Raw genomic sequence first — 144,179 nt, 5'->3', positions numbered from 1 at the left:
CAATTATTATTTTACTAATCATCCTATCTTGATTAATAAAAAAAATATTAAAATTAAATTTAGGCCATAAACTGAATCAATAAATCAATACTTTTTATATAAATGAAAATCCTTTAATCTGACGTGGTAACACCACATCTTCATTCGGCTTTTCTTCTAAAGAATTTAAAGTATCATGTGGCAAAAGAATGAGTTTACACTATAACAAAATGTGCTTTAGATCACATATTATAGATCACACTTTATGATAACCTATTATCTTTTTGTAGCTAAAACTTAAAAATCACTGATTTTATGATGTATTTAATCAAATAGCAAAGCTCCTTCCTATAAATCTCATGCTTTGTAGAAAATGTGATCTTAATATTGACCATTTGACAACTTACTAGGCTACTGAGTGATCTAAAACTAGTCTTCTCGAACCTTACTTAAAACTGGCCCGAGTGAGTTTTGAACGATGAGACAGGTGGTGATTTTGACCTGGGACTGATCGTGGCAGTCGGATTGGATGACTGAAGAAACTGGGCCATCGGGTCATTAAGCAAGTGGTAATTTTGATGTGGGGCTAATCAGATCGTCAAATTGGATGGTCGAAGAAATTGGGTCATCGGATCATTAAGCATGTGGTGAATTTTGACCAGGAGAAATATCTGTCGTCGGATGAGATTACCGGCGACAGAAATATCAGTTACATTAGACAATTAAACTTCAGGAACACTTGCAGATCTATACACAACAAGGAAATCACTGAGTTAGCCAATTTAGGAATCAACCTTTCTCTTCTACCTTCAAAACTGAATAATCGATATGCTATGGAATGAATATGGATATTTTTACTCTAAGAAGCATTATGAGTATACAACTGTTACAAGTAGAGATTTCCATTAGACAAAAAATTTAAGGAACACTTGCAGAGCTGTAGTAAACAATGGAAATGAAGAGCAGGGGGAAAGATAATTAGAAAATGAGAGTGATTAAAGTCTTCTTATCAAATGGCACTAGGTATTTAGCAAGCTGATGAGCAAGCTGAGTCTCTGAGGAACGGATACTGGCAGCTAGTAGGAGATGGAGAAGCTCCATTCTGGGAGGGACCTGAAGATAAAACACCAATTGGTGTGGGTACTAGGTATTTAGCAATGGCCATCGTGAACAAAAATCAACGGAATCCAGTTCCATTTCATCAAAGGTCGTCGCTGGAAGTACGTCTTAGTAAATTAAGGACCGGAGGAAGTTCTGCGTATATAGAGTATTTTGTTTTTGTTTTAAACACTAACCCCCCTGGTTTCAGTAGATCTCTTTTCTTTTCTTATCTGTGTCTTCAGTACAATCGGAGCAATATTGATTTAAGAGAACAGAACTACCATGTATATGATTTTAGGGGTTCCAATAAAAGAAAAATCAATTAGCACTAGTCTTCTTATATTTTAATTAAATAAAAGGACAAGTGATTCGTCTTCACGTTTATTTTTCCAAATTATAGACATGTCTTACAAGAATCAATAATATTATTCAAAAAATGGGTTTAAAATTAAAGGACACAACTACGGTGTTCTTAAATTGGCTAAGTTAGTTTAACATATAAGACACATTTTATAATTAAGTTAGTATTATTGCGTATAGTAGATACATTATGGTAATATAAATTGATCAAAATATGTGTGTTATTGTTTCATATATTTTTTGAGTTCACCTTTTTTGTTCTATTACTTTTTTTAACAAAATCTATGAAATAAATATCTGCTTAATGGTGTTAAGAAGATGTCCTAAAAATAAATTCTAATTTTTGCTCTTCATTTGTATAAGCCTTATATAGAGGCAATATATGGGTGATTCACTTCGGGGAACCAATTTCTCAGGACCGACCTTGATTGTGAGCGACACCAGAATAGTTGAAACTTGGGATCTGAAACTGATAGGCCTATTCCTATGAGTATGAACCATGTTAAAAAAAATTATTTGACATACCATGTGATATGGAAAACCAGTTGCGCTATTATGGGAAAACAAACGAGTCGATAATATTTCTATCGATATATATATTGAATGTAGCGTTGGCGATATTATGAATATCGTTGGCGTTGTAATTACCATCGCTCGATGGACATTATATCGTTCAACATCCTATTTTGTAACAACTACTTCTACATATGATTTACCTATTTCTTATCTGTATTCTCAATTTTAAATTTCATAATCATCAATGGCAAGATCCAATGAAAAGAGGAATATTCATATAAATCGGTTTAAATTACAGCAATAAACGCATCAAGGGAGGTTGCAACAACTTGATGATGAGGAAGCTGAATATAAAGAAATAATCAACACTCCGATGCTCGTACATTCGGGGAAAATACCTAGAGTTCCAGAGCCAAAAGAAATATTATGAAGAAGATATATGTATCGAGGGAGGGAATGGTTCCACCAAAAGCTGATGCACAATTATTTTCTTCCCAATTGTGTGTACTCTGATCAAAATTCCAAGGTCTATTCTGCATACCTCGACACCTGGTTTTAAAGATTATTGAAGAGCTTTGTCGAGTAGAGCCTCAATTTTTTTTATCAGTTTGATGCACTAAATATCAGAGGTCATAGTCATGCACAAAAAGTTAATTCAGCTCCAAGGATTCTAGGTTATGACAAACTAGCGGATGTGAATAATGAGTACCTTCGTATGGTCAAAACAACATTTCAAATTAAAATTAAAATTTAGTACATCAATTATCTAAAGGTACCACTACCTCGAACTCATCATCCTCATCATCATCGCCAGCTGGGTTGCTATTAAATCTAACTTGTTGTTCAATTTGTGCTTGGAGATTGTCAAATTCGAGTTGCCCCACATGTTTTTATTAGGCATTCAGAATTGAAGTGCCCGCTTGAAGAATGTTATGCCTGTCATAGTTAAATTTTTCTTGAGAAAGCCGACTTTTTTTCGTTTCCCAGTTTTGAGATTTCCTGTCAACCGCTCTTTGCTTCTCGATGATCTTCTGATGTTCCGTAAACTCCTTCATGTTAAAACCAACAGATCTCCCCCGTTCTTGAGCTAATTTTCTAAACAGTCTTGCTCTGTTTCTTCCTAGAAGTTTTTTATATTGAGAACTAAGTTGACATTTGGGTTTCTTGGGGTATCTAGTGAAAAATTTGATGGACCTGGTGAAAATTGTGAAAAATTAAGTGTTGAGGGAGAAGAATTGTATAGTGACCTTTCGATTAGCTGCTCACAGGTCTGGATTATATTTTTTCAGCACCTTCAAAATATGATAACAACTTTCGAATTGATAATTTTTCCATGCTTGTGTTTCCAATTTGTACGACACTGTCTTTCCACATCAACATCCACAAGACCACTATCACGGCCTCTCTTGGCTTGCATTATGACAACAACATAGGAGGCGACTTCCTTATTGATTGTAATGAAGCGTTGCGACAACCCACTGGAATCACGATCGTTAATGTTCATGGTTTTTTCTTGATATTTCATAAATATGTTATCCAACATGGTGTTACCATGTTGTTGTGCACCATCGATACAATCTTGGGTAAAAAAATATAATTACGACAAATACACTCATCTTCAGAGACACCGAAATTTAGACCCCGAACTTTGTTACTTTTTTTTACCTTTACCTTTTCCTTGAAATTGAGAATTCATATTACAACAAATTAAGAAGTGTGGAGAAGGTGTGATTAGTTATCTTGTTTCAGATTAGAAGAATATTGAGAGATTGAGAAATTCTAAAGAGATTTAAAACTTCTGGTGTGAGTTGAAATGGTTTTGAAGTTGGGTATTTATAGAGGATGAATTCTGGTCGTTGGATGAGGAACTGATGAGCGATGATCAAATCGACGACCGATATTAACACTAGTGATAGAATTTTGGGAATACCTATATGAATAATAATCGCAATCGCACGGTGTCTAACTAGTAGACAGAGAAAAGTACGGGTCGAACCCACAAGGAACGGTGGAAATACCAATAATCGATATTCTCGATCAACTAACCAAGAACAATATTTCTTTTAGAGTATTTAGAATAATAATGAGAAAAAGAAACTAAAATGATTAAATACAATAATAAGAGAGACGGTAACCAGGGTTTATAATATCCACCAATGTTTCTATTCAATCAATTAAATGAAACATAATTCATGAATTATTTATTTTATGTTCACCTATTATATGTATTAGAGTCGCAAATATCAATAGAACACCGTAACAAATTGCATTAGTGAGAAAATTATAAGAAACTAAATATAGGTTTATAAATAATACCTGGCTATTCTAAGAATACCCCATCAAAGGATTTAACCCAAGCATGGAATATCAAATAAGTAGAAAAATATATTTGGAATCCTATAAATTAAGGACATAGGTTTTTATTAAAACCTGTGAAGAAACAACTCATACTTCGATTAATCAATAAAAAATATCAAGAGTTAATCAATTTAAATCATAATAGTATTTTGCTCAATGAATCAATTCATAACAGCCTCATACTCAAAGTGGTTTAAACATAAAACTCTAGTTAAAATAATCTAACAACACATGACTATGGGTTTTAAGAAACCCATAGAAATAATAATCAAGAGAGAAAAGATTCGCTAGCTAATCCAAAACGGAATCGAAAAAGGGAACTTCAAACCCATGTTTTATGTTTTGAGTCTGTAGCGGCCGCATCTCTTTTCTGGTGTTGGCAGTGTAGCCGCAACATCTGTCGTCTCCGCTCTCGACTTCCAAGCCGAACTTCGGTTGTCTCCCAACTCCGGACAGAACCTCCAGACCAGAACTCGAAACGACCTCTTTTTAGGGTTCTATTTATTTTTTATAATTTTTAGAAAACTGTATTATGGTTTATTAATTTTTTTAATTTTTAATTTTTCTTTTCTTTTTGGACATTTTGGGACTCTGGACTTTATTTTTAAACCTTATAGAAGGGTATTATTGAATATTAATCGTTTGCAGAGAATGACGAGAATTACGATATTGTATCTGCACCTTGGGTTCGTACACTGACATAGGAGTTGGTGGCCGGAGTCGACTAAAACTGGTTCATCCCCCGTATGTAACGGGAGGTAAGATTCTAAACACCCGCGAATTGCCTATCAGCGGGTTTACTATATTCCTTCGTATGCATATATGTTAAGGATATAAATACGAACTTTAATTTCCTAGTAAATGGAAAGGCCATACCATGAAAGATAAGAATTCGGATTTCATCATTGTTCTCTTCTTGGCCGCCTTAGGAAAATGATACCAAAGGGGGACCTAATCTTAAATTTTTTGATTAGAACGAGACTGATAAAGCAACGAGCTTATAGGAAAGTCGTTCAAAAGGACTATATTGGGTATCTTGTTAGCTTAACTCGAAGTTCAGGATGATTACTGTAAGTTGATTGCACCACCTTGTAAACCAGGGAAACGTTTTTTCCAAAGAGGTGGGGGTATCAAAGCTCCTCAGAGCTTCCCTTGTTTCTAATTGACTTGCTTTAATTCATAACGTTTTAGAGAGGTTTGCTAAAATAATACCTAGTTGCCTTTTGGGAGATTAGAAGCTGGTCTAGAAACAATCTAAGTGGAGCCATCATGCTTTTGTTTGATAGAAATCAGTAGGTTTCATTTGGTTGAGCCAGCCTTGTTTTATGATTGCTTAAAATTTTGTATATCAGAACGTAAAAGAGACGCTCTAGGTCGTTTTATTAGTACGAAACCTGAAGTTCTATTTTAGGAAACAAGGACCTCGAATACCTTAATCTAGAGAGTCATGTTTTTAAAAATCCTATTGTATGATCGTGCGTCTGGCCAGTGCGTAAACTATGCAAAGAGCAAGTTTTATTTTGGAGGTGATAGAATTTCTCGTGTTATTGCTATTTCTAAATATTTGGGTATGGAGAGAGCTATGTTTCCGGATAAATACTTAGGTATCCAATTGAAGCCTGGTATTGTTCGGCATATTCATGTTTGCCAAGTTGTTGAGAAGATTATGGACAAGCTGGCTGGCTGGAAAGGTAAACTTTTATCATTTCAGGCGAGGCTTGTGCTAATTAAGTCGGTGATTTCTAGTTATGTTATTCATTCTATGGCTGTTTATAAATGGCCACGCACGGTTATTAAGCAAGTTGAGAGGGCCATTAGAAATTTTCTTCGGTCCAGTGATGCTGAGAAACGTAAATATTTTACGGTTCTATATGATGATCTATGTCTTTCAAAGCGTGAAAGTGGTCTTGGCATTAAGAAGTTAAATGATGTTAATATGCTATGCTAATGAAGCTTTGGATTTCTATTCGGGATTCAAACAAGATTTGGGCTAAATTTTTGAAGGCCAAATACTTTAAGATCAATGGCAATCTGATAAATTATAAGTTGGGTTCTTCGGTTTTTCCTGGAATTCGTTTGGTTTACAATTTCATGCAGAAGCATACACACTCAATTATAGGTAATGATGCTAATACTTTCCTATTTTTTGATAATTGGTGTGGTGATTTTTCTATTGCGCAAAGACTTGGCATCACTTCCAAAGGCCCTAATGATTTTAAGGCTAAAGTAAGTGATATAATTTTTGATGGAGTTTGGGTTATTCCTGATAAAACAAGAGATTTGATGATTCGTTGTATGTTGATGTGGAAAATTTGCCTGTTATTGCTGGTGGTGAGGATTATAAAATTTGGGATTTAGATAGCAAAGGCGTTTTTTCAGTTAAGTCGGCTAAGGCCGCTCTTAAGTCGCATGCGGAAGCTGTGCCTTGTGCAAATATTTTTACTAGACAGGTTGTGCACCCTACCTTGAGTGTGCAATACTGGAAGATTTGGGCCAAGAAATGTTGTGCTAGTGAAGACAATATTATTAAGAAGACAGGTAAGATCATGCTTACTATGTGCCGCTTATGCAGAAAAAGTTGCGAAACTCTTAGCCACATCACTTGGCATTGCAGAGTTGCTAGAAGGATTTGGGCTTGGGTGGCTGAAATTTTCAAGCTGGATCCAAGTGAAGACCTGGTGGACTCGTATAAGGCTGCTAAGGGTCGAAGCAGAATGATAAAGGACCTGTGGTTAGTTGCAAATCTTGCAATTGTCAAAGAGTTATGGAAGTTACGTAATAAGTCTTATTTTGATAATATGGCAGTTAAATGGCTGGGCTTTAAAGGGAGAGTTTATCAAGTAATTCGTGATAATTCAATTAGAACGAAAGGACACATGCATAATACTTTAGAGGAGTTACACATTCTGAATTATTTCAAGGTGCAGCATAGATCATGCAAAACGTCTACCCCAATTGAGATTAGTTGGACTCCTCCTAATCAAGATGAAATCATGATCTGTTGTGATGGTGCATCTTTCGGAAACCCAGGCCAAGCTGGTTCAGGTGTTTTTTTTCCGTGATGCAAGTTCGGAGGTGCTTGGTGTTCTTTGTGTTGGACTTGGTTGGTAAACCAATTTCTATGCGGAAGTTTGTGCGATTATTTTTGGTGCAATTATGGCTAAGAGATGGAATATGCGGAGTATTTGCATTCGTTTGGATTCGAAGAGTTGCATTCAAGCTTTTCAAAAGGGTGAGATGCCTTAGCAACTGGTGCAGAAGTGGAAAAATGCGAAGTCTTACTACATCAACGTTCGTTATATTCATAGTTATAGGAAGGTTAATTTCTCAGCTGATGCCTCGGCCAAGCAAGCATGTTTGCTGGCTGAGGATATTTTTGAGTTTTTTGAGGGTAGGCTAGGTTTTATTCCATCTGTGGAATGGCCCGGAAGGGTTTATTATCGTTTCAAATAGGTTTTCCAGTAAGTGGCCTCACGGCTAATCATTAGGAAGACCTAGTCCCTGTACAATTTTTCGCTTTTTTAATTTTGTTTGACCGAGAAAAAAAAAGATGTTTTTAAAAAATCCAGTTTTGAACGCCTGTCTTTAGGAGATAAGAGTATCCCTAGTACCTTGATAGCTCTAGAATTGGCAACTTTAAGAACTTTGTTGAATCCTACTAGGACTAGTCGTCCATCAGATATCAGATTAGCAAACACTAAAGAAAACTATGAACTGAAACCTTGGACCATATAGATGCTCCCAGTATTTTACGGGAAGGAAAATGAAAACCCCTGTTTTCATATTAGGGACTTTGAGGAAATCTGTAGTACTCTAAGAATTAAAGACCTAGATTACGAAGCATTGAAACTTACCAAATCTTGGCTATATATAAATAAGTTTTTCCCTAGGCATAAAATATCATCTATTAGGCAGTGATTTGTCCAACTGGAAAAAGAATCTGTGTATAGGTATTTGGAAAGGTTCAATGATTTACTGTCACAATGTCCTCGTCACGGATGATTTCCTCTTAGAGTACTACAGATTTCCTCAAAGTCCCTATATGAAAATAGGGGTTTTCGTTTTCCTTCCCGTAAAATATTTGGAACATCAGTATGGTCCCAGGTTACAGTTCATAGTTTGCTTCAGTGTCAGCTAATCTAATAGCTGAAGGACGACTAGTCCTGGTAGGATTTAACAAAGTTCTTAAAGTTGTCATTTCTGGCGCTATCAAGGCACTAGGGATACTCTTATCTCCTAGAGACAGACGTTCAAAAATGGATTTTTTTAAAAACAGGACTCTCTAGATTAAGGTATTCGAGGTTCTTGTTTCCTAAAATATAACTACTAGGTTTCGTACTAATAAAACGACCTAGAGCGTCTCTTTTACGTTCTGGCATACAAAATTCTAAGCAATTACAAAACAACGATGACTCAATCAAATCAAACCTATTGATTTCTAGCAAACAAAGATCATAATGTCTCCACTTACATTTTTTCTAGACCAGCTTTTATCTCTCGATAGGAAACTAGGTATAATTTTAGCAAACCTCTGTAGAACGTTCTGAATTAAAGTAAGTCAATTAGAAACAAGGGAAGCTCGGAGGAGCTTTGATACCCCTACCTATTTGGCAAAAAAAATTTACATGGGTTACAAGGCGACGCGATCAACTTACAGTAATCACCCTGAACTTCGAGTTAAGCTAACAAGATACCGAATGCAGTCCTTTTGAACGAATTTCCTATAAGCTCGTTACCTTATCGGTCTCGTTCTAATCAAAATTTTAAGCTTGGGTTTTGGTATCGTTTTCCTAAGGCGGGCAAGAAGACACTACACCAAATTCAGGGGTTAGCAACAGTAGGTGGCAGTTGCAAAGTGGGGTCGCAATAGTTCCACTCTGTTGCGATAATCGATGTTGCAATATTTCGCAACGGCTACATTGTCGTTGCAAATTTTCGGTCGCAACTGTTTCAAACTGTTGCAACGTTAAAAGGTTGCAACTGTTTGAAACTGTTGCGAAATTTTATGGTCGCAACTGTTTTTCACAGTTACGAATATTTTTGCAACAACAAAAAAAATAGTGGTTTTGACCCTAGTCAAAACCAGGAAATCAAGTCAAAATCAGGTTTTGACCAGGTCAACAATTCCCCTGTAACAAGAAATTCAGTCGAAGTCCACTGAAATTTTCCAGTTCTTCTTAGGCAAAACAATCGAAACATATAGCCATAATAAGATTCTAAAAGACATAAATGTATATTGAACAAAGAAATCTTTCAATCAAAAGAAACAAAGAAGAACTTGGGCAATACATTAAATTCTAAAAACTATAATTGAACTTCGGAAATTCATGAAATCTTACAGTAAAGAGTTATTCAGTATACCTCTGAAAAAGAATGACAAGTAACAACAAAAAAAAAAAAAATAGATGACATACACAAGTGAACATTAAGTACTTCCTCGTTCAGTCTTGGACCTTGGTCACTGTTTTAACATCAAAAAGAAAGACATGAAGTTCTTCAGTAGAGATATCTAGTTCTGGTTTTGGATGAGAGCAAACATGGATTTACTCTTCCGTTTTTAAGGAATGAGAAAGATATTAAGAATATCAGGTTTGTCACCAGTCCAGCTTAAGTGTAATATTTTTCTGTATTTCTTTCCCTTTCTCATATGGTATTGTGTACGGACAAAATATATTACTTGAACCGATAACAAACCCATTTTCCAGGACTGACAAACAATTAAAAAAATTAACGCTTGAAAAGAGGTAAATACAAAAGATGACTACCTTCATAAGCAGCAAGCGTAAGGCTTATCAATTAACTATTAGTTTATAACAGTAACATCTGATGCGCCTCAACTCATCCCTATCACCCCAAGCAACAGTAATCTCTTCTCTAATGTGTCTCAGCTCATCCTATCTGTAAAAGATGTTGTTATTTGACTTTTGGTGTTTCTGAATCCTGTAAATATATCATCTAAACATTAGATCTACCCAGACAAATCTCATACCGTGCAATGAAGTTGAAAACTACATGAGTACTCAATGATTATAATATGACTACAATGGACAAATAAAAATAAAACTTCTCCTCTAAAATGTTTTTTATGCTACTTTAAGTTGATTTAGAGACTAATAAAACAAGACTTTACACTCTATTCTCATTACCTAGTATCATTAGTTTTACCTCATCAGGAATCTCAACAAGTTAGGTCAGAAACTAGAAATAACAAACTGCAAACTAGGATAATTCATATCTCACTGGAAAAGTATGATGAAACATAACTTACGTCAGAAAGAAACATGATACGAACTCGAAGGAGAATAATTTCAAGGCGTTTAAGCTATATGATGCTTCCAATTTGTCAAAAAAAATTCCTCAAAGCCTGCGCAACAGTCATTCTTTTCCTCTGGTCCTTGTTCAAAAGCCTCTTGACAAAATCCAGCGCCATCCACACCACGAAGGACCTGCCACAAGCACCAAATCAAAACGAAACTTTTTAAGCAATAATAAAGTTGTAATGTATGAAAATATGGTATCTCAAGATGGCAAATATCAAAATCAAATGAGACAATCCAAATATATTAACTGCATTAGTACTGTCCATTAGTTTCTATTGAGAATACGTTGGTACTGGCTATTAGTTTCAATTGAGAATACTAAAATAACCAAATAAGTATTCATATTGTTAGATACGTACAATGATTACCATGACTTTAGGAAGAAGGTTAGATTCAAACTGAGGTCTAACTACACCACTGCTCTTAGTAGGACTTCCTTGCTGTAAGAATTTCTATACCAGCCATCAACATCTTCCAACTTCATGTAGTCCATGAATCAAATAAAACCCATGTCTGCAATCTGAAAAATAAACAATAAGCATAATTTCCAAATAATCTCATAAATCCAAAAAAACCTAAATAATCTATCAAGTAAATATGATTAAAGAGAAAGAAAACGTACTACAAACAAGTCCCCAAAAAGACTTTGTTAGAAACATCATTACTTCAGAAGAATTCTAATCAAAATTGTTAAAATTTAGAAAAGTAAATCTTCAAATACTTATCAGACTAAGACTGAAAAAATACCTATAAACTAAATCAATGCTAACAAGAACCAACTCTCACCATCTCTTCATCTTCAAAACATTACCTTCCAAACCCAATATCCCATTATTATTGTGTATATATCCTTGAGCTGCAATCAACAAGCAATATTAAACCAGCTAACAAATTCCAAATTTAAGAAAATAAATCACGAATCTAGCAGAACCCCCAAAACACGACATCAGATTAGAAATAATACAAATTAAAAGGTTAAAATTCAAGAATGAATCTTCAAAACCCTAACTCATGAATAAAAAAAGGATTTTACACATACACGGTTAAGATATGCAAGATTTCACAGCGAATCCAAAAACTTCAGCAATTGATTCAAAATCAAGCTTCAACAATTGATTCGAACTCCAAGGAATGAAAATTTTTGAGATTTGAGATTAGGGCTTGATTTGGGATTTGAGATCTCTGAAATCAGCAAATCGTTCGACCTTAATCTCGGAGATATTATTGATTTGAGACTTCATACGTTATTAGAAACTAGAGTGGTTGAACCCTAATCATCAGAGAAGAGAACGAAATTTCTTTTCTTTTTTTAATCATGCTGAAAGTAAACGGCTGATAGAGAAGAGGGGAGGGAAGAGAACGAGAGATAGAGAAAAGGATAAGTGAGACTTCTTTCGATAATATTAGTAAGCCGAATCAGTTTTGATCTGAATAGGCTAAAACCAAATCATCTAAAATGTGTGGGCAGCCACACTCACGATTCGGACGCGTACAACTCCAATCTGTTGTGAATCGTAACAGAAAATGACAGTTGCAAGTTTCGTAACTGTTTCAAACTGTTGTGAATTTTTTGCAACTAAAATTAGCAACTAAAAATTCGCAACAGCTCATAAGTTGTTGCTAATCTGAGTTGCTAAATCCTGAATTTGGTGTAGTGAGAGAAGGGTGATGAAATCCGAACCCTTATTTTGCATGGTCTGTCTTTGCCCTTTACTAGGAAATTAAAGTCTGTATTCAGTTCCTCAACATATATGCATATGAAGGAATACAGTAAACCCGCTGGCAGGGGATTCACGGGTGTTTAGAATCTTACCTCCCGTTCCAGACGATGGATGAACCAGGTGTAGTCGACTCGGGCCACCAACTCCTATGTCAGTGTACGAACCCAAGGTGTCGAGACAATATCGTAATTTTCGTCCTTTTCTGCAAACAATTTATATTTAGTAATACCCTTCTGTAGGGTTTAAAAATAAAGTCCAAAGTCCCAAAATGTCCAAAAACAAACAAAAAATAATAATAAACCCTAATACAGTTTTCTAACAATTAGAAAAAATAATTAGAACCCTAAAAAATAAAAATAAATAAAAATAAAATTATCTTCTTTTCCGTTCTTTTTCGCTTTAGTCTTTAACTCCAAGTCTTTACGAGATTACCAAACTCCTTGGCTCAATTGTCTTTTCGATCCAATATTCAAAACCTGTAACCAAAACACAAATGACCAAGAACGTAAAATAGAACAAAAAGAAATAAAACCTAAAAAATAAAATGAAAAATAAAATGAAACAAATCTAAAAACAAGTCTGCGTCGGTGGCGCCAAAAATTAATGTGATGTAGATAATGGTAAAAATAAGTTTGATTCTCAGACTTGTTGTGATTGGTTTTACAACTTAGCGATAAAAAAAATATATAAAAATGGGGATATATATACAAAAAATTGTCACAATATCGAGAGGTACTGAGACTCATGATTTCACCGATTTTCGTATTCACGTGGTGCAACTAATAATTCTAGACATTTATAGTTCAAATAATAACAACTTATTGACTCTAATTCATTGCCGAAGGTAGATTTTGAAAGTAATGACTGTAAATCTAAAGCATGACCCATCATTGAAATCACATTTACTCAATAAAAATTATAAATCTATTAAAAATCAATGCAAGTCATATAAGAATTAATAGAATTACCACGGTGACGAAAAAAAAGGCTTCTTCCGTTGTCCCAATGTTGGTCATCATGCTCAAAACACTCTCAAAAGATAGAAACATGGCTCAAAATGTGTTTTCATTGAAGAAATATCAGAAAAACATTGATTGTTACAAGAAACAGTGGCAGAAGCCTTTTTCAGAGAGTCAGGCTTAGTCACTAAAGGCCTTTTGCAATTACAGATGAACAACGGTACTTATTTTATGCGGTTGAATAAATGAATCACTGTTCTTGCTTACGACAATTCTGTTTTATCATCTGCAACTTATTCTTCTCCTTCTTCATGTTGCTGCTACTTTTCTCCTCTGTGGCCTTTCTTTCACAACAACATACCCAAACTCTCGATAACCCTCTCTGAGACTCCCAGTAGTGTATATATACAGCACGGCACCAAGCAAACCCGATCAAATCCGAGAATATCTCGGTTTTTCTTTTAACAAAAGTTTCGGCTTTTCCTCTTATTTCTTCTCCTCTACGCGGCTAATCTAGCTGTTGAAAGTCTTCTAAAGATGGAATGGAATCTAACCGAGGAAATACTTCCCCCAATCCCCCCGTAACTTCCTTGTTTATCTCATAACCAAATACGTAACTTAATTTATCTTCCTTTTTTATCGAAACAAGAGATGGAAATAGGTGACTTAACCCAAAACTCTTACCAACCCTGTCTGGTTATAACAAGTTGTAATAGAATATACAGAGAAGATCTTCTTTCCATTCCTCCATGTAATTTCCTTACTAAATTTTTCCGAGAATTTTGGTTTCCCTGTGTTACCGAGATATGCATGAAAACCTCTTTATTTCTGAGCTTAATATTATTAGCTAACCTATTTTATGCTAAGAGCATCTCCAATAAAAGGTGAACTATTTATTTTTTAATGACACGTAGGATTTTAAACCTTTATTTAAAACAAATCCATCTCCAACAGTAGGTCCTACAAAACATGAAGGATGAAATATTAATTTTGAAGGTTTTAAAGAAACTCTTATTTAGACCTTCACAATGATGTCCATGTCATATTTGTAAGTTTTAATAATTAATTAAAATACAATTAAACGGTTAAGATTTCATCACACGAGATTTTTTAAGGGTTAAACCTCTATACTATTGGAGATACTTTATTAGTTACGGGGTCCTATATTTTCTCTATGTGCAAATCCTCCTAAATAAAGGTGCTAATAAAAATTCCACGTAGGATTTTTAACACCCATTGTTGGAGATGCTCTAACAGGCCGAAACAAAACCAATTCCATGAGAATCTCTACAAAAAATTGTCCTAGATTATCTCCAGAAGTGCCGAAACAAAACCAATTCCATGAGAATCTCTACGGAAAACTGTCCTAGATTATCTCCAGAAGTTAACGCAGGGAGAAAATAAATCTCCCCTGTTTTCTCGAAACCTGGTGAATGGTGATCCAGTCAATGTTATTCGGATCCAACACATATACATCCCTGTTTGGTCCATTCAAGTCCATCCAAATCGAGTTTGTCAATTGAATCTCCATAAAATTCGTCTAACTTTGACCCTGAAATTTACGAAGATGAAAGCTTTTTTTCCCGCCAATTTCAATTTTTCAAAAGATACGGGATGAGCGCCCCTTATCCGGATTAGGGGTGCAAACAGTAGGTGGTTACCCCTTATCAACTAGGTGCCCCTTATCCATATGAGGGTTGTAATTAACCAAACTTGGGTTCCTTTTATAACTTTCTATGGTTGTCATTAACACTTTACTGGTGTGCCTTTAGTAGTTTTCTCTGGGGGTCCAAATACCACTTTTCAAGCCAATTTTGCCGCGAAAGTTCATTTCTCCAAAAACACCTACAAAAACATAAAATAATCAAATAAATACAAAAATGGGTACTAACAATATAGAAAATCGAGATCAAAATAGACATATAAATGCGTCTATCAACTAGCGCTGACGCTATTATGACCATCGAGCACTGTTGAGACCATCGAAAGATGGGGTCCCTATCGCTCGGTAGAAATTCTGTCGCATATGCCTTAATGACATATTTGACACTTTTGCATATACACCTGCCACTTTTTCATACCCAAAGTGGGTGGAAAAGTGGCAAACTATGGTGTTTGACATGTGCATATGAATATTCCTTAATGGTTAAGTATCAAATATAAAATTAGAAAGTGTGTTAAAATAAAAGGATGCTCATGGTTTCAGGTACCAATGCAGAGACCGCCTGGTTAGCCCCTTTACCATACAATAATTAGAAAGGTGTTTTTGCTGGCTCGTTGCAGAACGTTAATGCCTTCCGTAATTATCTTTTATCCTAGATAAATTTTAACAGTCTATATGAATATGCTCTCCCCTTATGGTCTTGAGAAGTCTGCTGCAAGTTTCTTCAATCTGTGCGTTGTTGTGGCTAAGCAAGTTGGTCTATCTAAATAGTTCTATAGTAGCTAGATCTTAATTTCATCCAGATTTTGAGCCTTACACATCAGCGTTCTTACTTCCCTGCACCAACCAATTGTGCTTGTGGGAATTAATTAGATTTATTGTCAAAAATTGTTACGATATTAGTCTTCATCATTCCAACTGGTAAGGCAAGCCAAGTCTGAATAAGAGCATGGTTAATTTGAATAGTCTTAGTTGAAGTATGTTTCTGAGTTTTGTGCAGTTTATGTTCTTTTTCATACAGTTGCATAAATGCTTTTAGGGTTTGGGTTTGTATCTCTGAATAATTATCACATTTGGCTTTCCAGATATGTTACATTGTTGTTGCACAAATTGCGTTCCATTTGCCTTCATCTTCATTCCAACCTACAGGAGTCTTATGCCAATCTAGCATTTATTGTTTTAGTAAAGAAGGGTAAATGCTATGAGAGAAGAGATTATAGTTTGAGATAAATCAAACATTTCCATCTAGAGAATTTAATATATATATATATATATTAAAAAGATTCATTTTGGTGAGAACATAAAGGATATATGTTTTGCAAGTTAGTGAACTAAAAGAATTTTCACATGTGGGGGCCATATCTTGGATTCACTTATAGACAAATAATAATATCCTAGGAACAGTTTGGATGTCCCATACCACGTCCCTATGGGAGTATACACCCTGGTTATAATTGTGTATGGAGTTGTACAAAGTCTTGGTAGTGAACATGACATTTGCAAAAAAAATCATTTAGGCTAAGTCCTATGGTCTTCTAATTTAGCAGTTAGAGTTGCAATCCACGTGAGCTAGGGTAATCTCCTAAGTCATATGATATGGATAATCTAGCAGATAGTCGCTGAATAAAACAACGTTGGGCGCTTAATAGTTCAACGCCAACACATTTCCTCCTTTCCCGGCATGAAAAAGCATGAGAGAGTTTAAATAAAAATTGTTTCTATTCCTCTCTATCCCATACGGGACCACCGGACCATGTCAAACCAATTTATGGATTATGCTCATCAAAAGCAATATACGTCAGTAGTTTATTACTTTATGGGACCACAGTCCAGGGGTCCTATTTTTAACCATCCATTTTATCTTACTGTTCCAACTACTGCATGTGATGAATTTAATTTTACTCATCAATCGTACAACATTCCATTGACCGCTAAATGGAACAACGTTAATATCATTTTTTCAGCGCTGAATGATTCAACGTTTCAATCTCGCTGCTAGTTGAACTGCGAGCAAATGCTAGGAGAGAGAACTAGCAAGCATTAGTGTTAACTTTTAGACCACTTTTTTTTTTGAATTGCAATAATTTTTGGCCAATCTAGCAGCTCAATCTATCCTATAGGACTTAGCTTTAGAAGTATCAACGTCAACCCTATTCCTTCGTAGTATAATTACCAAAGAAAGAGGGGAATGGAAGATTCCATGCACCTTGTGATATCAAGTCTTTAAAGGGCCTCCTAAACCCGTTAGTAGTAGAAGTAAGTGAACCTCCTATGGAAGTGGGGCTATTAGAAATGATCTTAGACCCTGGAGTTCCCATAAAGGAATTGAGAGAGTTGGTATTTGAATATTTTATACGCCGTCCGTTTCAAAAAGACAGTCCGGTTTGACTTTGTCAAGATAATAAGGAGACCATAATAGTTTACATTCCTACCCTTAATTACTTGCCTAATTTATTTCAATAAAAATGTTAGTAATAAAAACTACCAAAAATTGTTATGGGATTGTAAATAGGAAATAAAATAAAAAAATTAAAACATATCGATTTATGGAAACAGTATCAATAAAATAAGAGAAAAAATATTTTAAATATATGAGTATCACCTTTATAAGGAAATTTAATTTGGAACCATGTATATTTCCTTCGAAAAGGAATGAAGGATATATATTTGTTTCCTTAATTATACATATTTTATTAATATTTTATATTGGGTCACATTAAAAAAGAATTTATCAATATAGAAAACTTAAGGGTATGTTAGAGAGTTCATTGGAAAAATATGACTATAAACAGAAGCTGGACACATTTTTGAAACACACCAAAATGGAATAGAGGACGATCTTTTTGAAATAGAGGGAGTAATATCCAGTCAAATTTAAGGTGTAGAAAGTGTTAAAGTATTGCTCGGTTGAACTCACCAAGCGTTGTTGTGTCAAATTTGGTTATCAAGTTACTTTCAAAACCCGGAAACACTTGATTTGATTATTAAAGTCAACTTTGTTGGGTTAGACTAGGAACATATAAATGTTGAGACTTGCTTGTCACTCACGAAGAACCTGAAAACGTATCGCGCAATAATAAAGACATCATTATTCAGTTCGAAGTTAGTAATTTCAGACTTGACTTGTTCCATTTCCATCATTTCTTCTTTCAAGTAAGTATTTATTGAAAACATAACATATGACGTAAAGTTTGTTTACAATGACTTTAGTATTGGTGACTTGGTCATTATACTATGATCAAAATATCAAGGAATGGTACACTAGTTTTTTCTACAACTTGAAAATATAGAATTACGTAGTATATTTGATCTATGGACTTTGTATTGTCGGTATTGCACTAATCGATAATTCGTTATTATTTAGCGTGTTGAACTTCCAGAATTATGTTCAATTACACAGTTTTCATAAGTATACTTGTGAAACCTGTTTCGTGGTTAAAAAGGTGATTCAAGCATCTACTTTAAGGACCGGTCCCTAATTTATTCTAAGAACTGATCCCATGTAAGGATCTCAACTACTAACGATCCCTAATAGGGATCTAAACTAGAAGTGAATCTAACGATCTAAGTCTAGACCGATCTTTAGGGAGGATTTAAGTCAGGCTCGGTCCTATATGTCTGGCCGATATTTACACTTTTGATATGTCTGTTATCTTCGGCTTTCTGCAGACATCGATGTATACATGGGTTAGATTGGGAATTTTCATAATATATACACATTGATTTGAACATGTTTTAAACTCAAATATCTAAATGTTTGAATACTTTCCTTTCATATTAAAGGCATGATCCTGAAACCAAAATTTTCAATATCTTTTTGGTTACCAAAATTATATGCTTGTCATATCCCAGAGGTTTGCATATCTCTTGTTACTATATTGGTATAGTACATAGATGTGTGATAGCTAATATTAATTGTCAACTATGAGTGATATCGGTTTAATAGTTGGAATACATTTGGCATTTGTCAACTTCGGGGATAAACATTCATTGCATATCTTAAGAAGTTTCAGAATTGGTAATACCTTGTCTTCCAATCAAGCCTTCGCTATAACAATATAAATAGTGGAGCTTGTATTATTATAAATATATCCCTTGACACACATCTTGATTAATCGTGTATGAAGCAAACTTTTTTTTGATCAGAATGGGAAGCAAACTTGCTTGTTAAGAGATAGGTGTGATCTAATTATGTGAAACATCTTGCTTTGCTTTCGTTTAAAGGATTATATGGGATCAAGAATTTTTAGCAGTACTGCTGGTGGAAAACTAAATCGTACTGTTATTTTAGATTTTCGATTAATTGATTTAATTAAGAACTAACAGTATATTTGTCCTTGATAGATCAAACTTGTTCGTCATATGGTCCTTTACTTATGATATAAGACCACTCAAGCTGAGGATTTGACTATTATAAATCTCGTGATGTAAGATTTTTAGATAGAACTATTGATCGATCAATGTTAACATGCTTCTTTCTGTGTGTATTCAATTTGTTTGCAACGGTTACTTTGAAGATTGAAGACATGCAAACTTTTATTTTTGGTTTTTGATCTTTGTGATTCTTCATGCATTATTGACTCTCTGCGAACTATACAAGCAATTTATCTTGATATGCATAAGGTTCGAGTAAATACCGAATAAACTGTCTACTTATTTCTTATTGTTAAGTTGTTTGGATAAAGCTTGTTCACTGAGATGATTATTTCGATAATTTTTTTCTTGGTTTGATCTTTGACCAAAAGGAGTTTATATAATTAAATGGAAGATCCTTTACTCTAATTTATCTTTGATCTAAAGATTGATTTGGGATATCGATAAGAAAATTGGTTACTAAAACAGATTTAGTCATTTGTTCTTTCAGGTTACGATTCAAAGGAGTTGAGAGCAGTTGACTCTGTATTCGGGTTGACGTGTGTAGACCAAATTAGTTGTAGGCGTAGGGATACTGAAAGAACTGATGAATAATGAATGTGTATTTACTTAGTTTCAACTATACAAAGTTGTAGGCGTAGAGTATTTAAAACTGGACTAGGTCCCAGGGTTTTTATGCCGGGAAGTTATCCTCATTTAAAAATTCTTGTGTGCTTGCCATTACTTTACTTTTCGTATTATAATTGTTGTTGTAGTTATAATTAAGTAATTGAACTTGTACGTTAATCCACTTTGTAACTATCGTATAGTAAGTTTGATCACTTTCAAACTCTGACTATTTACCAAGTTACACCTTGTTGAAATAATCTTTTGCGGCAGTTATTGTCTCTATAAGATTATACAAGGTGTGTCTATATAGGTTGATATTGAAAAGATTGTGGTGTATTCGGTCCCCCCTTATTTCAGAGAGTTTTTTTTCCTCAAAAATACAATCAAACATGAGGTTTGTATAGTTTTTGTTTTATGGCGAGTCGAACATGATGTTTTGATAGTTGTCAATGTTTTCTTTAAAAGTTATGGTACATCTTTGTTTCCAGATATATACCAGCATTTTGTTGCTGCCACAACCAATATAGAGCCTTGTTTATCCATATTACACCAAATATTGTAATAATCTAAAAAAGAATTATAGTTCACAAAATTGGGTTTGATGGTAGGAGCCAAATGGTTTTAACATATAATGCCATTCCAAGAAAAGATATGAGACTGTTTCACTTGGAGAAGAGCGAAAAATGCAGGTGTCCTCTAAAACATCATATAATATAGCTACAACGTTCCTAGTTGATAAAGCAATATTACTTAGACATTTCTAAATGAAAAGTGCAACTATTTGTGACATGTCTAAGTTTCACAATCTTTTCCAAAAAGAAGCTTAACTAGCCTTTCCTTGCTTTTGTGGCTAGTATCAGAATTAGAATCACTAATTTTTATGTATAAGGATTTGAGCGGGAATTCATCACTTGCGGTCAAATTATCATATTAATGTATCCTTGAGTCAAAACCCTCTAATAACTTAAATTTCTGATACTTAAGACATATCTAGCAATAAAAAAAGAAAAAAATAACAAAATTGATTTGTTAGTCCCACTTATGCATAGTTATGTATAGCTGAGTCAACCAGTCCAGCCACAATTGTTATATTTTTTGGTTCCTTTTGAAACCCATGTCTAAAAGACTAAGAATTATGAAAGGGCATGAAGCTAGAGGTTTAAGATGCGGCGTTTAAAAACATTAACAACCATATATCAGAATTATAATTTCAAAAGAGATCTACTACTAATAAGTAGACTACTTTTTTTTTTTCTGAAGATTGGGCTGATCAAGATGAATAAGAAGTATAAGATGTGATCTTTCTTTCTCACCTTGTTATGGAGATGGAAAGAGAAGACTCTGGAAATAGAAAACAAAAAATACGGGAGTAAAACTGTTGTTAGTTCACCACCACCACCACCCTATTTACATCTTTTAATTATTTTCTGATTTAATTGGTTCCTATAGAAACCCATACCTAAAAGAGGTTCAAAAATTCCTGGTACCCATTTTTCATCCCAAATGTCAACTGTGTCTTCGTCTCCAACTTCTCATACACTATATTTAAAAATACGAGAAAGACCAGAAGAATGCATTTCCAATTCCAAGATGCAGAATGTATTATTTTAGCATGTAAAGCAGAACAAGATTTAAGATATTTAAATTCAAAAGGTTGGGCCCATAAAGCATCGGGATTTACTAATAATATCCAAGCAATTTTGGAGATTATTGTTTAATTATTAATGGTAGATTCCCTAAACTTGAGACTCCGTGGCTAGTTGATCGTCAGAATGCCGAGATGATTTTTGACATAAAATATTTTGGAAATTGAATATTTTCCCTACCAGAATTCCCTTTGGATAGAATAAATTCTATGGGTAGGCAGGAAGACTGGAAAGAATAAACTTATTTAACACCATTTTACTTGCCTAAGCTAGTTTCCAACTCTATTCTTTATAGCTATTTTCCAATTTTTGAACAATATTTCCAAAAGGTTTTAATTTAGATGTATCTACAAAACAGATTGGCCTTTGAGTATCTGCCTTGTGAATTGATTTTTATTCTTTTTAGCAACTTGGTCATCATTCTCTAGTTGCTAGGATGCAGTTTCAAACAAAAAAAATATCATGGTTTTGAAAAAATTATTAACTACCCAGAAACTAGACTAAATACTTCTGTAATGTTTAACATATTTTTACACGAAAGGAAATCAAATTTTATAAATAATAGACAATCGTCTACAAAGAAAATTAAGATGTGAGACAAATACTATTTCTACTAAATTTAACACCATGAACCTTCTTTCTTTTCGGAAAAATTTCCATGTACACTACGAAAATATTTCAATAAACTTTTTTTTCTTTTACCCCCTTTATAGCTACAAAAATTTAAGTGGGAGTGTTATAAATACCCTCCATTTTTGTTGAACTTGCACAAATACCCCCGAGGGGTAAAAAATAATTTTTTTGAAGTCAACTTAAGAAAGTTGCTTCCAATTTCTGGAAGCAACTTGTGCTAGTTGCATCCACTTCTGAATGTAACTTGTGCCAGTTGTTTCCACTTTTCAGAAGATAGGGGTATTTTCAAAAATCGAATAAGGGTATATTTTAAGGAGCGGATTTTGAGGGGTTTTTAAATAATGTTCCAAAGTTTAAAACTTACGTGCTTAATCATGAAGGGGATTTAGCAAAACTAAGATTAGGTGGCTTTTTAATTCTGAGTGGCGTTTTTTGCTATCAAAAGTATGTACTAATAATGATGCAACTTTTACTATAGGCATTAGGGAAAACTTTTGAAAACCTTTACGGAACTTAATATTTCATAAAGGATTAAGTTTTTTACTTGAAAATGTTTGAATAATACTTTGTCTGTTAATATAAATAAGGAAATTCACTGGTTTCTAATTTTGTGTTCAGCTGAAACAATCAATCCTTTAGGCTTCCTCCTCTAGCTGGTTTGAATCTTCTTGAATTCTGACCCATGCCTTTTAGATTATTTTAAAATTCATACAAATGGTAATGGAACCTTAAAAAATGACGAAATAACATCACAAATCTTATACTGTGTACAGACATCTTTATTCAAAGACACTTGGAGCTCATGAATTCTTTTATCAACGAAGACGATTCTTTTCTAGAACATAATATTAATATTACTTTGAAACCTGACCTTGGATTTCCTTCTTTCAGCGTGAAACTAAGTTAAACAATAATTCCTTTTTAGGATCTGAAATAACCAATATGCATGATATTGTCTAATATCGAGAGATATTGTTCAAAAGGGGATAAAAGCTTGTACGGGGGAGCTCAAAGTACCCAGTCCTGAATAAGCAGAATCTCTAGCTTTGCTACGGGCATCAGTTTAGGCAGATGAGATAAGAATCCACTCCTTTTGGTTAGAAGGGAATTGTGAGAGAAAAACATACTACACTAGTGGTAAACGAAGCTCAATCATGTGGTAATATTAGTCAATAATTAAATAATATATGATGGTGTTGAGAAGATGCAACAGCTTTTTGGGTGTTACTTTCATCAATAGGCCAGGCTATAAAGTTGCCGATTTTTTCGGCAGAGGGAGCAAAAAAGAACTTAGATCGAATGTGGATTAGTGATATAGCCCAGTTACATTTTGTGAGACAAATACTTTGTTGGATGCTTCTTTTATATTGACTGTCAAGTCAATATAAAGGCATTCAACACAGAAGGTCTTTTTACAAATTTGGCTTATCTTTGGTATAATACGAATTAACAAAGCTCGATCATCGTACTAAGATGAAACCATTAACCATGAAAAAAAAACACACGGTGGTATCAAGTTTTTAACGATTGATAATAGATTCAATCATTAACCATGCAAGAGAAAAGGCATTCAGTCACCATATAAAGCTGAAACCAAATGCTTGTAGTTTGTATTGTTATCTGTTTTCTTCGTCAAGTTTTTACCGCTATGGATTTTTCCTGGTAGGTGCATATTAAAAACATATTCATGTCTGGAATCACTGTAGTTAATCTCGGACGAGATGGCGAAATACCGTCGACAATATCGGTTTCGGTGTTTCACCGAGATGCCGATATCGGCCGATATTTCGCTGATATTGACCGATATTTCGCCGAAATATCGTGTCTCGATACTCGATCGATATTCACCGAAATCCGATATTGACTACATTGTCTGGAACAACTTTTACTGAGAGCTAGCTCGAGTTTAACTTTTTTTCGTGCATCCGACGTGTCAAGAACTAGTTCAATTTTATTTATTTATTCGTAAAAGAGACATCACCATTCCACAAGTTCTTCCCTCTCCAATAAAATACTCCTCTCTATCTCTCTTCCTTGTCAAAGATCATCAAAAACCCTCTCTATCTCTCTTCCTTTCGAGTGCAACTATGGGGAGCGAAAGTGAACCAGCAAAACTTCTACTACCTTACCTTCAAAGAGCTGACGAATTGCAGAAACATGAGCCTTTAGTTGCTTATTATTGTAAGCCCTAACCAAATCAATGGAAACCATAACCCTAGTTTTCATATTTCAGTTTTGTTCGTCCCTGATTTCATTGCTTACGATTTGTATTTTACTTCTATGACTAATTTTGTTTGTGGTTTGTTTTTAGGTCGACTATATGCGATGGAACGAGGACTCAAAATTCCGTCGAATCAACGGACCAAAACTACAAATTCCCTCCTCATCTCGCTCATGAATCAGCTTGAAAAGGTCTGATTTGTTTTTCTGTTGAGATTCATTGATATAAGGAGACTTTTCTTCGGGATAATTTTTAGTAGATTATATTCAACACCGAAAATGGGAATATGTTGGTTTATTTTTGAATTACAACTATGCAAGTGCACTAATCCGTTTATCAATCAGATTCTCCATGATCTTTAACATAACATACACATACTATTTGAGGAACATTTCAGTCATAGGCGTTATTAGTTTGAAGGCTTGTGATTCTGCAGTGTGTTTGTGCATATCTGATTTGTAATTTTTAATGGATTGTGTTGATGTTCGTCACTTCAATTGTATAATTTCGGCATTTTCGTTATCCGTCCTCCAAATTTAGTTCATCTAGATATGCTGTAAGACATCTGGTCTCAGTTTTTTCTTATTTCTTGTGACAGGACAAGAAGTCTATACAATTGGGACCTGACGACAGCATGTATGTGGAGGGATTTGCCTCCAACGTTTTCGGGAAAGCTGATAAGATAGATAGGGCTGGACGTGCAGATCTGTATGTCGAATTTTACTCTTTTATTTGGTTAATTGGTAATGTTAAATCTAAGTTCCACATAACAGTTAGATCCGTGTCTTCTTTATTAGAATGACTGTATAGCAGAGATAACTTCTTATGACAGTTTGTGGTTATCTGATCTATTCATACTGTATGGGAACGTCTAAGGTGGGATTCATTAGATCCTAGGTTTCTCCTTCATGCATGCATGGACATTACATAGCACACTACTTAGTTGTTTATGTGATCTCCTGTGTTGTGGAAACTGTCCGTCTTTTCATATGTAAGTGATTCAGTATGTTTGAATTTGGCACAGGAATACTGCAAAAACCTTTTACGCAGCAAGTATCTTCTTTGAGATTCTAAACCAGTTTGGGGAAATCCAGCCTGAAGTGAGTTCCTAATCATGATATCTGTTTTTACTTCATGCTTCTTATTTTTTTGACAAATTGTTAGTGATCTAGCTGTCTGTTAGCAAATTAGTTTGCATTTGGAAACTCCACTAGCTGTGTTTGTGAACGATATATTGACTAACATCCTTGTCTTTGAAAGCTTGAGCAAAGGCAAAAGTATGCTGCATGGAAAGCAGCAGATATAAGAAAAGCTTTGAAAGAAGGGCGTAAACCTGAACCAGGCCCCCCTGGTGGTGATAAAGATGAACTGGATGCTTCAGATGAAATAAACAGCTCATATGTAAGATTTCAAACTTTCGATATTCATGCATGAATGAAGTGATGTAAACGGGTGAAGAAAGAAATAACGTACATGAGACTTTTAGCAGAAACAATAAGTAAAAACTGGAACTGGTTACTTAATTGTAATTTTTTCGTATCTGCATAAAACTGGTGATGCATGAAAATCAATCAACACATGAAGGGTTGAGATTTGAAAACAATTTGAAGATCTCATACTGGAAAAAATAATAATGTATCATTGCTGCCAGGTATCTCTTATATAGAGTAGGGCTTAAGCTTTTTGGTCAATCATGATTTGATACATGTTTACACTTGAGTTGTGATTATATATAGCTTGAGTTCTTGGACTGCATCTTTAATCTTCACTAATACATAAGTCTGAAACATTCCTTTGTACGTTAGCGAGGTACTTTAAACAATAGATATCCTACTCCTTTCACTTCTAGTTCGAATACAGATACATTATTATTACATTCTTTTGTACGAGCAGGTTTTGCTTTGGTTTCTCTGGTTCTTGGTTAAGCCGCTTGAAGGTAGTACTCATCTTGGAAGGATTCTCTAACTAGACTTCACTTTGCAGGATGTTGGACCAAGTGAAAGCTCACCAGCTAATCATCATGGAGTACCAGACAATTCATCAACTCAGTCCCATGATAGGGTAAACTACCAACCGCCAGTGAACTCAGCTACAGTACATCCTTCATATCCAACTTCTGATTACCCTTCTGATGAATTTTACCCTACTCCTTCACCACCCCATAGACCCGATCATTCTGCTTTCCAACCTACTTCACCAGCTCAGAGACCGGATAATTCTGCTTTCCAACCTACCTCACCACCACACAGACCTGATAATTCTGCTTACTTACCTCATCCAACAACTCACAGACCTGAAAACTTTGATCCTCCTCCTCCTTATCAGCATCAACCCTACCCACATGAACCCCAGCAACCAGGGCAACCAACTTACCCTTCTCATGATACTCCCTCTTCGTCTTTCTCTTATCCTAATTTTCAAACTTACCCTAGTTTTTCCGACCACAGCCTCCCATCAGTCCCGACACACCAACCATCTTACTATCAAGGTCCTGATAGCTCATCCTTCTCTCACCAATCACCACCTCCCTCTGTATCTCATCAGCCACCACCTCCCACTGTATCTCACCAGTCAGCACCTCCCTCTGTACCGCAACACCCCTCAACAGCAGAATACCCTTCTGGCAGAAGAAACTCAGAGCCTGCTATGCAGGCTTTTCAGTATGACAGCAATTACCTACCAGCCCCTGAAAAGATAGCTGAGGCTCACAAGGCTGCAAGATTTGCTGTTGGAGCTCTAGCCTTTGATGACGTAGCTATTGCAGTAGATTTCCTCAGAAAATCCCTTGAGCTGTTAACAAATCCATCAGCAGGAATCCAGTAAGTCCTGCATTAAATATTTAAAAGCTGGGGTGTTTCCTGCTGTTGCTGGGGTTTTAACTTTATTTATTGTAAAGGTTGTTTGATATTTGGTTGAAGTATATATGGGATGTCTCACTTTCATTTGAATACTTGGGCATTAGGTTGCTATATCATAAGAGCAAGAAACAGTTACCACTATTATCTTTGATTATTGCTTTTACTTCTTTTTATTATTGCTAAACAGCATCACCAGGGGAAAATTCAACTGGACGTTGATGCTATTATTAGATGGGTACATGTTTGTGTACAACCTGGGCATTTTCAATTTTTTTACCATCTCCAGAGATTTTGGTGTTACATGATTCATGGAGTAGTTAATTGATGTATGTACGAAAGGCCAAAGCTCTTGAACTCGGTCTTTTATAAGAAATTTAGTTTATGATATCTCCGATCTAAGGTTTGAGTTAGATATTTTCCCGGCAACACACTAAGACCAACATATGGGTCTGTTGAAAGATGTAGATTACCAAAAGTGACGTGAGTTAATGGGAGAAAACCCAAACCGTCATCACCGATAAGACAAGAAAGATGCTTGTTCAACAGTTTTCTTGCTGTTTAAAATGTTCATCTAGGAGATTTATGCATTGCCAGTACAAAACAAAACAAGGGTTTTGCCCAACTTGAATAGTATCTTCCGTAAACACTAGAATTCAATTTGTCAACTACCAGTTTCCAAGAAACAAAAATTAGTTGACAAAGCTGAGAAAGAGCTGAAGAACAGTCAGAGCTGAAACTTTTTGTCCTTGTTAATTTAGGACAAATTGTGCCTGAACATAATTGTTGACACCTAAGTTGTACTCTTGTTTTAAAAACAGGTTTATTCTTCCTCTTTGATAGTTTATCTCCGCCTGTCTCTAACCTTTAAATTCCTCTACGGGGGAACTTCATTGACACCATAACTTCATTCTGCATTCCATAATCAAAAATGGGACAGCAATTAGGTAGTCTCGGAGCAAGTCCAAACACCTTCCTGGAGACTAATAAATCAGTTGGTGAAACAACTGAACAACCAAAGTCTCCTAAAACATCGATTATCGAACTTATAAAGCCACGGTGCTTGAAAATAGATAATAAGAAAACAAGAAAACCAACGGGCGGTTTCAGTTGCACTCTCAAGAGAAAATGATATGCAAGGTCAGAAGGTTGACGCTTGAGGAATGTCTTTTGCAATCTCCAATGCTCAATCAGGAATTGCTTGATGGAGACATTCACACCATCAAAACTTCTTCGAGGGTTTATCCATCTGCTACTACAACTACTAGATTGCATATTACTCCCTACCCCAACTACAGTTCTAAACCATTAAAGACTTTTCCTAGGCTGGGGATGGCCACGGTAAAAGAAGATGAAGACGAACGTATAACATATTTGTTGTCTTCTGCATCTTCTTGTTCTGCTTCACCAAGAAGAAGCCAAAATGGGAAAGCAAGGAAACGCGTGACTTTCAGGGAGCCTGAAGAAGCTGATATTAAAATCTTTTACTCCCCAGAACAAGAATTTACACCAGAGCAACAATTGATTTGAGTGATTATTCAAGGTGGTACATTTGTACTTTCAAGTACAGTATTGTTGAAAACCAGTAATCCTACATTTTTGGTTCGACTCATGGTGTTGTCGGGTTTTGCTCCTGCTAGTGGCTAGTCGACAGCATTTGCATTTGTATCGTTTATCTTGTTTATTTAAGGTAATATGGTATTCTTCCAGTGATTTGCTGAAATACTGTTTAAAACCTGGAGGCTAGAACCTAGAACTTTTTGACGTGAAATCTAGTGGTTTTGCGGAATCTCAGGCAGATAGGGATATTTTTCAGTAGCGTATTGGGCACGCCCAGTTTGCTAGGCTGCATGCAAGTTGTTTTGCAGTTCGAACTACAACTATAGCTAGTAAAGTAAGCTAGATAGAGTTAAACAAAAGTCCTGGTGGAATGAAGAACCAGCAATAGTCACCCACTGGACCTAGCATTTCTCCCGACTAACCAACTGCAACCCCCAAATGTCATGCACTAATAATTGTACCTTTTTATCGGTTCCGACTTCTGATCATGCGTGCTTTTTCTAACAAACATTCCCTTAAAATGGATATTTTTTCCTTTATGGGGGATTACCAAATTCCAGCTAGGGTTACCAAATTCAATATGAAACAAGTCTTATCCTGAAACCAAAGCTATATATAACTTCAGACAAGCGCACATTCCTGTTTTCACTTACAAAAACTCAGATCTCCATATCAGCAGGAGATGCAACAAAATTTTAATATTGCAAACCCAAGAAAGAAGTTAAGGAATAAAGGTTTACAGGTAAACATAAATTACTTATCCCTTAATACCACGTAGTTGGCCCCATTGAACTTCTGTATCTTTGAAATGCGCCTCAAAATTGCAGCGAAAGCATCTTTGTCCTGCAGCAATACACTCCAACCAAGTTAAGAAAAAGAACATAAAGTACTTGTTGGGACAAAAATAATAAAACTTTCGCCATACATAATAATTCACAAAAACTTTGGGAAGAAGAGACTGTCCAAAATTGGCTATAATAAACTTATTCACTCTTCTCTCCTCCCTATATATTTTGCGAAATGGTGATAGTCAGATCTAAGAAAGAACGGGCAATGTCTAATTTATGCTAGTGTAATCTGTCAAGATGGGCACAATGACACCAAATTCTAAGCGTGATTTTTGCTCACCAACTTGAAAGGTTGGTGCACATACAACCCATTCAAGCCACTGAAAGTTATTACATATCAAAGGATTGTGGCATGGGGTTGTTCGAAGAACCCCACTGGCTAAATGACTTTATAATGGTGCTGAACCTCTGTTTCGAGTGTTAACCAAACCATGCATTCAGACTTCAAATGCATCGGGAGTTGGTATATAGCTATACAAGGAAATACATGGTATTATCCACAAACAAGAGACTTATGTGCAAATAACTAATGAAGTGACCAGAGGTATGGTGGTGTTAATGGTAAGTCTCTGTCGACATGGCAAAATCCAGAAAAGTGCCTGTCCTAGTTAGACAAGTTAAATGTTACTTCGAACTGAAGCAAAAGCGGGCGAGATGGACATTAAAAAAGTGTATAACAGCATACCTCTTTTGACTTCAGCCTTGCCTTAAATTTTGCCACGAGGTCTTGGGTCGTTACTCGAGCACCTTGTACCAAGACAGCCCTGATTTCTTCCTCGGTAACAGGGCCAGTAGATTGGTCTGCGGGAGCTTTGGCGGAAGACGAAGCTGAATTCCTTGATGGTATGGCGTTGTTAACTTTGGAAACCGATGCAGACCCCTCTTTTGCAGAAGATTTTGATTCCTGAACAATTAAAACATCATGGAGATTGTTCAATCAAAAAGATACTGGAAGTTGATGGCAATATGATACAACAACACTTCCCTGTTTTAAGCAAAAACAAGAACTTACATTTTCCGCCTTCACCTTTTTCAAAGGAGCACTATTGGCAACTTTACCATCATCCCCAGATGCTTTTCTCTTTGACTTCGTAGATTTGGATGTAGTAGATGGGGTTGCACGAGTAGATCCCGATGGCGCTGCTTTTGCAGGAGTGTCAACAGGTTCTTCTTTAGGTGTATCCTTCTTTTTTGGAGCCAACACAGGTGACATGCTCACATCATCATCCGCTTCCTGCAAACGAATCATGGTAAGAAAATGACAGAAAAGAATGCATGCAGATTAAGTGAATTCAGAAACTCTCAGGTGAAATAACATGAGCTTACATCGTCATCATCGTCTTCCTCTTCGGCATCTGAATCATTCATTCCAGCTGAACGTCCTAGCAGTTTTTTTAACTCCTTCCCAGATTTGCTCAGTCCACCACCCTCCTCTTCATTAGCCTCATCATCATCATCTTCGTCCTGGAAATATGTAAAAACGCATGAATCCTTGGAATTCATATCCACTAAAAATAGTTCAACACAGAGATTTCAGTAATCTCAGTAGGTTGAGTAAGTCAGAGAGTTGAGCTATTCCAAAATAACATCAGTTGAGTCCACCAACATCAATATATCAATGGTTCACTGTTGCATTGCAAACATAGGGGACTTTATGACAAATAGAATAGCCAAAATCGTCATCCTACAGACATAGGTTTAAATTACAGAGGTATCCTAGCAAGGAACACACTGAAGATGCGATAATGTGATAAAAGATCACTATTATAATATTGAATGCCACAAGTTTAAATAGTTTTTCTTGCATCTACTACTTCGGAATATTTATGACACGATACTTCACATCCCTTGCTTGCAAAAACTCTTCGGGGTTTAAAGCTGCTCACCTTACGAGCAGTACAAGAACTCCAAACCTAAGGTCACAAAATAGAACTGTACCAGATTCCCTTGAATATTACTAACATAAAAAAACAAAAATCTCATCATTAAAATCCTTGAAGCTGCTACTCAACTGCCACTGCCAAGTTAAGATCCCAGAATCCTAAACTAAATAACTACCAAGTCCCCAAGGAGAAATTAACCAAGTCATCTCATGAATTTTTCTGAAGCAGATTAGAGTGCACGACACATTCCCCTAATTCGAGAACATAGTGACTACCTATTCACCACCCAGCTCATGCTTACAGTATGGTACTCCCAAAATCATCCATAACACCAATCGTGTAATGGTTTTTTACCTGAACCTCCTATGAGGATCAGAGTCGACCAAAGTTTTTAACATTTACATGTAATAACTCCAGTTAATGTCTAATCTAGCAATTATTACTTAAAACACCAACACAATAGATAAGACTTAAAGTCGAAAGTAATTGACATTATAAACATTAGATTTACCCAGCAGAAAATTATTTTGCAGGTCAATATATTTAACTGTCTATGGAATTTCAGAGGGCTACTATACTTTTTTTTTAAGAAACTCTTTCCAGTAGGAAGATGACGCTCTGAAAGAGTATAGAAGAGTAATGCATAATATGCCAAAGTGATTACTTAAGATATAAAATGGGTCAAACCTGCTTGATTTCTGGGGGAGCAGGAACTTCTGGAGCTAAATCTTCTCGTTCCTCGGGATCATTACCAACAGCTTCATCATCATCAGTGAATATTTCTTCATGTTCCCAGTCGTCGCCTATGAAGTATTAGCAGCAAATCAATTTCAGAAAAATGCAAACTGAAAATTGAACTTTCATACTGCACGTGCATGCCTAAAGTGACTTGATAAACATCTTAAATCCTTTAACAGCCGCCGATTCTTACAATTAGGTTATAGATCAGAGAGATTTGTTTTATGGATCCTGAAAAAAAAACACAGGTCGACCATAGAAGGCGTAAATCTTAGACTCAACAATGGAATGACCTCCAGTTTAGGATTTTGAATTGGTGAATCACGAAAAGCCTCAGGTGAGCCACAAATTATAAAGCATAAAAGTGTCATGTGAACAGAACAGCTAAAACAAAACGGACACAGACAAAGGAAACAGACTGTCTAAACATTTTCTAGATGCATATATGCTGACCCAGAAGTTTTCCATCACAATGAACTGTTGAAATCAATGAAAAGTATAATTCACATAAAACAAGAACTAGAACATAAATTAATATAAATACTTATATATACTGTGGGAAGCATAGAAGACAACAGTTTGGGCACAACAAAATAAACCTGTCTGGTACTAGGATAAGTAAGAACAAATGAAACATCACAAAGGTACTTACCCTTCTCAATATCGTCGTCATCCATGTCAAGATCACCTCCCCTTGGACCTTCTTCATCATCATCGCCATCTTTCTTGTTGAGTCCGAGTCTATTTTTCCTTTGTGCTTCCTCTTCTTCATCCTCGTCCCCCTTATCTGAGACATTGCCTTCATCTTCATCATCATTTGCTTTTTTACGTCCTCCCCTAGATCCACCAGCCTCCTTCTCATCCCTCTCCACTTCACCAAAAGTAGCTGCTCCACTATTTGCTACTTTCATCATCCATCTTTCATACCCATCAGCAGTCTTTCTCCTGTTCTTCATCTTCTCTTCAGCTTCTTCCAGGGTTAGTTGCTTATACTGTGCAACTTTGTTAAAGTTGTACCTACATATGAAACAAATGACAGAAGGTCAAAAATCAAGAAAGTACAAACAAACAACATGAAACACAAGAAGGTCAACTATCTTAAAAAAGAAGTGCAAACTTTGTAGAAGGAAACAAGAAACCAGCAGCAAGTACAAAGAGTGATACATCATAGGATTCATTTAGCATATCTTAAATTGATGCTTTACCAGGAACCAGCAGGAATAGCAACAAACTCCTTCCCTTGCATCATTAACAGGTAATAACTTGCACATTGCGCACCTTCAAGGTGTCCATGATACTGAAATTGGCCTGTCTCATCCTCCAAAAGCCAAGGTTTATTCTTGAACTTTTCCTGATTAATTTCAACAATACGCCAAATCAGTTAATCAGAAGAAAGAAACATTAACCACTTTTTAAAACCATCTAGAACTATAAAAAGACAGAAAAGGAACAAAAGAGAACGAGAAAAGATTGTATTTTTTACTGAAGAACATAAAGACGCATTAATATTTGCAAGCTAGAAAGTTGAAACAACAGTAAGCAACCAAGAATTATCATAGTAACTGGCAACCTAAATCATTTTTCATCATCAAGAAGACATCAAACTCTAACATAATTCAGCTCATTCTAATTTCAAATGGTAGTACACCCAATCATTTCGAAACAGAACAAGGACCCAAGTTCAAACAGATTATATCTAAAACTTTAATGTCATAATTTTAATCAGAAACCAAAAAACACTAATCAAGACGAACACTAGACTGAAAACTAATAAAACAAGTACCCGTAAGGTATCCGTAACTTGACGCCCCACAAGTCCCTCTTTTCGTAGCGCCCATTTATTTTCAGCATTTTTCTTCTTAGAAAACCCTGGGACTCCTGAAACAAATCTGCCAATAAAGTAATTCTTATCACTAGTAGAACATGCTCGAACGTTATACTCCTGCAAAAACCAAAATCCAAAGTCACATTATAATACAAAATCGATATTGGGATATTGAAAAGGTAGTTGTTCTCAGAATTAAGTATACAATAATTGTTTAAAATTGAACAGAAATGCATTAAAAAAATGGAACTAACCCTAATCAAGCGAGTGATTTGAGTACCGCAATCATAACACTTAGCGCGATTCTCAGTCATTCGTTTTCCACAGTTCAAGCAGAGTGTCATATGCTTGCAGTTGCTTCCGTAGAGATCAGAAGTGGATCCGCAACCTCCACATGATGGCTTTAGCTGTAAATCGAAAGACATTCTGATTGATCTTCTCTGTTTCCCTACAAAAAACCCCCTAAAAATAACATTTTTATTACTGTTAATCCAAATTTTCAATTAGGGTTCTAAAGATATCATCGATTTGTCAATAAATTTGAAAATTACCTCTCTTCAAATAGATGTTTTGAATCCACTTTTCAGTTTTTTATACACGAAGGAGTGTTTGTTTGCTCATTCTTCTTCCCTTTGAGAGAGAGAGAGAGAAATGTTGAGGGAAAATAAACATGATACATTCGCATTTTGCAATATGTGCGAAACGCTTAAAATACCGCAACTATTTCGTTGATTATGATGAGTCGGTCGGTAGGTCGCTAATTTCTCCGATGCCCACGAATTAGGACAAGGTATTGCTAATCTTTTTGAAGCAATTTTTTTTCTTTTTTTTGGAAATAAGATAGATTACTTAAAGATTTCTATTAGAGGGAGAACAAAACCGGATCCGAGGAGAGAAAAAATTGTATTCAACTCGATAACTATAACCGATTTCAAATATTTTTATGAATCAGACTAAGTTAACCTTACTAACACACACGAAATCTTTACACACTTGAAAATCATTTGATCTAATCTTAGAGCACCCTTATCTCAAGACTGCTAGTGTCGCCACTACTACCCGCCTCCGCCATCAGTTTTATAGTCGAACGACTCATACAATTGCACAAGCTCTCTTCATTATTAATTGCGAAATTTCATGAATGTATATATTTTTCAATAAAAAATCTCTTTTACTCCGGTTAGGATTTTTGATTGACCAGATAATCTAAGATTCATGATATCAATTTGTCATCAGAATTGTCATTTTCGTTTGATGTCATGGTTTCATTGCGTCCTAAATCTTCGAAAGCTTTGCAAATCATTCTCTATCATTTTTAATCAACCTTCAATAGGATTTTGAAGAATCTTTCGATCGATACGAAAATCGATTGAAGAATTTTTTAATGAGCTTAAATGGAAAGACTCAGTATCGTTAATAAGAAGATCACGATCTCCTGAAAAGTTGATATACAACTTGGAAAGAAATAAGTATAGATTTGGAACCTGATTTCAAATCTTTTTGTGGGAATATGAACGATAATTAAACTTGCACTAGCAATTGTAATAGGATCCATCGTAAACTTCCGATCACATGTTAATCAAATTAGTGTTGTCTTAAATTTGCACCTGATCCAACCAAACATTTTTAGATTTGATGGTTATGTTATTTTAGCCCAAATTCTTAAGGTTATGAAGACATTGCTATAGGAATCATATGATAATTTCTCCCCCATCGGTGTTTGGCGGTGGAAACATGATCGCAGTAGTGAGGTTATAATAGCCCGACTCAGAAAAATATTTGGAATCGGCCCAAGTTATCGAGTTGATTACGGTTTTTGCTCTCCTCGGATCCATTTTTGCTCTCCCTCTAACAAAAATCTTACTTAAAACAGATTATGTTAATTATTCAATTCAGACTTATCTAACTCAGGTTGAGTTATTCTTCCTGAGTTAGATTACATATATCATCATTTGTAGTTGATATACAGTTCATATTTAGATTACATATATCATTAGCTTGGATTGTGTCAAAAGCTATAGTAGGGACTTGTTTATACCTGAAACTACCTCTAGGCACTAAACATGATTGATTGATGATGATGATGTAAATTAGGGTTAGTAAACGAATTAAAGATGAACAAAAGAGACACGAGTTTAATGTGGTTCGAAAAGTGATGCCTACGTCCACGGATGGATCCCGTAGGGAGATATTTTATTGAATATCGAGTTTATCTCGCTTATCTATTTCTCGAAATATGTGTTGGTAAGCTTTCGCTTTGGACAAGTTCATCTTTACCTAGTGACGAAAGTCATATTATGTTTCAATTACTTGAAAATGGCTTTGACGAAAAATAGTTTGTGAAACGTCCTTCAAGAATGTTTCAATGATTGAAATGAGAGTTTAGATTATATAACCATTGTTGGATATAAGCATTGTGTGGTAACATATATATGTATAAGTCCTTATTCCTTGAACCAAAGTATGCGTACTTTGTTGATCAGGAAAACCGGAACAGAGTCCGCGAACCCAGTCCGCGAACTGTCGGAGGTTCTCGTCCCGAGAAAATCTGCTGCAGTTTGTAAAACATTTACAAACTTATTTCGGGTACTTAAGTCCGCGTATCTAGTCCGCGTACTTAGGTTGGTTATTTTCTAAAAACGATTATTCGTGAACTTATACTTATATAAACTAAGCAATGCAAGTTTGCAAACCGTGGCTATAAAGTTTATGAATCGATTCGAGTAAATAAAATAGTTTTTGTTTCAATTATTCTTGTATACTTCTATAAGATCTAAGCAATTGAACAACTAGTTATGGTAAAGAAGAATATGGTTGATATGAAAGTGCTCATATGGCTAACCATTTGGTTAACTACTGTTGAACCAATGAATGTACATGTTTGGGTACGGTTACACAAACCCAAAATCGTGCATTTCATTTGTGTGTAACAGGCTAAGTTTTCGATCTAACGGTTGAAAGATATTAGCTTGAATCCAATCAGGTTTTCATCTAACGGTGAATATTTAATGCTTTGTTACTAATCTAACATTGATTGCAAACCCTGATTTGAAAGACTATATAAGGGAGAACTCTAACAACTGGGAAACCTAATCCCCACGCCTCCTGTGTGATACTAGTTGTATAACCTAGAGTCGATTATCCTTTAACCTTAGGTTTCTACCGATACCCTGTAGATTAACGACTTGAAGACTTCATTGGGATTGTGAAGCCAGACCGATACTACTTTCTCGTAGTTGTGTGATCTGATCTTGTTGTTTCTATCGTATTGATACAATCGTAACGACTGGCTTGAGATTGATATCTTCGATAGGCAAGATATAAAAGTAATCACAAACATCTTCGTCTCATCGTTTGTGATTCCATAATATCTTCTTTCTCCATGTCGATTAAGATTATTGTGAGGTGATTGATAATACTGAGCTGTTCTTCGGGAATATAAGTCTGGTTTATCAATTGGTTCCTGTTCACCTTGATTTATCAAAAGACAGAACAAAACTCGTAGGTATTTCTGTGGGGGACAAATTTATCTATTACCGTAGACTTTTCTGTGTGATACAGATTTTTTTTATTAAAGTCTTTGACTTTGGGTCGTAGCAACTCTTATATGTGGGTGAGATCAGCTAAAGGAATCAAGTGCGTAGTATCCTGCTGGGATCAGAGACGTAGGAGCGCAACTGTACATTGGATCAGTGTGAGATTGATTGGGGTTCAACTACAGTCCAGACCAAAGTTAGTTTGTAGTAGGCTAGTGTCTGCAGCGGCTTAATACAGTGTGTGTTCAATCTGGACTAGGTCCCGGGGTTTTTCTGCATTTGCGGTTTCCTCGTTAACAAAACTTTTGGTGTCTGTGTTATTTCTTTTCCGCATTATATTTTGTTATATAATTGAGATATCACATGTTGTGCGTTTGAATCAATCAACTAGAATATCCAACCTTTGGTTGTTGATTTACATTGATTGATACTTGAACATTGGTCTTTGGTACCGTTCAAGTGATTTCTCTTGTTTCAATTAGACTCGCAGATTTCTATTTGCTTGAGTAAGAATATCGAGAAAGTGAGATATAACTCTTTTATATACTTTATTAAGATTGAGTCTCTTGAAAGTATATTGAAGTTAGTCCATAAAGATTGCTAATCCAAATATTGGGTGTGGTTGTTGTACCCCCGCTTTTTCAGCTTTTGAATCGATCCCCTACGCATTTCGGACCAACTTCACAAATCTGAAAAGCTCAATCCAAACCTGAGTTAATAAATGCGGTCTTGTTATGTTGCCCTTTAGAATCAATGAATAAAATGCTTGACTAACCGTCGGATTTGATTTTTTAACCTGTGAAACTAATAAGACAAATTTCATCTGGTATAAGAATGTTGGGGTTTGGAGACGGAAGAGAAGATGGGTTGACAATAAAAAAGAGACAGGGAAAGTGAGAAGGTGACTGTGACGGTGTTGTTGCAGTAGTAGTGATAAATAGAAAGGTGATATGGTGGTAGCGGTGAAGGAAAGGGATTTATCTTTCTTCTAAAAGAATTTTAGGGTTAATAAATAATTATTATATACGTAAATATTAGTAAAATGAAGGGTATAATAGTAAATTAGTTTAGTAATTATATTTTATTTAAAGTTTTAATAATTTCTTTAACAGAAGTCAATTTTTGAAACAGTCAATGGGGATCAACGTCATTTTCAAGTACCAAACACTAAGTTGGACAAAAGTTAGACGAAACACTAACTTCGGCCAAAATGTAAGTACCAAAAACCAAATAACCCTAGTTAGTTTTGACTATTTTCTAAAATGAGAAAGTGATAGTATCTCTTTTCCAAAAACAGAGGGAGTATAATGATAGCATGTTTGTTCCAAATTGAGCCATACTTCATGAAGTGCCTTGTACTTAATGTTGTTATAGTGTATGGCATATGTCTCCAGCATTCAACAATACCTTTAGTGTTTTTCGCAATACTTTGAGGATCACCAAACATCACAAGTGAATAGATGTAACAAATTACAATTTTTCTAATAATAGTTTTTGAATCTAAAACTCATTATTGCAATAGAGAGTGAGTGGGGTTTATATAGTTGTGCAAGGAGACTCTTGGAGAAATCTTTTCGTGAAGAGATGCATCCTTTTGTGGAGAGACACATCCCTTGAAAGGGTTTATATGAATAGACACAACCCTTCATAATTTGGTTATAACTAACTTAATTTTTGTTCAAATTTCCAACAAAATTTTGGTTGTAAACCCTTTACAATTTGGTGGTAACTAAATTAATTTTTATACAAATTTCCAACAAAATTTCAGTTATAAATTCAGTTAACCACGATCAATTGGTGATTAGCTTAACCGACTTGGTACGGTTCTAAAGTGAACTGAAGTTATTCATTGTATTACTTGGTTTTGGAACTTGGAAAACCAAGTACTTCGATTTCATTAACCGTACCGAACCATGTGCAACATTAATACCAGCGTGGTGGTGATGGTGATGGACGTGGTCATGAAATCATTTTTTTCATTAATCATTAATCGTACCGAACCATGTGCAGCACTAATACCAGCGTAGTGGTGATGGTGGTGGACGTGGTCATGAAAATTATTCTCGTTTGATGCTTATGGATCCTTCTCATCAACAAACCAATCCACCATAATGCCAAATGTGCTATCAATGTTGACATGCATATGCACGTTGTAATGAAAGGTTTAATCATTTTTATATTGTATATGAGCTCCCTTCACAACTTTGTTTCCATGAACATAGGTGGTAATCAACTTGATACCGCCTGATGTCCTAATACTGGTGTTACACACCATATGAAAAATTATGTGAGCTCTATTAAAATCATATTGCATATAATCATTCAAATCAAATCCTTGTTGGCAAAGCTAATGTACCTACTCATCTCATATTGGTGATGTCTTTTCGTAATGTTTTATTTACATGTTCTTTCTGTAGCTAATAAAAAATCCTTTTTCATTGCTCAGTTGATAAAACAATCATGACTATTTTTTTCTTTCTTTGGTCGTTTTGCCTTTTGTGTAAAAAAACGTCCATCAAGAAAGGTGGTGCTCATGGACTGAACAAAGATGGTTTATTTCCATTAAAAAGTGATGTTTCTTTCTCTTCTTGTTCATCCATACTCTCCATCTGCATTTATCAACTTTCGTGCATCATCTAAAACTTGGCATATGCGTTTGTGTCATCCAAATAACCGAACTATTTCAAGCGCAAATTACAGTTTGGGTCGTAAGTTGTGATATCTTTGATGTTTTGGTTCCAACTTTGTTCGTTGATGGTTTTGGGTCGCTTAACTGTCAACTGTTAAATAGTTTGACCAACAATCTACAAAAATGACATTCTTTTTATCTAATCGTAACCAACATAACTCCGTCTAGAAGTTAGATTTTTGCATTAAATCAGCAAGGACAATTTCCACCCGGTCCACCCCTAAAAGAAAGCATCAACGATAATAATACAACATCATGTCTACCCAAAATTGAAATAGGAAACTTAAATATATTTTATTGTCTAATCGTATGTTAATATGTTAAGAACAAAAAATTATTTTCAATATCGACACGATATTGATCAGTTAAGTACCAATGTCAACTAAGTCTAACTCCTACCATATTATCTCAGTTTCATAATTTCAATCCGAAATTTGAAAAAACCAAAAGTACAAGTCTCAATTTTTAATGAGAAAATTACCAATACAATACTTTTAATAACAAGAAAACATGAGATCTCACTATTTTAAACTATCAAAAATCTTCCAATCCTCTAACTTGCTTGATTCTTCTTGGCAGTCTATTGACCTTAAGTTCTTCTTCGATCATTAAATCCCAGATTCTTAATCCATTTCATCTCTTATGTTTATTAATGCCACCACCAATACCACTGTGTTTCATCCATGCCACGAGAATTAGCAAAAGATCCATCACTAAAAATTTCGTTCCCCCAAATTATCGGTTAGGTGAAAGAAGTTCTTCTTCATTTGAGGTTAAATTTCGGGTTTCAGGTATGATGGCTAATGGTTAATAATTTCGAGGATTATGAAAAGACTGACTTGGTGTTACTCTTTCGATATGATGCAAATTTTATGGAGTTCAAAGAAAACTTACCAACATGAATTATTGTGATTAAATATACAGGATGGCAATTTTATAAATTGTTGGTCAAAATAGTACAAATGAACGATTAGGTCACTGTCAAGCGACCCAACACCATCAATGGACAAACTTGGGACCCAAAAAGTAAAGAGTACCAAAACTTGCGACCCAAACACTAACTTGCTCTAATTTGAATTCTTAGGTCGCACATAAGTGTAATTTGAGTTATAAATTAAACTCTTTAGATGTTTGTTCTAGCTGCAAATGCATTGCGAACTTCCTTTTATAGCACCTGATTCAAGATCAAGTAAACCGATCTTTTAAATTTCTCTGATTTATGGGCTCTTGCTCCAGTCACTTCGGATTTTCAAATGATCCCAAATTTAGGGTGTACAAAAAAAAATTCAAGCTTATACTAAATAAGACGGAATAAGATCATTAGCCAGCAAAAGTAAAAACCCTTTATCCATATATTTTTCATAATGACAAAGTTTTCCTTATGTTGTGTTATTTAATTTGATTTAGTTAATTTTATTTTTTTTAAATATATATACATTTAAGTTTTCTATCTTTTTTCTTTTTTAAATTGTTTTTTTTTTGTGTTCTAGCCGAACTCAATGGAGTGTTCATATACGGAGATTAACATAAAGGTTTAATTAGTTAGTTTTCATTTATTTATTTTTTGGTATAGTTTTTTCATAAGGAGATTAACATAGAGGTATAACAAGTTTTAATGTTTATTTTCTTAGCTACCACGAGGTATGACAGTTTTTTTCCCCAAGCCAAACCTAACAAGTTATTCATATACAGAGATTTAATATAGGGGTTCGACTAGGTAGGTTTCCAATAAAGAGAGATCTGAATTTGATTTTGGATCCTTGTTTTTGTATAGATCAAACTTGAAGTTTATGATTGAAGATAGATCTCAGATTGAATCACCTGAAGTTTACAGTATAGAGTGATCTCATTTTTATTTCGGAACATTGTTTTTGTAGAAATCAAACTTATTTTTAGGAATTTTGAATTTCCAACGAATGAATGTCAAGAAATTCGACCAAACGGAAACGCTGGGTTTGTGCATTGACAACGAATATGGAGAAAAAAAGAAAGAAGAGGAAGTCACTCTCTCTCCCACCTGCCTTAAAATTTTTGCAAACTACAACTAGGTGACGGAGGGAGTATATACTTTTAACTTTTCTATCATTTTTCTTTTTTAAATTGTGTTCAATTTTTTTTTTGTAACCCAATGGGGTGTTCATATACGACCATTAAAATAGAGGTTTAGTTATTTGTTTTTTCCTTTTCCTTTTTTGTTATAGGTTTTTCATATAAGGAGATCAACATAGAGGTACAATAAGTTTTTATGTTTATTTTCTTAGCCACCATGAAGTTAAGCAGTTCTTTTTTCCAAGCCAAACCCAATAAGTTATTCATATACAAAGATTTAATATAGGGGTTCGACTATGTAGTTTTTTTTTTCAGATGAATTTGAGGTTCATCTAGTGTTTTTTTTTTTTATGTGATAGCTTAACCTAATGAGTTGTAAATAAATCTTTTTTAAAAAAATCATAAAAATAAAGTAAAACAATCAAGTGTAATTTAGTAAGATATATACCCCTAGGACACCCCTTGGCACCAATTCTGGTTATGGTAATTAAATTGCATATGATTGAAGTTTTTGTATACCCCAAATCGTGCCTTCTTTCAAATATTTTGGCATTATAGTCGATGATTTCAAGAAATTTAAATTATTTGTCGAAAATCAAGTCACATCTACCTTACTAAAAATATTAAAAAAATCGCATCTATCATCAAAATTGTTCAATCCCATGGTGGGGGTGAATTTATCACTAGTTGTTAAATAATTTGTTATTACTAATCGCATTTCTCATCAATTCTCATGCCCGTAAATACCTCGGTAAAATGACATGACCAAAAAAAAAATGTTGGGCAATTGAAACAGACATGGCACTTGAAACAACATGGCCAAATAGGCTACCTACTTTAGTTTTGAAAACTCAAACTCCATTGAGCTTCTATCCAATAAAAAACTAGATTACTCATTCTTTAAAACATTCGATTGTCGATGTTTCCTTATCTAATATGTATAAAAAAATAAGTTTGAACCCAAAACCAAGCCGTGCATTTTTTCATGTGGTTTTGGATGAAACTTTTTTTTTTTCATTTACAGCAATTATACCTATAGAGTGTATATATATTTTAAAGACATAAACAAGTTAGCGAGTCAAAAGAGATAAAAAAAAAAAAAAAACTCAAGGTATATTTATGAGATCCATTAAAATATAAATCAGTGTACACATAAGGAAAAACACGAAACACAGATTAGATGTAAGATATTTTTGATACTGAACATGGATCAATCGGTGACAGCTCGGAATAGCCCTTTCAATTCATCGTGAAACCATCTGCAAGATATAAGCTTATGCTGTATAAGAAGGAATAGGATCATTATTCAGCAAAAGTAAGTCAAACTATTGATCATCTTTCTTTTCATCTTAATTACAGAGACCGCACCAAGCGCCACCACCACCGAGATCCAATCAACACCCAAGCAAAAGTAAGTCAAACTATTGATCATCTTTCTTTTCATCTTAATTACAGAGACCGCACCAAGCGCCACCACCACCGAGATCCAATCAACACCCAAGCGCCACCACCTCTGAAATCCAATCAACACCCAAGCGCCACCACCTCCACTCCCACCCTAACAACGAAAAAATTATAAAGATTAAATCTCAAATATACTTCTTGATGTGGAGACACCAAGTAATAGACTAATAAAATGGTCTTTCATTTATCAGGGTATAAATTCGTCAATTACATCGTATAAAAGTTTTCGATTCATCAAAAATAGGTGCTTCATCAAATATTAAGCGAGAATCAATATTACCTTTTGAGAGTACCCAAATATTATACAAGAATAGCAATCCATGGAACCGGAGTTTTGAGATGAATTTACTAAACTATATGTCTTGCTTCAATCATGAAAAACAATGATGTAATATTATTGGGACATCAACTTTATCTCTATATGATGTTCTATAATCGGTTCCAATCAGTCTATAGAAAAACTCTGTAAAAGAACATCAAAAGAAAGTTCTGGTTTTAGATTTCGGTAAAATGGTGGGTGGAAAAACTGGTCAACTTTGTATTAGGTTGTATTTAGTCAAAACTGATTTCTTTTCAGGTTGTATTTAGCGTGGGTTGTGTTTAATCCAATTGGGGTTTGTATTTAGTCACTGCCATATTTTTCATAATGACAAAGTTTCCCTCATTTTGTGTTATTTAATTTTAATTAATTTATTTATTTTTAAATCTTTAAAAATAATAATAAATTTATAAAAATAAAGAGTAAATATTTACATAGGAATGGGTGGGACCCACGCCTTTTTAGATAAAAATGCCGAACCTATGAAAGAGAGACCCACTAATCTTATGGTTGGCATCATGACTAACTAAGAGATTTCTTAATCGTTTAAAAAAAGAGACAGTGTCGGCTCCGAGTTCACCTAATGTAGAGAAAGCCAAAACGCCAAAACCGTACCCATGAGTCACACATTTGTCGAGATGTTTAGTGCATTTACGAGTGACAACCGCAGAAATAGCATGCCCCGATATAAAATTGCGAGTACTAGCACTTGTGAAGGGAGACGCACCCGTGACATCGAAGCATACATCCTTCCCATCTCAATTATACACAAGAATATCAGCGGGTTTCAAACCATTTTTAGTATCCGACAAAAAACTCAAAGATACTTCCTTCTGCGCCGTCACACCAGCTTTATAACACATATCCGCTAAGATATCTCTAGCCAGATCATGCCTAAATTTGAGACCCACATCCTTAGACCAGTACACCACATGATCTCCAAAGATATCCATGGCAAGATTGCAACTGGGACACTGACTTTCTTTGGTAAAGAATGGGATGCCTAGCCGATACATGAGCACATAAATGAACTTTCTTGGCCCAATCTTTAAATATATACACTTTTAACTTTTCTGTCTTTTTTTTTTCTTTTTTGACAAATATTTTTCTTTTTTGTGTTATAGCCAAACCCAATGGGGTGTTCATATATGGAGATTCACATAAAGGTTTAGTAAATTTTTATATTTTTTTATTATAGGTTTTTCATACAAGGAGATTAACATAGAGGTACAACAAGCTTTTATGTTTATTTTCCTAGCCACCATGAGGTTCAACAATTGTTTTCCTAAGTCGAACCCAACAAGTTATTCATATACTAATATTTAATATAGGGGTTCAACTAGGTAGGCTTTATTTTTATTTTTTTTAGCCGAATTTGAGGTTCAGTTGGTTTTAATTTTTTATGTGATAGCTTAACCTAATGAGTTGTAAATAAATATTTGTTTTTAAAATCATAAAAATAAAATAAAACAATCAAAGGTAATTTAGTAACATACATACCCCTAGGACACCACGTAGCACCAATTCTAGATATGGTAATCAAATTGTATAAGATTGAAGTTTTTGTATACCTAAATCAAGCCTTCTTTTAGCGGCATTTTAGTTGATGATTTCAAGAACTTTAAATTGTTTGTCGAAAATCAAGTTGCATCCATCTTGCTTAAAAAAAAACCTGCATATACCATCAAAATTGTTTAATCCCATGGCGGGGGTGAATTTGTCACTAGTTGTTAAAGAATTTGTTATTGCTAATCGCATTTTTCATCAGTTTTCATGCCCGTATAAGCCCCAATAAAACGACATGACCACACAAAAAATTTGTCCGGCAATTGAAACAGGGATGGCAGTTGAAATGGCATGGACAAATAGGCTACCTACTTCAATTTTGAAAAATCAAACTCCATTTGAACTTTTATTCAATAAAAAACCAGATTACTCATTCTTGAAAACTTTTGGTTGTCGATGTTTTTCTTTATCTAATCTGTATAACAAAAATAAGTTTGAACCCAAAACCAAGACGTGCATCTTTTCATGTGGTTTTGGATGAAACTTTTTTTCATTTACAACAATTCAACCTATAGAGGTATAAGATGGTAAGACAAATCCAGTGGAATGTGATTCAAAGAAAGATCCCTCTTCTCTTTAGAAGACATTGCGCAAAGAATTAACCTTAACCATATGCCGTGGCTAGTAATAGGTGACCTAAATATTATTTTCAACAGTGAGGAAAAAGTATGAGGTTTGCCTTTCGTTAGAAAAAAAAATTGAGCCAGTTATGGATTTAGTGCAGAGAACTGGTTTAAAAGACCTAGGTTTCAAAGGAAACATCTTTACCTGGAGTATAAAAAAGAAGGAAATGCCAATATCAAACAAAGGCTTGATAGGGCCTCGACAAATTCTGAATGGATTTTAGAATTCTAGGAAGCCTCTCTTGAAAATCTGGTGGCAATAAGATTTGATCACGGGCCTATTTGTCTATCTATTCAACCCGTTAAATTTGCATTTAGTCCCAACTTTCAAATTTTACGATACTTGGCTTAAGGAGCCATCTTGCATAGAAGTAATCAAAATCTCTTGGAAAACTAACACTAATAGACCTGTTTTGGACCTTTTAGAGAACATTACTGTATTAGGAAAAAATCTTTATACTTGGAAGACAATTTTTTTGGCAAACCTCATAAACAAATTAAATATCTGTTAAAAACAATTGAAAACCTAACAACTAATGACTCAAGGAATACTAATACAACCCTGATAAACAAAAAGCTATTTAAATTAGAAAAGTTATATAACTCAAGGAATACTAATACAACCCTGATAAACAAAAAGCTATGTAAATTAGAAAAGTTATATAACAATCAAGAAGAAATAGCTAGACGACAGTCCAGAAACAACAAAATAGCTTTGGGGGAAAGAAACGCTAAATATTTCGATGTAATAACTTTAAAAAGACGAAAAGGAAATCATATAGACTGCATACAACATTCAAATGATAATGTGGTAAAATCCAGAATAGAAATAGAAGAAGTTTTGACTTCTTACCTTTATGATCTTTTCTCGGAATCTACTCTGAATACAGAGGAGGAGATTTTTCTTTGTATTCAACCTTGCATTACACCAGAAGAGAACATTGTTTTAATTGTCATTCCCACATCTGAAAAGATATGGGATGTGGCAAAATTTTTAAATCAACTAAGGCACCGAGACCAGATGGATTCCCGATTAGTTTCTTCAAACATAATTGGGAGATTGTAGGCCCTCAGTTGATTGCAGTAATTCAAGATTTTTTCAAAAATAGATGCCTGGACAGAGACTTAAACAATTTTGTTTCTTAGCCCTAAAATCAAAAATCCAAAAACACCAGCAGATTACAGGTCCATTGGCCTGTGCAACACTCCATGCAAAATAATAGCTAAGCTTATGGCAAACACAAAAAAACACTAGAAAAAATAATCTCGCAATTAGAATCGGCTTTTTCTATCTTCATGACGAATCTCATACAACATTATAGTTGCTCATGAGATAGTTCACTCCATGAAAAAAAAGTAGTAAAAAAAGAAAACGGGAAACATATGAGTGAAAATCGACATGTCAAAGGCTTTCGACAAGGTAGACTGAGTTTTCCAGTGCATTTCACCGTCTTCTACTGATGTTCTTCTCAACGGAAGTTTTCCAGTGCATTTCACCGTCTTCTATTTATGTTCTTCTCAACGGAAGTCTTCTATTGATGTTCTTCTCAACGGAAGTTCTTGTGATCAGTTCAGGAGATCAAAAAGGATCATACAAGGGAATCCTTTATCCCCTTATCTTTTCATCCTCGGTAAGGAAGTTTTCTCCAGATGTTAATCCACTTAGAGTAAAAAAAAACAAGTTATAGGAATTAAACCGATCTCACAGTTATTCTTTGCAGACGACTTACTCCTATTCACCAAAGCAGATTTAGGGAGTTACAATAATATTTTAGATGACAAGTAATAAACCTTACAAAGTTAGGTTTGTTCTTTAGTAAAAAAAAATGCATAACAAACATTTAGGTATAATCTCCAGGCTAATGAAGATAAAGAAAATAAACATAAAGGACAAACACCTGGGTGTTCTATTGTTCATAGATACGTCAAAACTAAAAGCTTTTGATAACATTATTGAAAAAATTGAACAAATAAGAAAGAGCTGGCTAGGGAAAATTCTTTCCCAACCAAGCAAAATCGTCTTGAACAAATCAGTTCTTTCAACTATGCCCATCTTTAGCATGGGATGTTTCGTTCTGCCAAAACAATCACATCAAGAATCAATGCCATTCAACGAGATTTCTGGTGGGGAAAACACACAAACTCAAAGGGTATTTACATAAAATCCTATGATTTTCTGTGCAAACCAATTGAATTAGGTGATCTTGGTTTCAAGGAGGCAAACAAGGTAAATCAGGCTATGGTTAGTAAAATAGCATGGAGAATTGTGAGTAATCCAGACAATTTGTGTACTAAAATCTTAAAAGACAAATACTTGAAAACAGGGGTTTTACAAGCCAATAAAAAAGATAAATCTTCATGGATCTGGAACTGCATTTTACAAGGTATAGCTCATATTAAATCGGTGACAGCTCTGAATAGTCCTTTCGATTCATCGTAAAACCATCTGCAAATTAAATTAGAAGAAAGAGATGTAAACTATTAAGCATATGAGGAGTACATTTAGCTTTTAAGCAATTACAGACCATGAAAGTCGATTTTCAATTAACATGGAAAATAAGTGAATAGCATAGCCCCAACGACTAGCGTAGACCACCTAAAATTGAGGAGAACATCACATAATGTTTTGCCTCTAACCTCCACCTAGGACGCCATTCAAGTAGGGGCAATAGGCATTCTACATAAAACTGGGATACATAATCTCAGTGGTGCAGGTTTGGCAAGTGGTTTAATTTTAAAATTCATACTACATTACTTGATAACCACCATCTACTTTCAGAAACAACAACCTCAAGAACAAAACTTTAACGTTCTGACTAATAAACATGAAAGATAAAGAGACTTACTTGCATGAGAAAATGGGTTGTGACCCATCATCTGTTTCACTATGACTTCTTCTTTCAGATATTTTCTTAAACTTGTTTGGGAAAAGGACTTCACATGGACCCTGAATTAGGCCTGCCCTCACGGTGCTACCATGATTAGATTCATATACCTGCCAGAGTGCCACCAAAAGCTGTCACAAACTTCGATACATATTACATAACTGTGATAAAAACAGTTAAATAACAGAAGAAGAGCACCAATAATTCACAAATACAAATCGATAAGCAAGTTTATGCACATAAATGTACAAAATGAAGTCCCATGTATCACCGTCACTAATATCACCCACCTCATTAATTTCTGGTGTACATGGTAGGCCGACAACGTCTGGTAAGTCATCAGGCAAGTAACACCTATTTACGACAGCCCACTTTGACCCAGTTTTAGTATCCTCCCATAGAGACTGCATGAGACTAACAAATTTCAGAAAAAAAGAAGTTTGTAACCTGACCAACTCGAAAAAAAACTTGGACAAGCTTATACCAACAGCCTGGATTACATAAAGGAGACGTCTGACTACCTGCAAATTGAAAATCTTACCTGAAGTTTTGAAGGTCTTAAGTTATCATTGTTTGAACGAAAAAGAGCATGATCCTGCAGCTTGTAAACTATCCCGTTAATTAGGCAAGAAGTGTAGAATGCCTTCTCATCCACAACATGTAGTATGTCACCAACCCATTCAACACTAAGTGTTCCATCCAACGATGATCTAAGGCAACTTTTAGCTCCATTCCCGACATCCGAGGTTCCAGGAGATATTATCTGAGCAACATCCCCACCATCCTGCCTGACATCAGACGGTGGATTACATTTAAACGTCTCTATCAAATCAGATGTGTTCACAGTGTGACCTGGATTTGCAGAAACTTCCATATTACTTGGCTGCTCTGCTATGTCAGCATCCTGCGAGCTGCAGGTGGCTTGTGACTGATAAGACACATCAATACTAGCATTCGATGGTTTATCAGGACAAGAGACACCTGACTGAACATTTGGAAGTGACTTGACCTCGGAAGTTAATGCCTCTTGTTGACACGAGGAGGAGTCGCTATTTTGATGTTGTTGAGTGGAACTGTCTTTTGATTTGTTAGAATTAGCCGGACTGCAAACTCCTGTTGCTTCTTTTGGCACTGACTTCATCTCGGGTAGAGGCTCTTCATCTATCTTCTTGGTGCATGATGAAAGCTTAGTCCCAATATCCTCACTTGCATTAGACGCCTGTGAGTCAGAGGCTGAGACAGGATGTGTGCCACCAGTACTACCAACATGAGTAAGATATTGTCCATCAGGATTCCCATTAGCCGTTATCTTCTGTGGATCAACCTTTTCATTTTGGCGTTCCACCTTCACAGGAGGAGCCTGAGTCTTAGTTGTATTGGAGGAAACCTTTTGCGTAGGATTATTTCTTGTAACACGGCCATATTTCGGGGGCAACGGCTTCCCATTGCTTGATATCAAGCACTTGGGGCAGTGCCACTCACCCTTAGGGATGCCCTTTTGGTTGAATGATTGCAGACATTTTAAGTGGACTCCATGCTCGCAAGCATCACAAACAAGTAAGCTCTCTACATCAATGATTGTAACCTTGCATATTTGACAAGTTAATGACTTGTTCATGTAATCGGTCGAGGGAGGGGTCCAGTTGGGATGCTGGGGAGGCCTTGAATGCAAAAGCTTTTGAACATTTTTGGCGATGTCACTGTGGTTGGAGAAGACTGATGAAGGTTGGTGATAGTTTGTGACCTGAGAAGGTTGATGCATAATGGCATTTCCGTGTACAGTCTGGACAGAAGGTTTTGAGTTTTGATCTCTTGTAACTTGAAGTGCTACCTTATATGTACTTGCTTCAGTAGTTCCATCAACGTTACGGGTATGATCTAGACCCTTGTTTCCCTGACCCACTTTATTTACAGCTACAGATTGTGGTGAAAAAGTTGCGTGATTTCCGGAGGCATTTGCTGTAGAGAAGATCTTTAATCAATAAAACTCAACACTTAAAGAAGATACACTGGTATTGTCTAAACCAGATGTGAAGAGTACCAAAACCCAAAAACAGTTAAAAACTAAAAAGATAACATGAAGCCTGATATCTGAAACTGTTGAAGCATAAGGGGCAATATTACAAGTCTTCAACTTTTAACATCTAAGTTTGATGCACATAAAAACAGATCAGTAAAGATCAGAAAGCTAAAAAATTGCATCTTCTAAGTAACAGAGAAAGTTATATTACTTCGGCATGAAAGACATTGACAATTCATGTTATAACAGAGGTTCACATATTTTATGTCTCAACTACATCTCCAAGTTTTTTTGATCAATTTTAATTGTAGAACAAATGTTCAGAATTATGTAATATCATGCTTCATGAACAATTTCATGGTTTTGTAGTATTGGAAGGTGTTCCTTGGCTTACGATCTGGCTTATTCCATTCAAACGGGGAGTTGAGACCTAAATTTGGCAAGATGGGGACATTTTTACTAAAAAGAAACTAAGGGCGTATGTCAATCTGGACAAGAAAAAACAATATATCAGATGGGCCTGTGATACATATTCAATATATTAAACGGAATTTCCCAGTGGATATCAACGGGACCAAATTCAGCACCAATAACATTGGACTCACACAACCTGTCCACTGGACTCTTTGAAGCATTCACAACGAAAAAAGAATGCTATCCATAAAATCCTTGAAATTACTCTGGTAAGGACAATTAACTAGTATCAACTATATAAGTTCCATCAGTTTTTCATATACTAACACGATTCCCTAAAAAGCTACTCCCAGTAGGTCCCACACCGTGCATGTGGGCATTACTTTTGCACTTTTGAAACCATCATTTATACATTTAAAACCACTAGCTGAACTAGCTAAATTTCTTTTAAGCAATAAAGGAGACAAAGAGATCGTATGACTACATGCTCACTGGATAGGCTGCTGAAAATGGAAAAAAAAAAACACCAACAAAAAAGGCAGTACCTTGAACGTGGGATGGATAAATTGATCCATTCGGTCTTCCGTCTGATCTGATAGGCGGCCCATTTCGATGCAAATGCGAGGAAGAAGAAACAGGACCAGAAGAAGTGCCAATTGATCCCCTGGAAACTGAGGCAGACTGCACTCCATTGACATGCAATTGATTAAGTGATGCTGGTGAAGTTACAGATGGAACATGAACAACTGATGTAGCAGCTTGATAGCCACCAAGTGCTGGAGACTTGTGAACTGTATGCAATGTATGCATTGTGCGATTGATATCGGCCTTAGTACCGTATCCTGCTTTCAACATTGGTGACGAAAATGTTCCAGATTGGTCCACTAATTTCTGGGACTCTTCCATCTACACAAATACGACTCACCATTAGAAACTGACATAATAAAAGAAACAACACTGAACAAACAAAAAACTGAAGATAATACCAGAGACCATTCACATTCTGGAGTCGTAAATGATTTCAATTCACATTCTGAAGTCCTAAAAGACTTCAATTAACACAAGCGGACAGCCAAGTGAGACAATTATAACTTGGACATTCCACCCTATTTAACTATTGCAACTTCAGCTTGGCTGTTCTAACAAAAATATTCAACCAGTTCATATCCAAGAAGTATGATAATTGGCTTTTCAAGAGATGGACTCACAAAATTCATCTTATACATCTCGTTGAGGTATAACACAGCAGACCATAGAACCCAAAATAACATACACATGAAAAACATACAGAATAAACTGTATCCATTTATATTCTATGTAACATGAAATCTCAGGCTAATAAGCAAATTGAGAAGTAATAATTGTAGTACCTTCTTCTTTGCCAGCACATATTTCTCAGCAATGGACATTTTGGAAGGGCGAAACCCTAGCCTTTGATCTGCAGACTTATTAAGCCCAAGATCTTCCATAACAACCCTGATTGCATCTTTAGGTATAACATCCTGAGGAGACATGAATTGACAAATCTCAACCAATTTTTCCTTTGCTTCAACCATTAACTCTTTCTCAACATCAGTAGGATTTCTCCCACCTCTCATTTTCCCCATACCAGACAAAACCAAAACAAGTTCCGCAACCCTCTTCATATCTCCCCCATAATCAACTCTCGCCTTCTTTTTCACACCGAAATTCTCAGTTTCATCACAATCCACCACCACCCTCTTTTCCCCAACAACTGATACCAAATTCTCTTCCGATCCTACTACCTTCGATGGATCCACAGCCTCACCACCACCAACCAGATCCATATCTCCAAAAATCAAGCAAAAGTCCTCCTTTACACCATGAATTAACAAATCCAATACTGAAAATCAAGAAATCGAACCCCTAAAACACAAAATCCGCTCGGAAATCAACCTCTGGAGTGAAGAATCCGATAGGAAAACCTGCAAAGAAGAAGGATTAGACTCCATAAGAGACGAGAGAAAGAAAACCCTAATAAGAGGAGAAAGAAGAAGAGGGACGAGAAGAGGGAAATAATTTGAAAACAACGATCCGGGGTTTATATTATTTACCTTTTGGCGGGTGTTTGAATAGATAGAGAGAAGTAATTCGCGTATGGTGGAGCGGAAGGAGAGGTTTGGAGATGTCAGTAGTAAGGGGGAGTTCTGAGAGAAACAAAGAAACGAGATGGATTAATAAAAATCGGACTCGGGTTTTAAACGAGTCGCTCAAGGGAAAAACAACAATATGGACCAGTTTGGGTTTAGAAATACAAAAGTTGGTTGACGAGGACCTTGGGTTATATTGTCGCCTCTTTTGCCTTTCCTTTTTTTTGGCGATTTTTAGTTAGGGTATAATTTTCGTGTCTTCTCTTCCCATAGGAAATTTTTTGGTACTCCGTTACAAAATAATATACCGGTTTCATGGGAGTAGCTATTTTTATTATTCACCCAAGAGCTTTTTTATTTTATTTTTTCGGGCTCTAAAAGTCTCATGATAAATACAAATCAAATAGATTTATTTTTTTACATGAAATTCTAGTATATATACCTTTTCAAAATTGATTCGATTCCATTAGAGCGTCCACAATCATGGTTGTAGAAAAGTCGAAAATCCTAACTCATATATTTATGGTGTATTTAATTTCCGTTCATCATTCATTTATTTCGTGTTTTTATGGAGTTTATTTATGAAATTTTTTGTTCCGTTTGGAATCCGAGCAGGAATTGACAAAGTGATTATTTCTTTCATAAAAGGAACATAATTTTGAAACACATTCTTCTTGAGTTTTTGCAATAGCTTTTGATCCAACTCTACAATTATCTATAGATTTTTTTAGGCAAAACAGACTTTGCATTAACGGACGTATTCTTCTTGGGAAAAGAATTTTTGTTATACCCAATAGGCGAATGCCACTCATATTACCGAAGGTCTTTTGTCAAAAAAGCATAGAAAGATTTTGCAAGAACTGCCAGAGGGACGTTGTTAGTCACTTTTCAAGATATCGATCTCTCTTTCCTTTAGAACAATTGTATTGTTGAGTTCGACCATTACGCATTTTAACTCTTGAGACTTATTACTAAAATATCTTTTTAAAATGCCAAGTTCTCTTTTCAATTTAAGATTTTCGTTGCTAACCTCCTTAAATTCAGTTAGAAATTCAGGAATAATTTGTCAGACTCTTCATCTTTTATGTGACCACAAGTTGTTTCAACAAAGGATGTATCATAGTCTGTTGTTCTTTCATATTCTCGAAGAACAGCCTAGAAATATCAATCACCTCACAATAATCTTAACCGACTAGCGAAACAAGATATTGTGGAATCACAAACGATGAGACGAAGATGTTTGTGACTACTTTTCTATCTTGCCTATCGGAGAATTAATCTCGAGCCAATTTTACAATTGTACTCAATACGATAGAAACAGCAAGATCAGATCACGCAACTACGAAGAAAATAGTTGGGTCTGGCTTCACAATCCCAATGAAGTCTTCAAGTCGTTAACCTACAGGGTCTCGGTAGAAACCTAAGGTTAAAGGAGAATCGACTCTAGCTTATACAACTAGTATCACACAGGAGGTGTGGGGATTAGGTTTCCCAGTTGCTAGAGTTCTCCTTTAGCTACCTTGGTAACAAAGTATTCAATATTCACCGTTAGATGAAAACCTGATTGGATTCAAGCTAATATCTTTCAACTGTTAGATCGAATCTTAACTTGTTATACACAAATGAAATGCACGTTCATTTAGGTTTGTGTAACCGTACCTAAATGTGTACACCTAGTTGGTTCAACAATAGTTAACCAAATGGTTAGCCATATGAGTACTTTCATATCAACCTTATTCATCTTCACCATAACTAGTCCAAATGACTCAAAGAACTAGTTCGAGAGTTGTTCAATTGATTAGATCTTATAGAAGTATACAAGAAACAATTGAAGCAAAATCGGTTTTGATCCACTCGAATAAATTCATGAACATTATAGCCACGGTTTGCAAATTGCATTCTTTATTATATAAATTTTTTAGTTCATGAACAAACCAATTTTAGAAAGTAACACACTTAAGTATGCGTACGGGTATGCGTACTTAAGTAACCGGATTTGTTTTTTTGGTTTTAAAACTGAGCAGAAATTCACGGACGTGAACTTTCCGCCAGTATGCGTACGGGTACGCATACTTAGTGTTTGAGGGCAAAAATTGATTCTGCTGTTTTTGGTAAATTTGGGGTATGTTGATGAGAAACAAATTCAAACCCTACACAAATGCACTGCACGGGAGTACTTTTGAGTTCGAGAGATCAATCTGTAAGACTCTGGCCTAAACCAAGAAATGGTCGTTCCAGATTCAATTCGGTCACAAGGTGAAGGAGAAGGGTTGATCTTAGGGAGGGAAGTAGATAAGGTGTTTGAGATCAGAATGTTGAATTATGAAGGTGTGGTTGTTTTATGACTTGTATCAGAAAACGGTTTTTGGTTACTTGTGTTGATAACACTTGTGTTGTCTCTGTCCATTTGAATAGGTTGAAAACCTATTTATACAAGTCATAGAGCGCACCCTGATCTCTTAGGAAGTGGAGGAAGTTAAGTAGTGGAGAAGTGGGTTTGTGCGGAAGGTGGTGATAATCATGTTTCCGTTATGAAGGAGGACTGATCACAACCCACTACTCTCATTACTGTTAACCGTCCAGTCTTTCCTGACACTTTCTTGTAATGGGCGCGTTGCACGCCGCACGCTGTAAACCGCCAGACCAATACCCCAGTGAGCATCCCCCAGTTTGTGACATGTTTGATGTCTCGAGTGAATGGTTCAAGTCATGTGACTTGCCGCTAAAATTAGCACGTAGTGCTTTTAGTTCAAATAATAAATTATTTGTAAAACCGATATTTATAAAGCATTGCTTATAATCGATGTATATGAAGCATCGCTTTCGAATAAGCAGCTGAAAATAATCGATGTGCTAGAAGCATCGTTGTTTTTGAGCTCGATCGAATCAGTCACGAATCAAACGTCTTAAAAGCAGCACGGCCGTCCCTATTTGGGTGTTCGTATGAGGACCCTATGGGCGAGCTATCACTTGGTCGAACGCTCCCTGTGGGGAAGAGATGGCCAGCGATCAAAATGCGACTTTGTTAGTTTTCAAAAAATAAATATACACCGTCCAACTAGGCTGGCGAAGTTGGATGGACGAGATGATTTGCGGCAGTTGTATACTGTTGTTGACGCAACTTTAGGGTTTAGGGGGTCGCGTGGCCAACCCTCTTTGGGCATGCGATTCGAGGCATCAGGTGTTAGATCGATCAGGTCGGTCGGTCACGTGCATAGGTAGGCCGACAGTGATCACGTTGACATCTTCGGAGCCGCCTGAAATTAAATGTAAGCCTTTCAACTAGGCCAGCGAAGATGGATGGTTGTGATTGATTTACGACAATAGTGGGTTATCGCAAATGCCAATTATGGTTTAGAAACGGCCACATTCACCCTAGTTCGATCAAGCGGTCTGGCGTGCCATTGACTTCCCTTGGGAAAGTCGATCGAGTGGGGATAAAATTGGACCGGTGGTGAACTCATCTGCACCCCCTTGATCGTCTGAAACACGATCTAGGCCGTCCAACTAGGCTGGATAAGTTGGACGGATGTGATCGATTTGCGACAGTAGTATACTGCCACAACCCAAAATTTAAGGTTTTGAAATAGCGTGTTTGCTCGATTTTGGGCAAATGATTTGATGCTCTTTGGTCTTTCCATGGACAGGTCGATCGACCAAGGAATAAGTTGGGCCAACGGCGAACACGTTGACACCTCTTTGATCGCTTGAGATGCGATCTAAGCCGTCCAACTAGGTTGGCTAAGTCAGACAGATGTGATGGGTTTTGAGACCGTTTTGGCTGGTCTTAGCTCGTTTGAATTTGTTTTTATTCAGCGCGAACGCCCATGTTTGGGTCGGCGTTTGAAGCGTTTGTGAACGAGCAAAATAGGGCTCGATCGACTAGGGCACTAGTGGGCCCTCCGGTTGTCACTATGATGATCACCTAGTTCTATTGGGAGTAGTTCAAGCTTGTTAAATCGCGCGGCCAAATCGTGTGGCCGTGATTATTTTTGAGACTGATATGATCGGTCTAGATTTTCCTTAAGGAATTCAAATACGTTCGATCGCGCTAACTTTCAACTAAAAGTGCATCGACACGAAAATCTCTTTGTTAGAGGATGGCGTGTCCTGTGTGAGTATTTTCATGCAGATTCCCGATGCTGACACTTCGGGAGATTCACGCTACTCTACTGAGAGTGAACATTTAATCGTCATGTCATGTCAATATCGGGAGTTCGGATGGGCACATAGCATGGAAAAATATCAAGCAGGTCAATGCATTAGTAAGTAATGCAGTATGTTAAAATTTACAGAATATCTGGGATTGTTGCTCCATGCACCATTATGTATAAATTTCATAGATATGTTGAATTGCTGAGTACATATGTAAGTAAAAAGGTTTATGCACTCATTACTTTTAAACGGTCTCTATTCCTTTGTATGATGACAACGCTAAATATAGGGTTTTACGGTTCTAACCCTGAACTGAAAACTACCATCAACATTAAGTCCCATGTTTAGCACATAACAGTGACATTGTTGCAGGGCAAGCAATAGATGGCGACAGGCAAGAACAAATTGAAAATACAAGGCATGGAACGATTACCAGTAAACACTTGATCTACTCTTGTAATAAGTAGGAGCGTCACTGGTGCATTGTTAGTCCGGCCGTGGAGCGTTGGCGCTCACGGGCAGCTGCCTTCCTCCATGCATTACGAAAGGAAACCCTTTCACATCCGAATTCCAAAAACGTCATGTGTACAAAAGGGGGTCGTCCTTCCTATTTATTATTTGCTCGTCCGCCTGTGTATTTGCTTGCAGCATCCGGTGCTCCTTGTTGTGTTGATCTCCCTCCATTTCCGTAGCAGGGAAGTGGCCGCTGCTTTGAATTTGGGAACACGACTGCCTTGCATCCTCCAGATATTCTGACTAGGACTTGGAGTTGGGTTGTACGTATTCTTTCTTTGACCATCCAACGGTCCTTTCCAGTTCTTAATTAGGGTTTCAACAAGAAGCATGGCTTGGTTGGTGTTGAATCCTCATTTATCGGATGAATCTTGTTACAGTCATTCAGTCTCACTTTAGGGTTTCTGTCGTGTATATATATATATACAGGAAAGCTAAAACACCCTTATCGTGCCGAGATAAAGATTCTCTCGCTGAAACTCTCTGTTTTCATCATGCCAGATAGAAGTGGATCATCTTCTTCGACTCAGCCAGATTCTTCTGCTAAACGCAAGCGGCCTGTATCCAGAGTATGAATTTAAATATTTTTTGATTTTGAGGTAGTAGCTCTGATTTTTCTTTTGGCGTCTAATCATTCTTTTCTTTTAGAGCGGTCCCTGAGCCTCGTGACGATTCTCCTGTCCGGATCATGCGAGTCAAGAAGATCATACCGGCATATTTTCCACTAATGAATATGTATCTGTCTGCCATGGCTATTCGGTGACGCAACCTCCTCCTCTTTCATTTTTTGTAGAGGTATCCTTCTGGGACATGTGTAACAGTGGTTGACGACGATGATTTAACCACTCCCATGCCTTCAAGCTCAAACATGCCTGCTACCGATCTGGAGGACGCTGATTTGGGCATCTCTTCCTACGAGTACCACAACGCGGTCTTGCATTTCGATATTCACATGATATGTTTATCTTCCAGTTACCGAGATGTTGGAGGTTTTCTAGTGAGGAAGGAGTCCATACCCTTGTATACAAAAATATAGAGGAGGTACGACCGTATTGCAACCAGGAACGTGGTGCGGCACTGCTTGTCTGCTTTAGTTACCACGGTGAACTGTCTCCTTCCCATGATTGCCGAGATGGAAGGTACATCCATACGTGATGTTGTTGAATCAACTATTGAAAAGTGGGAAGACATGATATCTACCTGTGAATCCATGGAGTTCAACGTGGGCTGGTTGAGGCAGCGCCTTGATATTATCAAAGTTGATCGAGCCGGAATCATCGCCAATGTCGTTCATGCTGCGAAGTCCATCTTGGAAGAGGAGAAGGCCTTGGATGCGGAATCTGAAAAGGTAGAACATGCGATCCAAAACTTGAAGAGCAAGACTGAAAAGTATCAGGCGAGGCTAAAAATGATGCTTTCAAGGAACTACAACTTGTTGGATGGCCTTTTCTGAGTCGTACTTTTATTTATTGTTTTGAATAAGTGGGCACAATGACGTTTTTATCATCTTTTTTTGTTGTTGGGTTTTTGAACCTTGTTTTGGAAAATGAATTCCAATTCTCCATCCAACTCAACCGCCTGCAATGGTAGATTAATTACGAGTACTATTTTGAATAGAGAACCTTGGACTAATTCTGGAGCATTAGCTGGGAATTCTACCTTGTTTGCACCTTCTGCAGTTGCATAATCAATATGGCAAGTTCCCCTGAAATCCCCATTTTCAAGTAACGAGAAACGCACATCAACAATGTCCCCAGTCTGTTTAAATAATTCAATCCTACAACACCAGCAACAAAAGAGTTTTAAGATAATGAAAGGTGGCGAAGGTTAGAATAACATTAGCATTTGGTTTTGTTAAGCAAATGGAGATTACATTAATATGCTTTAACTAATGGAGAATGTTATAACTAAGATATGAGAAGAATGAAAATGCCTGATTGTTGCGTAGTGAGGCCGTGAGGAATAGAATGATGATCAGGCGTAGTATGCCTTGAGCCACTTTCTGTTGATGACTGCTTCCAATCTTCCTCCATCCTTGATAGACGCATTTATGTGTCTAATTTGTCCTCAATGTTTCGTATTGTTGGTACTCGTTTTCGTCCTTATTATGGTGTTTTGTGTATTTTTAGGTATTTTTGGAAAATAAATATTGTTGGAAAAATCGGCTCGAAAGATCACTCGGAACACCCCCGGAGGACACTTGCTATACGGAGCCCAGATTTGGCTAAGGGGCACCCCAAAAAGGCAGCTGCTATTCGCACCCCACAACTGGTTAGGGGGGCACCATCTTCTTCATTTGAAACTTAAAAATTTGCGGGAAAAATGTGGCAGCTCTCCAAGAATGTTTCGATCGAAATTTGAAGATGTTCTAGGTGGACTAAAGGGCTGAAACTTCATGGGTAGTTGTGATATGTCATAAAAGAGCTGGTATGGGTGTTTGTTTCGATCAAATTTGGCTGGAAAATCCGTGCCAAGGAATCAGGGAAGCCCGTGCATGAGAAGAATAGTTCACGGGTTTTGGAAGATTTATGCGTGTTCTGCTCGTGTATGATGACTCTAGCAACACTCTGGACCGTGAAGAAGATAAATGAGGAGATTTTGCAGCTGTAGAAACACGTGAGAAGCTAAAACAGGGAAGAAAATATTCCTAGAATATTTTTCTTCACTGCCGAGTTTAATGAAAATTTGTGAGAGTTATGGCGTGATATTTTGCTGCTGTTGAGTATATATAGGGTGAGGGGATCATAGAGAAGTGAGAGGGAGAGATTGGGAGAGAAAAACATCACCACAGAGCGAAAAATCAAATTTGCAAAGCTGCAATTTCTGCTGCTGCAAAACTGAAGAACACGAAGAATGGATCTGCACCAGCAGTCGTTTTTGAACAGTGACAACAACTCATTCTGTGGGTCGCAGTTTACAGGCAGGCTTAAAAACGCAACAACAACAGTAGGGCTCCTTGTAACGGTTTTTGCAACAGTTATAAGCGTTGCAAACCCGATTTTTATTATAATTCTCCCTTATTCATCATTTGTAACCCTTTGAGCATAAATGAAATCAACTTTTGAGCATGTTTCCAACATGATGAGCGGCTAATTCTCTCGTAACCAAGGCAATGGATGAAGCTATTCACATGAACAATGGGTAACTATTTCATTTTCTCTAATATTTAATTATAATTCACTCAATCACTGCTTTTGCAGAGTTCTTAAAAGTTTACATAATTTTCTTCATTAGTTGTGATTCAATTAGATAGGTTATGCTTTGGTTAGATAATATATGCTTAAGGGATACAATTAATTTTTGAGAATATGTTTGATTATTTGTGGATTAAGAAATAAAGGATTAAAAGGATAATTAGAGTTATGAAATATTTGACATCTTTCATGTGTAATAGTGGAATCTAGTGTATGGTTACCTCTCGCCCACTTTGTTAATATTTTTGTATATAATTTTATTAAATCTTTAAATTTAATCTTCACAAGTCCGAGAGTTTGAACTTCATTACTACAACAACAATCAAAATTATAATCAATCATCTTTGACAATCTTGTAGTAACCGTTGTTATAAGCCTTGGTGATCACGTAGGGACCTTCCCATTTTGGGGGAAACTTTGGTGCAGACATGTCTTGATGGATATGTTTAGCAGTCTCCAACACTAGATCTCCTACCTTAAAAACTCGTGGCTTTACAGTTTTATCATAGGCTCTCGCGATCCTGCTCCTGTATGCTCGAGCATGCTCTTCCGCTTTAACTCTCCTGAAGTCCAAAGTATCTAATTCCGCAATTCTGGAACTCGATGCTTCGACCTCATTCCATTGAACTTCACTCGTTGCTGCAATTCTAGATGACGGGATTTTATTCTCTGCTGGGAGGATCGCATCAGTGCCATAGACAAGTGAATAAGGAGAGACGCTTGTAGAGTTTAGGTGATGTGCGATACGCCCACAACGCCATTGGTAGTTGTTCGTGCCATGTCTTGGGATTATCGTGCACCGTCCGACTGAGAATTCGGATCAGAGTTTTGTTAGTGCTTTCAGCTTGTCCTTTCCCTTGAGGGTAGTAAGGAGTAGAGAAAATATTTTTAACTCCATATTCTTCAAGTAGCTCTTGCACTTGCTTGTTGGCAAAGGGGGTACCGTTATCAGTAATAATGTGCTTAGGTACACCAAACCGACTGATGATGTATTCCTTAGTAAATGCTGCAATTGTCTCTCCAGTGGTTCCTCGAAGAGCAATGGCTTCAACCCATTTGGTAAAGTATTCCGTCGCAGTTATGATATACTCGTGCTGCTTTGAGGAGGCTGGATTGATTTTCCCAATAATATCAAGTCCCCGGCTTTAGAAAGGCCATGGACTACTTATTGAGTGAAGTGGGGTGCAAGGCACGTGGATGAGATTCCTGTGAGTCTGGCATTCACGGCATCTCTGAATAAATGTTGTTGCTTCATCTTCCCTTGGTGTTCGCCTTCATGCGTCTCTTTTAACATAATTGGGGTTTCAGATTTTTCCAAACACCATAGCAGGTTGCCTACAAATCTTTTGTGATGTAGGATTTCCTCATGAAATACGAATCTCTTGGCATTCTGTTTCAACTTAGAGCATCCTTCTTGTTGGAAGGCAACACACCATCGCGAAGATAATTGATGTATGGTTCTCGCCAGTCCCCAGCATAGTCAACGTTAAAGACCTCCAATTGATGTGATGGGCCCTGACAACTAGAGCAAGAACCCCTGGAGCGATCGAGATTGATTCTCCATATCCGGCCAGTAGTAGCAAAGACGTCGGTACAGAGTCACTACCAACGTTTGTCCGCATATCTCGCTGTGAATACGGTTAACTTGTAGTTGTGCTTCCTCATCTCCAAGACATCTTGACAGAGACGCATCTGGATTCCGGTGGTATAACACTCCATGAAGCATAAAAAAGCTTTGCAGGATTTTGAGACTGACCTTTCCTTGTGAGAGCGAACTGTTTAGCTCTTGAACAATTGGAGTTCTCCAATCGTTGGTTTCAGCGTCTTTAGATTGTGAAAGCCATGTTGACGCCACAGTCCGCCTCTTTACAATCAAAGTTTCTTCCAAGCCTTCAAATTGCAGCTTCGAGGATAATGTGTCTAGGCAATTGGCGTATTTGTTGTTATTGCGGCCAATATGGGTTATGGTTGCGTCAGCAAAGTAGTTCAATAGATTTTGTGCCTCAGATCTATAAGGGGCCAGTGTCACCTATTTGAGCGAGTATATTCCATTCATTTGATTGACCAGCAATTTAAAGTCGCCTCTTACTTCCAGGTATGTGGCTACTGCTTGTATTGATAGTGACAATCCTATGAGGAAAGCTTTGTATTCTGCCGAATTTTTGGTGCACTGAAAGTCCAGATTGAAAGAATGTGAAAAGACTTCGACCGTTAGAGACACTAGAACTATGCCCGCTCCTCCCGTATTATTACCAGGAGTAGCAGAACCATCGAAATATAATAGCCATGCCTCCTCTTTGACAAGAGAGATTTCTGGAAATTCTCCAGGAAGGTCTTCATGCAGTGCAGTAGTTCCTTCTTTTGGGAATTCCGCTAGCAGGTCTGCTACCGCTTGCCCTTTGATAGATTTTGGAGGAGCGCACGTTATATCAAACTCTGACATTTGGAGCATCCATTTGGTCGGTCGGCCGATCAAGGCCGTTTTTGAGAGTAAGAACTTGATAGGGTCAGCTTTGGATATTAAAATCACTTTGTTCGACACTAGATAATGTCTGAATTTCTGTGCGGCGTGAACTAAGGCTCAACATGATTCCTCTGCTTTGGGGTATTTGAGTTCAGCATCCCTCAAAATACGACTGAAGTAGTATATAGGGTGTTCGATCCCCTCATCATCCTCTTGGGCAAGGAGGGCCCCAACAACAACATCGCTAGAGGCAGTGTAGAGACATAGCGGTCTTCCTCGTACGGGAGATTTCATGACAGCAGGTGATGAAAATATTTGCTGGATCTTTCGAAACGCTTCTTGTTGCTTTGTGCTCCAAATGAAACTCGCTCCCTTCTTCAGCAAGGGGGTGAATGAAGCGATAAGCTGAGCCAAACCAGGTATAAAACGTCGGATGTAGTTTATCTTACCCATGAAGCTCTGGAGTTCTTTCACATTTTGAGGAGGAGGCATCGTGAGAATAACTTGGTGTGGATGGGGGAAATCGATTGGATGGTTTTTTTAGGGAAGTGAAGAGACAAGCGTGTTGTCGAGACTCCTCAACCGAGAAAACTACTTAACCTCACACATATGCACTGCAAAGGGAGTGCTTAGATTCGAGAGATGAATCTGTAGGACTCCGGCCTAAACCAATTCAATGGCCGTTCCAGAGTCAATTCGGTTGCAAAGAGGAAGATAGGTTGATCTGTAGGAGGGAAGCTGAGAATTGTGTGGGATCAGTGATAATCAAGGATTGTGGATGTGTTGAAGGTTTCTGCAAATTTCGGTGAACTGATGAGTTCGAATAAGTTATGGTAGATTGATGAATTCTTGAGAGTAGTTACTCGAGAAATTCTGTGTAGAAAATTGCTGATTGCTGATAATCATGGATGCAGATACTTATTTATATTGTCAGAATAGTAAAACACCTTGATCCCTGTAAGTGTGGCGGTTTCTTGAGTGAAAGAGTAGGAAAGTGGAAGATCATGGTGAAACCAGTTCCAGATCGTGCGGAAACTTGGTTAACCGTCTACCCACTACTTTGCTAACTCCTTCAACCGTTGCACGACTTACTCACATTTCTCATCGTGGATGAATCTACGTGCTGTAGTCTTCCAGACCAAAATCCTAATTGATATCCCCCTGTTTGAGGGTGAAAACGGTTTCTGCTGATTTTGGTAATTTCGCGTGAGTGGGTGAGAAACGAGTCTAAACCCTAAACAATGTACTGCAAGGGAGTACTTTAGATTCGAGAGATCAATCTATACAAATCCGGCCTAAACCAAGAAATGGTCGTTCCAGACTTGTTTCGGTCACAAAGAGGAGGAGAAGGGTTGGTTTTGGTGAGGGAAACGAAGAGAGTGTTGAGACCAGAATAGTTGGTTCGGGAAGAGTAGTTGTTTGACTTGTATCAGAAAGCGTAAGCTAACAGATGGGAAAGCTAACAAATGTTTTATGAGTGTTGTATGCTCCTGACCAAAACTTGTTTTTTGGTAGAAATAGGTAAGACCTATTTATACAAGTCGAAGTGAAACGTACTCTGGTCTCGTAAGAAATGGAAAACGGATGAGTAAATGAGAGTAGGTAGTAACCGGTAACACCTGGAATTGATGTTCCATAATGAAGGAAAGCGTTTCACCATTACTCCCTGTATTTACTAACCGCCTCATCCTTATGACATTGTCTTGTAACAGGCGTAACGTAGGCCGCACGCTGTAAACCGCCAAACCAATACCCAATGAGCATCCCAAAGTTTGTGATATATGTTGATGTCTCGAGTGTTTTTGTGGAAAACATGTAGCATGTTGTTGTTGTTTGGAAAGTTGAGCTTGGGATACTTGCCGGCTCGGTGGTAACCTTCGACGGTCGATATTTTGCATCTTGAGAGGAAGAGTAGCCATTGATTATTCCAACCCTTCGTTTGGTATCCATCGGTATGAAAGCATGGCTGGCATGGCTTTGATATGATTAGGCGCGGCCAAGCCAGGACTTTGGCATAGCGGTGCGGCTGGCATGGTTGGCATGCCTTGGCGTGGAGGTGTGGCTGGCGCGGCATGCCATTGGCACATGTGGCATGCCTTGACGTGGTTTAGGCATGGCTAAAACTAGGGTTTTGGCGTTGGGCCAAAGGTTACCATGTATTGGTTGGTGACCTTGGACGGCTAAGATCTGTGTCTCAGATGGAAGGGTGGTCGTTGATTGTTGCAACCCTTCGTTTTGGCAGCCGTAAAGGAAAGGCCGGCATGGTTTAGGCGTGGGAAGGTGGCTAGCACGGCATGCCATTGGCACATGTGGCATGGTCGTCATGCCTTGGCGCGGTTTAGGCGCGGCCAAAACTAGGGTTTTGGCGTTGGTCCAAAGGTTACCATGCGTTGGTTGGTGACCTTGTGATAGACGCATTTATGTGTCTAATATAGCTCATTTGTATATATTGTTAGTACTCGATATTGTACTTATTTGGTTATTTTATATATTTGTAGGTGTTTTTGGAAAATAATCTCTTGCGGCGAATTTGGCTAAAAATGTGGCATTTGGACCTCCGTTGATAACGTACCGGAAGCGCCTCAGAAGTGTACCGGAAGTATCCCAGAAATACCCCGGAGGAACCCCGAAAAAAAATGCGGAAAATGCCCCAGAGGACACTTGCTATACGGACCCTTGATTTTGGATAAGGGGTAACCTAATTACTAAGAGGTGACCCATTTCCAGGCATCTGCTAAAGGGAGACCAGCCACAGATAAGGGGAGGTCAACTTCTCAAATTCAAAAGAAAATTTTGGCGGGAAAAAAGGCAGCAGCGTCAACAGTTTTGGATCAAGGATTTGAGCGACCTAGCAGGCGATTCAATGGGCAAATTTGGTACCCACGGACTCTACAAGACATAAGGGACCTGTTAGAAGCGATTAGACCCATCTAATTGGGCTGGATAAGTCAGAAAATCCACACAAAGTCAAGACAGTGCACACGGTCCCTGTTTAGGGTTTTGAATTGGTTTGAAAGATTTGGGAGAGATTCTTGCGTGGGATATACTTCAAAAAAGTTGAGTTCAAGTCAGAGAAGATTTTGGGAGCAATAGAATAGCTCACATACGCATACAAAGATCGACAGATGGAATTATTGTTCAAACTGCACGTGAAGAATAAGAGATTTATTCTCGAATTTGATCGAGTTTCTAGGGAATATGAAGGCTATATAAGTGTTGGTTTACATTAAAGAAAGGTTAGAAACCTTTAGGAGAGAGTTTAGAGTCGATGAGAGCCTAGGAGAAGCAATTATAGAGGAGACAACGCTGCTGCTGCTGCCATTAAAGCTTCTGAAGAACACGAAGAACAGACTCGCAGAGTCAGTCGTTCTTCAGCAGACTTATTTTCATACCACTGTCGTTGTTTCACAGCAGTAGATAGTTATCGTTTACAGCAGTCTTAAATTACCATACTCTTTTGTAACAGTGGCGCTGTAACACCACTACAGCGTTGCAAATTCCTTTTTCATCTTATATTCATCAATAAGAACACCTATTTTAGCCATGAATTTATCTTGTGAGTGTGTTTTTGGGATGAGGAGCTAAACCCATTAGCCAAGGCGACGGAGGAAGCCATTGGTCCTTATTTATGGTATAATTCTAACTTTATTATTTATTTGCAATATTATTACATGATTATTTGCATGGAATTTTAATTGAAAAATTGATTTTTATTGAATAATTGTGATTCATTTTGATGGAGCATGCTTAGTTTAAGACTCTTGATGTTTCATGCTTGGTGTTTACATTTATTACTTCAAAAATCTACAAAAGGCATAATATTAGAATCACTCTAAAAGAAAAATTGCATGAATATTAATTATTAGAATTTATCAAATAATGGGTCAATGGTGGAATCCAAGTCTTGGTGTTTTTCTCTAAAGGTTTGAACTATTTTATTTATTTGTGTGTTTAATTTAAATCTAAAAAATTGTTTTCTTCACAAGTCTGAAAAGACCCTTTTTACCACTACTACACATCACTATTTGAAAAACAAATTTTTGGCGCCGCCGACGCGGACTGTGTTTAGTTAGCATTTTTTTTAGATTTTTTTTTTTATTATTTTGTTCTTCTTTACGTTTTTGGTTTTTTTTGTTTCCTTGCAGATTTTTGAAGTTGGAGCGAAGACAATTTGCCAAAGCTTGTGGTGATTTACTTAAAGTTTGGGAGCGAAAAGCAAAGCTAAAGGAGCGAAAGAAGAAGATTTTTTTATTTATTTGTAAAAAGAGAAAAAAAAAGAGAGACATTTTTTTTTGTAATTTTTTTTTTAGACTTTCTTTTCTTTTGTATTTTTTTTTGGACTTTGGACATTAATTTTGGGACATTTTTATTTTTATTTTTAAACCCTACGGAAGGGTACCCTTAAATATAAACTGTTTGCAGGGAAGGACGGTGATTACAATAGTCTCGGCCCCTCGGGTTCGCACACGGCATAGGAGTCGTGGCCCGAGTCGACTTCAGCGGTTCTTCGCCCGTCTGGTACGGGAGGTAAAATTCTAAACACCCGCGAATCTCCTGCAAGCGGGTTACTGGACTCCTTAAGGTGAATATATGCTGAGGACTTGAATATGGACTGTTTTTAAATTCCTAGTAAAGGGCAAGGACTGGACCATATAAGATAAGGGTTCGGATTTCATCACCGCTCCCTTCTTGCCCGCCTTAGGAAAACGAAACCTAAAGCGAACCTAAGCCTAAAATTTGGACTAGAAAGAGACCTATAGGGTATCGAGCTTAACAGGACAATCATTCGAAAAATATTGGTTACTCTTTTAAGCACACCTCGAAGTTCTTGACGGTTTCTGCGAGTTGAATGCGTGACTGCGCCGCATTGGATCGGTGAGGTTTTGGGTATCAAAGCTCCACTGAGCTTCCCTCGCCTCGATTCAACTTGCTTAACTCGGATTGATTCCAGAGGGGTTTGCTCAAATTGTAACGAATTCCCTTTCGAAGGATTAGAAGCTGGTCTAGAAACAATCTAAGTGGAGCCATCATGCTTGTTGTTTGCTAGAAATCTTTAGGTTTGCTGTGGTAAAGTCGAGTCAGCCTGCTGTGTGATTGCTAGAACCTTCCTGTTAGGATTTTTATTTCTTTTTGAATTCTTTTTAGTGTATGCCCGATTTTGTTAGGGCTTGGAAAAGAGATACTCTAGGTCGATTGATTAGCGAAAAACCTAGTAGTTCTTCTGATTTAAGCAGGGAGCTCGAAGATTCTTCTTTTGAGAGCCCTGTTTTTGGAAACTTCTGTTTTGAGAATCTGTCTCTTTGTGAGGAAGTACCCCTAGTACTTCTGTTGTGCCAGCGATGGCAACTTTGAAAGATTACATGTTCCCAACTAGGACCAACCGAGCTTCATGCATTAAATTGCCAGCCACTACGGCTAATTTCGAGATAAAACCTAGTATTCTTCAAATGATCCCTATATTCTTAGGAAAAGATGATGAGAACCCTTATTTTCATATTAGGGACTTTGAGGAAATCTGTGGGACAATTAGATAAAGACCTTACTGATGAAGTCTTGAAACTTAAGATGTTTCCCTTTTCCTTGAGAGATAAAGCCAAGACCTGGCTTAACAACCTACCGTCTGAATCCATAGAAACATGGCAGGAACTTATCGCTGCCTTCTATATGAAATTCTACCCTAAGCATAAAACTGCAGCTGTTAGGCAGAAAATTAGTGCTAGTGTGCAACAAGAGGGAGAGTCTCTTTATAGGTTTTTAGAGCGATTCAATGATCTCCTATCTCAGTGTCCTCACCATGGATTTGATAATATGAAACTTGTACAGATTATTTATGATGGTTTAGACTATTCGACCAAAGCCATGGTTGAGTCTATGTGCGCTGGTGAGTTCACTAGTAAAAATGCTGATGATGCTTTTACCTTCTTAGGAGCTATCGCTGAAAAATCCCAACAGTGGGAATCTTGTGTTGAACCCCCTAAAAGACTCTTGTTAATAGAAGTAGCACCAATATGGTAGATACGAGTTTTGCGTCAGATGCTAAGTTTGCTGCTTTGTCCAGAAGGTTAGAAGCTTTAGAAATGGGTCAGTCTAAAAATAGGCCCCTTGTTGAACCTAATAGAGCCTCTCAAGTCTCTAGTTGTGGAATAGAGCCCGATAATTCATTTTGGGAAGGTCAGTTAGTGAAGAACAAGCCCATGCTGTCTATAACAACTCTAGGTTTGAGAACCGTCAGAAGTTTGACCCATACTCAGAAACCTACAACCCTGGTTGGAGAAACCATCCTAATTTCTCTTGGTCTAAGGGCCAGAGTCAAGGCCAGTCTAGCAATTCTCAGCCTCCCCCAGGTTTTGGTTTTAAGAACTCTTCAGGTCAAACCCAGTTTCAGAACACTTCCGAGAAAAAGATCTCTACCTTAGAGGAACTATCACTATGTTAGCAAATAACCATGAAATGCTAACAAAGAACCACATGAGCTTTCAACAAGAAACTAGGCAAGAATTGAAGAATAATTCCCAGAGTCTTGCCAAGTTAGAACTTCAAGTAGGACAAATAGCTAAGTTTAAGTGAGAGAGAGATGGAAGGTTCCCTAGTCATACTGATCCTAACCCTAGAGGAGAGAAATCGTACAATCATGTGAATGCTGTCACAACCCTAAGAAGTGGAAAGAAAGTTGACAACAAGGTCGCCATGCCTGATAGTGAACATGCTGTAGTTCACCCTGCTGAGCCAGAAAATGAGGAGACTGATAGAGTCTCCAAAGAGACCAATGAGGGTCCTGTTGAGCCCACTTTGTTCCCAGCCCCGTTTCCCCAGCTGCTAGTTCCGACTAAGAGGGAGTCCAACTTTAATGATATATTGGAGGTTTTTAAGCAGGTTAATATCAACCTTCCATTATTAGATGCAATTAGGCAGATTCCCTCTTATGCCAAGTTCCTTAAGGACTTGTGTACGCGAAAGCGTAAGCTCAGTGTCCAGAAGAAAGCCTTCATAGCTAGTCATGTGAGTTCTATTATTCAGAATACCACTACTCCTAAGTATAAAGACCCAGGGTCCCCTACCATTTCTTGTACAATAGGTAAGTACCGTGTTGAGAAAGCGTTGCTTGACTTAGGAGCCAGTGTGAACTTACTGCCATACCATGTGTACCTTAAGCTAGGACTTGGTGAGATGAAACCTACCCAGATAACACTCCAGTTAGCTGATAGGTCCGTTAAAATCCCTCGTGGTGTGATCGAGGATGTTCTTATTGAGGTCGACAAGTTTATTTATCCAGTGGATTTCGTGGTCCTAGATACCCAACCTGTCCCCGACCCAGAGAACCAAATACCTGTGATTTTAGGTCGCCCATTCTTAGCTACGTCTAATGCGATCATAAACTGTCGAAATGGTATTATGAATCTATCTTTTGGTAATATGACTATTGAGCTGAATATTTTTAATGTAAACAAGCTACATTCTGAGCTAGATAGCACATGTATTGAAGAGGTGAACATGATAGGAACCTTAGTTCAGGAGTCATTACCAAACATCGTACCGGAAAATACATTGGAGAGTTGTTTATCCCATTTTAGCCTGGATTTCGACGATGATAGTAACATTGAACAAGTAAATGCTCTGTTGGATTCTGTTCCTATGTTAGATATTGATATATGGAAAGATAGGTTCGAACCATTACTAGCTTCTGAGTCTATCTTAATACCTTATTTAAAAGAGCCTCCTGAGTTGGAGTCTAATTATACATTTTTAGGCCCACCCGAGTCTTTCCCTGTGATTATAGCCTCCGATTTGGATAGTGATCAGGAAAGTAGTCCAGAGACCGTGCTTCAAGAAAATAAGGAAGCCTTAGAGTGGACCATAGAAGATATGAAGCAAGCTGAGGATGAACCACCTGATTATGACTTAGAGAAAGCAATTGACCTTTTTCAAGAACCCGATGGTCTAGAAATTAGGAACATTGTGACTAGTCATTGTAGAGGCACCCAAAATTCTAAGTTTGGGGGTAGAGATTGTCAATTATCCCCAATAGAAGTCCCTAACTTGGGACTCAAGCCTAGTGCATCTGAGGTATCGCTTGAGTGTATTCAGACTCCACAACCTGATCCGCCTGATAATGTCCAGGAGAAAATCCAAATGTTAGAGACCCGTTTTTCGGATGAATCTGTTTGCCGAGACACTCATATGAAGCCCAAGTGGGCACCTCAGATAAATCCAGTTGTCTTGCGAGAAACTTTAGATCAGGTTGTGCTCTATCTGCTCATTTTTCTGATCTTGAGCATTTGTCTCCTATTTGTGGCAGTTCTATTTGGTCTTATGGACCCACAATTATTTCGACTATTGGTATACGACTTTGGAAGGTGAAAATTCTTTTTGAGGTATTTGATGTCTAGCTAATGACTATAAATTTAGCATTTACTGGGAGGCTCCCGCGTTCATGTGATACGGTAATATCCTTCCTTATTTCTTTTCCCTCCAGTGGTAATAGTTTCTCCTTGTTCATGCTTTTATTTTCATCCTTAGAACATTGAGGACAATGTAAGATTTAAGTTTGGGGGTGGGGAAGAAACACTTTTTGTTAGCTTTTAGTTGCAATAAATAAACTCCAGAGCCTAGAAATTTATGCCTATTGAGGATTGCACTAACTAATCTAAGTGGATGGAAGCATTTTGATTGTAGGAGTTTGAGGAACCAATCTGATTAGATGGAAACATCTAAAGAGTCTATTCATAAAAGCACAGAGCTCAGATGTTAGAAATAACATGATAGTTTCACCATATCTCGTTGAGTCCTTTTCACTTCTATTTTTATTTTATTTTGTTTTTAAACTATGTTTCTCTAAGTGATAGGTGGGGCCCACGATTCAAGTTGTTACCAATGCTAGGGTGAATTAGAGTGATTGAGATACCATGAAAAAAAAAAAAAAAAAGTTGAAAAAGAAAAGATGAAAAAAAAAAAAAAGAAAAAAAAAAAAGAAAAAAAAAAAAAAAAAAGAAAGAAAGAAATTGAGACCAGACCATTTGACCAAAAGGAATAAATTCAATAAAGTCGACCACTGGTACCCTTGTATATGCCAGTTGTGTTGACCTAGAGTTAGGTTATCGACCACTGGTACCCTTGTATATGCCAGTGTATTGATATTAGTCAGACTAGTATCTCAATCCATTAGGATAGGTTCATTTTGGCGGAGGCCTTCAGACAGATATGGGAAACGCCGTTCACTTAGTAAACATCAAAACCATCTATGTTTTTCTATATCCATCTCTTAATCTTTCCATGTGATTAGTTTGACTCCGAATATGATGTCCATAGTGCAACTATCTGAGTAGAGCTCTGTCACTTTATATGAATTTTAGTATGCTTGAGTGCAAACTCGTGTACAGCAATTGGAATTTCGCATCAGGGTACTTCTTCCTGTAGTCAATAAGTATGCCAACCAAGGAGATTCTTTAGTGCCTTCCAAGGTTCTGCGTAGATAGCTAAGGTCTGGAGTACAGGTTTTGTGGGTATATCTCTGGTAAGCCCTCCCGAGACTATAACTCGGCCACTAGGGCCACCTAGGGGTTTAAAGGCTTATTGCATACGCTAAATGCAATCGACGATGCCTGCGACAGTGAGTTAGGATTTTATTTTGTAGTTTTGATTTGCTCGGGACTAGCAAATAATAAGTTTGGGGGTATTTGATAGACGCATTTATGTGTCTAATATAGCTCATTTGTATATATTGTTAGTACTCGATATTGTACTTATTTGGTTATTTTATGTATTTGTAGGTGTTTTTGGAAAATAATCTCTTGCGGCGAATTTGGCTAAAAATGTGGCATTTGGACCTCCGTTGATAACGTACCGGAAGCGCCTCAGAAGTGTACCGGAAGTATCCCAGAAATACCCCGGAGGAACCCCGAAAAAAAATGCGGAAAATGCCCCAGAGGACACTTGCTATACGGACCCTTGATTTTGGATAAGGGGTAACCTAATTACTAAGGGGTGACCCATTTCCAGGCATCTGCTAAAGGGAGACCAGCCACAGATAAGGGGAGGTCAACTTCTCAAATTCAAAAGAAAATTTTGGCGGGAAAAAAGGCAGCAGCGTCAACAGTTTTGGATCAAGGATTTGAGCGACCTAGCAGGCGATTCAATGGGCAAATTTGGTACCCACGGACTCTACAAGACATAAGGGACCTGTTAGAAGCGATTAGACCCATCTAATTGGGCTGGATAAGTCAGAAAATCCACACAAAGTCAAGACAGTGCACACGGTCCCTGTTTAGGGTTTTGAATTGGTTTGAAAGATTTGGGAGAGATTCTTGCGTGGGATATACTTCAAAACAGTTGAGTTCAAGTCAGAGAAGATTTTGGGAGCAATAGAATAGCTCACAGACGCATACAAAGATCGACAGATGGAATTATTGTTCAAACTGCACGTGAAGAATAAGAGATTTATTCTCGAATTTGATCGAGTTTCTAGGGAATCTGAAGGCTATATAAGTGTTGGTTTACATAAAGAAAGGTTAGAAACCTTTAGGAGAGAGTTTAGAGTCGATGAGAGCCTAGGAGAAGCAATTATAGAGGAGACAACGCTGCTGCTGCTGCCATTAAAGCTTCTGAAGAACACGAAGAACAGACTCGCAGAGTCAGTCGTTCTTCAGCAGACTTATTTTCATACCACTGTCGTTGTTTCACAGCAGTAGATAGTTATCGTTTACAGCAGTCTTAAATTACCATACTTTGTAACACCTGTAACACCACTACAGCGTTGCAAATTCCTTTTCATCTTATATTCATCAATAAAACACCTATTTTAGCCATGAATTTATCTTGTGAGTGTGTTTTTGGGATGAGGAGCTAAACCCATTAGCCAAGGCGACGGAGGAAGCCATTGGTCCTTATTTATGGTATAATTCTAACTTTATTATTTATTTGCAATATTATTACATGATTATTTGCATGGAATTTTAATTGAAAAATTGATTTTTATTGAATAATTGTGATTCATTTTGATGGAGCGGCTTAGTTTAAGACTCTTGATGTTTCATGCTTGGTGTTTACATTTATTACTTCAAAAATCTACAAAAGGCATAATATTAGAATCACTCTAAAAGAAAAATTGCATGAATATTAATTATTAGAATTTATCAAATAATGGGTCAATGGTGGAATCCAAGTCTTGGTGTTTTTCTCTAAAGGTTTGAACTATTTTATTTATTTGTGTGTTTAATTTAAATCTAAAAAAAATTGTTTTCTTCACAAGTCTGAAAAGACCCCTTTTACCACTACTACTACAATCACTATTTGATAAACCATCACCTTGGACGGCTAAGATCTGCGTCTCAGATAGAAGGGTGGTCGGTGATTGTTGCAACCCTTCGTTTTGGCAGCTGTAAAGGAAAGTCCAACATGGCATGGTTTAGGCGCGGCAAGGTGGATGGCACGGCATGCTATTGGCATATGTGGCATGGTCGGCATGCCTTGGCGCGGTTCAGGCGCGGCCAAAACTAGGGTTTTGGCGTTGGGCCAAGGTTACCATGCGTTGGTAGGTGACCTTGGACGGTTAAGATCTGCGTCTTAGATGGAAGAGTGGCCGTTGATTGTTGCAACCCTTCGTTTTGGCAGTTGTAAAGGAAAGGACAGCATGGCATGGTTTAGGCGCGGCGAGGTGGCTGGCACAGCATGCCATTGGCATATGTGGCATGGTCGGCATGCCTTGGCCCGGTTCAGGCGCGGCCAAAACTAGGGTTTTTGATTTGGGCCAAGGTTACCATGCATTGGTAGGTGACCTTGGACGGCTAAGATCTCAGATGGAAGGGTGGTCGTTGATTGTTGCAACCCTTCGTTTTGGCACCCGTAAAGGAAAGGCCGGCATGGCATGGTTTAGGCGCGACAAGGTGGCTGGAACGACATGCCATTGGCACATGTGGCATGGTCGGCATGCCTTGGCGCGGTTTAGGTGCGTCCAAAACTAGGGTTTAGGCATTGGGCCAAAACTGGATGTGTTTGGCAGTCTTCAGTACCAAATCTCCCACTTGAAAAACCCGAGGCTTGACGGTTTTGTTATATGCTCTGGAAATCCTATTTCTGTACGCTCTTGCGTGCTCTTCCGCCTTGGATCTTCAGGAATCTACAGTGTCCAATTCTGCTACCCTGGCCCTCAATGCTTCAGCTTCATTCCATCGAACTCCGCCTGCTTTGGCAATCCTAGCCAATGGGATTTTAACTTCTGCTAGGAGGATTGCGTCTGCGCCGTAAACGAGGGAGTAGGGAGAGGCTCCAGTGGAACTTCTTGGTGATGTCCGACGCCCAGAGTGCCATTGGCAATTGCTCGTACCATGTCCGAGGATTATCGTGCACTGTCCGACTGAGGATTCGATCAAAATTTTGTTGGTACTTTCATCCTGTCCGTTCCCTTGGGGGTAGTACGCGGTGGAGAAGACTTTCCTAATTCCATATTCTTCAAGTAATTCCTGTACTTGCTTGTTTGCAAAAAGAGTGCCGTTGTCGGTGATGATGTGTTTAGGCACGCCAAATCGGCAGATAATATACTCCTTAATGAGTGCCGCGATTGTGGGTCCATTAGTTCCTCGTAAAGGTATGGCTTCGACCCATTTGGTGAAATATTCAGTTGTTGTTATTATGTACTCGTGATGCTTTGAGGACGGTGATAGACGCATTTATGTGTCTAATATAGCTCATTTGTATATATTGTTAGTGCTCAATTTTGTACTTATTTGGTTATTTTATTTATTTGTAGGTGTTTTTAGAAGAATAAGGATTTTGCGGCGAAATTGGCTGAAATGCGGCGTTTGGACCTCCGTTGATAGCGTACCGGAAGTACCCAGAAATACCCCGGAGGAACCCCGGAAAAGTGCGGAAAATGCCCCAGAGGACACTTGCTATACGGATCCTTGATTTTGGATAAGGGGTAACCTAATTACGGGGTGACCCTTTCCAGGCAGCTGCTAAAGGGAGACAGCCACAGATAAGGGGAGGTCACAACTTCTCAAATTTAAAAGCAAATTTTGGCGGGGGAAAATGCATGCATCGTCTGGCGATTTTGGTTCGATTATTGGAGGAGTTTTAATGCGATTTTAAACACCGGAAATCAGTTGGGATAATCCTGTTAGACCTAAACAGACCCTATGCAAGTGATTGGGCTGATCGAATTGGGCGGAAAGTCCGTGAGAAGCGATCAAAGTCCAAACAGAATATGTGTTCTCTGTGAAGTTTTCAAATATATTTAGAGATTCTGGGAGAGTTTTACGTTGAAGTAAAGTGTATCTAGTCTTGTTTAAGGATTAGGAGAATTTTGGAGCGTAAGAAATTGCCAGAAGACGCGTACAAAGCAACAGAAAAGAGATTTCTCTCTCAACTGCACGTGATGAAGAAAAAGGGAGTAAACTCGGATTTCAATCGAGTTATTTGGACCCTATTGGTATAAAGGCTGGTGGGAAGTGAGAGAAAGTTTTATCAAGAGTTAGGGGTCGATTGGGAGGCCAGCAGAGAGGGCAGGAGGAGTTGCAGGAATTGTACCTGCTGCTGCTGTGCCATTAACAAAGCTCGAAGAACACGAAGAACACACCAGCATAGACAGTCGTTTATAACAGTGTCAACGACTAGCGTCCGAGGGTCTTAAAAACAGCAGCGTCAACAGCAGCCGTGAGGTATCTGTTTTACAGCAGTGGGTTCTATCGTTTCTTCTCTGGACGCTTAAAGAGGGTCGTAGTTTCACTGTATTATATTTTTCATCTTTTAATCATATTTTGAGCATCAAGTATGTATTTTAAGAACATGATATTATTATGAGTAGCTAAACCCCATTACTGGATGATGGGGAAGCTGTTTTTCGCCATGTGGTTATTTAAATACTTCTTAATTCACTTTTTGCACCGATTTTAATTGATTTATGATTTCAATTAATTACTTGTGATTTTGTTTGATGGAACATGCTTAGTCCTAGGGATTCTTTGATGTTCCATGCTTATCATATACAAGTAATATTATGGAATCTAATTGGCAAAGATAGAGTTAATATTGTTTTATTTGAGCTATAATCGCTAGTAGAATTATTTTCTGAGCCACTTGAATATGAAACACCATTGGATCCTGAGTCCTGTTCTCTTGATCTTGTGACATATTGTGTTATATTTTTGTTTTAAAAATCTTTTCAAGTCCGAGCATCGAATCCGTATTTACCGCAATCTTAATATTACAACAAAAATGGCGCCGCCGACGGCGGACTTGTATAGATTGTTTTTAGGTTATTATTTTATTTTATTTTTTTTACTATTATGTTCCTTTTTTACGTTTCTTTTGTGTCTTTGATTTACAGGTTCGAAGTGGAATACTAAGGACTTGGGAAACAAAAAGCTTAAAGCTAAAAGTTAAAAGCTAAAAGAGAAGAAGAAAAAGACATAATTTTTTTTAGGATTTAATTTTTATTATTATTATTTTTTTTTTGTATATCGCTTTATTTATTTATTTTTAGAATTGTAAATAGGCTTATTTTTCATAATTTTGTAATTTTGGACTTTTTATTTGGACTTTATCTGGACTTGGACATTATTTTAAACCCTACGGAACGGGTTATAAATTAAAAAAAAAAATTTAAAACAAAACTGTTTGCAGGGCAAGGACGACGATTACTATATCGTCTCGGCCCTCGGGTTCGCAACGTCATAGGAAGTCGTGGCCCGAGTCGACGACAACGGTTCATCGCCCGTCTGGTAACGGGAGGTAAGTCCAATCGAAACACCCGCGAATCTCTGCAAGCGGGTTACTGCTGCCTTAAGGTGATAATGTTTGAGGCGAACCGGACTGTTTTATTTCCTAGTAAAGGGCAAGGCCGGGCCTAAACAAGATAAGGACTCGGATTTCCTCACCGTTTCTTCTTGCCCGCCTTAGGAAACGAAACCCAAACGCGAACCTAAGCCTAAAATTTTGAATAGAAACGAGAACCAATAGGGTACGAGCTTAATAGGAAACTCGTTCGAAAAATATTGGTTGCTCTTTAAGCACATTTCAAAGTTCATGATGGTTCTGTGAGTTGAATGCGTGACTGCGCCGCCTTGTGATAGCGTGAGGCCTTGGGTATCAAGCTCACTGAGCTTCCCTCGCCTCGATTCAACTTTACATTAGCTCGGATTGATTCAGAGGGGTGTGCTAAATTGTAACGAATTCCTTTTCGAAGGAATAGAAGCTGGTCTAAAACAATCTAAGTGGAGCATCATGCTTTTTGTTGCTAGAAATATTTAGGTTTGTTTTGGTGGAGTCGAGTCGCCTTGTTTGTGATTGTGTAGAATTCCCCTGCAATTAAGAATGTCGAACTGGTATGCTAGAAAGCCAATACAATGAATATCGACCTGAATGTGAATATGGACATCATCAGTTATTATGACCATAGTGAGACTAGTGGTTGGGGACGCCAAACCTTTTCAAGGTTATGGTTCATACCATGGTGATCCCAATTACTATCCGCCGCGCATCAGTCATACGAGCAAGAAGATTATAGTACTAGTTTCTTCGTCTCTAGGGATACAATCAAACTATTGAAAAGTAGTCCTTATTATGATCCTTCAGTTCCTATTCCTTCTCTAGAAGAGACTCTTAGGAATTTAGCTGAGTCATCACGTCATTTAGCTGAATCGACGTAAATTAGAGAGTGAATACGTAGATATGGACGAAAGAACTGCAACAACAACTGAATCTGTAGAAGATATCCTCAATAGATTAACTCAAAACTTAGATCCTACACTAAGGGAGCTTTCTTTGGGAGAGACCCTTGAGAGGATAGCTGAGTCGACACGTAGACTGAGTTAGAGACGACGAAAGTTTGCTCGAAATAACTTGAATTGCCAATATAGTGTATCCAATAAATACCCTTGAGAATGAAGATACTTTTCACATAATCAAGTAAAAACGAGGTTATAATTGGTAACACTACTTATTTAGATAAGGTTCAAGCATCTTCGTACTATTATTGATGATGATGGCGATAGTAGTGTGAAGAATCTGAAATATGTAGGCATAGTAATAAGGAATCTAGTAATCTAATTGAACTTTATAATGATTATAATTCTAGTTCAAATCCAAATAATTATATGATTATTCACCTATTCAAAAGGACGAGGATTTGATTAGGGATCCACCGTTTTAGACGATGTAGTATGTCCTGTTTATGAATCCGATAAAGGTTTAGAGGACCGGTTTATCTTGCGACTACTGTTTTTTCGTCGAGTCGAACGATTTAGAAACTGTATCGCTGATGGTTTCGAGGAACGGTTTTACCCTGAGAATACTGTTTCAGAGTCGTACGATTTAGAAACAATAGTCTTAGATGAACTCGTAGAGATTAATGAGGATACACTGCAATATTACAACTTAGAAGAATCAATTGCCCATTTTCAGGAATCTGATGACCTAGAAATTAGGGAGATTGTGGCTAGTCTAACTAGAAACACTGAAAACTCTAAGTTTGGGGGTGATTATCACTTTCCTAGTGCTTTACCTTTAACTCTCAGAAAGTCGCCTCACATAGGACTTGATATCCATGCCTCAACCATCTTACAAGATTATCTTCATACTAGGTTTCCCGAACCTAATGATGTCATGAAAAAAGTTGAGTCGTTAGAAACCCATCCTCTGGTTGATGTGGTTTGCCCAGGCTATGATCCCCAGATTGACTTTGTTTTCCCACCAAATAGTTTTCTTCCAACTGTGGGAACGTTTAGATTTCAAATGTGTCACTTATTAAGTTCTAAGACTAAGCCTAAGTACTTTAGGAAATTAGAATCGACACATTTGCTTCAGAATGACCACTACTCTGACTGTGGTCAACTATGTAAGTCATACCTAATTGACTTAGAGGATCCTAAATTATTTAGGTTATTTTGTGATTCCAGATTCTTATCTGAGTTTTTCCAGACTCTAGGACCTAATAATTTGAATCCTACCTATGAGGAAATGCATCCGAGGAAAATAGTCTATTTAGACCCCTTCATAGAACCTGAACCTGAACCGCAATTAGCGATAGTTATCCAGAAACTAGGTAAGGGCATGCTAGTCTTGTACATTTTCTTGGTTCACTGCAGTTTCCTTTTGTCAGCTCTTTTTGGTTTTAAAGACCCACAGTTATTCCGGCTATTGTTATACGGTTCGAGTTGACTAAACCTTTTCTATGTCTGGCTGAAGACTTTAAACTTAGCACTTCTTGGGAGGTAACCCAAACTCATGCAACCAGGTAATATCTTTCCTTAACTCTTTTTCTTCGAATGGTAATAGTTTCTCCTTGTTCATGTTTTAATTTTATCTTTAGAACATTGAGGACAATGTTAGGTTTAAGTTTGGGGGTATGGGAGAAACTTTTTAGTTGCAATAAATAAACTCCAGAGCCTAGAAATTTATGCCTATTGAGGATTGCACTAACTAATCTAAGTGGATGGAAGCATTTTGATTGTAGGAGTTTGAGGAACCAATCTGATTAGATGGAAACATCTAAAGAGTCTATTCATAAAAGCACAGAGCTCAGGTGTTAGAAATAACATGATAGTTTCACCATATCTCGTTGAGTCCTTTTCACTTCTATTTTTATTTTATTTTGTTTTTAAACTATGTTTCTCTAAGTAATAGGTGGGGCCCACGATTCAAGTTGTTACCAATGCTAGGGTGAATTAGAGTGATTGAGATACCTTCAGCCAAAAAAAAAAAAAAAAAAAAAAAAAAAAAAAAAAAAAAAAAAAAAAAGTTGAAAAAGAAAAAGAAAGATGAAAAAAAAATGGTAGTTACCAAAAGAAAAAAAAAAAAAAAAAAAAAATGAAAGAAGAAAGAAATTGAGACCAGACCATTTGACCAAAAGGAATAAATTCAATAAAGTCGACCACTGGTACCCTTGTATATGCCAGTTGTGTTGACCTAGAGTTAGGTTATCGACCACTGGTACCCTTGTATATGCCAATGTGTTGATATTAGTCAGACTAGTATCTCAATCCATTAGGATAGGTTCATTTTGGCGGAGGCCTTCAGACAGATATGGGAAACGTCGTTCACTTAGTAAACATCAAAACCATCTATGTTTTCTATATCCATCTTCTTGATCTATCCATGTGATTAGTTTTGACTCCGAATATGATGTCCATAGTGCAACTATCTGAGTAGAGCTCTGTCACTTTATATGAATTTTAGTATGCTTGAGTGCAAACTCGTGTACAGCAATTGGAATTTCGCATCAGGGTACTTCTTCCTGTAGTCAATAAGTATGCCAACCAAGGAGATTCTTTAGTGCCTTCCAAGGTTCTGCGTAGATAGCTAAGGTCTGGAGTACAGGTTTTGTGGGTATATCTCTGGTAAGCCCTCCCGAGACTATAACTCGGCCACTAGGGCCACCTAGGGGTTTAAAGGCTTATTGCATACGCTAAATGCAATCGACGATGCCTGCGACAGTGAGTTAGGATTTTATTTTGTAGTTTTGATTTGCTCGGGACTAGCAAATAATAAGTTTGGGGGTATTTGATAGACGCATTTATGTGTCTAATATAGCTCATTTGTATATATTGTTAGTGCTCAATTTTGTACTTATTTGGTTATTTTATTTATTTGTAGGTGTTTTTAGAAGAATAAGGATTTGCGGCGAAATTGGCTGAAAATGCGGCGTTTGGACCTCCGTTGATAGAGTACCGGAAGTACCCCAGAAATACCCCGGAGGAACCCCGGAAAAAGTGCGGAAAATGCCCCAGAGGACACTTGCTATACGGATCCTTGATTTTGGATAAGGGGTAACCTAATTACTAAGGGGTGACCCATTTCCAGGCAGCTGCTAAAGGGAGACCAGCAACAGATAAGGGGAGGTCAACTTCTCAAATTTAAAAGCAAATTTTGGCGGGAAAATGCATGCATCGTCTGGCAGATTTTGGTTCGATTATTGGAGGAGTTTTAATGCGATTAAACACCGGAAATCAGTTGGGATAATCCTGTTAGACCTAAACAGACCCTATGCAAGTGATTGGGCTGATCGAATTGGGCTGGAATGTCCGTGAGAAGCGATCAAAGTCCAAACAGAATATGTGTTCTCTGTGAAGTTTTCAAATATATTTAGAGATTCTGGGAGAGTTTTACGTTGAAGTAAAGTGTATCTAGTCTTGTTTAAGGATTAGGAGAATTTTGGAGCGTAAGAAATTGCCAGAAGACGCGTACAAAGCAACAGAAAAGAGATTTCTCTCTCAACTGCACGTGAAGAAAAAAGGGAGATAAACTCGGATTTAATCGAGTTATTTGGACCCTATTGGTATATAAAGGCTGGTGGGAAGTGAGAGAAAGTTTTATCAAGAGTTAGGGGTCGATTGGGAGGCCAGCAGAGAGGCGCAGGAGGAGTTGCAGGAATTGTACCTGCTGCTGCTGCTGCTGCCATTAACAAAGCTCGAAGAACACGAAGAACACACCAGCATAGACAGTCGTTTATCAACAGTGTCAACGACTAGCGTCCGAGGGTCTTAAAACAGCAGCGTCAACAGCAGCCGTGAGGTATCGTTTTTACAGCAGTGGTATTCTATCGTTCTTCTCTGGACGCTTAAAGAGGGTCGTAGTTTCACTGTATTATATTTTTCACTCTTTTAATCATATTTTGAGCATCAAGTATGTATTTTAAGAACATGATTATTATGAGTAGCTAAACCCCAATACTGGGATGATGGAGGAAGCTGTTTTTCAGCCATGTGGTTATTTAAATAATTCTTAATTCACTTTTTGCACCGATTTTAATTGATTTATGATTTCAATTAATTACTTGTGATTTTGTTTGATGGAACATGCTTAGTCCTAGGGATTCTTGATGTTCCATGCTTATCATATACAAGTAATATTTTATGGAATCTAATTTGGCAAAGATAGAGTTAATACTTGTTTTATTTTGAGCTATAATCGCCTAGAATTATTTTCTGAGCCACTTGAATATGAAACACATTGGAATCCTGAGTCCTGGTTCCTCTTGATCTTGTGACATATTGTGTATATATTTTTGTTTTAAAAATCTTTTCAAGTCCGAGCATCGAATCCGTATTTACCGCAATCTTAATATTACAACAGACGGCGGGTTGATATTTCCAATGATGTCGAGTCCCCAGCTGTAAAAGGGCCACGGACTGCTTATTGAATGCAGGGGAGTCGACGGTACATGGATAAGTTTTCCGTGAATTTGGAATTTTTGGCATCTCTGGAAGAAAACAGTTGCATCATCCTCCATTGGCACATGTGATGTCGGTCAATGCTAAGGGTTCTGCCGTGGAACATGACACATGAATAAAAAAAAAGGTACCCTGGTAATTCTTACGTAGGCATGATGATTGATCTAATAAATGTGCTAATGGTCATAGTGACGTCATTTCATATGTACAGTTTTACGATTTTAACCCTAAGCTAAAAACCACCATCAACATCCCCCATGTGACGTGATTGATGTCTCACAAATCGTGGAGTCTGCATGACAGACGTGTATTAATTAGTCAATTGTTGACTGATTATACAATGAGTCTAGATTTTGTTGAATTGAGCATGAGTGGTGAATGCTCAGTGATTCATGGATTGAACATGCGTAGCTCTTTGAATGATGTTGACATTGCGCCAAGAATTGTAAGTTCGATGATGAATTATTGATAAACTACTGAATATTGATAGTTGGATCAATATTTGATCAACTGAGCAAGTATTGCTCATTTTAGCAAATTACTGATAATTTACTGAATATTGATGGATTGAGCAAATATTGCTCAATTCAACAAACTATTTATGGATGCCGTGACCCAAAAAAATATTAATAAAAATATTGGTAGACTACCAAATATTATATGATTAACCCATATGTTTGATTGCTGAATCAACATAAATTTATTAGTGTTTGAATCTTGCTCAGAATGATGATTCGTGGAACGTTTATTCGAAACCCTAAGTTTCAATCAATTGTTCGTCAATTGATAAATCACTGAAAATAAGTCATGAGTGATAGAGGGACCGACCATATGGAATGATGGATGTCCATATGATGCCCAAGTGCTCGAGTGAGCACGCACCAGGGTCCTTAGTTGGTCGGTAGGTGAAAGAATGATGATTAAATGATGGTTTCATCATTTATTGAAATATTGATCAATTGAGCATTAGGTGATCAAACCTAATTATAGGAAAGTGAAGGACCAACCAAGAGAGCACGATACCGGCTCTTGGTGGTCATGGGACTAGCTGATGGTCGTTTGAGCAAACTCCAAGTTGGTTGAAAAGAGTTTGGGCCCAGTATGAGCAATTGAGCAAATTAGGTCTGAATTGTGAAAATGTGTGGGACCGGATCATTGCAAGCCTTAGAGCCTCTCTTGGTCGGTCAAGGGAGCATGATCGTGTCTCCATGATGTTCGTATCTCAGTCCTGAGAGTTTCGACATTTTCTGGTGTGCGTTTGAGCAACATGTTGAATTTTCAGAAGAGTTTGATCTTAACTGAAATTCTTGATTTTTGCTCGAATGAGCATGTATGCTCATTTGATCAATATTTTTTAAATATTGAGAGTATTTTAACATTTAATATTTCCGTGAGAAGCTAGTCGGTCGTATGACCATGTTGGCTTTTTCATGATTTGAGCAATATTTGAGAAAATATGAAGAAACCATGATTTTTGCTCAAACGAAGGAGTTTCATGAGCTGAGGAAAATAATAATTATGAAAGACTAAGGATTGCAAGGTGTGGGATCGACCACGGCTAGGGAATGGCCGGCTGGCTAGGTTTCCCGGTCCCGCAACACCTTTCCCTATTTTATGTTATTATTTTCATGAAACCATGAAACTATGGGGAAAGCATGAGTTTTGTTGAAACGGAGGAGTTTCATGAGATTAGGGAAATTATAATTATGAAAGATTAGGGATTACAAGGTATGGGACCGGCCACGGCTTGGGCATAGCCGGCCGGCTAGGTTGCCCGGTCCCATAACACCTTTCCCTATTTTATATTATTATTTCTCATCAAACCATGAAAATATGGAGAAACAGTGAGTTTTGCTCAAATAAAGAAAGTTGCTAGAATGAAGGAGTTTTCACGAGTTCATGAAAATAACAAAATAAGGAAAAATAATGGGAGAGGCATGGGACCGTCCACGGCTAGGGCACGGCCGGCCAGCCGATGGGTCCGGCTCATGAGCGCCTCTTATTAATTTATTATTATTAGTTTTCTCCTGTTTTGTGTAGGATTCCTCATTTATCCATATTTTCGAACGCTCGTTTGTGCATTCGGGTGTTCGGTCGTGCATCATTGTCAAGTACACTGGCACCATTTTATGGGGCTTACTCAGTGATGGTCCAGATGCCCGGTTGTTGAATATTTGTTACTAATTTATGAAATTCAGTGGAGAATAATTCATGAAACTGAATGATAAAGTTATTTATTATCAATTCATAGGATCAGCCATGGATTCGACCATGAATTCGAAATAATAAAATTACCTATTACCATTCCATGAGATCAGCTGTGGATTCGATCATGAAATCAGAGTAATGAGATAAGATAGTTGTTTATTGCCATTCCATGAAATCAAGCCATGGATTCGATCATGAAATCGGAGCAATGGGATAAAAATAGATTATCTTTTGGGAATTCAGTGGTGAATGTCATGGTAGAATTAATCTATTGCAGAAAGGGTATTAGCCAGTTAAAGCGTCATACACATTCTGAAAGGTGCATAGTCAGATAGCAGCGAGTGTTGCCGGCAACCTTAAGGCGTTAGTGCTCTCAATCTTACGAAGAACCACCTGAGTCTATACACGGTATCTCTACATAGTCAGGGAACAATGAGTGTCACCGACGTCCTGAAGGCGTTGAGTTCTCAATCATACAGAGAACCGCCCAATTATGTTATTCTACATAGAGGGCATGATGAAATGCGAGGCATCGAACGCTCAGCTAGTGGAGGCCCTTCGAGAAACATGTTCATCATGGATCGTAAAATATGGATCGTCACATGTCTGAAAGCCGTGTCAGAAACATGCAGTATCATGATTTTATAATTTTGTCCTTTGTAGAAAATTCACCAACACTTGGGTTTTGGTTGGATCGACCTTGATCCCTTCAGAGGTGACTTGGAATCCCAAAAGTTTACCGGAAGAGACCCCGAAAGTGCACTTCAGAGGGTTCATCTTCAATTCGTACTCGCGACACCTTTCAAACACTTGCCGTAGGACGTCCGTATGGGATGCTCGAGTCTTCAACTTGACTATTATGTCATCTACGTAATCTTCGACTTGCTTGTGCATCATATCATAAAAAATTGAAGTCATGGCGCGTTTGTAGGTAGCACCAACATTTTTCAAACCGAAAGGCATCACAGTATAGTAAAAGTTTTCGAGGGGAGTTCGAAAAGCTTTCTTACTCGCGTCGTGTTCATACATTTTTATCTGGTTATAGTCGTTGTACCTATCCATGAAAGAGAACATGCCATGTCCACTGGTAGCGTCTACTAGCATGTCAATGTTGGGGAGGGGAAAATCGTCCTTTGGGCAAAATTTGTTCAGATCTCTGAAATCAACACAACACCTAATTTGGCCGCTTTTCTTCTTTACAAGAACTACATTGGCTAACCAGGTAGGATGGTGAATGGGCTTGATGAAGCCAGCAGTCAGCAGCTTCTGAATCTCAGTCTTGATCTGCTCCTCTACATCGTGCCTGAACTGCCTCGGAGATTGTTTGATCGGTTTGGATCCAGGTATTATATGTAGATGATGAGTGACCAGTTTTTCATCTAAGCCGGGCATTTCCTCGTATGTCCATGCAAATATGTCTTGATACTTCTTGAGAAGATTCACGAGTTTTGTGCGTTCGTGTGCACATAGAGTCGAACTGATGGAGATAGGTCTTGGAGATTCTTCATCCCCGGTGTTAATGACTTCGAGTTCATCAGTTGTGGAGCCAGTGTCGTCCTATAACTGTCGCGGAGTATCTGGTACTTCTTCTTGCAGCCTGTCGTTGTTGTTGCATTCTATTGGGCGGAGAGACTGAGTGATAGCCTCCCCTGCTATTTGATAACAACGACGATGGTATATAGTTTTCCATTTCTGATCACGACTCGCCATAAAGGTACGTTCCCTCTTAGTATGGATATGAGTTGAGCCTTTGTTCGATGAAGAAGAGTTAGCGCGTCCTGTTAGCGGAAGTGCATCACAAGAGTTGGTCTCTCTGTTCAGTGATGTGAGCCGATCTTCCTCTTCGATCGACGTCCATGTGGGGAGCGGAGTGCAGTAAACCTTGCTAGATGAACCTTGTGGATTCTTCTTTGGATCGAACAGTTCCACGCCGCAAATCGGTGCATAAAGAGACAATGAAGCAGGGATGCGAACGACTTTTTCGTTCAACATGGTTTTCAGGCATTGGTGATACGTTGAGGTGATGATGTTATTATCATGAAGCCATGGTCTCACTAGTATCATATGGTAATCTGGCTCCTTCTATATCACTTCGAATTTTACTTTCGACTGGACGGGTCCTACAGATATATTCAAATTAACATACCCGTATGTGCTGGTCTGGTTTCCTTCGAAGTCCGTCATCATGGTAGGCTGCGTATGACTTTGTCTGGTCAAACCCTGGCTGTCCTGAGAGTTTTAAGAGTAATGAAATTCGAGGATGCTCTCGTGTCAATAAGTGCCCTTTTAAATTCTGAACCCTTGATGCGTGTAGTAACATGCAAGGCTCTGTTGTGACCTTCCTATGCCATTATGTCATCTTCAGTAAACGTGACATTATTTATGGACATTTCTGATGTTTTTGGGGCTTGATTGCGTGAAGGAGCCAAACGTGCGTCTAGAGCTATCTGATTGATTGCAGCAAACGTCTCTGCTCGTTGATCCTTTGAGAGGTGTAGAAGCTCATAAAAACTTTCCACTAAAGAAGCCGCCTCCTGGTCCACTGGCCTTTGGTTGGTGGTGAAGCTATTGATTTGAGGACGATCATCGGTTGAGGAGTTAGTCCTCATTGTTGGAATCTCCGGAGCAGAGAAGCCTCTCAAATCCGATGTCAGCTTGACGAGGAAGTTGAGTATGTTCTCTATTGTCTATTTCATCACGTCCATGTTGCTCGCGTGTATTTCCTGTACTCGAGCCAATTCTATCAGGGTTGGAATTTCTCCATTGGCTGTGCGATCAGATAGAGCATTGGTTGGAGGAGCATCATCATTTGAAGGATTCTGCTCGAATTTTGGAGTTGAATTGATCCAAAGACCAACCATCATGAATGTGAGAAAAATTGAAATGAAATTGGAAATTGATCTTGCAACCAAGAGATTAATCTCCCATTGTGGTCGCCAGTTGTTTGAGGGAAAAAACTGATTCTGTTGTTTTTGGTAAATTTGGGGTATGTTGATGAGAAACGAATTCAAACCTTAAACAAATGCACTGCACGGGAGTACTTTTGAGTTCGAGAGATCAATCTGTAAGACTCTGGCCTAAACCAAGAAATGGCCGTTCCAGATTCAATTCGGTCACACGGTGAAGGAGAAGGGTCGATCTTAGGGAGGGAAGCAGAGAAGGTGTTTGAGATCAGAATATTGAATTATGAAGGTGTGGTTGTTTTATTACTTGTATCAGAAAATGGTTTCTGGTTACTTGTGTTGATAACACTTGTGTTGTCTTTGTCCGTTTGAATAGGTTGAAAACCTATTTATACAAGTCATTTAGCGCACCCTGATCTCTTAGGAAGTGGAGGAAGTTAAGTAGTGGAGAAGTGGGTTTGTGCGGAAGGTGGTGATCATCATGTTTCCGTTATGAGGGAGGACTGATCACAACCCACTACTCTCATTACTGTTAACCGTCCAGTCTTTCTTGACACTTTCTCGTAATGGGCGAGTTGCATGTCGCACGTTGTAAACCGCCAGACCAATACTCCAGTGAGTATCCCCCAGTTTGTGAAATGTTTGATGTCTCGAGTGAATGGGTCAAGTCATGTGACTTTCCGCTTAAATTAGCACGTAGTGCTTTTAGGTCAAATAATAAATTATTTGTAAAACAAATATTTATAAAGCATTGCTTATAATCGATGTATGTGAAGCATCGCTTTCGAATAAGCAGCTGAAAATAATCGATGTGCTAGAAGTATCGTTGTTTTTGAGCTCGGTCGAATCAGTCACAAATCAAGCGTCTTAAAAGAAGCACGACCGGCCCTCTTTGGGTGTTCGTTTGAGGACCCTATGGGCGAGCTATCACTTGGTCGATCGCTCCCTGTGGGGAAGAGATGGCCAGTGATCACAATGCGACTTTGTTAGTTTTCTAAAAATAAATCTACACCGTCTAACTAGGCTGGCGAAGTTGGATGGACGAGATGATTTGTGACAGTTGTATACTGTTGTTGATGCAACTTTAGGGTTTAGGGGGCCGCGCGTCCAACCCTCTTTGGGCGTGCGATTCGAGGCATCGGGTGTTAGCTCGAGCAGGCCGGTCGGTCATGTGTATAGGTGGGCCGACAGTGATCACGTTGACATCTCTGGGGCCGCCTGAAATTAAATCTAAGCCTTTCAACTAGGACAGTGAAGATGTATGGTTGTGATTGATTTGCGACAGTAGTGGGTTGCCGCAAACGCCAATTATGGTTTAGAAATGGCCACATTCACCCTAGTTCGATCAAGCGGTTTGGCGTGCCATTGACTTCCCTTTGGCAAGTCGATCGAGTGGGATAAAATTGGGCCGGTGGTGAACTCATTTGTACCCACTTGATCGTCTGAGACGCGATCTAGGCCGTCCAACTAGGCCGGATAAGTTGGACGAATGTGATCGATTTGCGACAGTAGTATACTGCCATAACCCAAAATTTAGGGTTTTGAAATAGCGTGTTTGCTCGAGTTTGGGCAAACGATTTGATGCTCTCTGGTTTTGTCGTGGACAGGTTGATCGACCAATGGAGAAGTTGGGTCGACAACGAACACGTTGACACCTCTTTGATCGCTTGAGACTAAGTCGGACGGATGTGATGGGTTTTGAGACTGTTTTGGCTGGTCTTAGCTCGTTTGAGCTTGTTTTTATTCAGCGCGAACACCCATATTTGGGTCGGCGTTTGAAGCGTTTGTGAACGAGCAAAATAGGGCTCGATCGACTAGGGCACTAGTGGGCCTGCCGGTGGTCACTATGATGATCACCTAGTTCTATTGGGAGTAGTCCAAGCTTGTTAAATCATGCGGCCAAATCGTGTGGCCGTGATTATTTTTGAGACTGATATGATCAATGTAGATTTTACTTAAGGAATTCAAATGCGTTCGATCGCGCTAACTTTCAATTAAAAGTGCGTTGACACGAAAATATCTTTGTCAGAGGATGGCGTGTCCTGTGTAAGTATTTTCATGCAGATTTCCGATACTGACACTTCGAGAGATTCACGCTACTCTGCTGAGAGTGAACATTTAATCGTCATGTCATGTCAATATCGGGAGTTCGGCTGGGAACATAGCATGGAAAAATATCAAGCATGTCGATGCAGTATGTTAAAATTTACAGAATATCTGGGATTGTTGCTCCATGCACCATTCTGGATAAATTTCATAGATATGTTGAATTGCTCAGTACATATGTAAGTAAAGAGGTTTATGCACTCATTACTTTTAAACGGCCTTTATTCCTTTGTAGGATGACAACGCTAAATATAGGGTTTTACGATTCTAACCCTGAACTAAAAACCACCATCAATACTTAGGTAACCGGATTGAGTTGGTTTTGATTTCCAAACTCAGCAGAAATTCATGGTCGTGAATTTCAGCCAGTATGCGTACGGGTACGGATACTTACCCAGTCTCCATCAACCATTTAGTACAAACACAAGTATGCATACATTTGGTTCCCGGTTTTGGACTTATACACTAATGTGCGAACACACTACATGCTTATATCCAAACATGGTGACATATTCTAAACTCTTTATTTCAATCATTGAAATTTTTTTAGAGGATGTTATATAGAGGTTATTCACACTCTATTTTTTCATCAAAGCGATTTTCAAGATATTGAAATAATCAACATGACTTTCGTCACTTGTAAAGATGAACTTAGCCAAAGCGAAATCTTACCAACACATATTTTGAGAAATACATAAGCGAGATAAACTCGGCTCGAAATAACAAATGTGTATAATCGAAGTCTATATAGCAATACAACTTTTGTCTCAAGATAAGAGATAGAGTAGATAGACTTTTGAGTGATAGATAAGTTCAAGTCTCCACATACATTTTAGTCGATGAAGATCCACCAGTTCCTTGAGTAGTTCTTCGTCTTTGCATGATGAACGCCGTGGAGTCTAGAGCTCAACTACACTTTCTATCCTAGTCCGAGACTTAGCTATAAGTAGACTAGAAATCAAGACTTATAGTTTTGGCAACTAAACTTGACAAACAGGCTTGAGATAGCAACACTTGCGAGTTCGACCAAGTAGTGCTCTAACACTAATAATATCTCTGTGCAACAAGTAATTGGACGCCAGATTCCGTTTTCATAAAAGTTAATATGGATGCATTTTATATTATTAAAATAGGTGCAGGTGGATGTCATGGGGAAACAAATACCTTTTGATGGGACTGAAACCAGAGTATACCTGAAAAAATAGAGTGCCTATCTATGAAAGAATCTATTAATTAGGCAAAAGCGCTGGGTTATAACACTGTTATTTTCGAGTCTAACAATGAAGTGGTTGTTAAGTCCCAACTAATGAGCCTGGATCCATAATGCAATGGGTCAACAAGGGAAATTTTCTATGGGCTAAAAAATCCTCCACATCTTCGTGATGATCCACATCTTATGGACTAAAAAAATGCTACTATGGATGACTAAATTATCGATATCTTTGTGAAGTCTAGATCCTACCCCTCAAAGTTGAGAGGATCCTTGTGGATAATCTATGATGTCATTGGATGCTTGCATAGCAGCGGAAAAGGTATCTAATGAGCAGATGCAAGGTATCTAATGAGCAGATGCATTTTTTTTCCTTTTCCCCATTAGGTCGTTCAATTGCCGGATGTATATTTTATGTTTACTTTTTTTCTCATCTGGTCGTTGAAATGACCGGATAACAATTTTTTTTTTAGTACTGAAAACTAAACCATAATGTGTATGGCGTATAAAAATGCTTAACCTGCAATCTCACGACATAGTAATAGCTTCTAATAAAGATGTTGATAGGAATGAGATATCAACATTCAATACGGGTACCGTTCATATAGAATCTGATTACTTTTGTGCAAAAGGAATCACTTTCGTGGTAATATTCTTCGCCCATTTTGTTTGGATGAATGAGGCGTAACTTAGATAGTTGTGGAGACTTAAATAAGGTTATACTTATGGTTACAAAATACAGTAGTTTCAGTTCTGGGAGGACAAGGAATGCGAGCAGTCGCATCGAAAGCTGCAGAAGATAAAGTTATGTTCTCTAGGGTTAATATATTAGGTTCATACGATACTTTGTTAGACTTGAGTAGATCACATTTCTTTTATCAATGTTATATCTGAGGATTAAAAGTGGGCATTTGGAAGCAGGATTGTGCGCGAGGATGTGGTTGAAGCTCAACATAGGAATTCAGCCAGTGAAGATTCAACATTTTTGTTTATGAAAAACAAACATTGCAATTTGTACATATACAAAGAAAATTGCCAACTAAATTGGTGAGTTATGTTAACATTAGTAGTATTTCACTATATTGGATATGCCAGAGAAAATGTCTAATATATATATTTGTTCGGTATTGATTTCACCATTTAGTTATTAAACTTGGTTATTGGATACCTTAGCATTTGGCTACTAGAAGATATGTTTTGTTGTGCAATTGTACACACTTGTGGATTCTATGTTTCTTTATGTTCAGCGCAAATCAAATTTCACTTTTGATATGCGATAAAACCTTTGTTAAACATATCCTCAGGCATGTAGCTTTAATAACCAGCAAATTCAGCCTCTTCGAAAAATAAATGGGTAGCTTTTTGTATGTACAACTCGAAAACACACTATAGAGGTAACCATTTGCTAACTTAATGGATAGGATTATGTTGAATTATCTCTAGGAAAAAGGTAGGATTTTGCTTTTTCTTCTTCTATCTAGATAGATGTACACATACTGCATATATTCATATCTTTGTGGACTCCTATTTGAAACTTTCTGGACCCGAAATGCATGAAAAGCGACATATAAGTCATTAAAAAAGATGTGATTGTGATTCATTCACCCAGTATCTTTAAATAGCTAATTGTCTTTACATGGGGTGGTGATGCTAATTTGAAACATGGACGAGTTTACTTTTATTGTTTTCCAAATATGAAAATTCAATCAAACATTTTTGTTATAAAGAAAGCTCTTGGAAATATGTACGGAAAGGCAGTTGTTTTATAAAGTGTCAATGGGTATCAGGTATCCTACTATATTTATGTAAACAAGCTTGCACCTATGATTTTTTATCTTACAAATTAGTTTTAGCAATGACTATGATTTTAGTAACACTGCAAATTTAGTTATAGAATGATCAAAAGTTTCCCATTGACGGGTAGATAGTTTTAATCAAATTCCAAGTGCATCTCGATGTTACTAATATTATGGGTATGTCTCATTGTAGTAACTGTTCCACAATGGGATAATGGGTATATGCATTTTTTTGGTTTCTTAATCTTGACCGTGCGATTTTAGTTTGAAGTTTCTAGATATCCGGAAGTTATATTTTCACTAAAGTGTAAGATAATTGTAAGTTATTTGAATACCTGTAGTACATAACTGTATTTGTTTAGGTCTTTTTCTTTAGGAAATGCTTGCCTATTTTCTTTTTTGTTTCTGGCGTGTTGGACTCTTAATTAGCACCCACCCAAGACGAACTTCCCTACACGAGTTATGTGAATTATCTTACTTACAGTTCGAGCTACTAACATTTTTGAAAATTTTATAAGGGCGGTAGATTTATGAGAGACAGGAGCAGCATTCTTAGTCAGATGATAGATTTTTCTTTCACAAGAACAATTCACTTAATATAAGCACCGTGTCTGATGCTAAACCTACTTTAACTCACATCAGTAAATTGTGCACAAACCCTCCCGATTCATATATGGAACCTGTTTTTGGTGGAGTTGCTCCTTAGTTTCTTTCACAGTTAAATGCACTAATCTGTACCAAATGACTATGGCGCGAAGTATACGACCTATGATGATGTGTAAAAATTGATAAAAAAAAGAGTTATTCACACAGGAAATGAATCATGAAAAGTAGCCCACTCAATGTAACTATAATATTATCGAAGGTTAATGTATGCCCGTGTATTTTACAAATCGAAGGGGGAGCCAACTTGGTGTATGAGTCATCTAGCCCAGCTGGCTTCCAAGACAGTTGTAACTTTTTTTTTTTTTTTTTTGTCTTTCATCCGATTTGTCAAGAATTGTTGCACCCTTTCCTCTGAAACCTGGCTCCGCCCCACACGGCGTCGTTAACTTTATATCTAAAAGTTTAAAATTTGAAGGATTACTATCTCCAAGAATTAATGACAAAGGGGTTGGTGCCCGCTTGTTGCTAGGTTACCAGTTACAGTTCCGACGATTCTATCGACTAATTTTTAAATAAAGGAAATGAAAATCGAATAATATCTTTATTACCCCATTTATAAGAAAAAAATAAAAAAGGTTAATGACTATATAATGCAATTTTTTTTTAATTCGATTAAACAATAAGAACTATAGAGGAATATTAAAGACCAGTGTCTGAAGTGTACATATATCTGCATCGATCACCTTTCCTGTTTCTTTTTCTGCTTGTTCTCTCTCGCGTTGTTGTTGTCGTTGTCGGTGCGCCAACCTTTCCTCTTTTTCTGCTCGTTCTCTCTCACGCCGCTGCCGTTGTCCCAGTAGCCGTCTCTGACAATCCATAACATATTAACATCAGTAAACTCCCAAACTTGGACAGTATAAAACAAACGTTGTTTGTGAAACAATACAGAATTGGAAGAATATTGAAGATCAAGTTTCTGAAATATACATACATCTTCATCAATCACCTTCACTATTTTTGTTTCTGTTGCTTTTTCTGCTCGTTCTCTCTCACGCCGTTGTCGTTGTGCTATTCTCCGTTTCTGACAACCCATAACACATCAGTAAACTCCTAAACTTGTACGGAATAAAACAAACATCTAAAGATAAAATACAGATTGATACATACAGTTTCTCGGACAACTACATGATGCAAGAACTTCTGAGCATTTGTGCCAATGACACTGTGGTTGGAGAAGACTGAAGAAGGATACTGATAGTTCGTGACGTGAGAAGGTTGATGCATACTAACTTTTCCATTTACAGGTTGTAAAGAAGGTTTTGAGTTTTGATCTTTTGTAACTTGAACTGCTACCTTATATTTACCTAATTTAGTAGTACCATCGGCACTACGAGTATTATCTGGAGCCCTGTTTCCCTGACACAATTTTGTTACAGCTGAAGATTGTGGAGAAAATGTTGCGTTCATCCCGGGGACATTTGCTGTAGAAAAGAAATATAATCATTAAACAATAAACATTCAAAGAAGATACTCCGGAATTTTATAAACAAGAGTAAAAAAGTTCCAAAACCCCAAAACAGTTGATGACTAAATGAATAATTAAACTTGAAACTGTTAGAAGCATAAGGAGCAATATTACAAGCCGTCAACTTTAACATCTAAGTTTGATGTACATAAAAACAGAATGAAGTTAAGCTACAGATCAGAAATCTACGAAATTGCATCTTCCTAGACACGAAGAGAAAATATTCTTAGTTGAGCAAGAAAGACATAGGAAAAACCATTCATGTCACAACAGCAGTACATATATTGCATGTTTCACAATATTTCTCAGTTTTCTTGATCGATTTTTATTGTAGAAAAAAGGTTCAGAATTATTTGAGTTCAAGTTTTCATGTCCGATTTCAGGGTTTTGTAATGTTGGAGGCTGTTTTTTGGCTTCCGATCTGGCTTATTCTTGAAATCCAGATTTGACAAGACTGGGCCAAACTATGAGTGTATCTCAATTTGGACAAGTAAGAACGTTTACATACTCGATGCATTGTAAGGAAGTTCCTAGTGGGTATCCTCACCAAAAGGACAGAATTCAGCAGCTACAGCATTAGACTAACACAGGCTGTCTACTAGATTCTTTGTAGCATTCACAATCACAATTAACAAGTATCAATAAGTTCCATTAGTTTTTCTTTTCTAACGTTATTCCCTAGAAACCCACTTCCAGTAAGTACCACACCTTGCATATAGGATATCTTTTTAGCACTATGGAAACATCATTTACATATTTAAAACTACTAGGTGAACTAGCAAATTACTTTGAAGGTATATTTAAGGGCGAAAACAAATAAAGAAGGGACACAAAGAAATCATATGACTACATGCTCACTGGATCGGCTGCTGTTTCATTAAATTTTAAAAATGGACAAAAAACAACAAATAAGGTAGTACCTTGAACGTGGAACGGATGAATTGTCCTATTCAGTCTTCCATCTAATCTGGAAGATGCGCCTTCTTTCCGAGGCAACTGCGAGGAAGAAGAACCAGGTCCAAAAGAAGTGCCAATTGATCGTATCGAAACTAAGGCAGACTGCAGTTTATGGACATGCAATTGATTAAGTGATACTGGTGAAGCTAGAGACGGAACATGAACAACTGGTGAAGCTAGAGATGGAACATGAACAACTGGTGAAGCTAGAGATGGAACATGAACAACTGGTGAAGCTAGAGATGGAACATGAACAACTGGTGAAGCAGCTTGAAAGCCTCCAAGTGCTGGAGGCTTGTGAACTGTACGAAATGGACGATTGGCGTCGGCCTTAGTACCATATCCTTCTTGCAAGATTGGTAACGTATATGTTCTAGATTGGGCAGCAAATTTCTTGGTCTCTCCCATCTGCACAAATAATGCACAGTATGACTGACCAATAGAAAATAACATAATAGAAGAAACACCACTAAACATACAAAATACCAAGGAAAAATACCATTCTGGAGTCCTACATGACTTCATTTAACACTAGCATCAACCCTATTTAACTCTAAAAACTTCTACTTAGCAGTTTAGCGAAAAATTCTACAATGGACATGAAAACATACAGATCAAACTGGTTTTGTTTTAATTCTATCCAACTGGAATTTCTCAGGCTAATAAGCAAATTGAGTTTGTGAGAAGCAAAAGCAAATCAAAGTGTAGTACCTTCCTCTTTGCCAGCACAAGTTTCGTAGAAATGGACATTTTGTGAGGGCAAAACCCTAACCTTTCATCTGCAGACTTATTAAGCCCAAGATCTTCCATAACAACCCTGATTGCATCTTTAGGTATAACATCCTGAGGAGACATGAATTGACAAATCTCAACCAACTTGTCCTTCGCTTCAACCATCAACCCTTTCTCCACATCAGTAGGCTTTCTCCCACCTCTCGTTTTTCCCATAGCAGACAAGACCAACACAATTTCTGCAACCCTCTTCAAATCTCCACCATAATCAACTCTCGCCTTCTTCTTTCTCGCATTCAAATTCTCAGTTTCATCACAATCCACCACTCTCTTTTCCCCAACAACTGACATTAAATTCTCTTCCACAGCCTCATCACCAACCAGATCCATACCTCCAAAAATCCCCCTTTCCCTCCTTTACACCAGCAATTAGCACAATTAAAAAAAATCAAGAAAAGCCAACCCCTAAAACCCAAAATCCGCTTGGAAATCAACCTCTGGAGTGAGGAAACTGAGAGAAAAACCTGCAATGAAGAAGAATCAGAAGCCATTAGAGAAGAGAGAAAGAAAAACGAAACCCTAAGAGAAGAAAGAAGAAGAGAGACGAACAGAGGGAAATAATTTGAATACAAAATAACTGTGATCCATTTATATTACTACCTTTTGGCGGGTGATACACAGAGAAATCTCGCGTGTGGCTGAACCGCGGAAGAGAGATTTTGAAGAATGGGAGAAAAACAAAGAAAGATCTACAATTTCGGCTATTTTCGACCCATCCGACAGTTCTAATTCGATTTTTGAAGATATTGAACGGTTTAAATTTAACCCAAAGGTTGGGAGATAAGGGTCCAGTTATACAAATTGGACGGTGTGGATGTGCATGAATCTCCCCTCGAATTCCTATATCCGGTGTCTAGGATTCAGGGTTCATAATTTCAATTTCCTGAGCATGGTAGGAGGAGGTTCAGTAGTCATGGCAATGAGTAGAGCCTGGAGTAAATTGCTTCGTTCTCGTTATCATCATATAAGTCGTTCAATATCTACTGCTACTAGTGCATCTGATCCATTTGGTCCGCTTCCGTTAATTCCTCAACGAAGAGTTGTTGTCACTGGTAATCTCTAATTTCTGCTATCAATTTGATTACTATTTCATTTTATTTTTTTCTTGCGGGAACTTGAAATTTGATTGAGTTTTTGTAGGGTTAGGAATGGTGACACCACTTGGATGTGGAGTAGAAACTACATGGAAACGACTTATAAAAGGATGTTCTGGAGTTAGGGCACTTTCTTTGGAAGATCTTAATATGAAAGGGTTTGATGAAGAAACTCAGTTGCAGACATTTGAACAATTAACATCTAAGGTTGCTGCTATTGTTCCTTGTGGGAGCAATTTTGGTGAATTTGATGAGGAAATATGGATGAATTCTAAGGTTATTTTCTTAAACCCTAAACCCTGTCTGAAAATTTATGTGGACGTTTGTGGGAATTGGTTGTGAGATTTTTTATTCACGTAGTTCTATGGAAAATGAGAAGGATGTTTTGATGTCATATGAGCTAATATTATGTAGTTTTTCATGTTTATGGTTTCTTTTATTTTTAGGACAATAGGTCTATGGCGAGATTTATAGCTTATGCGCTGTGTTCTGCGGATGAAGCTCTAAGAGATGCTAACTGGCTGCCTACTGAACTCGAGAAGAAAGAAAGAACGGTAAAGTTCACTGGTCACAGATTGTTTTTTCTCAATACGATTATAGTGTTTAGAGAGTTGGGAATTTTTCTTGGTGACTTTCTTACTTGATTTTTTGTAATGAAACTTTTCTTTCTTGATTTTCCCAGGGAGTTTCTATTGGAGCAGGCACTGGATGCATCAGTGACATTTTGGATGCAGCAAAAATGATCTGTGAGAAGGTTCGTTTGACCTGCCTTCTATGAATGAACTTTTGATTTATCAGATTATTTGTTGACATGATGCATCATTTTCGGGTGGCCTTAACTTAATTAAGCCATGTTTACGAGCTTCATGGTCGTGGCAATAATGTATTGTGACTACTCTGTTTTCTTATCACAGCGTCTGCGCCGGCTTAGTCCATTTTTCATCCCTCGGATATTGATCAACATGGCAGCAGGTCATGTTAGCATGAGATATGGATTCAAGGTGCTTGGATTAAATCCACCAACTCTCGTTCTTTCTTTCTCTTTCCCGCCTCCCTGAATTTCCAAAAGTGAATCTTATAAGCTCATTAAGGGCGGTTGACTCTTTACATAGGTGATGCCCTGTGCTCATCAGCTCATTGACCAGGGATGTCCCAGGAGTTCCATCTATGGACTACCAGGCAGTCAAAAGAGTTGGGCCCCACAGTTGAACAGTGTGATAGATGAGTACGCTTGTTAATGATATTGCCTGTGGGGCTCCTCTTCTTCAATATGTTTACGAATTATATTGTAAATGCCATGCCTGAACACAGAAGGATAATACATGTTTTCTCATTCTTAGCACTTTGAATGTATGGAGTTGCTGTAAACTCTGACTTTTGACTTTAGGGTCCAAATCATGCTGCCGTAACAGCTTGTGCTACTGGTGCACATTCAATTGGAGATGCTGCTAGGATGATTCAGTTTGGAGATTCAGATGTAATGGTAGCTGGAGGAACAGAATCCAGTATCGATGCTTTATCAATAGCAGGATTTTGTAGGTAATGATTATCCATTTAAAAACTCCGACTTATCTCTTTGTCAGTCTCAATATCAGCCAATACAACCAAATAAATGTGTCGTATCAGTACAAATGGTACTGATCTGATACACCATTACAAACTGATATGGACCAATATTCACTTGTATTTGCTCAATGTGACAGTTCATGCTTCATATGTTATATGAATATTTCTTTTTTTCTTTTATTATTCCTTTTGAATTTAGTGACACTATACTCTACTTATGAAAATTGATTTTCTTCCTTGGCGGATGCCCAGACTATCTGAAAAGTAAAAAACTATGAATATGTTGAGGTGTTGAGTTTTAGAAGAAGCAGCAGAACGCGACAATGCTATCATCATATTTTCTGGTTTTCTGAACTCTTCTTGTGCTGTCTACTTAATCTACTTGATGGCGTGATTGTTTTCAGATTGTGAACCAATTTCATCACACAATAGTGTTTCCTGTTTTTTCACCATTGTTATCCCCATTATGCAACTTTTGCTCCAGTTATTGATCTGCTCCATGTCACTTTCATTAACTTCATTAGATTGATGGCTTTACATATCTTGTTTACCGTTGATGGCAAATTGAAAATAGTTGCGAAGCGTGTGCCCGTTTATGACCTTTTCTTTTTTGGATTTCTTTTTTGCTTCACATTGAAAGCATACTTGGCTTAGCCATAAATCAATATCTTTAGACTGTTACCCTGTTTCTCGTTGTTGCTATATGTCAAGTCTTCTGTAGGTTGTAGTTAACACGTGACATCTTCTTTCCTGTGTATACAGATCAAGGGCATTGACCACAAAGTATAATTCTGTACCGCAAGAAGCTTCTCGCCCTTTTGATTGTGGCAGAGATGGATTTGTGTAAGCAAACACTTTCTTATCTCAATTGGGTTTGGTAAAAAGTGATCTTTTCCACATTTTTATTGGTGTTCACACGTCAAACATTTACTACAGGATAGGTGAAGGCTCCGGTGTTATGGTGTTGGAGGTAAATCTGTCATTTTTATGTAATACACAAATTGAACTTGGCATAGCGTCCCAGGGAGGTGTTGCAGCTAATCTTACTTTGTTCATCATGCTTAAAAGGGTCTCCTCTCGGATAAACTTCTTGCCTTCTTAATCTGAACTGGAAATTTGCATCTTGATTCTGAAGAACGACATTCATTTCACACGTCTGATTTATACTTTATGTTGTGCATTTAGTCTACTGTTTTACCGAACACATTAAACTTCCGAGTGTAGTTTGTTCACTTTGAGGTCTCCTTGCTCTCCCCTGAGTTTTTTACATCTCATGCTATCATCCATTTCTGTGACATGTAGGAGCTTGGGCATGCACAAAAACGAGGAGCAAGAATTTATGCTGAGGTTCGAGGTTATGGGATGTCAGGTCTTCATAGTGGATATGTTATGGTTCATAGTTGTTTATATCTGACCTCAGGTTGTTTCTTATCCACAATTCGCATTTTCAGGTGATGCATATCACATTACTCAACCACACAGTGATGGTAGAGGTGCAATTTTGGCCATGTCACGTGCACTAAAACAGGTAGAGAGACTTTTAGCTTCGAACTGGTTATCTTTTGTAGACTTAAAATAATTTATGGAGTATGGATTACGTGCTTTTAAGGTTTAGCCTTTAATTTTTTAAGGTAATAAAGATTCTAGATAATTCTAGGATATAAATTGTCCGTTGTCCCTGTCTTGCCCTGTAGTACGCATGTGGGTTGTCGTATGGAGTTTACCATTGATCCTCTGTTCTACTAAAGCAAACCACCTTGTTTCCATATCCTGCAGTCTGGCCTTCATCCTCATGAAGTGGACTATGTAAACGCGCATGCGACATCAACTCCTCTAGGTACAATTTCTTAACATAATCAATTTTCTCCCTTTATGTGATTTCGCTCCGGATGCATCTGCAAAGCCTTTTCCTGGTGGCAATTCGTATTGTTGAAATATTTTATTTGCAGGAGATGCAATAGAAGCTAATGCCATAAAATCTGTGTTTCCAAAGCATACTTCAGGTGCTCTGGCCTTGTCCTCGACAAAGGTAAGTTCTGATGACTTTGTAAAGCAAAGATTTTACCTCTCAAATTTCCTACATTTGATGTGAAAAATTGACAGAAACCTAAAGCATTCGGATCTATGAGTATATCTTTTACATTCTAGACTAGACAATGTGGGATTAAGCTTCCTGATAAACAAGATAACTATTACTTAAGTGTGAGTTTTTACTCATTCTCAGGGATGGGTGATAGAGTGAAACTATTATTTCCCTTTCAGGGTGCTACAGGTCATCTTCTGGGGGCGGCTGGAGCTGTAGAGGCGATCTTTGCGGTTTTAGCCACATACCATGTAAGCATCATATTTTATTTTCTTTATAACTTTCTAGATTATCCGCAATACATCATATTTTATTTTCTTTGTAGATTATCCGCAATACATCTTCTTCGCAAGTATTTGTGGTATTAACTCTTGCTTGCTGCAGGGAACTGCTCCTTTAACTTTGAATCTCCAGCAACCAGATCCAGTGTTCCAAGATGGTTTCATGCCTTTGACTCAATCTAAGGAGATGCAGATAAGAGCTGCAATGTCAAATTCTTTTGGGTTTGGAGGAACAAATGCGTCCCTGTTGTTCACGTCTGCCCCCGTTAGCTAAAACGAATCATCTAACCTGTACCACTACAAAAATTCTAGTTTTGATGTAAATGTCTTAATATTTGTTGTTATTAAACTATTTTTCCATGTGATGTCCCAATTTTGATTCAATATAGTTAGTGTCTTCGTGAAAGAAATAAACAATACTAAAGCATCTTCACATAATTTTGTTATCTTTCACTCAGGCCATCATCACTGGATTCTAGTGGCTTTTATCCACTGATGTTTCAAAAGTCAAAGCTGATATACAGGTATATCAGCACCATAGTTTTTAAAATCACGATTCGCCTCAAAATTTCCCAAAACGATTCAAGTCCCAACTATGAATCGATTATACTGTGAATGTTATAATTCACATTTTGACTAGTGCGATTTGCACCGATTCATAGTCAGACAAGTCTAAATCTGTTCTTTCCATGTGATTTTTATCAAAAATAAACTTTTTGAGACATTTTGACTCGCGTAGAGCTCAAGATTCTAACTCAAGAGCCATGTCCACCTAATTAAGTGCCTAACCACTAAAATGAAACACTAAATTGTGTGATGTATTCTTCATTATTCATATCTATAATACCGGTGGTGCTATTCACACCACATAAACACCACACTACTCACAGCTCGGGACATCTAAACCCTACATCTCTAAAATGGTGAATCCTTTTATCCAGCGGTGGGTCCTGGCTGAAAGCCACGGACCAATACTCTTACAACACCTAGCATTTGAGCTGTGAATAGAGCTCCAAGTGAAGCTGTGAATAGCATTTCCGCTATAATACTAATAACATATATTTAAACTTATTAATCTATAACTTGGATATGTATAGTGTATGTATCTAGAGATTTACAATGAATCTTCCGCGATTCAACATATGATTGTGATTCACGATTTAACAACCTTGTATAGCACCCTACTATGCATAATAAGTTTTTACATGTGTTAAAAGCTATTAAACTCAACTATTTCTTTTTGGAAGCTGAATGTTTACTATTAATACCGGAATTCTCGTTAGGTTCTACCCGTCCTAGTCTACCAAGATGAGCTCACTTTTCTTAGAATAGTATGAGGGAGAGTTGTCTTTCCATTGTACCTTGTCCTTTCTTATATAGACTTTCCAAAAGCCCCTTCTTTTTATGACATCTTTCCATGTTTCATAAACCTCCTTAATTACTACTAATGCCATCCCTTCTCTAATATAACCTCCTTCTTCCTTGTTAATTCCTTCATTGTCCCTTCCAACTCATGGATACTTATTTGGTGGACTTGGGCCTTAGTCCCCATGTTCTATGTGTGGCCTTTCCCTTCTTGCAACATGAGTTGCCTTTAGTTGCTTGTCCCGATGATTGATGAACAACAGTCAATGATTGATACCTTCGAGCCATGTATGAGGGTACAAAGGCATCCGCAATGAGTTACAACATTATTGGTCAAGAACCTTGTCATTCATATCATCTAATTATGTGGTGATTGCGACATTATGGTAACTTAATTATACCATCTAGCTCAACTATGCGAGACAAGAGATGATTGTTTCCATACTTGATGGGGTAAATTGCAGTCCATTTATCGTATACTCATACTTCCAATCAAGCTATCAACACATGAATGTACTAATTGAGCATTTGACATGGACAAAAAATAAAGCTAACTGGCATGCAGGTAAAGCGAGCTTGAATAAGCCACTTGCATCACAAGGATGATGCAAATAAAGAATGGAATAAGCCTGCCTGATGCACCCTTGGCACAAGTAAGACAAGTGCCTGCATTCAGCTCAAAGCCAAGACGAAGTAAGAAAGCGGAAATAGGCTTGCAATGGCCTATGCTCAAGTCCATGGCATGCCTTATGCCTGAAAAGGCTCAGAATTCAGTGATGCATGCAAAATGCATCATAGTTAGCCTTTATGACTTTATACCCTTGCAGAATAAGGGTATGTTGGAGCGTTGTGGAATCTATGTTTAAGGCATCATGCTTGTGAAGCATCCTTGCAAGGACAAATGGACGTGCATTTGTCAAGAAAGAAGTGAATCTTTAGGATCAGGTCACTCTCATCATAGTAGCGCATTAGAGAGTTTTGGCATGTGCGCCTTGGCACCCTAGACGTAATTTTCTGGTCCGTCACATAATCAGTTAGGATTCTACTAATTTCATATTTTTCCTGAGTGACCAAACCATGATAATTTTCTAAACACATGGTTTTTCGTTTCCTTCTTTTAATAGTGATGGTATGAAAATATTTATCAGGATACATGACTGACTTATTTACCAAGTCATTACCTATATTCACTTTTGGATAATACATGACAAAAGAAACTATCTGGAAACTCCTTTGAATGGAATTAGGGAGAAATGCCGACATCAGGAAGAGGATCCAAGGATATATGAGATGTCCACATATTTTACTTTGAAATGTGAAGCTGTGTTGTACTCTTTTTTCTTTCGATCGAGATTAGTTTTTACCGTAGGGATTTTGTTACGCGACAAGGTTTAGCGAAACAACAATAACTACACCATGTATAGTTTGATGTTGAGGAATTGAAGATCGCATTGACATTAATGAACAATATCGGAATCAACGAAATAAAACACAATAAATTATCAAGCAAATCAGCACTCTGATGCAATGATTGCATCACAACAGTTTTCAACACGAGCCAATTAGTAGTACTAATAGTATTATTATTTTGCATCAATATTGAGTTTTCATCAATCACCTATAAACATAGAAACGATGCTATGTATCGGTATTCGGTAAAGGCATACTTCCATACTTTTCGCATTGCACTCTTTCCCTTCGTCAAGATTTTATCCTACTGGGTTTTTCCCCTTGTCAAGGTTTTAACGAGGCAACTTATGCGAGTCCAACTCTTTCCTAAGTGTTCTTAATATTGTACTCCTTTCCCCCAGTTTAGGCTTAGTGCCATTGAGTTTCCTGGCGAGGTTTCAGTGTGGAATTGATTTAGACACAGTGGTCATCAACGAGAGAACTATATGTGAAGAAATATATTTTAAGTGTTATGTTTGAAACACTCCGCACAAGGGGGAGAGTTATAGAGCCTTGGGACCATGTGTATGCAACGCATATAAATGTAACCATGGTTTACCTCATAACCTATATATAGAGCCTTAGATATATGTAATATATGTAACTCTTATCTAATGCATAAGAGATTTCTGTAGACCCTATGACATAAGATCGTAAGTGTGAAGTCTAGTAAACTGGAACGAATTTGATAGAGTAGTTTTTCACTTTGAATAAGTTTTTAGAAGAGTCGATTAGAACGGAGATTCAAAGGACCGCCAAGACTCATTCCCCCTGAATGTCCGGTTAAGATAAATAGTTTTGTGTTTAAGAATGGGCTTAGTATTTACAGCCATTAGTCAGCTGTAGAGGGAACACTCAGTAGTCTATTATTCCATTTCCTTTTCCATCTTGGTGTCTCAGATCAATGAGGAAGAGAGTGGTCAGAGGTAGATGCTAAAGAACTGAATATAGAAAGACGAATGAGGCGATTGAAACGATCTGATCAATTCAATCATTTACAATAGGGATTTTGAAGCAAGGTATCATTTAGTGCACATGGGATCATATGAAAGGAAGAATACCATGACTCCAAAGACTAAATCAACCTATTCATAGCGGAAATCGAGGACCGGTACAACTAGAAATCTACGAGCCTGTTATTTTGCTTACAATTGCGCACTTGAGAGAACTATTATCCCTTCTCAGTAGGTGTTTGTAAAGGAAAATAGTCATATTCTCTTGCCTATCTCTCTTCTTCAATATTACTATAATACTGCAACACAATTTATTTGCACGACTTTTAAGGAAATGCGATATGGATACTTTTTAAGTTTTTATTTATTTATTTAATACTCATACGTGTATAATGACCTATTTATTTTTAAATTTTATCTCACTAATAGGTGGCCTATATCATTAAACAAAAGGATATTTCTAAAACTACCATTTTAATTGATTATTGTTAGTATAAGAATTTTTTTTATTTTTTATGAAGCATGAAATTCATTAAACTACTAAGGAATATTACATGAGGGTATATAATACCCCAAGATTTATTTCCAGATTCATTAGGCAGGTGTTTTAAAATACGGTCCGCGCCCCAAAGGTGTCACTATCCATCCACAAAAAACTTGCCAAAAGAAAAGCAACACAAAAACCCCAAAAAAACAAAATTTTGATGAAACCTCATAGAATTTGACGAAACCAATTTTTGGTTTCATCATAAAATTTGATGACCCCAATTTTGAAATTTGGGGTTTTTGTATCAATTTTTTAAAATTTGGGGTTTTTGTATCAATTTAGTTTAAGGTGGAGTTTTAATGAATACCAACATTTGAGTGGGTTTTTTGTACCACAAGTTTGGTCACCTTGGGTTTTTATGACTAGTTTTTTTTTTAAATATGTATAATTGTATAACCATGTTTATATTCGTTACATAGGTATTTTAAAATACTTTTCAATAGTATAATAAAATTTACGAATATATGTGGTATAATTTAAGAGATAAATTATTTCTAAATTTTACTAATTATCGTGCATAATGATATAATTTTATAAAATACTTAAACCAGGTCATCTTTGTAATATAATTCTTTCCTTACAAGAGTTGTGTAAACTTGAGGTCATTTATTCAGGGACAGAGGGAATATAAAGAACCTGGCCAAATTGGGGTATACCCAGATTAATTGGGGTATACCTAATAAGACAAAACCTGGGTCATTATGAAGTAAAACACACCACCCCTTAGCCAGTTATTTTCAAAATACCTAATCTATCCTTGCTTAATTAACACTAAGAATGTGTTTAGGTTAACTAATTTAGTTAGTTAATTGGTTGCATTAAAATACTCAAATTAGGTATTGTTTGGATCGAATTCATGGATTATTTGTTATGAATTCCGAGGTTCTTTTTTTTTTGAGATTTTTTTTGTAACCGAAATGAAACTACACTAGACAAACACTTCTACAAAGGGGATTGTAAAGCTGCTGAGTGATTTCATACTCAAAATTATAGAAGGAATCAACACTTTTATTTCTGAAAAAAATGAAAAATTGGCAAGGTCGACAAAAAATACCCAGCCGACTATAAAAAGTCGGCAAGGTCGACAAAACAATACCTTGCCGACTATATGATTTTTGACATACAGAGAAAGGTGTTACAAATGCATGATTAGTCGGCAAGGTATTAATTCCATAATCTGCCGACTAAACTATAGTCCTCAAGGTATAAGGATGCATACGGTGACGACCTTGTAAATGCTAATTTCAGAGACGAAAAGTCGTCACGATATTCAACCTAAGAAGATAACGACTAATACTAGTCGGCAAGGTCGAAAAAAAGATAACCCGCCGACTAATACAAGTCGGCAAGGTCGACAAAAAGATACCATGCCGACTGTTGATAAAAATTTGGATCATACCGAATTTGAGGATGGGTATGATTTTGTACCCAACCTCCAAACCCGTATAATTCAAATTTGATTTGATTTTTTTTTTTTTTTTTTTTTTTTTTTTTTTTTTTTTTGATTTCAAAGTTAGAGTTTTGGAAAAAGATTTTGAAATTTTTTTGAATGGATTTTAGTCCGCATGGTTTTTTTTTGTGTGGGCAATTTGATCTTTTAACACTTTTTAGACACCCTTAGCACACTAGGTTGATGGGTTTAAATTTGGTATACCCCAATCTGACCGCGATAAAGAACTTAATAGACATTTTAATTAAAAAAAATGTTTATAAATTTTATATCGTTTGAAAGCATCAAAGCAATTTGAAAGACATATAAGAATATAAACATGATAGTCTGTACTCTTAAAGATAAAATTTAACAACAAAAATTATTAAGACAATTTGTGATGGATATATCCTATTGAAAGAAAAAATATTGAAGGATATTCAACGGATGCGAAGAAGCCAAGAGATGTTCCTTCAAATTCTCAGAAATTTTCTGATGTTCTTGAAGTATTGAAGGAGACACGAAAGGAGATTCAACAGATTAAGGTTGTTGTGGTCAAGACTCTGGAGATTCAGAAGGCCGTGGTTTGACATCAGTCAAGAAGGTTTATTGATATCAACACCTATATTCATGAACCTTATGTCCCGATGGCTGTTGACGACAAGGAGTCCAGGGACGGTAAAGAATTCTTCAAAGGTCTTAATGTCTAGTAAATCGTTCTATGATAATTTTATTCTTGTGTTTTTAGGAAGAAGAACTAGAGTTTGGAGTAGCCATTATTGTGATTACACATAGCTATGTCCAACGTTTTCATCTTTATTGTTTTTGGATTTATTTGCTTAAATTCTAAAAAATTGTTTGGAAGATGATTTTTGCATTATTAATCTTTATGGTTTTATATATTGCAAACTTGTTATGGGATATGTGTGTTTGCGTCTGTGAACTATGATTGTCCCATACTTTGTCAAAAGTTAAGTCTTTTGTATGTCGATATGCATGTATTGATAAAAGAACGAATGAACTTTTGACATTACAAAAGTTTTAAGCCTATTATGTCATTATGCAAATATTGATGGAAGAGAGGATGAACTTTGGTTTACGAGGATTATGTCTATTGTATGTCATTGTGCAAATAGTGATGAAAAATATAATGAATCCTTGTCTATTCCACAGTATTGATCTTCCCTGATCCATATTTTATGTATATATTGTGCGGCTCCGTAAGTTCTCTTATGTCGAGCGTGACCAATTGAATTGATCACACTCTTGTGGTAATTTAGTTGTGTATTCCGATTGAATTAATCATGGGTTTTTTTGTGGTTAATTTGATTGAGTATTTTTTGGATTCAAATTCATATTCGTATGCAACTTGTTATGTCCAAAGAAATCCTTTTTTATTGTGAAAGTAAGGTCGCTCTTGTTGTTCTTTCGGGAATGACATCTTATGGGGGAGAGTTCTTAATTGAATTTGTGCTTAATTGCCAAATCTTTGTGGGGAGTGCGGCTGTGGAATATTATAGGGGTTATCTTGTATCTTTATAAACTCCTTGATGAATGCATTTAGCTTCGGCTATATGATGGCATCTAAAAAGTTGATATGTGCTTTATTTTGGTCATGAAATGTCTCTATGGAAATTTCATTAGGATCCCACTAGTTTTCGTACCTTTGCCAATTTTATTGACAAAAAGGGAGAGAATTAATGTGTAGTTCACACTACAAATACATATGGTTTTCAGATCATTATGTAAGGGGGAGTGGTTTCCATGTGAGATGGAGTATTTACTAAGGGGGAGTGATACATATCACAATAACATTGTTGTCGAAGTTGTGATACAATTGAACTTTGATGTTGTGTAATAATACTTTTCCACTGTCTAACAATGATTGAGAATTCTTGTTTTCTCATTGTTATGACTAAGAGTTTTCAACAACGGTGATACTAAACTTACAACCTTTGGGATCATTGGAGTACTTGGAAGTGACGAAGATTTAGAGTAATGTTGAAGAACCAAGAAGATCAGGCATGTGGAAGAGAAGCTACAAAAGTTTATTTATTAATTTTTGTATTCCACATGTATTGATAGTTTTGTCAGTAAAATTGACAAAGGGGGAGATTGTTAGAGCACTGCTCGGTCGAACTCGCATGCATTTCTATCTCAAGCATGTTTTTCAATGTTAGTGATCAAAACTATATGTCTTGATTTCTAGTCTACTTATAGCTAAGTCTCGTACTAGGATAGAAAGTGTAGTTAAGCTCAAGACTCCATGGCGATCATCATACAAAGATGAAGAACTACTCAAGGAACTGGTGGAACTTCATCGACTAAAAGGTATGTGGAGATTTGAAATTATCTATCACTCAAAAGTCTATCTACTCTATATCCTATTTTAAGACAAAAGTCGTTTTGCTATATAGACTTTGATTATACACATTTGCAATTTCGAGCCGAGTTTATCTCGCTTATCTATTTCTCGAAATATGTGTTGGTAAGCTTTCGCTTTGGCCAAGTTCATCTTTACTAGTGACGAAAGTCATATTGAGTTTCAATTATTTGAAAATTGCTTTGACGAAAAATAGTGTATGAACAAAAACTATATGACGTCCTCTAAGAATGTTTCAATGATTGAAATGAGAGTTTAGATTATATAACCATTGTTGGATATAAGAATTGTGTGGTAACTCATACATGTATAAATCCTTATTCCTTGAACCAAAGTATGCGTACTTTGCTGCTCAGGTAAACCGGAACAGAGTACGCGAACCCAGTCTGCGTACTCTCGGAGGTTCTCTTCCCGAGAAAATCTGCTGGAGTTTGTGAACTGTTTACAAACTTATTCCGGGTACTTAAGTCCGCGTACCAGTCCGCGTACTTAAGTTGGTTATTTTCTAAAAACGATTATTCGTGAACTTAAACTTATATAAACTAAGGAATGCAAGTTTGCAAACCGCGGATATAAAGTTCATGAATCGATTCGAGTGAATCAAATCGTTTTTGCTTCGATTGTATCTTGTATACTTCTATAAGATCTAAGCAATTGAATAACTCTCTAACTAGTTCATTTGATTGATTTGAACTAGTTATGGTAAGGAATATTATGGTTGATATGAAAGTGCTCATTTGACTAACCATTTGATTAACTACTGTTGAACCAACTAAATGTACATGTTTGGGTACGGTTACACAAACCTAAATAAACGTGTATTTCATTTATGTGTAACAAGCTAAGTTTCGATCTAACGGTTGAAAGATATTCGCTTGAATCTAATCAGGTTTTCATCTAACGGTGAATATTGAATGCTTTGTTACTAAGTTAACATTGATTGCAAACCCTGATTTGAAATACTATATAAGGGAGAACTCTAGCAACTAGGAAACCTAGTCCTCACACCTCCTGTGTGATACTAGTTGTATTAGCTAGAGTCGATTCTCCTTTAACCTTAGGTTTCTATCGGGACCCTGTAGGTTAACGACTTGAAGACTTCGTTGGGATGTTGAAGCCAAAACAATATTACTTTACTTGTAGTTGTGTGATCTGATCTTGATGTTTATATCGTACAAAGTACAATCGTAATATTGGCTTGAGATTGATTTCTCCGATAGGCAAGATACAAAAGAAGTCACAAACATCTTCGTCTCATCGTTTGTGATTCCACAATATCTTCTTTCGCTAGTCGATTAAGATTATTTTGAGGTGATTGATAATACTGAGCTGTTCTTCGGGAATATAAGTCTGGTTTATCAATTGGTTCCTTTTCACCTTGATTTATCAAAAGAAGGAACAAAAACTCGTAGGTATTTCTGTGGGAGACGATTTTATCTATTACCGTAGACTTTTATGTGTGATACAGATTTGTTTATTAAAGTCTTCGACTTTGGGTCGTAGCAACTCTTAGTTGTGGGTGAGATCAGCTAAGGGAATCAAGTGTGTAATATCCTGCTGGGATCAGAGACGTAGGAGCGCAACTGTACTGGATCAGCGTGAGATTGATTGGGGTTCAACTACAGTCCAGACCGAAGTTAGTTTGTAGTAGTCTAGTGTTTGTAGCGTCTTAATACAGTGTGTATTCAATCTGGACTAGGTCCCGCTGTTTTTATGCATTTACGGTTTCCTGGTTAACAAAACTTCTGGTGTCTGTGTTATTTCTTTTCCGCATTATATTTTGTTATATAATTGAAATATCACAGGTTGTGCGTTAAATCAATCAATTGGGAAATCCAACCTTTGGTTGTTGATTGATACTTGAACATTTGTCTTTGGTACCGTTCAAGTGATTTCTCTTGTATTCAATTAGACTCGCAGATTTCTATTTGCTTGAGTAAGTATTGAATCGAGAAAGAGAGATATAACTCTTTGATATACTTTTATTAAGATTGAGTCTGACTTTCTAGTTGATTCTCTTAAAAGTATACTGGAGTTAGTCCATACAGATTGTTAATCGAAATATTGGGTGTGGTTGTTAGACCCCCACTTTTTCAAAGATCATTATGAGAGGGGAAGATGAATCAGAGAAGATTCCCGTTCCAGAAACAAATTGGAGAGATGAAAGTGGATTAAGCAAGTGTTAAAATCTTTTCCCTGGTATCGGTAGGTATATAGAAATAAATTGGAGAAGATGGCCCATAAATTTTGGAACAAATTCAATCATCCACTATCGAACCTAAACGAAAGACTGGATAATACAATACTTAAGGGGATAAAATTGGTAGTTCATGACTAAATACACACATGTGGGCTAAGGACTTTATTGGTAGAAATTATAATTTAAAGTGGTAAGTAACTACTATTAACAACTTGTTTAGGGGGACAAACTCAAAAACCCATACTTAAAAGAAAAGAAATAGATGACATAGTTGAGACAAAAGAATACTGGACTATACAAACACCAAACTTTTCATATGAGTCTTTCACACACTTTCACCATGTAGAAATATCTACTATCTTGACATGAATAATGCAACTGCCATGTAGGTTCATAGCTTGCTTTAATCTCTTCTTATCACCAAAACCGACACCTTCAACTGATTCTTTCTTGAAGTTACTTTACCTAATTCAAACCAAATCAAAAACCCCAAAATCTATTCTCGTTACTACGGTTTGATAAATGAAACACTCCCAATTTCTGTTCGTGTTGCTGCCAAAATAAATCCTCAATCTGATGTTGCTCTCTATGTTTTTTCCATTGTTAAAATCTCTGCGAAGACTCATTCTCAAAACTAATAGATAGTTTTTATTTTTATTTTAATAAGAAAGATGATTTATTAATCAAACTTAATGAGACATATTGTTATGATCCTGCTGTATAACATCATTCATCCATCTAGAAATTTCATCAAACCAGCTAAACCTACTGAAATTGTTTGCATTAGCTGCATTATTAGCATCTCTTGGTTCATATAAATCAAAAGCAGAGCATAAAATAGCAGTAATGTTTTCAATCCAAGTGTTAGTAGTTCACTTCACTGCAGATCTTTCTTCATTTATTGCTTTGATCACACAGTTGCAGTCTCCTTCTAGATGTGTTCTTCTTACTCCCAAATCTCTTGCCCACTTTACTGCAATAAAGGCTGCTTCAGCTTCAACTCCTTCAGGTGTCAATGCAATTGTTAATCATGATCAAAGTCCATGTTGTGCACCTGCAAAATCTCTAATGATTAGACTGAATCCTGCATTTCCAATTTCCTTAACAAATGCCATAATATCACACCTGCTAATTTTTGAGCCTGTAAATTGTTCTGGATATTAACATTATACTTGGCTGCAAAAGTATTGACAATCCAGGTACCAAATTAACATTAAACACAGAAGAAGCTAAGTTATTATCACAAAGGTTCCAGACTTGTTTAGAGATCCTGCACTCAAATAATAAGTGATGCATGGTTTCAATAGTTGAGTTACAAAAAGGACACAGGGTGTTGCTGTGACTAGAAAATTTGGCAAACCTATCACCAATAGGAAGACAATTGTTAGTACATCTCCAAAGAAAGTGTAAAATTCTAGGAGGAATTTTTTGTTTTCAAATTTTTTTCCAGTTCACACTGTTATTATTATTGGGAAGTGTCTCTATTAGTTCTAGGTAGCCTAATTTTCTTAATTTCCCTAATAGTGTCAGAATCAAATAAAGCTTCTAAAACATCTAATTTCCATGTCATGCTTTCTTTCTCTATAACACAGTGCAAATGTTAGAAGTGCTAAATCTAATAATCCATCTATAGTAGGAACCTATTTATCCTTCCAGATGTTAATGTTTTCACCAGTAGCTACTTCCCAACAACTGTACTTCCTTACATATTCTAGATCTTCCCTGATTCCCCTCCAAACCCAAAATCCACTAGCATCACAATCACCGTGAAGGACATTAGTATTATGAAAGTATTTTCCACTACGAATTTGAGTCCACATATCATCAGGTGAAGTGACCATCCTTCAAGCAAGTTTAGTTAACAGAGCCTTACTAACAATTTCTGTTTTTTTAATTCCCATTCCTCCCTGGCATTTTGTCTTTGCAACATCATCTCATCTCCTTGGATAACCTCCTCTCCCATTTTTCTTTTTGTTCCACCAAAATTTTCTTTGTATAGAATCCATCTGGTTTGTAAGCTTCTTAGGCATTGGAAACACTGCAAGATGATGATTAGCAATACTACCAAGAACGGTTTGGGTTTAGAAAAGTTGACTTAAAAATTTACATTTCCAGCTATGAAGATTATCTACATATTTATCCAAAAGCTCACCAAAAGTCCGTATCTTATTTTTCTTAATAAGAAGAGGAACTCCTATATCATTTAGAGCCATATTTTTAATATGCAATATATTAGAGATTTCATTCTTGACAGAATTAGGAACTTTAGGGCTAAAAGTCATTCCTGGCTTGTCAAAAAGTTGACAAATTGCCTTGAAAACAGACTGAATTGCTCAATAATATTAGCTAGAGTCCTTGCTTCCTTAGCATTAGCTTTAGTCGGTGTTTAAAAAATCGAAAACGTAAAGCGATACACTAACCTAGTAAAGCGTAGCTTCACAAAAAAAAAATGATAGATATCTATGTGAAGCTGACAGGGGTGTATTGGATTAGGATTTAAATGGATGTTTAATAATCTTAAAAACTCATAAGTATTCAATTAGGATATACAATGAATCATTAAATATCCATGGTATTCAATTTGGATAGTTTTAGATTCCACAAATATCCTAGGTATTCAATTCATTTAAGATTTTTTAGGATAGTTAGTGGCCAAGATATATATGGATTCTTATAGATATTTGTAGGCAAAATATGTATGTTATTATCCCATATCAATCTCAACCCACACCACAAGAGTTTCATGGATTCTTACGAACAATTTTTTAATTTTTAATTTTTTATCGCGTTATCCTATGTTTTTCCACCGCCACCGCCCACCACCACCAACCACTGCCAACCACCAACAACAACAACGACCACTACCACCCACCACCACCGGCCACCACCACCACCAATAACAACCACCACTGACCACCACCAACGACCACCACTGAAAACAACCAGTACAATTACCACCATCACTGTCACCTTCACGCACCATCACCCACCACCTCAACTTATGGCTGTTTTTTTTTTTTTTTTGAAAAGGAAACATGACACAATTTAATATAAATCTAAAGTGATCCTAATTAATCTATTATAATCCAAAATTATATATCTATAAGAATCTATTAGATTCTTTTAAGAAACATTATAAATCCACTAGATTCTGGTAAACTAATATCCATATTTATCCATAGAAATCCGGATCCAATACACCCCTGTAACACAAAACCAAAAACCAATCTAATAATCCATGATAAAAGGAATAAATAAACTAACTTGTTAACTAAGTGTACGCAGAATGCAGTAACATAATCCACCATAATAACGGGAACGAAACAAATAAACGAACTAGCTTACTAAGCCTACGCCGTACTGACTTGTTCTACTACCCAAGAATATCTAAGACACTATCCAAGAATGTTTGCAATGTCAAAGATATCATCATCTTCTGCATGGCTATCTTCATTATGGGCCATGAGTAAATCTTCTTCTTGTTGAGAGTTGAGTAGTTTCTAGGGTTTTTTAATACTAAAATCTAAGAAGGAAACGTTGGGACTTGTTTCTGAGATTTAAATCCTTGTTTTTTCTCTAAGAAAATTTAAGAAGGAAACATTGGGACTTGTTTTTGGACTAATCCCTGTTTTTTCTCGAAAATATTCTTTTTTTTTTCTAGAAAATATAACCTAGTATTAATGTAGACGTATTGGAACATTTTTTAGTGAAGCCCTAAAAAGAGCGCTTCAAAACGTTTTTTTAAAACACCAGCTTTAGTGAAAACTAATCAATCATTAGCAAAAAAAAATAAATGGGGCACAGATGGAGTAGAAGGAGTAACTTTCATACCTTGTTAATTGTCATTTTGTTCAGCTTTAAAAAGAGCTCTTGAGAGTATGAACAGCAGTTGCTTCGAAAACAAAGAATAAAAATTATTTTGTAGTGATAAGAAATGATGCTTCAGACTATGTCCCCCTGCCCCAAGGAAAAACATCCAATTTGGGAAAGTTTGACATTCTGAGAAAAAATAATATACCAATATTAAAGAAAAAATCAAAAACATGAGTTTATTTTGGACGAGCAGTATCGAGTATGAATGGCGTGATATTAACTAGGAAAAACATTAACGTTATTCATGAGAAAGAAAAACAAAAACTTGTATAAGCAAAGAACCCAATATTACTAATGAAGACTGACGAGGTTACATCTCCTTACATCAATAATGTGCAGAAGAAACCATGTATATGTTATTCAGTTATTGTACATTGATTTGAAGCCTTCTGTCAAAGCAACCACCTTGGCTGACATCTTTGGCTGTAGCTTCAGAACAGCTTCCCGAATGTCCTGAAAGAGAGAATACATTAGCAGCCTACATAAAGGACAAGCAAACGCAGGATATATAATTTATAAGCATTGGTCATTTATCATATTCAAATGGCTGTAATATAAATGTATTTCAGAGTAAAACAAAAAACTGTTAGTTACTGCAGATGTTTTCAGACTTTGGGTATAATTTACCAGATAAAACAGCTCCTGGCGGAGATAGCTTACTCGAAGCCTTACCCATGAGGGTGTGATTTATCAGATATATAGTAATGGGTAAACTGAAATTTTCTTAGCATGTGAAAAATAAAAAAAGTCACAACTGAATGGGATTTTGATGCTCACCTCAAGCTTGTACCGGGACGAAAAATGTGTGAGCAGTACCGTTTCGTTGCGGATCCAATTTGCATGTTCCATGATCTACATGGGTTCCAGAGTTTCATGATTCAGAATGAGATCATCGACAAAACCAGTCATATTCCAATATTTGGGACTTCTGGAGTAAGGACACAAGATATACTACAGACTACAGTGGATTGTTCCGGAACTCATGGTGATAGAAACGAAAAAACAGGGACAAAAAGTTGTCTGTGTACCTCAAACAAATGAGTATGCCCATGATCTCGAGCATGCTCAACACTAACTGCTTCATCCAAGAAAGTGGCCTGCGGTAAAAGAAAAATCAGCAGAAGATGAAACTATCTGTATCTATCTATTTTATTACGTGTAACAGCTAGCTAATTGCTATTATCAATTGAGTGATTTTACTTCTATGGAGTACAAACGTACTGCTAACAAACTTAACATGCAATTCAGTTCAACAGTTTTACCTCTGTAATCAGAACTTTAGCTCTCAAGGCATCAGCACTGCGTGGGTTAAGAAAAAAATCGGACGATGTATCTCCTGTAAAAGCTACCTCTGGAGATAATACAGTATCTGTAATCTAAGGAAAAAAAAACTTGTCAAGCATAATGCTGGAGAATCTGGATCCAGCTCCAACGAGTAGCATCATTTTAAAACTCAAATCTAGAGTGGATATGTCTAATTTGCACCCGGCAGAGTAGTGTACAAATACAAACCTCAACACCTGAATTTTTTAGTTTCTCAAATTGCCTTCCTTTTAAATGAGAGTACTGCTTCTTAAGCTTCTTCCTCACCGAGTAAAAACAATAGCCCTGCACAAACAAATGAATTACATTTCCTGACCAAATGGGTCAAGCAGTCTACCAAACTGCACGCGTCTATGAGGGGAAAATGATAGAAAAAATAAGACGAAGAGGGCACAAATTTGGGGATCCAACTTTAGAAAAACAAACCTGACTAGGAATAACATGGTTAGTTTCAAATGCTCTAACAACAAGATCGTTCCGTATTTCATAGGTATCACCTGGAACCAAATTTGTGTGTCAGCTGGCAGCTTTCATTAGCCATGGAGATAAGTTTTAATAGATTATCAAAAAAAGATGACATACCCATATCCAAAGCAACAAGATCAAACTCCAAATCCACTTGACTCATAGATCTGTGAAGGTCGAATAACTTTTCCACATCCTCTTGGATGCATGAAGGTACAAAAATTGTTGGAGGTTTTAAGCTGTAAAGGCCACGAGTTGCAACATACATTGGAAGCCCACCCTAAAATCACGTAACAAATTACTCATTCTGGAATATACAGGATGGCTCCATAAAGCAATTTAAAGAATCTAAAGACACAAAACTCAAGTAAATAACACAAAATGGTTATCCAAGTTGTATTTGCAGGACTACTTTCGAGAAAGTAACCTCTTGTAAAACAAATATTGAATGTACAATCGTCACTCAGATACGATTTGTCAGCAGCAACATGGTAGTATAATTTACCTTTCATGAAACACAAGTACTGAATGTTGCTATGGTCTAGCGTAATATTTCTTCAAATCTTTATGCATTTAACAGTAGTGACCAACTGACCATTCAATTCAACACTTAACTAGTCCAACAACTTAATGAAACTCGAAAGGCAATGAACTGAATCAACGTCAGCTAGGACCAAAATGTGAACTAATACATATTCATGAAACCATCTGATACATAGGGAAACTCAATTGGCCTTAAAACCTCTACCATTTCTCTAAAAAGCAAGTTCTAATATTGGTGTCATTTGAGCTTGAGAAATCATTTTGGCTGAACAAAATGTTCAGAAACTTGTAAATGTAACTGTAACAAGATGCCCGATGACACTTCTAAGTTCTAAGGTACCAATCAAATTTCTATTGTCTCAGGTATCATTTTGAAGTAAATTATGTACAAAAGGGGGGCAACTGAATAAAAAGAATAGAAGAGAAACTTACAATATGATCAAGATGAGCATGAGTTATGAACAAGAAATCTTGATTCACAGCTCTAGATGGACATCTTCCAATATCAAGAGCAGCATTCAATCTTGGTATGATAATACAAGTTTCATGACCTCCGATTGACATACCCTCAACTAAATAACCTTCAATGTCAATTCCTTTCCTTTTAACTTCAGACCTAGCTTTCCTATACTCTTCTTCTTCAACAACTGCTCTTTCAATTGTAGAAAGAAAACCAGACCCAGCCCCAGGAAACCCAGACCCTTTTATAGCAGATGGAGCACGTTGATGCCATTTATCTTGCTTTCTAACAGTTAGGAAATTGACTCTTGATGATGTTTGCGATGTGGGTTCATGAGGTTTAAGAAAATAAGGAGTGTTTGAGCTTGAAATGCTTGAAGAAATCTGCATAATTTTTAATTCGTTTCCTTCTTCTTCTTCTGGCTCTGGGTAAGTTTTTTTTTATGTCTCCGCTTTTTCAAAAATCTTACCCATGGATGGTTTTTGCAAATCCTATCCTCAATTTCTGTCTATATCACCAGTTGCGGGTCCCACATAGATATTTGTAGTAGATTTTCTTTTTACCACCAGCTGACTGATTTCGAAAAATGCAGTGATACCCAGGTTCAAAATGGCAGAGACTAAAACAGGTAGAAGGATGGAGAAGTGATATATAGAGATACTACTGACTTAATGGAGCACTGATGAAGATATATCAGTTGGTCAAATTTGTATACTTCATATCCAAGAGGTGCAATTTTGTTGTTGAGTTGTGAATTTTGCAAGTGGTTTCTGTGAAAATCCGCATTGTATAATGATGGTGTTTCCTTGTCTTGGACACTCCAATTCTGAAAGTATTGAGAGCTGTTGCAATCTCAGTTCCTGTCTTTTGTACACCAACACCACCAAGAAACAGCTTTGCACCAAGATTTGGTTCTCTCATTTTATGTTGCAAAGCTTCCTGGCACTCATTGCTCAACAAATTCATTGCGCCGCTGAGAATAGCAAATACCGTATTCATACTTGAAGTTTTGATAGCCCTTGTACAACTACTCTTCAAAACATAGAACACATCATCAACCATAGAAGTAATGAGGCTATCAGGCACGTGCTCGTCAATCTTTATCGCCTTCCTCACATTTTCCACCATAAAGAATTCCTCCAGAATCACATAGAACCCAGTAATTTCTTGAACAACTTTACTAAAACTTCCATTTCTAAATGCTTTTGTCGCCCGTGGACACAATTCAGGATCAACGGATCTCAATTCCCGAATTTTTGACACCATGAACCCTGTGTACTGCTCGCCCAATTCTATCAATGCCAAGATCTCTTCCAAATACATCTCAACTTCTCTCGGATCCGGGCCTTCCACAGTTCCAACTGAGAGTATATATTCTTACTATACGAAATGATTTTTGATTCTACTCTACTCAATTTCCTAAATTCCATGTATTTTCGTAAAACAAGAGACCCCCAAGAATCACACTAATTGCGTAAACAATTCCATCTTCGCCAAAAAGATTTCTCAAAATCCCATCATTTTCTTCAACAGTGAAAACAATGTCTCCAAACAAGCTAGTTAAGCATTCAACAAAATCTTTTCCATGACTTTGATCAATCCGCTCCACTAAATTTTCATATGCTAACCTAGAGCTTACTGAAGTAACTTTCTTCAAGTAATTAACATAAACTTGTAATCCTTCTTCTTCAAGACCTAACAACGGAAACAGCATAAAAAATGTCTTAATCGTCGGATGATCTCGTTAATCAACTGCATTAGATAATTTCTTTCTAACAATTCATTCAAGTTTTTTCTTAGAATCAAGAAGCTGCTGTCTTTGATCATCCGAATCACTAAATTTCTCATCGATTTTCAAAAACGTCTGAACAAATTTAGCAGCAGATTCATAATCTTCAGTTTCTAATGCCTTTTTAGCACCTTCAATACAATTACCTCTCTCAACAATTGCATCAATTCGCGATAATGTCGAATACACCCTAGATTGAGCTAAATCTAGTTCTCGTACCTTACCAATAACTTGATCAGCTAAATCACATGTTGATCGAACATTCAATAACATAGAATCCGCTTCAGATTTAACGAATTCTAACACCTCGGCGTTTTTTTGTAAATTGTTTAGTTTTTTTTCAAGATCTGTTCTTTGAGAAAGATGATTTTTAAGTTCTAGATCTAAATTACTTTGATAAGCAATAGATTCATGAAGAAGTCGAGTCATTGAACCTACATCTGTTAGTTTACGTAGTTGTTCTAGGGCTTCTGAACTTCCGAAATCTAGTGATGAAACTCCGTTTTCTTCATCTTCTCCTGCAATTCCACTAGGAGTCTTTGCCATCTTCTTGTTACCTTCGAGATGTGGGCCCCATATACTAACCACCGTAACAAAAAAAAAAAAAAAAAAAAAAAAAAACTTCATATGGTAGAAAAACATTCTTGTATTCCAAAAAGAAAAATCATTCACTTTGTAGTATTAGTTCATATCGGGGGAGACGACTGAAGAAAGTAATGTTGATTGCTCAACAATATAGAAATTAGACGAGCTTATGCGGCACTAACAACATCACTTGGAGGGATGCTTAATGGTTCTTCAATGACAGCATTAACGGCACTAACCATTTCTTGTAAAGATGTAAACCCATCATTATTCCTGTAAAACAGATGAACTACTTTACTCATCTTCCAGAATAAATCTTTGCAAGGTCTTGGTACCACACTGTCCTTGGACTGTAAAACTAATCTCAGCAATTCTCTTCTGTTGATCTCGATCATACCACTAATCCTTTCCACAGCCTCTTCTTCAGAAACAACACCATTGCTAGGAATCATGAGCAGTGATACAGCATTCAGTTTCCCTTCCTTACTTTCTCTCTGTAGCAGACAGACACGACGAAGAAAAAAAAAATATTATAGACGGCCAGAATGAGAATGTTTCTACAACCGAATTTAAGGAGAACACCTCCAGAAAACATATATCATCGTATGGAAATTTAGACTGCTAGCACAGCATTTGAAGGGGTTAGAATCTATAGGAACAAGTGTTGAGACACAAATCAGCATTTTAATCATATGTGAGCCACGCAAAATGGGGTTGTCGATGGGGATGATGCAAGAGGGTAGGACAGACTGACTCTAACACATTTAGTTTATAAAGATTACTGGAAAATACAATAGGGAAGTAACAGATACCTTGAACCCTTGGATGTCATTTAGGAGGCGCCCACATGTGCTCATAACCTTAAAAAGATTATGGTACTCCGTATCTCGAACAACCTCCTCCGGGATATCAGGTCCAACAAGATAAAGTGCTGGGAGAACAATAGGTCCTAAGGCGAAAGATACATATGCATATGCCATATATTCCTCCGGTGTTGGTACCACTTTGTTATGGGTCCATTCTGCTTCTTTCATCATGGAGTTTAGCAATTTCAACCACTGCCAAAGAAATAACATTTAGGCCGCGTAACCATAACTTGTAAGTATATAAAGAGACGGAGTAAACATAGGGCTCTAGATCTCACTATCTCAATTATGTGGCTTGTGACGTGATGCCCTATCCGTGAGAATGCCTTCTCTCCTATCTCATTTGTTGTATTTTTAATTGCGGAGAATATGATCTCCACATGTACAGAGCAAAAATCAGTAGTTGAAACTCCATCCCACCTGTAACCATGGCATTAATATAACATCTCAAACTCTTAAAGTTTACTAAAGTATCCAGCTCTGTTGACACAAGTAAAGTGCATCATGAAAACTTCACCAAATACATGGTGGAGACTTACCGTCTCAAGTCCCCATCATCAAAATGGAATAGGTTTCATTGATCACGTTACTAGTGAATCAACAAAGTGAAAACTCTAGTAAAATGAGCACCAATTAAAACTGAACTTGGTAGGACAGACGTAAAAATAGTAAGGAGAAATTAAGCTTTACTTCTCAACCAATTCTATTAGATTTACTAGTTCTTCTCCGGAACCTCCAATGTGAAAGAAGTCGTCAACCACAGTAGTTAGGACACCATTTTTGGCCCATGACATGCGAGCATCAGATAATTCAGGGAAGTAAAGAGTCGCAGCAGCAGCAGAGAAATAACAGTATGTCAGCTTCTGTCTTGCAAATTTCAGCTTATCTAATCTGTTTTCTATAACCCACCTGCTCACATCAGAAGAGCACCAAAGTTACTTTCGATAAGCATTACCTGCCGTCCTCTTTTTTGTCCTTGAAAGAAAAAGGGTAGTTAAGCTTTTGAGTCAAATATTTAATTTAAAATAATCTCTGCACATAAAATAGGCACCTTTCTAGTTGTTGCAGCTCTTTCTGGTGTATTGATTGGCACAGATTAAAGTCTTCAACAGCCAAATCAAGGAGATCTTTGTTTTCAATGTTCGAGGACCTGCCAATAGTTATAAAGATACCGATAAAATATGTCTGATAGTAGCCTACCGATTTATTTGACAAATTCTAAGAAGATTTATATTCTCCAACAGTTCAGCAAGTATACCTATATGAACTTTTGAGAATCCTCAAGTTATCTATGTTGTAGTGCTCCAAAGTTCTCTTGTTTTCAAGGCGTTCTAAATTGGCATAGAAGGGAAATTTAAGGGCATAATCCACCTGAAATATACAAAATATGGTAGGTAGGTAGGTAGGTAGGTGCAACTTTTGATAACAATGTCAATATCAATTTTATAGAACATTGCAGTTACTATAGCAACCAGCTGCACGGTTACAATATTCTAAAAGACATATATTCATTATTAACATAACAACCATACTCACCAACTAAACTTTTTTTAAATGTAGAAATTGACAAGAAAATTGCAAGAAAATGTCACATGGAGAAAAGGTTATCCTGAAGCACAAGAAACACATACTCACAAGGGTATCAGAATTCGACAAGGCCCACACTTACCTCTTGGATAATACGTCCATCAAACACATCGGTGGCTGTCAAACATTTGGATAAACATTGTTTTAGGAAATTACTGGACCACAAATGTTGTCTCTCCAAAATTTGTTCATCAGGAGATATCAAGATATGTGAAGCTCGATAAAACTCTAATGTACTGCACAGATCTTTTAGACATCCTCCTGGAGTTTCAAAGAAATTTTCTCCAGCAAACACGGCTAGAGCATCTACACCAGAATTATGATATATTAGTCGCAATAAATAGAAGATTCCTAACTTATAATTTCTCTTGGATTGAGTACCTGCAGGGATGTCGTATCCATGCATTCGTAAGATCCGAAATGCTAATGCACACGTGGCCATGTCTGAGAATATCTCCTCCTCCATATGCAACCAACATCTGTCATTGGCCAATCTCGCACTTATCAAAGCTTCAACTAACTTAAGTTACTAAACCAACATAAAAATGTTAAACCTGAACGTACATGTATATTCTATCCAAAAGAATTCTTATTTCATTCTTAAAGTGTCGATCTATACCCAATCTCTCAAGATTATCAACCATGGAGAGAGAAACATATATGTCTAGAGGATAAGCTGTTGGAACTGTAAAAGGCGACATAAGTGATTAATTTGTATTTGTATGATAGCATAAAAACCTAGGAACTCTAACGAAAAGGAGAAAGAATCACCTGTGTTACCAAACCTTTCTAAGAGTGAATGCAAGTAATTGAGGCAGTTACTATCTTGAAGATGAACAAAAGCAGCTGCCGTAGCAGATGGTGAGTTAAACAGTGATCCATTCTTCCTCTGATACTTCATAATGTCTTTCCAATCATGATATTTTCCCAACCTTCTGCAATATATGCTAGATATAACTTACTTCCCTCGGAGTTGATCTCGGAAATTCTGGAGGAATACATTTGCAGTGACAAGAACAGTTAGTGAAAACGGACAACTCGGAAAACAAACAATCAAGATCCTCAAGATATTTTTAATTTTTCTTTTTCACGCTGACAGTTGACTCATCAAAAGTGAATCTCGGAGTCATTGATAGAGAGCCTCCATATTTAACTGGAAATTGTGATTAATAGCGAAACATCCTCTCTGCGAGGCATCTAGCCTTGAGAAAACACAGCATCTTTAGAAGTCCATCTAAAGGTATAATATATATGATAAGCTGGGCCTAATTTCATGCTTATTAGAGCACATAGTTTCTAACTTCAAATCATATTTTCTTGTGGAAAATAAAAGGTTTTGAGGCTAAACCTTTTGAACTCCAAGTCTCTGTGCTGGAGCAAAACATCAATAGCCGGTGTACTCATGGGAAGATTTAAGCCTAAAAACTTAGCATATTCAACCATACCAGGAAATATGATATCAAATCCAATCGGAGCATGCTGATTCTTATCACTGATTAGAGAGAATTTTGATCCAATAAACTGAAGGCCTGCAAATATTGAGACCATTTAAAGGAAAAGAAACAGGAAGGACGATGAATGAAAGCATGATGAGGGAAGTATCGCATACCTTTGTTTACATGCTCTTCGCCAATGTCCCATTTCTTCAGAGCAAGGACGCACGCTAATGTGGACGACAGAGCATCTTTAATCAGTAAGGGATGGTCGTGAGCAACATGCCATGAACCATCCGGAAGCTGATTCTCCAATATCCAGCTTACACACTTGGGGAAACAGGGAGATGACGGTGAATCTGGTGAAGGGACCATTGCCACCCAAGCAGTGTCATACGAGGAAACCGAGAGTTCAACCTTGGTGAACATTTCCCTGATTCTTTCCTTTGGTTCCGAGGGGCACTACAGTGCAAACAAGACAATTCTTGGTTCACGCGTACAATCTGTGGTATTGATAACACTAAAAAAGTATAGAAAATAGTAAATACTGGACGACAGTACCATAACATAATGACTAGCTCCTTTTGATGCGCTAATCCGAGAGTCCACAAGAACAGCTTCATAAAATTGCAGCATTAATCAAAATGACAATCATGTGCTAGTATGCTTATTGTTCAGGATGAAGCTAACATGTTTCCTAAAACAAAAAAGATTACCTGCTCAATGTGTTTCTTTGATACATTCTTATGTTTCAAATAATGGGTTTTCCAAGTTTATCTTTGTGTCGTGCAAGTAACATTCTTTACAATTTTATTTGGACCAATTAAAAACTAATGTTACAAACTCATAATTAGACCAAAGAAATGTACTTTAGTCCTAACCCAATCGAAATAAACTCTACCTGGCCAAAACAAGAGCGGTAAATGATATTCAGTATGCAAGTCATTTGTCTATTTCATTTCCTAAGTAATCAATCAGTCAAATAAAAACAAACCCCGAAAAATCAAGTAACAATATGTTGAACAAGAAACAAAAAAGCAAAACCCTCTACTTAAATATCAAGGAAGAACAAAACCCACAAGTCAAATTTGAAGAAGAAAGGGAGAGAAAGATGAAACCTTGTAGAGGAGATGAAGTAGTAATCCATGGTGATCTTTTGGGTTCTTTGAAGAGAAGAGTGTGATTAGGAATGGGATGAGAGAGAAACATCTCATACGGTGGAAAACTATCTGCGAGGGGGACAAGCGTTTGCCAGACTTACGGAGAATAGAGTTGTGAAGAAGACTAAAGGAGTGAGGATCTTTGGAAATTGTATTTTATTTTACTCTAAGAAGAAGAAGATAAACATCCGAAGACAAAACAAAAATCCAAGATGATCCTGTTTAATGGGTAAGTGGGTGTCAACAGAATCATAAAGAACTTTGCAACACCCGCCCAAAAGCAGCACCGACCGAGGAGGACCCAAGAGGAGGTAGGGAGTGGGGCGGGAGTGGTCCCCACCCTTCCTCTCACACGGTATTCAGTTTAGGGATGCACAAGAACCGAGCCGAAAAATCGGACCGTGCCGGAATCGTACCTGTTTTTGTACCGAAACGAAAAAGGAAATACAGATACTGGTTCTAAAATTGAAAACCGAGCCTAGAAAAGTACAGATACACGGCCCTATTCAAGTCCCGTACCATCCCGTCTCTACTGTACCGAGCAATAATAATCATTAGATTAAGGAATTAATATGCTATACAGTGTTATCATTCTCGTTGAGACTAATCCTGAATAAACTCACGGAGTTTAACATACTTTTCACATTAGCTGTTGCCGAACTCTCATCACAAATAATTAAACAGAGTAATGACACTTTGTCAAGCTTTCATCTTAATTGCGCCTCACCACTCACGGAAGCAAACATGACAATCTGTCAATTGCCTGCCATCAGATTTATCACCTAACTATTTTCATACAGAAACTTAGACGCACGCCCAAAAAAAAAATATTCTCATTGTCAGACCCACAATTAATTTTTAGTTCGGTAACACCTATAATTATAAGAAATTATTAAAAATGTTTGCATGACGGATTATGCATCCGCATGACGGGTTATGCATCAGGAGTATAATTGGCAACGCAACTTTGATATAACATATTTAAAAATCCGCCCCTTGGGATTTTACAAATGTTATATCGTAGGAAATTTTTTTAAGAGAGCTCCGCAACGAGTACAAACACGAATATCAAAAAAAAATTCACGAAAAAATCGGAGGTGATCATTATTTTAGGCAAAATTTTCGAAAACTTGATACATAAAAGATGCATAACACATTCTGCAGACGCATAACGAATTACACAACCATTTTCTCCACTGCATAACACATTATGCATTTGGATAACAAAGTTATGCATGTATAACAAGTTATTTAACCATTGTTTTGGTTGATTTTAGTGTGTATATAAAAAAATTGATGCATAATGCAGTATGCATCCATATTTACGGATGCATATGAGTTTATGCATCTATTTTCTCGATGCATAAAAGATTGTGCAACAATTTTTTCGATGCATAATGCATTATGCAATCATATTTTCGGATATGCATCCAATTTCTCGACTGCATAACATGTTATGCAGATATTATTATAGGTGCATAACGTGTTATGCAACCTTTTTTTTGTTGGTTTCAATACTAACAAAAAGTAGCTGCATAACGTGTTATGTAACCATTCTCTGTACTGCATAACAAGTTATGGCAAAAAAAGAAAGGCCGCATAACTTGCCATCCACCTACAATAGTAGCCGCATAATGTATAATGCAACCATTTTCGGGACCGAAGCCAACACATGACTTCATTATCCACTGATGAATCCTAAACATATACCTAAATAAAGAAAAAAAAGCAAATGCAGTAGTAAGCCATAGAGGCACATTGCAGCAGGCATATGGACCTTATTACATCAGCAGACAAAATGTGGCTATTCCAAAAAACTTAAATGTAATCGCGCTCGCATAAGATGAGCAAGCCTGTGCTTTGGTGTCGTATATAAAAGTCCGTCATTCATACTACTTTTGTGTGTCTAATCTCATAACAATCTAGTAAAATATATCAGGTTCTAGAGCCTGCCCAGCTTCTTTTATCGAACAACCAACGGCCAAAGACAAGCAACAAATACATAAACTGATCAAAATTTAGCTCCATTGTTGAATTCAACTCCACAGCAACAACATAATTCCCTTGTCTTCCATCACCGAGCATCAATGGCACTAAACAACCAATTCTCAGTTTCAAAACAGCTCCATCCCTCTCTGTAATCGACATCCACACCACTGTTATATCAGCTCTATTAACTGTCTTCAGAAAGGCATTTATCGTCCCCTAGCCGAGACCTTCCAAGCAACAGCCATACACAGCTCAAAGAAATCTCGACTGAAATCTCGAGCCACTGTACCTCTTTTTCGTAGACTCTGCGTGAACACCAGCACACACAACCATCTGTTCATCAATCATCATCATTTTCTACTTCTCCTTACTAACAACAACACCATCTCACAGCAGCAGAATCATCTACTTGTTCGCACAATTCATCTCAAACAAAACCCATCTCCTATAATTTCAACAACGACCAAAATTCTGTCCGAATCTCACAGGACCTACACTCGTATCAATTGTCGCTCAAACAAGATCCTTATTCACCTTTGGAAGAGTATACGATCAATTCCTTTGTTGCTGCTTCTTAAAACTTTCTCTAATCATAATTGATATCTAAAGCCTAAAATCTAAAATTCCAATTCAAAACTAAAACCTAAAATTAAAAAATGGAAACGGACTGAACTGAATTGAACGAATAAGAGGAAAATTGATACGAATCAAGAGTTGAAATTCATGGAACTTAGAGAGAATCTCAATTTGAAACAAAATCAACAACTTCTTCATCTATTCTCGCCTCTCCCGTATCTTTTTCTAATTAAAAAAGATGAGTTTGCTAATAATTTTTTCTAAACAAATGGGTGCTCCAGTGAGTTTTTGGGACTGTGGGTTTGATAGTGGAAAAAAATTTGAAAAGTGGATGTGAGTTTTTGGGACTGTGGGTTTGATAGTGGAAAAAAATTTGAAAAGTGGATGTGAGTGTAGTTTTCACATTTTCATATGCAGTTGCGCTATTTTCCTTGAGGATGGCTAAGCCCATGTGAGAAATCATACAGTTAGAACTTATGCTGCTGTTTCAAAGTATGGGAAGCTTCAATTACCTAAAAAGTAAGTCCTTTTTTTATTTTTATGGTGTGGGTTTTTGAGATGGATAAAATTGGTATTGATTGGTTGCAGTAATTGGGACAAATCGGTGTAGGTGTTTAAACCTGTGCTTGAATCTTTGAAATTGAAATTTCTCGTTAGACATTTTTGCCTAGAACTACTTATATGGTACACATTTGGATTGTGAGTGTTTAATCTGTGTATATTGTTATGATCTGATATTGTTTGTTGCTAATCCGGAGTGAAATGTGTGTAAAGTACCGACTGGTATCGAAATCGTACTTGGTACCGTACTTGTTCCGAATGGTATCGGAATCGAAAACAGAGGTACAGGTACCGGTCCAAAATCTAAGAACCGAGACTAGGGAGGTACAGGTACTCGGTCTCGACAAGAACCAAGCCGAACCGTACCGTCTGCCTCCTTAGTTCGGTTGAAACTGCTCGGTGTATCCATCATTTTCGAATTATGAATGAATCTTTTTACACAAATTAGCACCTGTGTGTGTCCCCATTCACTTAGGCATTCGAAATTGGGCACGGAATCTTCGGAACGCAAATGTTCAAGTATCATTGGGTTTTGTTAAAGTTAAATTTGGTTAGATAAGTCGATGATAGGAGGAAAAGAATATTTTTTTTGAGCAAAGGGAAATACATTGATAGAAAGGGAGTATTACAGAAACGACAGTGACCATAACATTCTCAAAAACTCTCAACAGAGACGAACAACTGAAACAAAACAAGAAGACTGACAAAAACTAAACTGACTCTGGAGCAACATAGTTGTCTTCTCTACTGAGAGTAGGGATGGCCATGGGGCGGGTATGTCAATCCCAATCACTGTCACATTCGTAAAAAAGAATACTCATACTTGTCCCGTTATCCACATGAATTGGGACGGGACAGGTATGGGGAATACTCATATGGGACGGATTTTCCATGGGTTACCCGTAACACTGAGTTAATACATAAATTTGTTTATAATTAATCATAACTTAAATATGATTCAAACAAAAATAATAACGTAAGAATAATGCATTCTAAAATTTTAATTCAGAAATTCATCTTAAAGTGAACAAAATAATCTTTAACTGGCTTGTTAGTTTTTCTACTTTTTCCTTTCTCATTCTACCTTCGTCCACGTTAATCATTTTATTATCTACTTCATTTTCTTTATTTTAACTAAGATCACAACAAGGGAGTGAAAATGACGAACATACAAGAATGATCGAGAATATAATAAATGAAAGAAAGCTCGACCAAGTGGTGGAAGTATAAAAATTTGATACAAATTCTTGCACAAAAGTTTAAACCCCTATGATATGAAAGCTACGGGATGGGTATGGGGCCTTAAATTCCGTACCCGTCCCATCCCTATAACTTAGATTTCGGGTATTACTGATACATGTGTATCTTCATCTCTCCGGGAACTAGTGATCCTCAAGAAGGATTGAGGATATAATTGTAATTTAAGGAAGGAATACTGATTTTTAGGAAGTATTCTTAGATAAGGAAATATTCCTAGACAAGGAAATATACGTAGAAAAGGAATATTTCCTAGACAAGGTAATATTTATAAATAATGAAATATATACTTAGAAAAGGAATTATTCCTAGACAAGGTAATATTCCTAGATAAGGAAATATACCTAGAAAAAGAATTATTCCTAGAAGGTTTGGGAAACCGTTAAAGCTATAAATAGAGATGTTTAGCTCATAGCTAAGATATCTAGGGTGTGGTTTGTGATACAGACACACTTAGATCTATAGAGTGTGGTTTTACCCCTAGAAAAGGAGGTTTAACACGCACGCCTAGAGAGAAGTTTCTGAGGAAATTGATTATTGCAAAAGCAAGCTTAGCAAACAGTTTAAGGTTGATCCACTGTTTAGAGAGATTGTGAGCGTAACAAAGAGAGAATTGTAATCGTTTTCTTGTTCATAATCTAAGAGAAGATATTTTCTTCGAATTACTACTTGTGTTCTTCTGTTTTTCTAAGTTTCTCGTCTATTATTATTCTGAATTCCGCCTTTATAGTAATAGTCGCCAAGGTATAGAGATCAATATGTATCAAGTTGGTATCAGAGCAAGGTTCGTTCCTTTTAGGGAAGATTCCCGTGATTTATGGTATTCACTGGATCTTTCTACAAACAACTTGGTGAGTTACTCGAAAAGAAAGAAGACGTTATAGGAACAAGGGGATCAAGGATGACGAAGTCAGATGATGATCCTAAGCAAAGCAAAGAAAATCACAAACTATGGAAGAAAAGGTGGATGCTCTACAAACAAACATGGAGTCTCATACACCCAAGTCGAAGGCGAAGAAAAAGACTACGTCTTCATCTGGTGTTTTTGAAGAAAAGAACGAGAAAGAAGAAGAACCACTCGAAGAAGATTGCATTATGGAGCGAATAGTGACTAAGACAAGACGAGGAGATATGGACGCTTTTCAAATTAGACGTCAAGGTCAAGTTTCCAGCAAAGATAGATGGTTCAGCAGGGTGAAAGGATCCCTCGAGTTCCATATCCTCCAAATCTAACTTTTACGGGAGTTCAATTTCTTGAGTGGGGGCGCATGATACATGTGTATCTTCATCTCTCCGGGAACTAGTGATCCTCAAGAAGGATTGAGGATATAATTATAATTTAAGGAAGGAATACTGATTTTTTAGGTAGTATTCTTAGATAAGGAAATATTCCTAGACAAAGAAATATACCTAGAAAAGGAATATTTCATAGACAAGGTAATATTTCTAAATAATGAAATATATACTTAGAAAAGGAATTATTCCTAGACTAGGAATATTCCTCGACAAGGTAATATTCCTAGATAAGGAAATATACCTAGAAAAAGAATTATTCCTATAAGGTTTGGAAAACCGTTAAAGCTATAAATAGAGATGTTTAGCTCATAGCTAAGACATCTAGGGTGTGGTTTGTGATACAGACACACTTAAATCTAGAGAGTGTGGTTTTACCCCTAGAAAATGAGGTTTAACACTCACACCTAGAGAGAAGTTTGTGAGGAAATTGATTATTGCAAAATCAAGCTTAGCAAACAGTTTAAGGTTGATACAATGTTTAGAGAGATTGTGAGCGTAACAAATAGAGAATTGTAATAGTTTTCTTGTTCATAATTTAGAGAAGATATATTTATTCGAATTACTACATTGTGTTCTGTTTTCTAGTTTTCGTCTATTATTATTCTGAATTCCGCCTCTATAATAATAGTCGCCAAGGTACAAAGATCAATACGTATCAATTACCCATACCCGACCCATCCCCATTTGTGCAGGTAAAACCCTAACCAAACGGTACGGGTACCCACGAGGATGCGTTTGGGTGGGGGAAATGGTCATCCCTAGATTTGAGGAGGGAACAAAAAAATTACAGGAGGGATTGACCGTTTGAAAAGGTGTTGAAATGTCCATAACATCCTTAAACTTAACCCTAATTTTTTTAAGCAATCACGTGAGGAAACTAATCTTCTCGCAATCTCGCCGCTCCTCTCACATTTCGGTTTCTTGTACACTATAGAAAATTAATTTTCCGTAAGCATCTAGACATATGAACATTGTGTTTAATGACTGAAAACAATGTCAAAATAAGGAGTTTCCAATAAAATTTGTTCAACCCCGAACTTAGAAGATGTTCCCATGAAAACGTTAATCTAGACTTACAAGAGAAAAATTTACAAGATTTCGATGAAATATGGTGGTTGCATATGGGACTCTTTAGACCCTGTGTGACATAATCGCATTTTTCGACTACTCCGATAAAGAAATTATGGTTGCTCAATCACTAATCAATCATTTTTATGAAAAAAACTAGGATTTTTAATCGAAGAAGATAAACAATCATGGAGTCTAAGGAAGAGGCAAGTGATAATCGATGGTGAACTTGCTAAGGGTAACGCCGGTATATTTTAAACGTTTATTTATTTTCGTTGACCAAACCTTGACCTGAATTTAGCTTATTTCTTTGCCTCCTCAAATCCATTCTTTCCCTCCTAATAACAGGACTCCGAATTAATACACCGGATTCTGGTTCGGAACGTCAAAATTCCAAATAAGTTGGGAAGGTCAGAAAAGTGCAGGTGGAGTTTTAATTGGACGGCTATATAGATAGGAAACATTTAGGTACGTAAAAATTCAAAGTTCATTCGCCGAAACAAGGCTTGTGTTTGGTAATGCGCGTGGTCCTAATATCGGTAATCAATAGTCCTTTGCAACACTTGCAATGAGTCAAACGACTACTTATTCATCCACTGTTCAACCTTAATGAAAGTTTGGAACCATTTTTCGGATAGTTTTAATATCAATTGGGTATCTCCTATTTTAACAAAGGCGTACCTTGCAAGCTGGTTGCAGAATAGGACTTGGAAAAAGGGAAAACAATTGTGAAGTTTAATACTTTACGCGATAATATAGGTTATTTGGAAGGAAAGAAATAACATCAATTTCAAATGCAAAATGAAGAGAGTTGACGATATAGTTGTGGATGTTCAACTGACTATTTTTTTACGGGGGTCAGCCTCAAAGTTATGCAACGGTTATACGACAACTGATTATACGGAAAAATGGAGAATTTGGGGCTAACACCTGGCTTTGTAAGTGAGGAGAGGGAGTGTATGTGAATCGGGTTGTTGACTCAGTACATTTTTTCTTATTTTTTTTCCGTTCTGAATTCAGTTTTTGAGCATAATCTTCAAATCCTTTAGGTAATATTCATTAATTCAGGTACATTTCTGATGATTAGTATCTAAATCTGCCATTTTTAATGATAGATTCGTCAAATTTTATCCCAATTTTGTCTCAATAAATGGATCAACTCAGATCTAACAAATCTGGTTCTTCAATTGATATTTCTAGTCTACTTGAGTGTGGAAAGAAGGGTGAAGATCCTGCAATCTGCATTCCAGATGATGTAATTGATGAAAGCATTGACGAGTAGAAATTTAGTTTAACCAGTCAGTAAGATTTTGTGAAGATTAAAATGGAATCTGGCCAATCTATTTTACGTAAACAATGGAATTTAGTCGGTTCAGTTCAGCTAATCCCTTTGGGAAAGGGTTTCTTTATCATTAAACTGGATAATGAAGAAGATAAAAAGATGATTTGGTCTGGTTATTAGATTGTTGAAAATCATATTTTAAAATTAAAGTTCTGGGAACCTGATTTCAAGCCAGGAAAACAAAAATCATCTCCAACTTTTGTCTGGGTTCAGTTTCCAGGATTATGTATTGAATATTGGGGTGAAAAAATAGTTCTATCTATTGGAAAAGCACTATGTAGACCAGTTAAAGGTGATGAAACTACTCTCAAAAAGGAAGTAGGGTATGATGCAAGTGTTTTAGTAGAGATTGATTTAGCAAAGAAAATTCCACATCAAATTTGGGCTCAAACCAAGTATGGGGATTTCTTTCATAAAGCAAATGTTCCAAAAACTCCTAAATTCTGTAATAACTGCAAGGTGGTGGGTCACTTAGTTGCAGAATGTAGAGAGGAAAAAAGACTTGGATACCAAAAAATAGTTCTGCATCAGAGAGTGCAAATAACAAATGTCAAAGTTCTGGAAAGAAATCTCAAACTCCTTCAATTGTTCAAATAGAAATGTCAGGGTCCATTATTAAAAATAAAGATAATTCTATAATTGAAGAAGGTCAAATAGTTGAAGAGATAGAAAAAAATCATGAAATATGTGAATCATCTTCTAGTATGTTTCATGTCTTGCAAAATTTATGCTACAATCCCGTGAGGCTTTTCCTCCTATTGGTGTTAATAATGTTTCAGAGTTAGCTGCTAATGCTCCTTCAGTTATTAAAAATGTTGTTATTACTGATACTGATACACAAAAAGATAAACCAATAAGTATCATTACAACAAAGATGGGGTAGGAGGCAGAGGTTATGCCAGTAACTCTTTGATTCTCCACTTGAATGATAAGCATCTTGTTCATGGAGATTAAAAATAACGCCACATGGTTAGATTATCCACCATTCATGATGTTTACAACACCTGGGAGTTTTCTTTGCGGCAGCTGCAGATGTAGTTGTGCACGGATGGCATGTTGCTTCATGCTTGGAGTCGACCATGTAGACACGCAGGTGAGGTATTAGTTGGTAGTAAAGATGCAGAGTTTCTTATACATGGTATTGTTTCTGTCGTACCCTCTGATCAACTTCCTTGTTTTAATTTGGAATTGCTCCATCAGGTTTTTCTGAAAAAAGTTCCCACAACATACCTCCCAAATGTAAGTTGCATTTCTCGAGAGTTCTGAATTTACTTTGGATAATGTTCTTAACAGGCCATGTGGTGTTTTTTACTTGGTTCGGTTGTTGCTCTTGCTTGTGGGTGTGTTGCACTTTTATATTCCTAAGAATAGCCAGGAAGAGAAATCTGGGAATCGTAAGAGATTCCATATTGCTTCTATCAACCAAGCTATCACACAGGGTTTGATTCGTGAGGTTTTATTAGGTTAATTCATAAGGTACTACTCAACCATCAACAACCTAACAGTAGAGGTCGTAAGAAGGTCAATCAGGAGGCCAGAAATCTAAGGATGTGTTAAAAAAGGTGCGGAATGGGTTGTTCACATCAACCATCAAGGTTCTCACCTCGAGTGGCATGATATGTAATCCTGGATTTGATTCATGCTTGACAAAATTCTCCATCGCCATTTAGTGCAAATAAACTCTCGATTACTCCTCATTTCAATAAAATCTCTTAGGAATTTAATATGTAGAGGAGTTTTAGATGATGAATAATTTATATTTCTCGAGTTTAATCAATTATATACGAAACATTTAATTAAAAGATAGGAAACATTAAAACATTACTGAAATCTTATTGCTTGAATTCAAATGGAAAAGTAGAAATTTGATACTATTTAGGTTATGGTATGGTTTTTCGATATTGATAAAAATATGGATATATAGATTCCTCATCAACATTGTTATCAGCCAGAACTATTCATTATATCTCTGATAATCATTATAATGCAAAATTTTCAGTTTCAGCCATGTTCAACTGAAAAAAATCATATCATATCGTCGTTCCCTTATTCTCAATCAACTATCAATGATTAATCCAAACAAGACTTAGAACTAATTTATTTACCGTGTAGAGTTGTTAGCCATCGGATACATAAAATCTTACAGTCACCATGTTTTGTCAAAAACATTCGTCAACATGTTTTGTCGGTCAATCTCAATCCTATAAAGTATGAAGTAGGTTTCAGAGTCTGAATTAGTGCACACGACTTTAACCGTGGTGCACAATCCTCCCCTCTTAGTTTGCTAGATTTTATTCAAACGTTAAATATTGTCTTAATTTTTTTTGAACTTTAATTTCTTTAACAAAATAAAAAAGTGTGTCGGGAATTACTAATCCTATTACTTTGCACATATCTTTAGAAGTCCGTTGTCACTTTTTCTTTTTCCTCTCTTCTCAATAACAAAGAATGTGAAAGGTATGAATTATAGAATTTCATGCAAAATAATCGCAAAAGCAAGTTCAACTCGTACGTATTAATGGAAATTGTTAAAATTCTTCTTAAAACCATAAACGCATTACCAATCACATATAACTGATGACGTTTCAGCTTACGAAAATACACCTCCGGAGATAAATAAACTAGTTTGTAAATATTTTTGTCTTTTGTTTCTTTTTATAATTTAATCAACTAACAATGCCGGATAATTTAGGAACACGAGCCTTGCAACAATGAGATTAATAATCATGAGGGTTACAGTAGTGATGATTGTTATCAAAAAATTGGAGATCATAGTTTGGGTTCTCCATGTGATGAAAAAAATATGATGTAGAAGATCAATGTTGTAATAAGGTATAAAATCCCGAAATGGAGAAAGGATTTTCCCGTAAGATAATTAAATTTGGTAATTAAAAAAACCCAAAGGTTGGAATGATAATCGAAACAACACAAAAAAATAATGATTTTTACAATAACTATGCAAGAAATAATTAAATTTAATGTACATCTTCAAAGAAAAAATGGGGTGACCGTAGTAAAATCCATCGACAATAACTAGTTTGTTCATTCCAAGGTTGGTGTAGGAAAGTTAGGACGCCGACAAACAAAAAACATGTAAAAAGATTTGGGCATGAAGCGATCCAATATATAATTTGTGCTCCAAATTTACATTATGTTTTTTACGTTTTGATTTTTTGTTACCAAACTTGTTTTACTGAAACTTGTAAACAATATGGAAGGGATGCGGTGCTTTTAGTATAAAGTTATTAAGTAAATTTGTGTCGTTTTAACATCGGATACACGGGTACTTACCAGTGAATTTCAGTTCTTAATAGAACATGAGGTATCCATGGAACTACTCAGTAATCAAAATGTCATCTATCATTTTTTTTTTTAATATTGAGAAGTGGTGAAACAAAAACCTTTATAATCCTGCACATTTAACTACTTGGTAGGAAAAATTGATGTTTGGGTAAGGATAAATTAACCATCTTTGATGTTTAATCTAACATATATATCGATCCACAAAAGGGTATGCAAAATACTGAGAAAACAATTAGATAAAATATCACAAACTTTTCTTGTAAGCAACAAGCAGATCAAATATATTAAACACCTTTTTTGTATGACAGTTTAGATAGGTTTTATTAATATCAGTAAGTAACGGTAACAAATAAGTTTTATCTTTCTTTTCTCGAGTGATTTTCAGTTGTTTAGAAATTTTCCTTTTTACTCCTTTAATCTACTTACTTCGTCTGTTATTTTACAATATTGTATGGAACAACGAGAGAAAGAAGACCATATAGAAGAAAAAGAAAGTGACAATAGAGTTCCAGAAAGATATACTAAGTAATAAGATTGGAGTTCCCGGTACAATATTTCTTTATTTTTGATAAATTAGAATTAGAAAAAATTGAGAATAACACGTGACAGTTGGAGAAATTTAGCAAACCAGAAAGGTGTTGTTGGAGAAAATAAGTTTTTTTTTTATAAAGAGCTTTTGGTTCTGGTGTGGTTTGATCTTAGGACCGAAGGGTCTCTATGGACACTTGTTCATTTTCATGAGTGAATGAAAGATAAAGCTGGCAAACAAGCTCAAAACCCGCGGGTTGGCCCGGACCGACCCGTAAAAACCTGCACCCGGCTTGGCTGGTTGTCTAAACAATCCGGGTTAGGATTGGAAAAAGGTTGGCTTGTTGGAAAATGGGTTAGCCCATACCGGCCCATAAAACCAGCGGGTTCAACCCGTTAATCCATCTACAGATAATAGAATAAACTCTCCACCCAAGCCAAGATAAAGTCTCATTCGAGCGAATGAAAAAATTAAAGCCAAGCTAAATCACAGTCAGTCAAGACCAGTTTTTTTTTTAATAGACTAGATAAATCAATAAAAATTATTTGACTGCTAGAGCAGTGGGAGGCCAACAAAAAAAACAAATGCTAGACCATTCCCTTAAAATTTCACAGGGTACACACTCCATTTTCTTCTTAATATTGCTAGCAAAAATGTGAATAGGCACATGATCATAATAGAGAATCAGTTTGTTTCTTTTCTAGTTGTATTGTTTTTATGTGATTTTTCAAATCCAAAAACCTCTTCATATATTTATGTTACCACTAATGTATCGACTTTGCTACTCCCACGTATCCATTCTACTCCCATGCAACCGATATGTTAGAGCATAGCTCGGCTGAACCCACCAAGCGTTGGTATGTCAAGTTTGATTGTCATATTTTAGTGAGCCAAACCTCTCATGGAAGAGTCACTTGATTATGTACCAGAGTCAACTTCGTATAGGTTAGCTTGAAAGTATTACAGTATGAGACATTACAAGTATTGTGAAGACTTGAAGAAGTGAATAAGTAAGGAGCTACAACGACAACATCATCCTTCCACTTGAGGTTAGTGATATTTGACTTGAACTGTTCCATTCCCTAACGTATCTTTCAAGTCGTGCATATTGAAAACAAAACTGCGAAGCATGAATGATTATGCTCTAGTTAGACATAGTAATAAGGAATACAATACGAGGTTTGTTGCTTAACCATTAAACTTTGTAGATAATACATCGACATAATTGTTTGAATGCTATTGTGATTATGTATGGGTATAAGGTGAAGATTTCATCATAAGAAACAATGTTTTACATTTTCTTTTAAGGAAGTAAATTCATGAACTTGTTTTGTGAATCGAAAGAGAAATCGCCATCCATTATTGGTATTGTTATTCATTGTATATACTTTGAACTACCAATATATGTGATTAGTATAACCGCTTATGACCTGTTTATATTCTTGGTAAAACTATTCACAAAGGCCTGACTTTTGTATTGGTATGACTTTTATTAGTGAAACCGATCTTAAGTAATCACCTGAGATGGTATGATCGATTTTGTGTTATTGGTATGACCGACTCTGGGTAAAGGGGAAGCGATCCTAGTAAGAAGTGCAACCTATCACAAAGGGGAACCGATCCTTGTATGAGGTTCAGCAAGTTTTTAGCAGAAAGGGGAACCGATCCTATGGACATGTACAACACGTTTTTAGGCAAAGGGGAACTGATCCTATGGACATGTGCAACAAGTACAAGTTAGATACCATATATATGTGGGGAATCGATCCTAGTACCTAGTCAATCGAACTTTTGGAAATCTAGTGTGACTATGTCCAGTACTCACATGGAGGTAGAACCGAAACTAATTTTGGTTCTACCGTGAAACCTATGATTTGTGATTGTGTGTTCTTTATCAATCACATAGTTTTTGAAAGTCATATGAACCAATTCTAAATTTGTGTGGAAGTGTGCAAAATCAGTTTCAAGATTGTAAGTATGAAAGAGGACTTACAAAGTAAAGATGTCGGCATACTTTGAACATGTGCAGTAACGTTAATCTTTAATTCTTCAAAGATATTCCTTAATAGCTAAAGGAAGCAAATCCCGGATCGAATAAAATAAATTGAGAACCTTTTATTTAAGGTTTTTAATTTTATTTTAGGAAAATGAAAATTAGTAATGTGCATTTACCAGTTGGAGATTTTCTAAGAGATTTTCGGTCATTATTTGGACAAAGCATTTCTGTGAATTATGGAAATCGAATCTGGAATATATTGCATATCTTGATAATATTTTAGGTTTTGGAAATTCCTTGGTGTCCAAAATTCCTTGGTATATAAATATGAAAGTTTGCATTTCGAGCAAACTAATCCTCATACAGCAAGAACTATCTCAGTTGTGCTGCTACTGGTGAAGCCTCCTATTCGGAGAGGAGAGTAACCTAATTAGACGAAATCTCTTACGGCAGCTCAGTTTAAGGACTTCTTTGGGATTGAGAAGCTCTATTAATATCGTTGGTGGGAAACTAGATAATTGCGGTTTATCTTTTGTTTTCGATTGATTTGATTGACTAATGGTGGTTGAACTTTGATTGCACCTAGTTTGTTTATGCTTGAGAATCTTCTCTTCTGATATAAGATTCACTCAAACTAGATCGAAGTTTCGACGGGGATCTTTAGACTGTTTGTATATATAAAGACGTCTTGTGATAATCTATCATTAAGAGACTCCGTTCTGTGCGTGATTGATCACAAGAGATTCAAGTTGATTGTGTTCAGATGTTTATTGAAGATCTAAGAAGATTTGAAGACAGAGAAGACTTTGAAGATTTCTGATTTGGGATTCATAATCTTTGGCGTGCGCAATACTTATTTCAGTAAAAGAGGATCCAAGTATAATCGGTTTATCCTTGTGGTAGATTAGATTGATTAGTTGTGTAGATCGGCATTAATACAATTCTTTGTGACTAAAAGTATTGATTGAAATTTTTTAACAATTACTTCGGTAGTTGATAATAAGATAGATCTAAGAACCTGACGAAGGAGTTTATTGAGATGAACAGAAGAGCCTTTGTCGAACTCACATCACTTGGTTGAAAAGAGTTGATACCAAACAGATTTGTTGTTCCTTTACTGTTTGGAATACGAACCAAAGGAATTGTTCCAAGTACGTGACTTATTACAGGTCGAAGGCGTGGGAATACAGACGGAACTAGGTGAACTACAGGTTTAGTTGGTTGGTCTCAACTATACGAAGTTGGTTTGATTTTGTATAACGGCTTAATCCTGAGAGTATTCAATTCTGGACAAGGTCCAGGGGTTTTTCTGCATTTGCAGTTTCTTCGTTAACAAAATCTTAATTTGTCATTTTTTTCCTGCAATTATAATTGTTGTTATTATAATTTAAAGTAAACTACACAAACGTTAATTCCTATTTACTTGATAAGCAATCCTATTGTGTTTGGTTAAGTCCGAACCTTTTATCAAGTAAACATACTTCGTTGTTGCATTGTCTCGATATTGTATCCATAGTCAATCACACAAGTTATCTTGTTGTCGTATTGTCTTGATCGTATCCATGAACGATCATGCGAAGTGTGAACCGATTTGTTGCGTTGTCTCGACTCAGTCTATAGACAATCACTTTCGGAGAAAGAACTTATAGGTGGAAAATTTTTAGTTTGAGGTATGTTTGGTACCCTCGTCTTTTCAATTGGTATCAAAGCAGGCAAACACGAAAAGATCTAACAATCTGTGTTTGGTGCGATCCAACCTATAAAAAAATGAATCTAATGAGTGATTTAGTTAACTAAGTCAAGATGAGAAATCTGCACTTGAAGATAACATCATATGTGAATCTACTGAACAGACTGACCCCTATAATGTAGACTCTGGTGATTGGCAAACTTCCTAGAAAAGCAACTTGATGAGATTTCTGAAGATGGTGACTCAGAAATTGATCAAGATGTTGAAGATGATCTATCTGAATTTTCCTCATTACTAGGAGTTGTCTCCACAAAAAAACTGTCTTCCTCAGAAATAATTGAACTTCTTGCTCCTCTCAGCAGAGAAAATAGGAAACTAAGAAAAGTATTTTCTGACTTCTTCTATGGATATCAGAATTCTAGATATCTACTTAAAGACTACAAAGAAAGTCCACACTCAAAAACTCTTGAGTTTGAGAATATCAATAGGAAACATTACTTGTTGAATAAGAAACTTGTTGAGTTAGAAGCAAAGATTAATTCTCAACAATCAACGAGTAACGAACAACATGAGTCGGATTTCTTCATAAAAAATCCTCTTGAGGATCAACTTGATGAAGCTCTTGAAAGAATCAAGGTCTTAGAAGAGGAAGTTGTAAGGCTAAGAAGACTCAATGATAGCATAATCAATTTATCTTCCATG

General features: G+C 36.8%; 6 protein-coding genes, 1 long non-coding RNA gene and 2 pseudogenes across 10 annotated transcripts; 3 read left to right on the top strand and 6 right to left on the bottom strand.

Annotated features, from left to right (window-relative positions):
• The first annotated feature begins 24,236 nt into the window (after positions 1–24,236).
• LOC113348515 (protein HOMOLOG OF MAMMALIAN LYST-INTERACTING PROTEIN 5-like) lies at positions 24,237–27,462 on the top strand. The gene is made up of 6 exons (XM_026592317.1): positions 24,237–24,420; positions 24,551–24,651; positions 25,059–25,168; positions 25,485–25,560; positions 25,721–25,861; positions 26,444–27,462. Exons 1-6 carry the CDS (start codon positions 24,327–24,329, stop codon positions 27,281–27,283), a joined length of 1,362 nt encoding a protein of 453 aa, XP_026448102.1. The 5' UTR covers positions 24,237–24,326; the 3' UTR covers positions 27,284–27,462.
• Positions 27,463–29,467: 2,005 nt separating this feature from the next.
• LOC113348514 (transcription initiation factor IIF subunit alpha-like) lies at positions 29,468–34,862 on the bottom strand. Of its 3 annotated transcripts, none has more exons than XM_026592315.1 (10): positions 34,721–34,862; positions 34,424–34,631; positions 34,128–34,286; positions 33,550–33,695; positions 32,997–33,361; positions 32,294–32,409; positions 31,050–31,187; positions 30,736–30,957; positions 30,409–30,627; positions 29,629–29,718 (listed from the first exon to the last, which is right to left on the bottom strand). In XM_026592315.1, exons 2-10 carry the CDS (start codon positions 34,592–34,594, stop codon positions 29,629–29,631), a joined length of 1,626 nt encoding a protein of 541 aa, XP_026448100.1. In that variant the 5' UTR covers positions 34,595–34,631; positions 34,721–34,862. The 3 variants fall into 3 exon arrangements, with proteins under 3 accessions (XP_026448099.1, XP_026448100.1, XP_026448101.1); XM_026592316.1 differs by having other exon boundaries at positions 34,424–34,617; positions 34,721–34,853; XM_026592314.1 differs by lacking the exon at positions 34,721–34,862 and having other exon boundaries at positions 29,468–29,718; positions 34,424–34,594.
• Positions 34,863–48,647: 13,785 nt separating this feature from the next.
• On the bottom strand, positions 48,648–53,949 carry LOC113348513. 2 transcript variants are annotated; one of them, XM_026592312.1, is made up of 7 exons: positions 53,810–53,949; positions 53,105–53,680; positions 52,280–52,640; positions 49,842–51,259; positions 49,591–49,704; positions 49,262–49,410; positions 48,648–48,861 (listed from the first exon to the last, which is right to left on the bottom strand). In XM_026592312.1, the coding sequence occupies exons 2-7, from the start codon at positions 53,540–53,542 to the stop codon at positions 48,807–48,809; spliced, it is 2,535 nt and encodes an 844-aa protein (XP_026448097.1). In that variant the 5' UTR covers positions 53,543–53,680; positions 53,810–53,949; the 3' UTR covers positions 48,648–48,806. The 2 variants fall into 2 exon arrangements, with proteins under 2 accessions (XP_026448097.1, XP_026448098.1); XM_026592313.1 differs by lacking the exon at positions 48,648–48,861 and having other exon boundaries at positions 49,258–49,410.
• Positions 53,950–77,619: 23,670 nt separating this feature from the next.
• Positions 77,620–93,873, top strand: LOC113353746. The gene is made up of 3 exons (XR_003361505.1): positions 77,620–77,823; positions 84,236–84,460; positions 93,682–93,873. It is a non-coding gene; the product is annotated as an uncharacterized LOC113353746 (long non-coding RNA).
• A 1,873-nt stretch (positions 93,874–95,746) lies between these two features.
• On the bottom strand, positions 95,747–99,176 carry LOC113348512. The gene is made up of 6 exons (XM_026592311.1): positions 99,037–99,176; positions 98,356–98,900; positions 97,608–98,052; positions 96,330–96,643; positions 96,154–96,243; positions 95,747–96,028 (listed from the first exon to the last, which is right to left on the bottom strand). The coding sequence occupies exons 2-6, from the start codon at positions 98,764–98,766 to the stop codon at positions 95,849–95,851; spliced, it is 1,440 nt and encodes a 479-aa protein (XP_026448096.1). The 5' UTR covers positions 98,767–98,900; positions 99,037–99,176; the 3' UTR covers positions 95,747–95,848.
• Positions 98,667–103,894, top strand: LOC113348511 (3-oxoacyl-[acyl-carrier-protein] synthase, mitochondrial-like). Its single transcript, XM_026592310.1, has 14 exons — positions 98,667–99,488; positions 99,577–99,806; positions 99,977–100,084; positions 100,213–100,284; positions 100,445–100,531; positions 100,918–101,069; positions 101,859–101,939; positions 102,033–102,066; positions 102,399–102,465; positions 102,548–102,624; positions 102,873–102,933; positions 103,046–103,125; positions 103,359–103,430; positions 103,564–103,894. Exons 1-14 carry the CDS (start codon positions 99,251–99,253, stop codon positions 103,732–103,734), a joined length of 1,530 nt encoding a protein of 509 aa, XP_026448095.1. The 5' UTR covers positions 98,667–99,250; the 3' UTR covers positions 103,735–103,894.
• A 13,915-nt stretch (positions 103,895–117,809) lies between these two features.
• LOC113348510 (tRNase Z TRZ2, chloroplastic-like) lies at positions 117,810–120,988 on the bottom strand. The gene is made up of 8 exons (XM_026592309.1): positions 120,423–120,988; positions 119,565–119,727; positions 119,409–119,479; positions 119,172–119,267; positions 118,922–119,035; positions 118,688–118,756; positions 118,437–118,511; positions 117,810–118,112 (listed from the first exon to the last, which is right to left on the bottom strand). Exons 1-8 carry the CDS (start codon positions 120,837–120,839, stop codon positions 118,020–118,022), a joined length of 1,098 nt encoding a protein of 365 aa, XP_026448094.1. The 5' UTR covers positions 120,840–120,988; the 3' UTR covers positions 117,810–118,019.
• A 135-nt stretch (positions 120,989–121,123) lies between these two features.
• On the bottom strand, positions 121,124–122,785 carry LOC113348509 (annotated as a pseudogene).
• Positions 122,786–122,867: 82 nt separating this feature from the next.
• Positions 122,868–128,075, bottom strand: LOC113348508 (annotated as a pseudogene).
• Positions 128,076–144,179: the final 16,104 nt, after the last annotated feature.

The sequence above is a fragment of the Papaver somniferum genome, chromosome 2 (genome assembly GCF_003573695.1).
Source record: "Papaver somniferum cultivar HN1 chromosome 2, ASM357369v1, whole genome shotgun sequence".
In the NCBI taxonomy this organism is placed as follows: Eukaryota; Viridiplantae; Streptophyta; class Magnoliopsida; order Ranunculales; family Papaveraceae; genus Papaver; species Papaver somniferum.
Note: the sequence above shows the minus strand (reverse complement) of the source record. Positions and strands in the feature narration are given on the sequence as shown.

What these genes read in the sequence shown, in the direction of transcription:
- LOC113348515 (XM_026592317.1), top strand. Translation starts at nt 24,327, where the DNA reads ATGGGGAGCGAAAGTGAACCAGCAAAACTTCTACTACCTTACCTTCAA. An exon ending in AGGGCTGGACGTGCAGATCT is followed by an intron (nt 25,169 to 25,484) that starts GTATGTCGAATT and finishes AATTTGGCACAG; the next exon opens with GAATACTGCAAAAACCTTTT. An exon ending in ATGAAATAAACAGCTCATAT is followed by an intron (nt 25,862 to 26,443) that starts GTAAGATTTCAA and finishes TTCACTTTGCAG; the next exon opens with GATGTTGGACCAAGTGAAAG.
- LOC113348514 (XM_026592315.1), bottom strand. Translation starts at nt 34,594, where the DNA reads ATGTCTTTCGATTTACAGCTAAAGCCATCATGTGGAGGTTGCGGATCC. An exon ending in AAGTTACGGATACCTTACGG is followed by an intron (nt 33,696 to 34,127) that starts GTACTTGTTTTA and finishes GAAATTAATCAG; the next exon opens with GAAAAGTTCAAGAATAAACC. An exon ending in CTCCCCCAGAAATCAAGCAG is followed by an intron (nt 31,188 to 32,293) that starts GTTTGACCCATT and finishes ACATATTTCCAG; the next exon opens with GACGAAGATGATGATGATGA.
- LOC113348513 (XM_026592312.1), bottom strand. Translation starts at nt 53,542, where the DNA reads ATGGATCTGGTTGGTGGTGGTGAGGCTGTGGATCCATCGAAGGTAGTA. An exon ending in ATGTGCTGGCAAAGAAGAAG is followed by an intron (nt 52,641 to 53,104) that starts GTACTACAATTA and finishes GTATTTGTGTAG; the next exon opens with ATGGAAGAGTCCCAGAAATT. An exon ending in CAACCCATTTTCTCATGCAA is followed by an intron (nt 48,862 to 49,261) that starts GTAAGTCTCTTT and finishes TTTAATTTGCAG; the next exon opens with ATGGTTTTACGATGAATCGA.
- LOC113348512 (XM_026592311.1), bottom strand. Translation starts at nt 98,766, where the DNA reads ATGGATCTGGTTGGTGATGAGGCTGTGGAAGAGAATTTAATGTCAGTT. An exon ending in TCATCCGTTCCACGTTCAAG is followed by an intron (nt 96,644 to 97,607) that starts GTACTACCTTAT and finishes TCTTTTCTACAG; the next exon opens with CAAATGTCCCCGGGATGAAC. An exon ending in TGAAGGTGATTGATGAAGAT is followed by an intron (nt 96,029 to 96,153) that starts GTATGTATATTT and finishes ATGGATTGTCAG; the next exon opens with AGACGGCTACTGGGACAACG.
- LOC113348511 (XM_026592310.1), top strand. Translation starts at nt 99,251, where the DNA reads ATGTGCATGAATCTCCCCTCGAATTCCTATATCCGGTGTCTAGGATTC. An exon ending in CAAAAATGATCTGTGAGAAG is followed by an intron (nt 100,285 to 100,444) that starts GTTCGTTTGACC and finishes TTCTTATCACAG; the next exon opens with CGTCTGCGCCGGCTTAGTCC. An exon ending in CGGTTTTAGCCACATACCAT is followed by an intron (nt 103,431 to 103,563) that starts GTAAGCATCATA and finishes TGCTTGCTGCAG; the next exon opens with GGAACTGCTCCTTTAACTTT.
- LOC113348510 (XM_026592309.1), bottom strand. Translation starts at nt 120,839, where the DNA reads ATGCAGATTTCTTCAAGCATTTCAAGCTCAAACACTCCTTATTTTCTT. An exon ending in ATGCTCATCTTGATCATATT is followed by an intron (nt 119,728 to 120,422) that starts GTAAGTTTCTCT and finishes ACGTGATTTTAG; the next exon opens with GGTGGGCTTCCAATGTATGT. An exon ending in CGTCCCGGTACAAGCTTGAG is followed by an intron (nt 118,113 to 118,436) that starts GTGAGCATCAAA and finishes TCTCTCTTTCAG; the next exon opens with GACATTCGGGAAGCTGTTCT.